We start from the raw sequence: 115,829 nt of genomic DNA, 5'->3' as shown, positions 1-115,829 counted from the left end.
TGCAGACCAAAAATGACACATAAAAAAACCCACTCCGAAGGAAGGATGTATGTAAGGAGGCCAGGCAAAGGCTGGGATGAAAATCAGATTTCCTGTTAGATGATATCTTTAGGTCTATCTTTTTAAGGAGAGAAGAGACTAATGAGTGCAATAGCAACTGGTAACTGGTTTCTGGCCATTTTAAAGTATCATTGAGCTCTGAAGCACTGAAATGAGATTTATTACATCTGCCAGAGTGATGTACAAGAGAGCCTCCATGGAGGCTCTACGTGTCTGTGGCCTTAGAATATTTCTTTAGTTACACGGTCATCAAATTGTTAATAAAGACAAAATGCTACCCACTAAAAAGCTAACACTTTAAACTAGTTTAGCTGTTGCTGAGATATTTATTTGAAAACATGCAACATCAGTTAGGCATTGTTTTGTTTTGGGCAATTTAGCCTGCACAGCAGCCTTGATCCAGCAGGAAGAAGGGTGTCAGAAGCTGACTTTGCAAGAGCTGTGTCTTGAAAGAAACAAATGAGATGAAGCAGTAGTATCCTTTTTAAGCAGAAATTGTAAATAGAGTAGAGGTTAGTGTGATCAAGTACTGGATGCTGCTCTAAAAATAAGATATTTGGGCTAAAGATGTGTCTCATAAGAGCTTTGGAATACATTAAGAGAGTGATGTTGTTGGTTCCAGACTTGCCAAATACTTTTCAGACGAATGCTGAAATCCTCAAGGGCCCTGTTGAACTCTCGTGCTTTCAAACCATTCAGTGTGTGGCAGAGTTGAAGGTGCAGAGTGTGGGGATGGAGGCGGTGTCTTGGATCTGATGAGAGTCAGATCTCTGGCTTCCTTTCACCTAAAAATAGCCTGGCTGTGACCCCCCCAGCATCGCCACACTGCTGCCCTGCAGCAGCTCTCTTGGGGGAAGATGCTTGGTAGGACAGTGGGAGGGGAACATCTGGCTAGAGTAGGGTAGAGTAGGGTAGAGTAGGGTAGAGTAGGGTAGGGTAGAGTAGAGTAGAGTAGAGTAGAGTAGAATAGAACAGAACAGAACAGAACAGAACAGAACAGAACAGAACAGAATAGAATAGAATAGAATAGAATAGAATAGAATAGAATAGAATAGAATAGAATAGAATAGAAGAATAGAATAGAATAGAATAGAATAGAATAGAATAGTAGAATAGAATAGAATAGAATAGAATAGAAGAATAGTCCCTTCAGTTGGAAGAGACCTACAAAGTTCATCGAGTCCAACCACCTGACCACTTTAGGTCTAGCCCAAAGTTAAAGCACATTATTGAGGGCATTATCTGAATGCCTGCTGAACACTGAACTACTCTAAGTAGACTTAGAGAGAGGAAATCCATTAATTAATTAAATTTAATTAATTAAATGCATTAATTTTCCTTCAGTGCTGCTGCAGAAGAATACTTCCTTGTGTCAGCTTCACTCCAAGCACTGAAAAGAGAGAACTTTGTTGTTGTTCCTTGGGTGGCAGCTGCTAATACAGGTAGAAAAACTGGAGAAACCTCTATTGCATTGACCAACATGGTGCAGGTGAATTATGTCAGCTATCTTTTTTTGGGGTGTATGCAGTTAGTTGAAGGGAACAGTACAAATGCATTGCTCTTTTCTCTGTTCATCCCTCAGATTTTTCCTTCAACCTTTGGGTAACTTAAGATGCCACTAATAATTTTTTTCTCTAGTCCGGTGTGTCCTTTTTACTTTTGCCAGTATTTCCAAGAAGACGGGTAAATAAATAAGCAGGTAAATTTACTCCATGTATCTCTGCAATGCAGTTCAGACCTGATGCATATCTGATGGTTGTGTATGTATGTGTGAAAGGTCTCCTGGGCCCTCTAATAAATAAGGGGCTAGCACTGCCTGCCAGTCACATCCAGACAGTTTCCCTTGGAACCGGGCTATTTTCCCACTGAGGTGTTTGTATTGCTGCTCATCACTGTGGTTTGGTGAGTGCTCGTTTCCTATAAAATTTATTTTCATATCAACTTTGATTGCTTATGACACAATGCTTGGAACAGGTAACCAAATTTTTAATGATTTTTTTCTTCCTGACATGCTTGGGTTTCCCTGGCTTATTAATACATTCAATGCAGTTGATGTCACGGAATCATCTTTGCTTTATTTTCCTTTCAATAAAGGCCAAACACATCTTCTTCAAGCACTACCTAAATGAGAAACAACTCACCTCAAGCTGTAAGCATCACAAATTTTGATTAAATAGACCCAGAGTTCTACAACAAAAGAATTAAGCCAAGGTGCCTGCTGGGACAGGTCCCATTTCTTGGTGTGCAAACCCTGCTGAGGGTTTGGTGTGCTTGCACCCTGCTTGCACCATGCCTCTTGGGAGTGTTTCTTCACCAGCTTGCCATGCTTGGAGGAGTACGCGAGTCCTGACGGGAGAGATGTGAGCCCTGTCGCTTCTGTTTGGCTTGCTGCAGTAGCAGAGGGCTGCAGCAGTTGTCCCCGGGCCGAGGTGATTGACTAGAAGAGATTTTTCACCAGGTGACATTTGCAATAATTACATGGCGCTTTGCTCGCTCCAGAGGAAATAATCAGCGTGACCTTCAAAAGGCTCTGCGGAAAGCGGGTCTTGTAAAAACAATTATTTGAACCTCCTGCCACGGCTGCTCCTGGTGCAGATAGGAAATTAGGAAAGTGTACTGTGTGGAAGGCAGCTGCCATAGGTGAGCAGAGAGCCAGGAGTGAGGATCAGGACACTCGAGGGAAATCAGATTTCCTTCTGAAATCCTGCAAGTTCTCCACTTCTGCTTCTCTCTGCCGGGCTGCAGGCAGAGGAGAGACTGAGATGAAGTGCTGGGGCTGGGCTAGCAGAGCTCCTGCACAGCTGGGATGAGTCCATGTCTGGACCCTTCTGGAAAAAAGACTTCAGAGTGCCACCTCACCTGGGATTTTGCATGTGAGACAGGTAGCTGTGTCCTGGCCACAATCATACCCCACAGAGCTCCCGGCACATCTCCTCTCCCTGTGCTCCTGGTGGCCCCAGCTAAAATCTGAGCCTGAGCTGCCTGCCTGGGTGCTGCCTGATCCTGTGGTTAGGTTGCCTCCATTTTTTCAGGAGGGGAATGGCTGCATAACTGCCCTGCGAAGAAGGATTGGGTGTTTAAGGCCACTGAGATGGTGGAGGGCCTGGAGCACCCCTCCTATGAGGAGAGGCTGAGAGCTGGGACTGCTCAGCCTGGAGAAGAGGAGGCCCAGGGGGATCTCATCACTGTCTGTAAATCCTTGAGGGGAGGGTGCAGGGAGGACGGAGCCAGGCTGTGCTCAGTGGTGCCCAGTGCCAGGACAGGAGGCCCTGGGCACAAACTGGCCCCCAGGAGGCTCCCCCTGAGCACCAGGAGCCCTTCTGTGCTGTGCGGGTGACGGAGCCCTGGCACAGGCTGCCCAGAGGCTGTGGGGTCTCCTCCTTGGAGCCCTTCAGAAGCCGCCTGGACGTGGTGCTGGGCACCCTGCTCTGGGTGTCCCTGCTTGGGCACGGGTGGCACCGGGTGGCTCCAGAGGGCCCTGCCGGCCTCAGGCACCATCACTCTGTGACTCTGTAAGGTGACTGAATCTTGTTAGTTCATCCTGGCCACTCAGGCCCCCACGAGAGGTGCCTCCACGCCAGTCGTGCCGCTCCTGTCACATCTGTACCGCTCGCGTATGGATGCAGACGTCAGTCTGAGAGAGCTGCGGTTGAAGGGAGCCGCTTCAAACCAGTAAAGCCACAGCATGCAAAAGCCCGGGTTTTGATTTGCTGCACTCAGGCCTTTTCTAAATAAACTCCGTCCAAAAATAACAACCACTGGTTTACTGATTTTTTGAACAGAATAGCGAAACCAGCTAGTAACAGTTTCCCAATAACAATATTGTTTCTGATATCCCCGCACCCACTTCTTGCTGTTAAGCGAACTGCATCCAGACTGGAATATTTAAAAATAGATTTATTTTTATTTTCAGTGAAATTATACTTATTCTCTTTTAATTAAAAAAAAAAAAAGTGAACAAACTTTAAATAAACAATACATAAATAATCATTCTCAAGCTGAGAGAAAGCTGAGACAATGACTCATTTTGGTTGATCCTGAAAAGGAAACCAGAAGTCTTGTCTCCCCATCCTCTCTTCCAGCCAGCAAAGCGTGCTGTCTCATTAGAGGAATATAATTAGCTGTTAGCTTAATTGGGGGTTGCTAGACACGCTGCGTGGACATGGTGACAGTGCAGCCGGGTGCCGGCCCCCGGGCTGTGCCAGAGCCCGCAGCAGGGGCAGTGGGATTGCAGGCACGTTTCTGGCTCTGCCTTCCCACAGCGCTGGGACAAAGCCCTGCGCAGCGCTGGAGGTCCCTGCTCGCTGTGTTTGCTTGCAGCTGCTCTGTGCAGAAGCTGGGTTCCCTCCGGCGGGAGCCCAGGGGCTGAGTGGGGACGTGTGCTCTCAGCCAGAGGAGCCCCAGCTTTCCCCCTCGGGACCGTGCAGGCTTCCTGCCCTGCAGGCTGTGGGGACACCCCGCTGACCAGCAGGGCTGCTTCCACCTGCCTCGCAGGTAGTGCAAACCCAGCGGGGCGTCCCCCTGACGGACAGCGTCCCGTTATCGTGATTATTGCACGTCCTTCTCCGAGGAGCCTTGTAAGGCGATGGGTAAGGTCTGCAAGCCTGCCAATTCTTGGAGTCAGGCTCCCCGTACCTTCTGAAGCGGAGCCCAAACATCTGCTGAGCAAGTGTGGATTGGTCAGAGAGCTCCTGGTGACTCAGAAGAGGAAGCTGAGGCATGGGCCGTCTATTTTTAGCTGTCAGTAAATGTACCGAAGTGCTGCACCGCTGAGCCGAGGGAAGGGCGAGCGAACCCTGCGTGCCCTATTTAGGGAATAAATGTGAGATACTTGCACCCATTTCTAATCCTGAATTATAGGTAGTGCTGGGGAGAGGGGTGCCCGGGAGGAGGAGTCCCTGGGCATGGCTCTGCGTGGCTCAGGACAGGCTGCTCTGCTGCAGAAAAGAAAGCAACACGCCTGCAGGAAAACACACGAGGGACGTGGGCAGCAGCCTCTGAGCGGGTTACACCTACCTGGCCGTGCTCAGCCCGCCTGGAAAAGGGTGAAAATAAGAGAACTCCAGGGCACTGCCAGGATTTTCTTTTATAATGAACAGTAAGAAAGAAAATGATATAACAATTTCTGTATTTATGCATATAATAAATATATAGTAAACACATATAATATATATACACACTATACGTCGGTATGAAGAAGGTTCTGTTCACCTCCTATGAGAATCCAAGAAGATATTCAGGGAGAGTGAAAGTTTCTAGGTTCATTATAGATACATGCTACTTAACCAGCAGAGAATTAGCCTGCAGAGTGTTGCCACCAGACACTGCAACCATCAAGAATATATTAGGGTTGCAAGAAGGATTAGCCATTAGTATGTATGAAAGGATACACGCAGAGATGCTAGTGAATTTTAACAAATCCCATTTCTGCCTGATTTTTTTTTTTCTGTTATTGTTGACAGTAACGCCAGTTTTGATTGAAAAGGAGAAGAAAAAAGACACTTTCTTTTCTACATGACCATGCCTGTGCTGCACGGGCTCGGTTCCTTCCTTTGTCTTTTTTTCAAGACTTTCACACATCAGATGGGTGAGAAACCTTTCAACCTGCAACAGTCTTGGCAGTGCAATAGTTTCATGGGGTAAGACGGCATGAAAGCGTGAGCTGACCACTACGTGAAATGCTCCTGAGTGCAGGGAGGGCAGCGAACGGGTCTCAGCAGGACACCCGTGTGTGTGTCCTGGCTGGTGGGCTCTTCCTGTGGCAGCAGATCTCCAGACAGGAGCAGGGCAGAAACTGGGTGAGGTGCTAGGGATCTGGTCGGATTGCTGCTGGCGCAGCATGTGTTCTCTAAAAAGAGACCAAGAAAGCTTATTCCACCTCCATCTGTCATCGGCAGTGGGGTGGGCTTCTCCGCCACAGGCACTGCTGTTCCTTAAAAGCTTCCAAATGCCGCTCCATGGAGATTTTGTGGAGTTTTATTTGCCTGCAGTGGTTGTGGTCGCAGAGCAGCGTGATGGACTCGGTGGTAGGAGGCAGAGCATCTGTGCTTCAGAAGAGCAACTGCTTCAGAAATGAGAGATGATTCAATGCACCTAAAAAATTATGGTGGAGAGGAAAAAGGACAAGTGACCCCCAGCATGGAAAAGGAAGATTATAAACAGACTATCAGGTTTTCCTCATCGTTCTCTACGCATTAGCAGTGAGTAAAGGAGATGTAGGAGGATCTGTGCTCTGAATGCTCTAGATTTCATTTTTAATCAAAAAAATGGATTTTCTCTTTGCCACTGCTCTGCGCTGGAGCTCGGGGGGTGGTCAGTTCCTGGAGATGGCTGGTTTGAATCAGCTCCCTCCAAACCCGTGCTGTGGGTCTGCAGGCCTGGGGCTGCACCTCAGAGGTGCGGGCACTGGCAGCTGGAGATGTCACGGCAAATCTCTCCTTTGTTCCCTCTCCTCCCAGCATCACCCACGTGGATGGAAGAGCCGGGCTCATTCGTCTGTTCTGGCAGAGGAAGGCACAGGAGCTACACAGAAATAGCATTTTCCCTGTGTTTTCCTGTAGCAAGCCGGCACTTATTCTATTATTGGTGCAAATGTTGTTGAGAAACTGAAGACTAAATGTTTAAAAGAAAGCTCTGCATGGGCAGCATTGGAACTAAGTGAGTTTGGTGGCTGAATCACCCGACAGTAATCACTTTAACCTGATGGGCTACGACCACAACTGTATCTTGAAGAATGCCATGTAATAAAAAATTGATATTAAAGTTCTTAAGTTTCCCCTGCAGAAACTCTATCTGGGATTGCCTTTCCTTGAGGTGGCTTTTTAATTGCCAGGTGTTCCTCATGGAGAGCCACAGCTCCTGCTCTCTGTGCCTCCGAAGCGCCAACCCAAATTGTAGTCCCACGTGCATGTCTGGGGCATTTGGGCCTCTGAGCGTGAATGTTTAATATTGAAACGTGGTGTTTGGTTGTTTTTAGCATTTTCCTTGTAACAGTCTTTGCTATGGAGAAGGGATCGGCTGTCTGACTGCTGACATTTTAGATGGTGTGTCTCTTTCTTAGGTCTGGGTGCTCTGCTGCACAGCGGTTGCTTGTGGATCAGTACTGTAATATTGCCACTTCTGCTCCATTTTCATAAATTCATTTCCTTTTATATCTCTGAAGTACAGTATTATGTTTCATTATTTTTCTACTTGTACATGGGAAAACATTTTTTAAAGTGCCACAGCATCATTTGTACCTTTATTTTATTGTATTATTTTTTTTCTTCTTTCATTGTAGAAGGTATTCACTCCTATTTGTCCAATCACTTCTACTTTAAAATGTTTTGCCTTGTTTTCATCATACCATCATACCTTGGCTGACCTGCCTCAGCTAGTCTGGTTTAATCAGTGAGAAAGTACACGGTGTGTTTGCTTTTCCCTGAAAACCATTTTCTGCTCTGTAACAAATCTGAAGCCCTATAAAAATTCACTGACAGCCTGCACAAGTGCAGCTGGGGCTAAGGGGAGCGGGGTGGCAGCGAGCACTGCACGGCCTGCAGCTGCCTCTGCTCCCGGTCCATCAAGGCTGTGGATGTTTTGGAGCTGGGGCTCTCACTTCATGAGTAATCCACTGAGCAGCCCCTTGGGAAGAAGCTGGCACTTGCCCTGTAGATGGGATGGTGCCCATTTTGTGAGCCTCTCTGCTAAAGGCACGAGGATTTCCTTCTGAAGGACAGCTTAAAATAGAAGCCACGGGCTCCTCTGGCAATGGGCTACGGAAGAGCAGCCTTTAGCAGCTTTGTTTTTACCTGTTTGGGGCTGAATTTTCTTTAGTAACCTCACCCCAGCTCAGATATTAGAGCTGTGGTGAGCAGACAGGTCAGTGCCTTCAGTGCTTCCCTCCACGATGTTGACGAAGAGGCGCTTCAGCCCCTGCACACCTTCACCTTCAATGAGAGAGGCCTGCAGCTCTCCCGGGCACCCTGCAGCAGCCATGGGCATGGCTACAATCCCACAACTTTTCCTTACTGACCTGGCTGGGAACAAAGCCTTCCCCATCTCCCTGACAGCCCTGTCTTCCCTGGGGCCTGGATCCACGGAGCTCCGGCCCAGGCTGCCCAGCTCCCACACCCCTGCAGGCAGATGCCGTGGGCCTGCAGAGATGTAAGTGAAGCAAGCACAGGCCTGAGCACGGTGTAAATACAGGAATATATGCTTGGGCAGTGGGTCAGCTGAGAAAGCCTGAGCTGCCTTTACCTGCTCCTTGCTGAAGGACAGGATCCATCCCAAGGTGTCGCAATGGCTGGTGTCCCATCCGCCCTGCTGCCTCCCACCTGCGCTGTATTTCACATTGCAAAGTATTAATTATTGCTGCAACAAACATTCCTGACCTCTTGCTCTGGCAGCAGCCAAAGCAAAAGACAGTTGGGCATGCACGCTGACTAAGTGGCAGCTGCAATTAACGTACCTCCGCATAATTACAGCGCGGCACCTGGCCGTGTCTGTGAGGCTTGAGCAGAAGCCAGGCCGTGTGGGAGGAGGGTTTCCCCAGAGGCCCTGGTGAGCGCTGGGCTGGGCGGTGGATGGATTACAGCTGTGTGTGCGTGTTTAAAAATAACCCTCTAACTTTGCAGAGGAATGTATTTGTTATGGAGCCACTGAAAGGCCGGGGTAAGAGACCCGGGAGCGAGCAGCCGCTGGGAGCGAGCCAGGAGACGGCTCCTGGGCACGATGCTCCCCGGGAAGGCGGACTTGGGCTGCCAAGCAAGGAACCTGCTCCTGTTTGTTTGCTCTCTGTGTTCGGGGGAAACAAGACTTTGTGTATGGTTTGTGGGATAAACAAACACCATTGCACCGAGGAAATGCTTCTCTCATCACCAGTTGTGTTGTAGTGGAAACAACCTGGCAAGACCCCACATGTTGGCTAATCCTCGGGCCAGATGGAGGTAACAATATGTTTAAAATGTTAATTAACTAGTTCACTGCACGTCTGATTTACTGCTCTTAATCAAGTTGCTAAGAAGGCTCATTTAACAAATGCGTTTACCAGTGCATCCTGGTTTACTGCTTGAACCCACAAAAGCTCAGCCTTAACAGCTAAGTTGTTAGCCTGGGTGTAACAGCAGGGATAATCACTAGCACATGTGAAGGACAGAGCCAAAAGCTGCAAAAGGACAAGGAGCATGGCAGAGAGCTGAAATAAGGGACACACACACCGGTATTCCTGCAAGAAAAACACAGGACTCCGAGGTTTCCTCCTTATAAATACAGTTGTAAAAATTAACTCTGGTTGATAGTGGTGCATCAGGACAAAAGGACCTCCTATGAGTGTAGGATTCGTGCACATATTCAGGTGAGCGTTTTCCCAAACAGTGTCCCTACAATACAGCCCCAGCACACACTGGGGTGGGAGGGAAGCAGGGGGGCAGAAAACCTGTGTAGCTTCAGTGGAAGGGATTGCTTGTCCCCAAGGAGTGGGAGAGGAGGGAGGGTGATGTGAGACAAAAAATGGGGCTGGAGCTGGTGTGCAGAGGAGCTGAGGGGGAGAACATGTGGGGACAAGGCCTGGTGGAGCACCATGGGGCTGCAGGGCTGTCCCATCTCATGCTTCGTGCCTGTTGGTGTAGACTCAGTGGTTTAGGAGAAGAGATACATCAGCTGTGTGTGCAGTGGAAGGTAGCTTAGGCCTGCCAAGAGTGAGAGCTCACTGAGGGCTGATTCAGATCTGTGGTGAATCCCTGGGGCCACACCAGTGTGTGGGAAACACCTGTGTGGGCCTGGGAGGCATTTATTGAAGGAGGAGAGGCAACAAAACTGACCTCTCATGTCGAGGTCGAGTTTGCAGGGATGGCCACGAGGAAAGTGACTTTACCCCGCAAAGAGCAGGCACTTTGCTGGGTGTCTGTGAGGGCGTGCTCTGTGACATGGGCCTGCAGAGGATGGCCTCATCCTCTGTCCAGGTGCTTGCTGTGGTTTTGTCTGCAGAGTGCATCTTCTCAGGGCATGGCAGAATCAGGCTCCCTCGGGGACGTGTACAGTGCTGTGTTGACTCGGTCCTAGATGCAGGCGAGGTGTCGGGACGTCCGAAGGCTTCGTGTTTGCCCTCTGGGCAACTCTGCCAGTGGAAAAATTCCTCCTGGTGCATCTTACGCCCCAGAAGCTGCCTCAGAAAGCCGTGGCAGCAAAACATCCGTGCTGTAAACTGAACATCCCTCCAGTGGCACCAGCCTGGAGCTTTTATTTAGTCTCGGATCTCAGGCAGCAGATTTGCCTGCTGCGATGAGACGCATGGAAGACAGGCTACCTCATAGCTAGAAGAAAATGGTGTTCTTCAAACAGCTTGCAGAGTTGCTCTGAGGAGGAGCCACTCTGCGAGGCAGAAGGAACAAAATCGGGTTATATTTTTCCAAAGTGGAGATGATTTTTAAGTCTTGTATGGTCAAACAGTGCAGAGATGTGGCTGCTGCTTCTCAGGTTGAGCCTCGGCTCTGATTTCCTGCAATAAATGCACTCCTGGAGGTCTGAGTGCTTCTGTCTCGGTGATGCCATCTCTGAGGCTATAAATCAGCACTTTCATCGGGACAACATCGGCTTTGTTTTGAGGAGAGCCTCTGGGTATTCTCAGAGCTATACAAATATTGCAGAATCATTATTTTCTTCTTAAAGAAAGCCACTTTTAAACATTTGCAGGATCACAACGAGTTCCAAGTTTAAAGCTGAGACGCGGTGGGACGTATTTCTCCCTTCCATGGCTTTCTTTCCCTTCCTCCCTAGCTCAGTAGGTGCAAGGGGAGAACAGGCTGGAGCCTGGGGTCTGTTTTCTCTGATGAATGCTGCCCAGCATCACTGGGTGAACAGCAAGTCCTGGAGCATCCCCTCACTGCCTGTCCCTTCTCTCCTCATCTCCTTGAGAAACCAAGGGAAGGAACATGTGGGAAGGAGAAAGCCAATATTCAGATGAACAGAGAAGCAAAACAGTGCAAGAAATAATTTAAAACACAGGTCAGGCAGTCCCAGGGCAGTTAACCCCTCCTGCATGTCCATTCTCAATGGCATTACTGCCCTAAGAGCCAGCCTGTTGATCAGAGCCTGGCATGTCGGGAAGCAGAGCTGTATCGAACCTGGAAATAGTGGTGACAACAAGGGAAAAAAAAGAGCAGGAAGGACAAATAGCAAGTTTACTTTAGGTATATCAATGACTAGGCATGGCATGTTTTGAAAGCATTGGAGTAAGGTGAGCTTTGAGAAGGAGGCTGAGAGCAAATACGATAGCAGCTAGGTGTTTTCCTGACCCGACCTTCATCTTTTTCATTTAAAGAACTTCCCTCTAACTACTCCTAACTTTATTGCTTAATTGGTACCGGGGAAAAAAAACATAAAAACTGAGATAAAAATAGGGCTTTTACATTGGTTAAGCAGCAAGATGTCTTGCCTCAGAACCCTGAAACAGCTGGAAGAAATAAACCACCACGGGAGAAGTGTTGCTTAAAAAAAGCATCTCCTTTTCTGATATTTCATGTAATCAGAAATTTTCCATTGCTGCCTTTAGTTACACAGGGGCCTTTCATACACCCGTATCTGTTGATCTCTGATAAAATTGCACAAAGGAGGCAGCTCATTAGCTCTCACTTCTGCTCTGAGCATGTTTTGATGTGCAGATCGCTGACAGCACAAAAAAAATCCTTTCTGGCTGTGTAGGTAGCTATAATAGCAGTATTGACTGTGTGTACCTGCTGCAGGCAAAACATAGGGGATTCTCCATCTCCTCGGTGTTTCATCTGAGGAATAATGACCAAGGGATGTGAAGAGTGATTGTGGGGTTGAACCTGATACAAAGCACTCCCGTGAAACCTGCTTGCCAAAATGATGATCCAGTTCCAGTAATTCAGCACCCATTACGGCATCTCAAGTCAGGCCCTTGAAATAAACTTTAAGTTTTAAAAATTCTTGCCATTACCAGCTAGTTATTGATTAAAATAATGATACCTTTTATTTTTATAAAGGCTTTCAAGCTCTGCCTTGTACAGACGGCTTCTCAAACATTTAACAATTCCAGGCATGAACAGTTTATCTGAACATTTTGCTCGCAATGCTGGAGAGTACAAACAAAGCACTGTTGTGTTAGCGTGGGGAAGCAGAAAGCAAAACTAAACGAAACACTTCAGTTATCTAAACTGGCTGGAATTAAACAGCATAAATGAGAAGAAAGTCACATCATTTTTTAACTAGAGAAAACGTCAGACATCAAAGCTGGGATCTTTAAAAAGAAAAATTGTTGGCAGCACTCTACATGTGTGCGTGATGGGCATGAAACTTTGTTTTTGCTTTGATTTCTTCCTTTCTGCTCTGAAAACATGGAGAGAGGTAAAATGACTCCATTAGAGTTAAATGCCTGTGCTCACTAATGGAACAAAGATAAAAAGCAAACAACAAATGCATTACTATGACGGTGTGGCTGCTCCATCATCTTAGCTGGTGCTTGTTTCTTTCCCTAAATTAAGAGAAGATGGTTTCAGGCTCAATTTAAGGTGGGATCCATCTTGCCTCTGTGGGTAAACATGAAGGCTGCATACTGGGGCTCAGAGAGAGCAGATGGCTCTGCAGTCTTGGGGTGGCTACTTGCAGTGGTTTTACCTTGCTAGGCAGCTGAACTCCACCAAACCACTCTCTCACTCCCCCTCCTCAGAAGAGGAGGGGAAGAAGAAAAGGAAAAAAACAACTCACGGGTTGAGATAAGGGTAATTTAATTAAAGGAAAAAATAATTATTAAGGGAAAATTATTATTATTAAGGGAAGATTAAATAATTTAACTAAAGGGAAAGGGTGGGGGGTGGGGTGGGATGGAACAACAACCAAACAAGTAAAAGCCATGTGGAAGCACAGAGAGAGAGGAAAGAAATTATTCTCTACTTCTCCCCAATAAGTGATACTTGACCATGTTGTTCAGGAGGATAGATGTTTTCACAATGAGAGCCCACCTCTCCTGTCTCCTTTCCTTTTCCCACCTTTCATTGCTGTGTGTGACACCACATGGCATGGAATATCCCTCTGGTCAGTTTAGGTCAGCTGCCCTGGTGATGTCCCCTCCCCATCTCCTGCCCACCCCCAGCCTTCTGACTCTTGGGGGCTTGGAAGGAGTCCTGGTGCTGTGCCAGTATTGCTCAGCAGTAGACACAACGCTCGTGTGGTACCAGTGCAGCTGATGACACAAAACTGGGAGGAGTGGCTGATATATCAGTGTCATGCTGCCATCTAGATGGACCTCAACAGGCCGGAGAAATGGGCTGACAGGAACCTCATGAAGTTCAACAAGGAGAAGGGCAGAGCCCTGCACCTGGGCAGGAACAACCCCAGGCACCAGGCTGGGGGCCTCCCAGCTGGGAAGCCGCTCTGCAGAAATGGACCTGGGTGTCCTGGTGGGCACCAAGTTGACCATGAGCCAGCGATGTGCCCTTATTGCTAAGAAGGCTAAGGATATTCTTGGCTGCGTTAGGCAAAGTATCACCAGCTGGTGAAGGGAAATGATCCTTCTCCTCGGCTTAGTGTTGGTGAGGTTGAAGTACTGGGTCTGGTTCTGGGCTCCCCAGCACAAGAGAGATACGGACATAATGGAGAGAGTCCAGCAGAGGGCCACCGAGATGATGGAGGGCCTGGAGCACCCCTCCTGTGAGGGGAGGCTGAGAGAGCTGGGACTGCTCAGCACAGAAAATAAAAAGCTCAGGTGGGATATTATTAATCTATATGAGGGTGCAGCGAGGACGGAGCCAGGCTGTGTGCAGTGGTGCCCAGTGCCAGGACAGGAGGCCCTGGGCACAAACTGGCCCCCAGGAGGCTCCCCCTGAGCACCAGGAGCCCTTCTGTGCTGTGCGGGTGACGGAGCCCTGGCACAGGCTGCCCAGGGGCTGTGGGGTCTCCTCCTTGGAGCCCTTCAGAAGCCGCCTGGACGTGGTGCTGGGCACCCTGCTCTGGGTGTCCCTGCTTGGGCACGGCTGGCACCGGGTGGCTCCAGAGGGCCCTGCCGGCCTCAGCCGCTCTGTCTTCTGTGACATTGATGTTCCCCTCCTGTGGTGGTGTGGTAGTTTTACAGGAGGGGAACAAGCAGGCCGGGGCCCTGCTTTGCTCTTGCTAACGGTGCTCATCAGTGCCAAGGTGCTGAGGCCAGGCTGGCCCGGCCCTGCTGCAGCTACCACAATTTGCAGGGACAGACAGAAAAGGTCTGCTTCTGCACGGCCCAACTTCCCCAATCAGTCAGTCACAGAAATTTGGTCTCCCCATGAATGGTGGCTGAAATTAGACCTGAGGAAAGTTCGTCTTTAATGTCAAGTGGCACTGTTTCATCATGCAGATTTTTTCAGAGCTGCAGCCAAATCAGTCCAGTGCTGCTTAATTGCTTAATATGATAAATCATGGCTTTTGCCAACTGCTTGCCTAATTATGTATTTTATTCACTGTAAACAACGGCTCTGAAAGGATGGGGGGGAGGCTGCGCAGGGTTTCCACTGCCAATCTGATGGGCCCGAGTACAGCAGCCATCTCCGAAGCTATATTTAGCTTGCTGCTACTGATGCAATAGAAACAGACCTCCAAGAAGTTCTCTCTTACACTCCACTCTTCAAAATAATGACCCTTTTCACCATTTCTTTAGGGAAGTTATGCTTCTGAAGGTTATTCGTCCTGTCTCCTGGTGATTTGCCTATTCTATAGAATATCATTTGGCTTCTTTCAGTGCATTCAGTCCAGAGTTTCAGAGCAGCCTTTGGCAAGACCTAGGAGAATCCTCTCCTTAGCTCCTGCCACTTCACCACAAGACTCAATAAAATTTATAACTAATAAAATTTATTATAAAACAAATAAAATAAAATAAATTTATATAATAAAATATAATTTATATAGAAAAATTTTAAAATAAAATTTAAACAAAATTTTAATACATTTTATTTTTTATTTTATTTTAAAACTAGGTTCCAAGAATTTCTGATAAACTGGAAAAAAACGCACAACGTTATTTCTAAAGCAACTAAAAGTTTAGTTTCATCTCAGAGCAAATTTACCTTTTTTAATGGAAAGCTGGGAATTAAGGGATAGGATGAAGGTGACACATGGCAATTATAGGGCAGAAGTCCCCTGCCCTTGGGAGCTCACAGCCTGCTGGATGTGAGCCGAGGGACAGTACTGTGCAGGGTACACAGGAAAAAAGGGCAGCACAGCCACTGGCAGGCATGATGTTAGCTCACCACCCACCACACTCCCTTCTCGCACCGGGGTGGCTGCTCCAGAGCAGTGCTGGTGGAAGAGGCGAGACCAGACGCGTTCCCACCACCACGGGAGGTTTCCTGGCATCTCTTCACAAACACCCCTACCCAGCAGCGCCCCGTGAACAGAAAACAGCTTTCCACTTCAGCAATGCTAGTGAGGTTCATACATTTTAATGCTCATATACTGACTGCTCTTTTCAATCTGCTTTAATTGAAAGATAAGCTGAATTTCTTATCTTGTTCTTCTGCAGTAGGAGTTCAATCTTGAAGTAGCACATTTTCCTGCTGTGTTCCAAATATATCTGAATTAAACATGGTCATAATATTGGAGAAAGCATCAACCTCTATATAAAATCATCATGTGTACCGAGGGAGCTGTATAATACTGTATTTTAAAGTGATGGTCATTACAATCAACTGTTAGGGCCATTCCAGCTGAGGAGAAAAGCATCCAAGCCATCTGTATCACATAGTGAAATATAAATGTCTTGTTTTTAAACTGCTGAAAATGAAAGGTGTTTGACTTCAGGGGATTCAATATCACTTCAAATATTTTTTTGCATCAGATTTCACAGCAGCAACAAGATGAACCAACTCTGAATTTGACGTCTCAGCTCCCCGCTTGCAGGTACCCTGTGTTTTTTTTAGAGAAAGAAGATTTCAGAAATGAAAACCTGAGGTCCACTCACAGAAATGTGTGCACAGACTGTGATCATAAGTGCAAAAAACACTATTTGAGCTTGAAGTAACAACTGATCAACCCTGCATGCCAGTAGATAAGTGTGTAGTGCCTCTGGACTAGCAGCTGCAGGGTGGATGGCTGCAACTAATTGCTCTGTAGCTGCATGAGCACCTTTGAAATGCATTTTGTGCACGTTCTCTTCATGTGAGCTGAAGCCACACTTCCTGTGTTGAAAACTGCATTAAAATTTATTTCCATAGAAATTCCAAAAGTTATTAGATTTATCCTTGTATTTTGTGAGCAATGCCTATGTGCTTCCTGGTATTATTTTTTCAATTTTTATTTTTCTGTTTTCTCCCCTTTTTTATGAAAGCTGAATAATTATCGTGGGAAGAGGCACACTTTTTTTTTTTTTTTGTTCTTAGCTAAACAGTGCTTCAAAGCTAGCACTGTCAGAGGTTGCTTACTGTGACTCAGATTTATGGGCAAGGCACTGCAAAGCCTTTGGGCTCTCATTTTAGCATGGTCATGTCCTCCCCATTTGTAGCTCTAGTCTCAGTCTTTCCAAGATTATACCAGGAAAACACATCCTGAGATTCAGGGAATTCTGCTGCTCCAATCTTTGGATAGTTTGACTAAAATTTTTTTAACATCATGAATTTTCACTCTCTGGTCACAGCAGAATTTTTTAAAAGAACAAGGTAATACACTTGAAATCTGTACTTTATCTTAGCAGTTTTTCTTGGCTTTAAGCTCGTGCTGAATAATTTAGTAAGTTTCATCAAAATCATCTGAGAACTGTACAACTGAGAAAACTGTGTATTTCTAAAGATTTTTTTAGCACTAAAACTGCTGATGCAAGATGCAAAAGCTCTATCTTGTAGATCTCAGACTGAGTTAAAAAGCAACTACACTTGCAGAAGATTAGTTTAGGAGTTTCGTATAAGGTCACCCTTTTGCATTAGACACACACCAGAAGAAAAAATACCATTTTCAGAGCGAAGGCATTGGTTGCATGGATCGACTTTGAAGTGCTCTCCACTGCTGGTGACCTTTAGCTCTTAAATTTGTTCTACACTTAAGGTTCCCAGAAACCTGCCATAAACCTGTGAGATGCCTGAGAAGCGCAAACACAGTGGGCCCCCAGCAAAATGGAAATCCCTGGCTTTTGAGAGCACTTGCTGGAGTAAAAGGGTCTGGGGGAGTGAGGGGCTGCAATGTTGCAGACACAGCGCTGCAGCTCCACTGACACGTAGGCTGGGAAGTGATGGAAGAGCTTGCAAATTCAGGGGAAGTAAATGGCAAGCCTGTCTGGAAAGGCACGAAAGGTTATAAACATAAACAAAATTGGTTTCACAGGTTACCCCCATGCTCAGTCTCTGTGTGCTACCACGTATGTGTGGGATTCGAGTAGCAGATGTTACAGAAAGTTATTCTTAGTAGCATAGAGAGGAATGTCTCACGTGGAGTTAGTGAAGATTTACTCTGTCCAGTCAATCCCAGGACTGAGATGAGTTCAAAGTGGGTCAAATCTTTAATTCTGCAAGTGGTATTTGGACAGCAGCTGTTTACTGGCTTAAGGGAAACACGAGCTATATCACCAAGGTCCCCAGAGTTTATCCTTGTCTTGTCCTATGGCAGGCAAACACTGTAGATGGATCAAGCAGTTTTGATGCCTTCTGGTTCACCTTGATGGGGCAATCCATCCCACGGGGCTTTTGTGGCAAAAAGTCAGTGTGTGCCTCTCCTTTCTGTGGCTTTAAGCATGGTTTATTCTTGAAGGACTGGAGGACTAGTGCCCTGTCGGTTGTGCAAGAATTTTAAGTAGTTTTGAACTTGGAGAGACCTTGTCTCCATCCCTGTTCTACATTTTCCATATCCTTTCCCACCTGAGAGCCCTAATCCTGAGTTCTGAAGCCCAGACCATAAGCAAATTGGCCTCCAGTTGTCCAAAAACACCTTCAGCTGGAAATACTTTCAGCTAGAAAACCTTATTTGGACCTCAGTAAACTATGAGCAAAGGTAGGAGTAGTTCTCAAAGGCCCTTGCGACTTTGTGGATGAGTCTGCATTGACTTGTATGAGCTTCTTGTGATCCTGTGATCCCTGAAGCCCTGTGGTTGACCAAGAAAATTCTTTTGCTCCTCAGAAAATTAGGTAACAGTGTGGATGATGAGGAGTAGGAATACATGTTCTGTGCGTCATCTCCATACGGTGGTGAAAGCCCATTCATAGGAACTCATCACTACCCTCAGGAGTCACAGGGATCTAGAGCCCTTTCTGTAACAACAAACACAGCTCATGGGACCTGGTTTCCACCCCGTGGCCATGGACTGCTGGCCACCAGGACCTGCCAAGCTCCCATACTGCTGCAACTCTCCACTCCAAATCTACACCCTGGGCTCTGCACCTCTGGGTTTGGTTTGCTGTATCACAGAATCATCTAAGTTGGAAGAGACCTCCAAGATCACCTAGTCCAACCTCTGACCTAACACTAACAAGTCCTCCACTAAACCATATCACTAAGCTCAACATCTAAACGTCTCTTAAAGACCTCCAGGGGTGGTGACTCAACCACTTCCCTGGGCAGCCCATTCCGATGCCTAACAACCCTTTCAGTAAAGAAGTTCTTCCTAATATCCAACCTAAACCTCCTCTGAAAACGCTCTTCTTCTACTGCTCACAGAATACAAAATGGCCCACCTTGCACCCTGCCTGTGCGCCCTGCTGTAGGTCTCAAGGAAAGCAGATTTTCTCCTCTGAAGGTTTTGGAAGTCCTTAGGTGGTCTCTCATTTACAGAACTATTCTCTTCCAGCAGTCCACATGTAATATCTCAAGACCAGTGCCCTGCACATCGCAGCTAGTCAGCCAACAGCTGGTCTCCGGGCAGTTGTCCCCACCATCACCAGGATTTCCACCTCATCCGGTACCCTGGAGCATTAGGGCATGAGTGTGCCGTGTGGTGGGGGACAGTGCAGCCCTTGGCCCCTGCATACCCTGCTTCCAGCTGCTTTTCCGCGTGGACAAAGGTGGATGGGCAGGGAAGGTGAGAGGCCACACGGGTATGTAAGTATCTCATATGATAATTTGAGGCACTTGAGAAACAGCCGTGTTGTTGGGGCCTCCAGTCTGAGCGTGTCACACTTGCCCAGTGACTTGGTATGACAAGGACCAGAGCATGGCCACCCAGCCCTGTGTATGACAAGCCCCCACGTGGCCCTGGACACACGGAGGATGAGCACTTTGCAACAACCTGTTGGCTTCTGAATGGCAGCAGGGTCTTAATCCAGCTTTCCCCAGTGGTTTCCCTCCTGTTTGCCCATGCTCATGGCCTAGTACTTCTCTTAAACTGTTTGGAGGTTAAATCACCCTGTTGGAGCTTGTGCTGTGTAGTTCTTTGAGACAAAGTGCCAGCCCCATTGAGACACTGAAATCACATCTCCAAGGTAGTGCAAAAAAAAAATTATTTCTAATCTTGCAGTCTGTGAGTTAGTGGATTTTAAATGCGGGGCCTGCTTTAGGTCAGGAGAGGCTGTTGTATGGCCTTCCCCAGGTACTTCACTGTGCCTCAGCAAATACAAACCTGATGGGGACCACGTCAGAGGGTGGAAAAACTTTGTTCAGCTCCGCTCTTGTCAGGTCACTAGAATGTATACTCAGGTGCCCAGTGCCCACCTCAGATACTGTCTCTTTTTTTGGGGGTATTTACTTTCTGAACTGAGCTCTTTAAGTACCTATTTATCCTCCAGAAGGTTAGCCAGTTCTGCTGGCCTCCTGTATGTCTGAGAGTCACTGGCATTTGGTGTTTGTCAGGGGGCTGGCAGACTAAAACACGTTATGCTTCCAGGCGCAGGGATCCTGCTCCCGACCAAGAGCTATTATTTAGGGCTCAATTCATCTTTTGTCTGAGGCTTGCCCTCGGCAGCTGGCCAGAGCTCCTTGCAGCTTGCTCTGTGCTGTGTGATGCCTGGTGGTACTGGCCTTTGTCTAAAACTCCGCTTGCCTCCCTCTCTCCTGGATTATCCTTCGGCCCAGCGGTGCTTACCGAGCCGTGGCTGTCCCCAGGATTTCCCCAGCCCAGCAGCACGTGTGGTGTGTATGTGGGCTTGGAGACATCCCTGCCATGAGCATGCAGGGCTCGGCAGGGCCCTTTGTGTCCTCCTCAGGCCTTGCATGCGAACCTTGTATTGTTTCCAGACAAAGCGAAATTCAGTTCTGTGCTGTGCTGGCAGCCTTTTACCATTTTCTTTCCTTTCTCTTAGAATTACGGACTTGAAAATCGGTGCTATGCTCTTTGTGGAAGGAGCTGAGCCCATTTATCTTACTCCAGTGAAAGCAGCTGCTGCGTTTGCAGAGCAGCAAAGAGTTGGGCCCAAGGGCTTAAGCCAAAGGCCTGCTGTGACCAGCCCAGGTTTTCCTCATCTAGACTGTCCAGTTAAAATAATTAGGAATGTTTTTTAATCGCAAAATTTAGGGTTTTGTGGAGTTCGGGGGTACATCTGGCGGATAGCACTGCACCTCCTAAGGAATGTTTGAAGCACATTTTGAAGCAAATAACACATTTTTAAAGTGCTCACAATGCTACAAGGCACGAGGGAAGAGGCCTCAGAACATTTAAATTTGCCTTACGGTTTGTTGTGGCTCTTACTTTAAGAATTACAAAAAAAAATCAAAGCTATGTGGGTGGTGTTCAAAGACGTATTTCAATGACATTTAAAGCCTTTTGAATTTTTCCTTGCAGAAGTAAGTCTCTCGTTTGCTTCGAGGCTGGGATGGAAGCTGAGTTACTCCAAGCAATGGGCAGCAGTGAACAGATCCCAACGCCAGTGGGTTTCTGCTGTCTCAGTGCAGCTCCTTGCACCACTCCTCAGTTGGGTGGAGCTGGGTTTTGTGCTCAGCTCTTGCATGAGCAGCAGATCCATTAAATATTTCATTTTTGTGGCTGTGGTAAACTCCTGAGTTGTTCGTGATACTGTGCTTCATTTATGGCCGATTTTGGGTGCTGCGTAACAGATGCCAGAAGTGTTTTGATCTGACTCAGCAGGGATCAGTGCCCTTCCCCATGCAGTGCCTATTCGTGTCTGAGCCAAGTAAGTCTTCCTTTAAAATCTGTCAGCCTTTTCTACAGAAATAAATGCCCAGGAGAGGAGGGGAGAGGCTGGGGACAGAAAAAATGTTGAGGTGTGGATAGGCATTTAAAAACAGTTTGGAATGTCTTCCGGGCATGGAAATGTGCAATTTGTTAGTACTGCTGGGCCTTTCCCTCTGCTCCTTTGCCTGTGGCTTGTTTCCTCCTATTTATGTGAAGCCCAGAGCTTGTGCTGCAGGCTGAGAGCAGCAGAGTGGAGAAGAGAAGCCAAAAATTTAGGAGAAAGTTAGCCCAGCTTGTGATGCCCTTGGGAAATCAATGTGATGGGAAAGCTGATCCTTTCCTTCCTCCCATTTTCTAACTGCAGACGTTGGCCTTGTCCTTCACCTCCTTTGTTGCTGGCTTGCTTGACAGGCAAAAGAGCAGGTCCTGCTCCCCCAGAAGGCTTTGGCACTCCTGCTCGGGTGCTCTGCCCTCAGGGGAGATGGGTTCACACATGCAGTGTGAGCGCACGCGTGCAGTGGCTGGGAACCTGTCCTGCACTGAGGGTCAGACCAGATTTCAAGCTCCCCTGGCGGTACGCGTGCTGCCCACCACAGCAACCTCCCGTAGTAATGCAGAACGCAGAATATAAATAACGTAGCCACAGTGTGTGTGAAAGGAAGCTGTGGGCTCCCCGGCTTGGGGCAGAGGTTCCCCAGCCTCGCTGCAGTTGTGTGCGGTACCACCAGGAACCATCTGAGCATAAGGTTAAATGCCTCTTGTCACCAAGCTGTTTGTGGTCGGAGAAGAGGGCACGAGAAGACACGGAGACCGCTGGAAGAACACAAATAGTAGGGTCACACTTGTGCTTGCAAGGACCATGGCTTTGTTCTCAGGGCGTAGTCTCGCTTCAAGGATGTGCATTGGTCAGGGCTGCTCCGCAGGGCTGAGGCTGAGGATGACACCTCAGTTTGAATCTGATATGAATGGCTTCTCTCACCCAAGAGCAGTCCCCTCCCAAGAGAAGAGCCAGCTGCCTGGAGAGATATCATCAGCACAAAATTTTTCCTCTTCCCTGTTGCAAACGCTGTGGCTGGATGCAAGGTGGGAAAGAACAAAACCGTTTCTCGCCTTGCCAGCTCCCCTGGTGCTAAACAGACATCCACACGGCCTGCACAGTACTGCGTCTGCTGTTGGGGCACCTCGGTTTCACACTGAAATTAAGCTAGCTGATGAACACTTCAGCCTGTTTGATTTTTCTGCCTCCCTCCTAGACAACTATATTTTACCTTTTTTCAAAGCTCTGGTAATTCGCTTGGCCCCTTGAGCAATTGCTCATTGTATTTTGGAAAGGAAATGCATTTAGCCATTTTTTTTTTTTTTAAATTCTCATTTTGTCTCCAGTAATATGAATAATGTATGTGCTGTCATGCAATTAGTCCACTGAGCTACTGAAGAAATCTTAATACCCAGGTTTCTGATAGCATCAGGTAGGAAGGCTGTTGCTACCAACATTTTCTGTGCTTCAGTTTTTGGTCACGTACCCTCTTAATCTCCCCTGTTGTTTGGCCAGCTGATGGTTTTCATTTCTAATGAAGAAAATCGCTCTGTGAATCCATGATAACCAAAGGTTTCGGATAAATGAATTTCACCGGGTCATTAAATCATAACAGCACAAACAAAATAGGATAAAGGAATCCGAATGTCCTCACTGCCACTTGGACGAGGTGGTGGTTGGTTGGCCGAATATCCGAGCCTCCAAGAGGGCCCCCATTTTGCTCAGGAGTCGGTTTGAGTTTTGGTTGTTGATTTTAAACATTCTGATTTTTTTTTTCCCTTAGGTGTGACAGTTGTCTTAAATGTATTTACTGGTCACTTTCACTGGTCTGGATTCTGCCATGAAGGTATGTTTGCACAGGCAGTCTAAGCCTTCTTCTGCAGCTGGCTCCCTGCCCTGGGGGCACCCCTCCAGGAGAAACAAAAATCCAGCGCAAGTCCTCTCCAGAGGAAACAGTAAGAGGATTTCTTTTGGTGGAATAATCCTGGCGAGGGGAAGAGCTCAGGGAAGACTTCCCTGATAAATCCAAAGCTGTTTAAACTTCTGAAATGGCCCTTTCGGTTCCAAGAGGGAGCAATAACTATTTCAGCTACATGCTCCATTAGCCTAGTTATGGTTATGAACCACGCTAAGGCTAACAGCTTCAGATAATAACATGCACAGCGTGAGCCTCAGGAACATTGCTGGTAGAGGAGAAAATATGAATATTTATCTGGGGCCAGATTTAGCCCTTTTTAAGTGGGAGGAGGGAGGAAGGGCTAACCCTTCACCCGAGGTAAAATACTGACCTAAATGGCCAGTTTTATGCTCAGACTTTTTTTTTTTTTTCCTGATGCTTGTTTTTCCTAATTCCCCAAACACAATGGACAGGGGTCCCATTTGCTAAATGCAGGGCTGTGCACGCAAAGTGCCCTGTGCTGCAGTGAAGAGGTTGAGCTCCTGCCACCCCTCTGGGATGCCTGCACGGGTGGCTCCCACCCTGCCAGGGCACCCTGGCAAACAGCTCAGTGTTCCCAACCATTTCAGAGGCCAGAAAAGAGGCACCAAATTTATAAAAATGTTTGTCCTGCCACACAGACGGACTGCATCTTCCACTGCCCTGCAGGGCCGCATGCCTTGAATTAGTTGAGAAAGGCTCAGCAGGGAAGGGGCTCGGAAGGTGGTGGCCTGCTGGGCAAATCTCCTCTTCGTCCCCCTTTGACACCTGGTGGCATTTTGTTTCCATCCCCAGATCAGATACGCCGGCTGGTTAATAAACTCAGGTGCGGGGCAGCAGCTTGCCTGATGAAAACGAGTAATTACCTTTCACTTTGCCTGACCAGAATTTTGATTGCCACTCGCGTGATTAATAGGATTTTTCCTACCGTTGCTTAAGGAAAGCTGTGACCCCTGGCAAGACGTTTAGTATGTGGGAAATGTAAACAGGCTTTAAACCAGCAAAAAGATGAGCAGGGGGCTAAGGGAGAGGCATCGCAGGAGAAGGTCTGACATTTTGGTGGATAAGCTGGGGGAAAAGGGGGTAAACGGCTCGGTAACAAACTGGACACACAGCACTGCATCAGGTGGAGCTGCAAAGCTTGGAGGTCATTCAGAGGAATGCATGGAGACTGAGAAATAAAGCCTGATCTCATCTGGGAGAGAGCAATATGACCCCTCCTCTCATCAGCAGAAAGCACGGACCTGGGGAGGAGTTAACATGACCCAGATGTTCGTGTTAATTTATCAAATAACTACACAGTAATCAAATGCAGTCGAACAGACTGTATCTGGGCGTTGCTATGCTCAGCATGAAGGAATGGCATTGGGTTCTCAGAAAGCTTTTATTTAAAATAAGCATTTTGACTTCCATTTTGTCCCGGACCAAGTCCACCCTACCCCATACACCTCACCCTGCTCTTGTGTTCAGGTCTGCTTGTCCCCGTGTCCCTCATCCTTGAGCTGCCTCTCCTCCCACCCCTCCCAGCATCCTCACCAGCTTTGCTCTCCCCATGTGTTTTCAGTGGTGGCTGCACTCCCGGAGGAACAGCAAATCTGGCTGCATTTTTGGGGCTTGGCTGGCTTCCTTGGGGCAGGTGGATGTGCTCCCAGACAAGTCACAGGCGTCCACGCCTGGCCGGGATGGGCAGCAGCGTGCTGAGGGTGCGCCCAGCTACGGCAGGCTCCTGGGAAAGCTTCAGCTCTTAAGACCTCGGAGCTTTTCCTAAGGACGTGCCAGTGTGGTTTTTCAAGCCAGATTTGCAGTTCTGCATGGGTGGCAGGCAGCCCAGAGCTGATGGGGTTGGTATCAGCACCTCCAGCTGGGTCACACACATCCAGCCAGAAGGGCAGGAGGGATGAGAGCCTTACAGGAAAAAATTACCGGGACTTTTAATGCTGGAAAAAGCAGATTTTCCATAATCATGTTTCTGTGAAAACAGCAAGAGCAGCTTGGTGGTTTCTGTATTATTTTTTTTTCCCTCCAGAAAATAAAAAAAAAAATAGTCTGTACCAGCCGGAAAGGAATCTGCAGCCCGAAGGGACAAGAGCTGCCATGTGTCTGAACATCTCACTGTGGCATCTCATAATGAGAATTTTGGGCAGTGTTAATAGCATCAGCTCCACTTGGGCAACCTGTCAGAGAGATTGGATGTCAGCTGCAGAGCAAAATACAGCTCCAGCCTAATTGTGGTCCTCCAGGAGGAGCCTCATGAATATGTATAAATAGCTGAAAAGTATATTATGACACCTAGCTGATTCTTCAAAATGCAGATAATTGCGCAGACATGGTGAAGACTGATAAAATGTGTGATTGCTTTGAAGAGGGAAGTAACTTGTGAGTGTTTGAGCTGAGTTAGGCATATGAAATTATGCACGGGGATTTTCTACTGAGCAATAATACTCCTCCAGCCCCAGTTATCGTGGCTCCATGATGCCTCCAATGCACTTCTGTGAATTCCTGTGCCAGACCAAGAGACTGTGCATGGGAGCACTTTAAAAACGTCCATGTAAACCAAAAATTAAATGCTTTGGTAAAGAGACCACTTATCAGTTGATAGGGTGGAGGTACCTGGCAAAGTGGGCTGGGAGCGATGGATGTGGCTGGCAGAGCTGGAACAATTACGAAGAGGCTTGAAAAGGATGCAATTAAGAATCAGTTTCATTTCTGTAAGAGCTGTGTGTGCTCCCTGTGCTATGGCAGAGAAGAAATCCTTAAAATATTCCTTTTCCAGTCACTTTTTAGGTCTGGCTGACTTGAATAGGCCGGGGAATGCAGCGTGCCTCTGAAACCCAGTACGTACGCGTTCAGGAAGCAATCACAGCAATGTAAGCACTGCCAGCCCTGCTCAAAGATGGGCCCTGACAGTCCCACTGTACAGAGTTCTTCCAAAGGCATTTGTCACTATTTGGTACTGATGTGACTTAAAGACTGCTCGGTGTGTCATGTTCAGCTACCAAAATGGAGGAGTGAGGGATGAGTAGATGCAGACAGTGATGACCAGTGCTGTGGGAAAGCCAAGTGCACTAACATATTCTCAGCTGACACGCAGCACTCAAAATCCCTAACAGTCTGAGCTCTGCTGAATGACCCTTTGTAACGATTTTTCTTTTTTATCATTCCACGTTATGCTATAAATGGATATTTTTCCAGAACGATCACATAAACCTCATAGTAAATAAAAGTTGTAACGTATCAGGATGACAGACAGCAGCTAGGAAAACACAGCGCAGACTGCCGGATTTTGAAGGATCGCTCTCACAACCCAGATTTTAAGAGGCAGTTTAAGAATTTCTGCTTAGCAGCTTAACTATTCTGGGTCACATGCTGCTCTGCTTTTCTGGGGAGCTTTTCTGAGAAGAGGGCAGCCCGCATTTGGCTTTTCACAAGTGGCACCGAAGTGTTGAAGCCGTTGCTCTGAGTGAGCCGTGCCTGCCACGCCAGGCACTCAAGGTTTTCAGCCTAACACGCCTGGGAAGAGGAGTACACCACCCATCCCCGGGGTCCCCAGTGCTCGCCCGCTGCTCCGTGGCCGTATGGAGACGACAGCCCGAGGGGCTGGGGCTGTGCACTTTGGGGCCCAGACAAGCCATTGCAGCCGTGACAAAAGATATTTGTGCTCCAGATGTAGTTACGCTCTGCGGCTTTAGCACATTTCATCTGCCTCCTCTGTAACAAAAATAGTCCCGAAAATTACATGGCAGGGAGGAAGGTTTGTTCGTCTAGGAGAGCACTTAAATGTTTGTATATGCGAGGACAGCTAATACAGAGCAGAGCAATAACTCTTCGGCAGGCTCGAGAGCAGGTGGTTCCTGTTACCAGTTCCAGAGAGTTTCTCTGTAAAACCAGCGAGCAGTCCAGGGCTGTGTCCTCACTTTGCCTCTGCAGGCAGTTTACATCCACCGGGCCTGCTGGGTGCATCCTGCACCCTCTGAGCCTCTGGCAAAGGGACTTCTGCTCTGCTCTGGCCCATTTTAACCTTCTTTTAGCCCCCTCCCCAAGCCCTCTCCCTGAGCAACTGTCTGAATGAGCCTGGTGAGGTTCATTTGTTGAATCTCCCGTGCTCCCTCACCTGCCTTGGAGATAGGGGCATACACAGAGACCGCAGAGGGCCGTGCCTTGTCCCAGTAGGGAGCAGCAGCTAGCCCGTCGCAGCTGCTACTGGAGAACAGGCAATTACAACACCTGGCTAGGACCAACGTGCCCAGTAGGTCCCACTCAGTCAGTTACTGGCAAATCAGACTGTGTCACCAGAGTTTGCTTCGTTAGCTAGTGAGGCAACACTTGGGAGTGTGGCTGGAAGGTGCCCAGAAGTGCCTATTTGTTGTACAGGGGGGCAGTTACCTTCCTGTAACCCCAATGAATAATGCATGCACAAACTGTTGCACATTTTGTGAATCAAAATGAGGCCACAGCCTAGTCTAGAGACAAATGCATCTGCCATCTGGATGGGAAGTGCAGAAAAGATGTATTTTTCAGTGGGCTTTCAGCATTTCATCTCTCCCTGATTCCCGTGTAGGAAATGGAGGCAACAGGGTTTTCCCATATCAGCATCTTCTGAGTTGACCATATGGTCAAGTCCAACTCTCGTTTCCATATTATTTTTTTTCTCCTTGGAGGTGGAACAGACCCTTCATCTCCTTGAAAAAGCAATTTTCTGCCTGATGATGGCTATGTAATCCCTGAATTTGGCTCCTTGGGCTGTTCTTTCCCCAGTTTCAGAGGCTTTGTCTGTACTTTTTAGAGAAGGGGCCCTGGAAATGGCAAAAATTGTTGTGTTCTTGCTCCTGACTGATGCAGACTGCCTTCCTCAGGAGAGTGCATCTGGGTATGTGGAGGTGTCTGGTTGCCTGTCTGCCAGGGTGAGGCTGGTGTTGAAGGTGCCCTTTTCCCCATGAGATGGAGACAGACACTCCAGGGACCAGTGCTAAGTGACATCTGTAGGAATGTGACAATGAGAAGCTTTTTCCTTTGGCTAATGATGTGTGGATCTACACCTCTGCTTCAGATCTGCTTTCTCTATTATTTGTGCCTCTCTAGCCATAAACACAAATTCAGGATGCCTAAAACAGAGATCTTGGTCTTCCCCCCTAAGCTACACATTTCTTAGTTATCGAGCACCTTCATCCCTTCACTTACCAGCATGGCCAGCATCTTCCACAGGTCCTCCCATCCAGGTGATGTCCACAACTTGCAGATACTTTCACTGCAACTTCTGCATGTTTCTGTCTGTCTGTTCTCTCTCCTGAAATTACTTCCCAGCTCTCCAAATGTCTCAGTTATTGCAGGGTCACTGCCCTACCGATATCTGCCCAGATCGTGCTCTGAAGGTTGTTTTCCTAGCTCGCTGTTCTGAACACACCAATTCTCTCTATCCACCCCGCTGTCAGTTTCCCTCCTCTCGTACAGTGACATTCAGTTCCTGTCTTGGACATCATCCCTCATCTGCTGTCAAAACACCAGTGCCTGCCCCAGCAGGATCGCCTCCTACCTTCTCTCCCACCATCGCTCACATGTTCCATTTCACTGCCTGTGCTGGAAGGAGCTCCTCACAGGCGTCCAAAATGCTTCTTTGTCATCGCTGAAGCCTTTTTGAGCAAGCTCTTTCTCTCCAACACTTGTAATTAGGACAGCAAAGCAGCCAGGCTGTGGAGGGGAGAAAGTACTCCCTGTTGTGCTGACCAACGATTTTGAGTGGCTTCCCATTATCTACCTCGGTTTATATTTAAGGGCAAACATTGGAGCATATGAACTTCAGCGCCTAAAGCACAAACCCTCACAAACACATCCCTCCTGACACATTTTGAAAGCTCCCTGGCTGCCTCCCTCCATCCTTCAGCAGCAGGCTGGCCGGTTCCCATGGGCAGCCTGCTCTGCGAGGCAGCACAGCATCCTTTGGCTCAGAAACCTTCAGCTAGGATTTTGGCTGCTTACTGCTCCAGATATATCAGCTCCAGGTAGCTTGGGCAGGCAGCGGGAAAGGGAGGTGCGCGTGTGCAAGCTGAGTCAAAAGTCATGAGTAGATAAAGAGTCTCATTTCCTTTTAAAAATTTCCCCTTTCAAAAATTTTTATTTGTTCATACTGATAGTATTGGTACATATTAATATATGGCAAAGTGCTTGATGCTTAAATAAAGTGCCTCAAAGAGCCCAGTGCTGTAATTTCAAAAGCTTTTACAAATACTTCATTTGCTTACTTCTGCACAGCCCAATAGTGCGCTATTACCTCTGAGCCACTTCTCGGCCAGGGAGAGCCCCTGGACAGGGCTGTGCGGAGCGGTCTGCTCCCCCTTCTGCTGTGACTCTTCTAAAGCACCTCTTTCCCCAGGGTTTGAGCAGTCCCTGCTGCTAGCACAGCCAGGGAAGGTGACACCCGTGGATCAAAGCAACAAGGTGAGCAGAGCCCTGTTTCTCTGGGCTGTCATGGGCATGAGGTGCGTGGCTGAGGGGTGACCAAAACCCCAATCCCCAGCCCCAGCCCTGAGATTTAAGCATCGGCCATAAGCTGAGCACCTCAGCTCTGGCATTATCTCCCCATAGCGTCCTGCAGTGCTCCTTGAATGTTCCACATGGAGGAGAAAAAACATGGTTAGTAAAGGGCGCGGTAATCATGTAAATTCCTTAATTACCTTGATTAGTCCCAACTGTGATTAGTCCCCTGCGCTGCTTGGCAATGCAGCTTAGGTGGGCTGGGATGAGATGGCAGGGGTGGGGTGTAAGGGTTTGCCTTCACACAAAATGGGCCTTGAGCCCTGTGTCCAGAAAGGAATTTGTGTCGGGTGAGGTGGGGTCAGGGGTGCTCGCACTGGAAGCATGAAAGGGCTGGGAGCTGGAGGGCTATCCCAGAGGATCTGGTACCCACCGGCTGCCTGAACTTTTTGCTCTTACCCTCTGCTTCTGGCTATTTCAGAGAATGGATGGTGGCACTGGGACTAAAGGGACCTCTGCTCTGACCCAGTATGACTGCTCTTATACTCTGACAAAGTTGCATTTGGCTTAAAAACCCATGCTGGTGAAATCTCAATGCCTTTGAGACCGTACCCTTGAAGTGAGTTCCTTCTGTCTCCTACTGCCTCTTCAAAATTCAGAACAAAAAGCAGATAGAAAGAGAGCTTAAAGAGCAGAAATTAACAAGGTTTCATTTTTTAAATAATTTGAGTATTTCTGCTTTATTCAGGAAAGTGTAGAGCAATCCCTATTTTGATGATGTTGGAATTACATCATTGAGATTGCTGAGATACTGGGCCTGGCTTTAGTTTTGGTGTGGGACCACGTGTCTTTAAAAATCACCCTCCCTTTTTCATCCTGCAGACAGGATTGATTATTTCAGAAGAGATTTATTTGACATTCTAAAAATATAACTCCGAAATATAAGTTTCCTCTTTTAAAGGAATATTTCTGGAGACAATGGAGCTTGTTGCAGCAAGGCAGGATGTATGGTTTGTGTCAAAATATCAATATATTTTGATATACACGCACAGTGATTTTGTTTGTGCTCCTCTCTTATGGTGGAGGAGTCCCTTTGCTGCGCTGGCCAACACACGTCCCGTGGCTGCAGGAAATCAGCCACGCAGCAGGTTTTGCAGGGGTTGTCTTACAATGGAGATTTGTTCCTAGAATGAATCAGCCTTTCCAGGATGAAGTGAGTAGAAATGGGTCCTGAATTTTTGGGCATCCCTTGGTGCAGACAGCCGCATGAACTCCATGAATATATTGCTACATAAATTACAGTCTCGCGTTCTATTTTTTGGGGAATTGACACACAAAGGAAAGAGAACACAATCTAATACCAATGTGAAAATTGCTTTATATAGCTTAAAGCTGCCTTTTGAAGCACATTTTATTTTTAACATCGCATCAGTTGTCTCCAAATATAGACTGCTGAGAAACGCAACCTGGGGAGAGAGAAACGGGTGCCCATGGGTTCCCTGCCCCTGCACAGAAGAGGAAATATCCATGCTCTTCTTCACCATCCCCAGGGCTGGGGGGGAGGTTCTCCCCCCAGACCTGTGTTTTACACCCACCCTGCGCTGTGCCCAGAGCTCAAATCCATGAGGCTGCGAGGTGGTGCTGATGCTGGCAGGACTGGGAGGAGGAGGAGGAGTGCCCTAAGGGACTTCGGTATAAAAGTCCTTCACTGGGTCTGGCCCTCACCACCTAACCCAGACCTTTGGCAGAGTTCTGGTGCCTCGGTGGAAGACAGAGCCCAGCCAAACTGAAGAATGGCCTGAGAAACCATGAGGATAAGCATAACTATACCAAGCTGCTGCCTAAATCTCTGCTGTTGTGTGGCCCCCCCATGGCTGAGATGAGCCTTTCCCTCATGCCGTGGAGGGGTGAAGGGGCTGCAGAGTCATGTCCAGCAGCTCGCACGGTGCCGTGTCAGAGGTGCTGGACGCAGGGCACGGGTGCTCCTGGCTGGCTCTGCCATCGCTGCCTGCACTCAGCTGTGGGTCTCAGCCTCACCCAGAAAACCCAGCTTTTGTGCTTCCAGGCCATGGGGGCCTCAAATGTGTTCCTTCATGAGAGGGTATGGCTTCAACAGGAGCACCGTGGAGCATTTCTCACCTCTTCTCTGTAAACTGATGGGGGTCACATCCATCCAGCTGGCTCCTTGACCCCGGCGATGCAGGCTGTGCCTGGAGAGGTGGCAGAGGAGGCCCGGAGAACCAGGACGTGCCAGGGGAAGCCGAAAGGGAGGGCTCTCCTTCTTCCTAGCTGTGTCACTTGATGACGGCTGCACCTCGGTGTCCACCCACGCTGCTTCCTACTCCTCTGAGGCAGCTGCTGGGCTCGGCTCCGTGTGGAAATGCTGCTGCAGAACCTGCCCGTCCCTTTGTGCAGAAGCAGTGGGTAGGCCCAGCCTAGCGTGGCTGGATGTTGAAGCTTGTGGTGGCCTTCTGTGGGCAGAGGTGGGAAGAGGTGAGCAGCAGGTATGTAATGTACAGCTGTATGGGGTTCATAATGTCTTCTGGACGTCCAGCGAGGCCACCATGGCCTGGCAGCCACCCCTCTGCTTGCTGGCCCCCTCCCGCAGCCTGCCCCCATGCCAGGTCTCTGTGGGACATCTCAGAGGCTCTCCAGGTTGACAACTCACTGCAGACGGGTGGTGGCTTTCTGTGCTCAGCTTTTCCCTCCATGCTGTTTCTCTGTGCCCTCTCCCCAGACCTAACCTTCTTCCCCTCCTGCTCATCCCTCGCTTTGAGACCTCCCCGTCCCCAGAGTGGACAGTGCTGCAGCACAGCCTTTCCCTCTCCAGGCTGGTTCATGATTTCCCACATCAGTGGAGAAGTGTCTTTGCAGGGTACCTGTGACAACAAAACCATTGCTGAACTCCCTTTCTCTCCCCTCCCTCTGATAACAGCTCACTTTCCTTTGGCTTTCTTCCCCTCTTAGATTTAAGTTTCTGTTCAGCTTTACACTTACCTTAAAATTACTCAGTGTTTGGGCAGAGGTCAAGGACAGCTCTTTTCGTCTGCAAATGGATTTAGTCATCTCTCCAGTTCTTAGCACGGGTGCTGTGCACTACCCAGCAACACTAAGTCATAGATGGGCTCTCCCAGGAGCATTAGAAATAGATGGGAGATTCAAGGTGTTTCAGAAACTCTCAGCACAGAGAGCCTGGAATATCACCACCCTCATGGCTATCAAGTCTAGCAGCTATTCCCCAGTGTCCTAGTAACTCAGATCAAATAAAATAATTAAGCTTTCCTTGAGCTCCCCTTGTGACAGTGTTGCAGGGGTATGAGATTATAGAGGCTTTATTATTTATTATACCAGATGTGATCTACAGAGAAAAGGGGCACCCTGAGCAGCCAGACGACACCCCAGGATGTGGGCTTGTGGGCGGTACCCGTGCTGCTAGGCGCCACGAGGACATGGGGGCTGCAGAAGCCCCATTCTCCTGTCCCTCAGGTTAAATCCACCCAGCAGCCCGTCTAAACACTAGTAATTAGCCCCTGTTTGTGTCCTGGCTCCCGGGACATGTGGTGTTTTAATCCCTTGAAAGGGGTTTGCAATCCCACCTGGGTTTAGTGGGTGAACTTTTATACCCGATTAAATATTTTATGGATTTTATAGTTTTTATAGATTTTATAGTACTCTATTTTGCAAAGTAAGTCTGGGCAAGAACCACCCAAGTCCAGGCTGCTCTGGTGAGGCTGTTTTGGGAGTTTTGCTTTCACATGGGATGTGGTGTGGGTTCAGCTGTTATGGGGCAGGAGGAAGGGCCCCCCAGGTGCCTGCCCCCCCCTTTCCACCTACCCGAAGACAGGCAGGAGAGAGCGGTCCCTTCCCCAGCATCTCCTTAAACCTCGTTCCAAGGTGATCTTCCTGCAGAGATGCCAGGCAAAGAGAGACTTACATAGCTCCTGGGGAGACGCAGCAAAGACTTAACAGATTTTAAAATGATCCCTGCCCCCGGCTGGCTGCTGCCTCCAAGCAGGAAATAAATTTTCCTAATCACTATTAACATTTTTTTCTCTTGGCATGTAAAGCCTGACTGCAGATTCAAATCTCTGTATAGTCTAGAGCTTGACCTGACCCTTATAGTGCTTTTATGGTTTTGCCTTTTAAAGTTTCATTACTGGGTAATTAGCATATTAATGCTATCAACACTAGATTCTTCATTAAGGCAGAGCATTACTGTCCTAGATAAATGACCACATCAACCAGAAAGTTACTAAGTATGACGTTGGGCTAGCATACAGAATGAAGGAAGTGTGTTTCTTTTGAACTCATTTTTCCTATTAATTAAATAAACACTCCCAGCCCAGTTTTGAAGTGCTTGCTCAGTTATAACCCTACCTTCAATCCATCAGACGAGCTCGCAGAGGTAGCTCTGAATAATGTCATGGAGACAGCTGCTTCTTCTGTTTCCAGATGTGTGCAGAAAACACCCTGGCAAGGTAACAGAGCCAGGTTCCCCATAAATCCATGCTGCATACCAAACCTGCAGAGACATCTCCCAGGATGTGAGGGCTGTGCTGCCCCCAGGGGAGTCAGTGGTGGCACAGGTCCTGGCTTGGCCACCTGCCACCCAAGCAGGTGAGGGGGACCCGTGCTTGGGGCGCCCACAGGCACAGACATCACATCCAGGGAGCTTTTATTTCAACCACGTGAATTCATGTTTGCAGGAGGTGTTCAGCACAAGGTTCTTCAAGCAAGAGAGTGACGGGGGCGGTAGGTGAGGGAGGTGACAACGCGTTGGTGGCTGGAGCCAACAGCGGTCACCTTGGTGCATGCTGAGGGTGCTGTTGGGTGGAAGGGAAAAAACAAAGTACCTGGTGTGCCTGAAAGTGGCCGGGTCGTTCACCCCAATCTTAGCTTGACCCGGCTCAAATAAATCCCCTGCCAGGGATTGTCTTCACCGCTAGCTTTAAATAGCAACGTCTTCATTAACCTAAGCCTTCTCTTGAGCCGCGCGGCTGCTCTCTCTGCCAAGATTTTTCTGTTACCTCTGTCTCAGCCCGACCTGATCCTTCCTGCACTGCTGCTAAAGGCTGCAGGGTCACAGAGATGGTTAAACCCTGGTGTGTCGTCCATAGACCATGAAGATTCACTTGAGGGGAAGTTCTCCAGGGGTTCCCACAGAGCAGCATCAAGCATCTCTCTGCAAACCAAGCATCACAGATGCAACTTTATCTTTCTTTCTTTTTATTTCTTCCTCTGTATCTCTTTATCTTCTATGTGTACATGGGGAAAAACGTAGGTGTTGGAAGAGTCCCTTGGGAGCACGTAGCATGAGGCCAGCTTGTCCTCGAACAGGTAGCACTGGGGCACGCTGGTGGACCTGGGTGGCAGGAGCCCCGTGGGCAGCAGTGCCCAGTGGAGGGGCACAGGGGCAACTGCACGGAGACTGGGCAGATGACCATGCCATGAGGACTGTGCTCCTTGCCCAGAGCCAGGGTGCTGCCTCAGGGTACCAGCCTGCTTTCTTCCTTGTCAGGAGCGTGCTGATAAGACCACAGAAACAATCTGGGGAGAGACTCGGCCTTTCCCTTGGACTTCCTGGTGCACAATAAAGCCTTCCTGGAGGAACCAGTGACTTTCGCTTGTTTACTTATTCTGCTAAATCAGTTTTATTTGTCGGTTCCTGTTCAGGATGCCAGACTGATGGTCCCTTCACCCGCGTCTCCAGCCTTGCTGTAGCTGTGGTGGCTGATACCCACCTGGGTCCTGCAGGGAATGGGGACTCAGAAGCCATGCTCAGAGGCATCCTGATGGGATGAGCTCCCATGAGGTTGAGCTCCCTCTTATGGATGGCTACAGAAGGCTGAGTTAGACTTCTGGATCCTAAAAGTTTTTATTCTCCACCTTTATTTATGCAGCCCTAGCTTTGGGTGGAGGTAGAGAAGCTTTTGGAGTGACGTTATACCATGGATGGCTGTTGGGGCAAGTTTTGGCACATGCAGATGGGATAATAAAACTATTAGACTCTAAGCATACTCATTTGGGAGCACAAACCCACCTGCTGAGCCCGCTAAGTGCAGTAGGAAGGGAATAGTCTAACCCCTCTATTTGCCAGTGACACACAGCAACAAAAAGCCCATTCATCTCTTCAATAAATCTTTCCTCCTTTCCTCCTTTTTTGTAATCAATATGGGTCAGACCTCCTTTATACAGCACAAGGCTCTAGTTTAGCTGAGGAAAAAATGTAATGTAATTTTGAGAATCTGTAAATGCTCTAAATATGATATATTTAATACAATCAATCCTGGCTAAAAAGGAAGCAGAAAAAATAGTTCTGTGGCCATTAAGGATGGTGGTTACTATTCCAGAGAAAACATTTGTAATTCCATCTCCCATCACTAAATATATTGGCAAAATCTGCGCCTCCAGACAATGCGGAAAATAAACTCCCCAGCCCTTCACTGGGCTGAAAAAGCCAATTAAAATAACTTTTTAGGCAAAGCATGATCTGATCCTTTCCATTATTCTTCAAACACATTCAGCTCCAGCTTTGCTCAGTAGGCAAAGGAAATCTTGAACAAACGTCTCACAGTTTTTTTGGTCATTATCAAAAGCTCGGTTTCAAAAGCTGAGAGCATTTCTGAAGCATAGCAAATCAGCCGGGAGAGCGTGAAGGCACCGGCTGCGGCTCCGGGCAATCTGCCTTTCATGGTGCAACTCCCTTTCAGGTGGGCACAGAGAGGTGTTTATGGACTCCCAGCCTCCCTGGTTAGCTCCACCACAGACTCCAGCAGTCTCGGTCCACCCAAGCCTCAAGGCAGCCCTCAACAGCTCTGTGAAGTCCCCTGTGCCCAGGGCAGGTCCTGTGGGGTGCGAGAGGGGTGCTTGTGGGCTGAGGGCACTGGGCGCTGACGGTGGAGCCCCGCAGCAGATCGCTCCCCCGGGAGGCAAACCCCAGCCAGAGGCAGAAACGGGAGAACTTTGCAGCTGGGTCTGGGGTTTTGCAGTACCAAGGATGGAGGGCAGAGCTGCTTCTTGCTGCCCCATTTCCCTCCTCCCCAAAATCCCTTCCCCAGGACACCAGCAGCATTGATGTGCATAATTTAAATCTCTTTCTTTTACAGCTTTTCACATTCATAAGCAGCCGGGGCTGCCAGCATCCCATGCACAGTTGGGGCTGCCCAGGACGTGCAGCATCTGGGTGCAGGGGCGAGCAGCAGCTCGTCGTGCCCCTTGTTGTGAGGGGATGGCTGATGGGGGTGATGAACAGCTGGAGAACAGCATTTAAACAGCATTTAAAACACGCTTGATGCTTTCTCCTAGAATTAGGACAGAATTACGCTGCTTTGCATTCTGATTAATTCCTTTAGCCTACAACTGGCTTTGGATTTGCATAAACAGCGTGGCTCATGAAAACATCATGCTCCGCTACCGAAAGCCGAAAACCAGGAGAATTTTCAGCTTTTATTTTGTTTTCGGTATTTCAGTTAATTTCCATAGTGCATTTGTCATTGTTCAGGAACATAAAATGTGTTGCTAGAACTATAATTAATGCCAGCTCAATAGAATAGTGTCAGAGCTATGATGACATCTCATTTAATGTGAATTTTAGCTTTTCTGAAAAAATGAAAACTCCTGAGCCAAGTTTTTAATTGTTTCTGGCTCTGCAGGTTGCCCTCTGCCCCAAGGACTTCATGGTCCAGCCTGTGTAGCTATATTTGTAGTTCAGCTTTCAGATGGTTTCCCTGGGTCAGGCCAAAAGAGAGATCAGTAGGGTCAAGGTAGGGCAGAGCTCAGGCTGTGAATTTGGGTGGTCAAAGTTGCTCTGATTTCAGCAAGAACTATGTGACCTGATGTGGGCACCATGGCATCGGGGGGGGCTGAAAGGCTGGAAGAAAGGAAATGGGTGCTTTCAGCCTTTGGTTACAGCTGGGTGATCCTCTGCTCAGCACTTGTGGAGCTGCACCTGGAGCACCGTGCCCAGTTCTGGACCCCGCAGAACAAGAGGGACATGGGCATACTGGAGAGGGTCCAACGGAGAGCAGTGAGGATGATGGAGGGCCTGGAGCAGCTCTGCTATGGGGAGAGCAGGCAGCATTCCCCCCCCAGCTTGCTGACCGAGGAAGCACTGCGCGTTTCTGTCGGGGAGCCGGTGTTTCCCTGTAAGCAGCAACGGGAGCTCGAGTGCAGACCCTCTGACAGGTCAGACTGCTGCTTGTCTGTGGGCATTGAAGGATAACACCATGCTTTGGGGTTCTCTGTTGGCATTTCAGTCCCAGTTCCTGCTGCCTGCTTGTCGGTCGGTGCTCGTCTCGGGGTGGAGACAAGGCAACTCCTGTTTTTTCTGTGTGTCACAGCCTGAGAGAGATGCTCCAGCTGCAGCTTCCCACCACTGGTGACAGTGACAAACCTCCCTGTTTTCCCAGGTTGGTAAGTGTTATGGATGAAGGAGGTCTTCACACTGATTTCCTTGTTTACAAAAGAGATTCCAGCTTCTCTCCTGCCAAGTGAAAAGGCAGAGCTGTCTTGTGTTCAGTACCCATTCTCTCTAACGTGTTTACGACCACTCCAATACCTAGGTCATCAGTAAAACAAGACTTCCTCGAGGCATGGGTTGTCCTAGTGATCAGCAATTCAGGGCAGTGGGTGCTCAGGTTCTCACCAGTGCCGTGGTGGTGTGACAGCCAAACACCCCTTTTGGGGTTGCACTCAAACCCCAGACCCTCCCTACTGCCCCTTTGTGCTTAGACCCCTTTATGCTTTCATTCTAGCAAGAAGGAAGCCCAAGAGAAGGTTTATCCAGAAGCTGGCGCTGACATTTCCACCCCATTACAGTCACACACACTTTCAAACAGCCCAAACACATCAGGCCAAAGGGCACCACAAGAATTCAAACAGTTTCAGGCTCTTCTGCAAGTGCTTATCTATGTCACATCTCAGTGTCTTAACAGAATATTTAAGTCGTACATTCAGACACAAAAGCTTTCTCTTCTCCCCACCCTTGACTAACCTGTGTGACCTGAATTAAGCCCAGGTACAAATGTTATAATTTCCAAGGGTGAACTCCAACCTTTCCTGAAGAGTAGCGGAAAGCTGTTATGGGGTGTGTTTTCATATGCCTACTTGCTAAGCTCTGAATTTACAGTATTGTTTATCAGATTTCTCAATATTTACATTCAGTTCCCATTCCAGTAAACAGATGACATATTATATGATACTACTGTTCAAAAACCCCAAGGAAATGAAAAACAGAAACTCTCCATTGGAACAGTAGTGAAACTGCAGCAGAAGCCCACAGACATGAAAGATGCTGGTTTTAGGTCCCTCCCAATGCCTTTTTCCTCTGTTCATTATTTATAGATAACGCACAGTTCGTACGCATTTAGAACAGACACAAACTGTTAGGAACATAGGAATTGCTAGATGGGTTCAGCCTCAATATTTTTAACTCAGAACCTGTCTCCAACAGTGACAATTCCCAGATGCTTTGGAAGAAAGATTTCTGTAATGGATGATAATAGGAAAGCCAGCCTGTAAATCAAATCCTTCTTTACTAGAGGAACGTGGCTTGTGACAAGGAGCATGAGGAGTACAGTCTGCATTTTTGAAACTCAGTTTAGCAAAGCATGAGAAAAAGTTGCTTTTTGCACATGAATGTCTGGAGCTGTGGGAGTCCTGTGCAGCTCTGGCACGCTCCAGTGTCATGGGCACGGAGTGCCCAGGTGAGCACCTCTTATTTAACGTGCTTGAGATTTTTCTTCTCTCAATACAGCAAGGTAACGCCTGTGCCTTCTTTTCTACTTAGCTTTTTGCAGTGTTTTTTTTCTCTCTCCTGACAGACAAACCTATGGTGCTCAGTGGAGGCATTGCACATGAGCTGGTGGCTGGCCCGAGCACCTTCTCAAGCGGTGCCCCTACGTAGAGTGCCCTTGGTAAAAGCCAAGGCAAAACCCTTCCTCAGAGGGTGTTTGGTCTACTCTGTAAAAGCAAGGAAGGCAATCTGCAAAAGAAGATGATCCAAGATCTGTGCTGCCTCCTGGATCTACCCATAGGTTTCCTGCTGGTGAAAGCAGCTTCAGAAGAGCCAGCACCTGTGAAAGCAAACTTTTCTCTGTCTGGGGCAGACCCATGTTAGGTGGTTTTGCTCCAGAAAGAGAAAATGTTTCTTGCTTCATCACAAGGAAGTTAAAGTTACCTTTGTATTGCACTTACTGTCCTTAATTAAATTGAATAATTTTACATAATAAATCGAGCCTTGCACCTGCAGTATGCAATGCAGACTGGTCAGAATGTTCATTTTAATTACGCGAAGTTTATTCAACCATGTTAATGCCAGTAACTCCATCTGGCTGGAGCAGCAAGCGCAGTTTGGCATTTATTTGCAGGTATGCAAAGATTTGGTTTCTGCAAACTTAAAGCAGATGAGCCATCTGAGGGAATTTGATCACGGTGTTTGATCTACCAAATTAATTGTAATCCCTGAGAACCTGATAATAGCAAATAAAGCTGTATCAACCTCACCTAGCTCAGAGTCATATAGGGGTGTTTCCAGCATACAGCTGAACTTAATTTAGAACCAGTTTTGGCAATGACTCTACCAAAATAACCCACACCACAAGGAGTTAAACGAATGAGACAGGGGATTTTAAGTATTAGCTGTGGCTGAATTTTAATGTGATATTTTTTCATAGCACAGAAGAGCTGCTAAGCAATTCTCTTTAAAGACCAGCTTTGAGCTCAGACATGAAGAGGTGCAGTGTGCCATTCTGTGAGCGGTGACTTCTCCTGGCAGGCTGTACTCGCTGTTTGTAGGCTTTATTTTAAAGTATCCCTGTGTGAAGTGATTGTAGGAGAGGCTCTGCCATGACACACTTTAGCAAGACACTCCTTGTCTTACTACGGAGACCAAACACAGACCCCATCTGTGTTGTTATTATTCTGTTTCTTGGTGTGTATTTGTTTATTTTCTGTTAAGAGCAGAAGTTTTCTTCTTTCCCAGCGCACAGAGGAAGGCAAACCATCCAGACAGACACATCTGCAGGGGTGGCCAAGCCCTTGGTACGAGCTCCTTCATTCTGCAGCTGGCCTTTCCAGCATCTGCAGGGACGAGGGGGCAATCTGAGAGAGCTGCGTGTTACTTTTTAAGGGAATGAGCAAATGTACAACCTCATTAACATGAGTTACTGCTGCGAAATAGCCAGGAGATATGCAAAGAAGAAGCAGGTTGGCAGGCCCTTGTGCTTTGCGTGCCAAATGTATATGGAGCTGAAGAGGTTGCCATGAAAAGGAAACTTCTTGCATATTGATTTACTGTGCGAGTGCCTAACCATAAACCAGAAATACTTTAGTGGTTAGGAAATACTGAGATATAGTATGTATTTCTCTGATGATAAAGTAAATTCTTCCTTTTATAATAGCATCTCCTGCAAAGCTTCTTTTTAAAGCAGTCAGTCCACTAGATATACAGCAGGTACAGGATAGGGAGAGCTCGGCTTTCTGAAGGCCACTGCAGACAGAGTCCCTAGTCCTGGTATCTGTGGCTAATCTCACAAGCATTTGCACAGACTTTGCCCAAGATGTGAGATTTACAATATAAACCATAATACAGAACAGCCTCTTTATCAGCTGTCTGCTGCAGCCTGTGGTTTACCTCACAAAAAAAAAAAAAAAAAAAAAAAGAGGAGTTGTGGTGCTTTGTTCTCAGCTGATTTTGTGGGAAGCAGAAAACTCAGTTGGTTTTGGTGCTCAGCTTACTGTAAGCTCCAGCACGCTTCACCACAAAGCTCCTACTCTTCCATTAGGGAGCCTCAAGGCATGAGAAGCAGCAGTGAAATCGCCTGTCACTCACGGGACATAGCGGCCATGTAAACAAGCACCTCTTGTAAATGGCTTTTTTGTGCAAGGTGTTGCTCAGACCACAGGCACCGTGTCCCACCAGGCACCCCCAGACCCTCAGGGGGGCTGCAGGAGGGCACAGCAAGACACCCACTGCCACAGCCTGGAGATGGTGACGGGAGCTACCTGCAGCACGTGCCGCAGGGGCAGGCTGGTGGCAAACTCATTTCCAGGGCCCTTGGAGACGATTCAGGCAGGAAATTATGTCCCTGAAAGAGATGCCACTGTGGAGTGAAACGGTGGGAAAATAACCAGTGCTAATGGCGGCTTGGTCAGTTAAACTTGCAGACTTCATTACTGCTGCTCCAGTCTTCGTGGAAGCTGTGAGGATCCTGAAGCTGGCACATGGATGGGTCTGGAGCATCCATACATGGACTGCTGTTTGAGCTGTGAGGTGATGATGATGCAAGAATGGAGGCACAGTCTCTGAAGGAGGGGGGAGGGATGGAGGAGGATAAGGAGGCTGAGCCAGGTCTCTGGATGGGTATTGGGATTAGGCATTGTAAAGGATGGATGGAGCAGGCTGCACGCAGCTGTGTGTCCTCAGAGAGGGCAGACTCTTTCCATCCCCAGCATGGCAGAAAACACACGATGGAAAAAGTCTTGAAAGAGAGGAAGGAAGGGATCTGGTTTGGATCATTGCTGTGGCAATGTCTGCAGAATAAGGTCAGCATTGTGCTGGAGGAGAAAAAAATAATAATGCCTAGTGTGTGTCAGCCTCGGCAGAGATGGGCTGCTGCCTGGGGCCCATCGCTGCCCCTGCTTTGGTCTGTGCTCACACTCAGAGCTTCCTGGAGAGGAGGAGCATCCCCATCCCCATCCCCATCCCCATCCCCATCCCCATCCCCATCCCTATCCCCATCCCCATCCCCATCCCCATCCCCATCCCCATCCCCATCCCCATCATCCCATCCCCATCCCCATCCCCATCATCTCCATCCCCATCCCCATCCCCATCATCTCCATCCCCATCCCCATCCCCATCCCCATCCCCAACCCCATCGCCATCCCCATCCCCATCATCTCCATCCCCATCCCCATCCCCATCCCCATCCCCCCATCCCCATCCTCATCCCCATCCCCATCATCTCCATCCCCATCCCCATCCCCATCCCCATCCCCATCCCCATCCCCATCCCTATCCTCATCCCCATCCCCACAGCAGCCCCAGCAGGGCAGGGGGACACCTGCGTGTTTCTGGGGTGAAGTGTCCCAGGTTTTGTTAACTGCTGCAGGAGTGGAGATGGACCTTTCTGACATGAGATCCTGTTCCTCCCTGCAGTGGGTCCCTCTCTCTGGGCCTTCACAATGGACCCTCTGCCACGGGGACATCTCACCCTTTCGCTCCATGTGTGTCTTCCCCAGCGTCTGTGGGAGGCAGATTTGTTGGCAGGACACACGGGATGAGGGAAGATGAGCATTTCTGCTTTTGTGGCAGCTGTGGGCTGGTGGCTGGCTGCTGCGACATTCCCCTGTATCTCAGTGATTATTTTTGTTTAATACGTTACCGTTCTATGTTTATTTTGCAGGTGTTTATTTTGGAAAGGGCTCTGTTTACACGTCTGTTTTTATGCGACACCCACATATGGAGATGTTTGCTTTGCCGGGACCTCACATTCCTCCCCGCACACACAACACACACATCCCAGCTGGGACAAGTGGGGGGTCCCTTCGCTCCCAGGTCCCCACCAGCCAGCCCCCGTCCCTCCCTCGGGCAGCTGGGACAAAGCACGGTCACGCTGCAAAATGTTTCCAGCCAAAGAGTGTCCAAAGGCTCTCAAAGTGCAGTCCCCACCACCCTGCATGTCAGAGGACGGATGTTATGTCCCTCACATTTAAGGCACCTCGGTCACAGCACTGCAGAAGCCCCTTCTTCCTCTCCTGGCCCACGGTCACCCTCTCATGGTGGCCACAGGTCAGCCGGAGCATCCCCTCACGTTGGAGCTGCACGAGCACAGATCCCACTGCAATTCTTCCTCATCTCCATGCTGAGGTGTTGGACAAGCAGGTAAATGGTATTTCCGTGCCCAGCCTGCAGGGTCAGGCAGAAAAGCTTAGCTATTTCTTCAGAGGCATTGCACACTGGGTTGCGCCCTCCCTGCCAGCTAAAAAAGCAGAATGAGGATGTACCAGGCGTCAGCCGCTCTCTCATTTACATCATCTGTCCCACCAAAAACCACGGGTGACGTTTCTAGGAAAGGGGAAATAATATTCATTCAAGTTCTGCTGGCAGGTGAGCTGACTTCCTCTTCTGAGCAACTTCTGCCCGTTGTTGGCGGCACCACCATTCAGCTGGCGGCTGCCAGGCATGTCTGAGGAGAAATCCATGTTTTCGTGGCCTCTTGCCCTACGTGTGGTCCCTCTCTGACACAGTGCCACCATCCTTTGCCCTTTGACAGCGGTCTCTGTCAGTTTCACCAGGGCTTTAAAGACGGGAAATGCAGCCGGTCACTTGAGGGCATTGTAGGCCTCTCCAGAACAGAGCCTTGGAGGAAGCTCAGGAAGGGCCTTGCGAGGTTTGCCTCACAGCAGAGGAATACACAATAAATCCTCCAGAGGAAATCCCAACAGACACCTGTACAGATTGCACAGGTGGATCCTGAGGTGTGATAATGTAAAAACCAGTCGTTTCTTGTTCTGTGTTCTTACGCAGTCACACAGGTACGTGTGTTGCATGGGTAACGCAGTCAAAAAGTCATTTGACTGAATGCGCATCTGTCCTACAAAGGCAGTGCGTGTACGTATTTAATGCCACTCAAGCCAGCAAAGTACACATTATTTGTCTTCTTCCTTTATAACACAGGCTGTTACTAAAAAACAGAGAGGGAGAACTTTCTTCTGACAACCTCCTTTGGCCAGACAGGGCCGTGTCCCAGACCCCGGGTCTGCGCAGAGCCTACAGCCCTGCACACCGATGGTGGCAGAGGACATGGGCTGCCTCCTGAGAGTCACCTCCTGTCCACAGGTGTGGGTTTGTGGGTTGTAGTGACACACAGGAGTGACAAACTGGCGTTTAGTGGATTCTGCCTGGGGAATCCAAACAGCCTTGAACCATGCAGCAAGCAACCTCAGTCCTTACCTCACTGGCATTTCGTATCCTTACACTCTCTAAGGCTGAGAAGTCCATTTACAAAAGCCAAAGTCCAAAACCACAGAAATAATTAGGCACCTCAAGTAGTCCCTAGCTGAGCAGAGGGCACCCACAACCACAGATGAGGTCCTGAAAACCCTTCTTGGCCTGTCCCGGTCTGACACCACTAAGACAATGGCATGGGCTCTTCTATGTGGAAGACCTCAACCCAGTAGCCCTCAGAGCACCTCCAGCTAAGTGGACAGGGGAAGTGGGGGTTATATATAATTGTATATTAATCTAAATTATATATATATAATATGTTAAATATAATTTGTATATTTCATTTTTATTTTATATAACCTGTATATTTTATGCCCACTTAATCTTTAAATACTCTTAGGTCATGGAAATCCTTATAATTTGATATTTGTGAGAGTCTGCCTGACTGTTGACCGGCGCATTAAAATTCTTTGTTTAATCTTGCCACAGAGCTCATGAAAATAAAAGCAGGAGTACATTTGCATTCATCTGCCTCCCATCCCTGTCTGCTTAGATAAATGAAATGAGTACAGGGAAGCCAACAGCCAGGAAATTCAAGAGTGGCAAGGTCAGGATTTGAAAACTATATGGGAGTTCAGAAATGAGAGATGGAGCATTTATTCTTGATGTGCTCACGCAGGTTCACACAGCATTATAGTCCTCTCATTTTTTTGTGAAGGGTTCATAGGTCTCTGCTGCCCAGTGAAGATCCTGCTGATAGCCTGATGTTTCAGGAGTGCTCACAGTGCAAGTCAGAGAGCCTTAAAGTGGTCCCCAGCTGATTTTCAGACTGCACAGAGAAAAGCAGTGAGGGCTCTTGAATACAAAAGATGTGATGCCTGCTCAGTCATGAAGACCTGATAAAAATGTGGACATATTCTCAGTTTTTCCTTCTTCTATTTATTTATTTTTTTTTAATGAAAATGCACTGATTATAAAAATGGCAGTTTCCTAGAGAGGGATGAAGTCAGGTGCAAAAACGAACTAATGAATGGCAGCCTGTGGGTGCTTCGCTTGGTGCCATGGTGCCCTGCTCAAGCGGGTGCCCCCTTGCCAGGTGGACAAACCAGCGTCCCCATAGCCCCTGCAGGAGCCCTTGTCTTTGCCCTTGCTATCCCTGCCACCCTCGTGCCGCTCCACACAGGTGCCCCTGGGGAGGACAACCTGTCCCCTGCTCCCCTGGACACCTAGCACCTCAGCTCAGTGATACGGGGATGTCCCCTTTAGGGCTTTAGGGTCTGTCATTAAACGTATCTTTAAAAATATTTCAAGGTAATATAGTTAAAGCCTGTTTCAGACCATTACTGGAGAGCTCTAAGACTTGGAGATTGGAAAAAGACTGAGTTATGCTGGTTCCAAGGTAAAGGGATGCAAAAATGAGGATTTTAATAAGATTTCTCATTACAAAGTTTTCTCACTTTGTTCAACTTCTGCTGTGTTCACATCACTTCTTTAATTTTTTAATATGAATTTACTTTGCAGAAACACTTGCTCCCCTTTCTCTGCAAGCCCCACCTGTGTTCAGATGCACTTTTTTGGCTCAGAAATAGGGCAGCTTTTGTTCTCTGTTTTCAGACTTGGAGTGTTTGCAAAACACTTAGTGACAATAGACAGATCTTAGTTAATTACTGAAGAAAGATTGAATACAGACAGATCTTAGTTAATTACTGAAGAAAGATTGAATACGTGGTTTGTTTGTTTGTTTGTTGGTGGTTTTTTTTCTTTAATATTCTTGCAAATATGCCCCACGCCTGTATTTCAAGCATTGTACTTGTTAGTCACTCAGGCCCTTATCCAACAACTTTTCATGTCAGTGGAAAGGCTGACTCTGGCTTCAGGGGCTGCTGGATTAGGCATTACAGTGCAATAGCACTGACCCTTGCAAGATTTTTTAAGCTGCTCTTACTCGCCTTATCCTGAGGTATGGACCTGTTTGCATCCCTGTCTCCTTGCATAAGAGGGACTTGGCTCAGCAGGAACCCTGCCTCATCTCACTTGGGCCCTGGCACCGCGTTCCTCATTGCAACTCGGTTTCCTAAATTCTAATCAGGAGGGCTTTTCACTACTGCTCCAGATGGGAGCTGTTCCCTGACAGCAAAACGATATAAAATAAGCAGATGTACGGCCGTGCAGTCTCGCAGAGCAGCCAGCAGTGGCTGGAAAACCTTTGTAAAGGCTTGTGCCGCCCACCTCCGCACACTCCGCGGTGACGTCCTCCAGCAGCCACCTCCGGCTGGGACAGCTCTCCCGAGCTGCTGCCGACAGCACAGACAGGGGGGTGGGTGCAGCAGCAAGTGCCTGCTGAAGGGCTGAAACATGCCAAACTGTGTCCTCGGGGCTTTCAGGTTGCGGGGTCAGAACCTGAATTAACTGGCCAACATGGGCTGGGGCAGATGAAAACTGGACGCAGGTCTTGAGCCAGCTCTCCAAAACCACACCTAGCCTGGTCCTCGGGAAAAGGGACCAGATGGTCAGAGACCTCGGCAGGGTGACCCTTAAGGCCAGTTGTTTCTCCTCACCATGTTATTTACGATGATCCTGGGGGCTGTGTAATGCACTCTCATCCCACCTGCCCTCGGGCTGCAGGGGTTACCCCTGCTATAGGACGTACTGCGCTGGCTATAGCAATGTCCAGCTGGCAAGAGCACCTGCGTTTGTCCGAGCACTGTGTGCCTTGCATACACACTGGAGACAAGACACAGCCTCTTAAATCAGTTAAGTATGTCAGCGCAGCGGAGTTGGGTTAAATCACCTTTAAAAATATGAATCTGGATATGTTTCCACCCTTCTTTGTCCAAAATCTGTCTCTAGCTATGGTGAGCTAAGTAGTGAGTGTGTGTGTGGAAAAAAAACAAATTGCTTCCAAATGTTTCAAGGATGTTCATAAACACTGTCTATATAAAGAAACCTCTCATAAATATCCCTGAGATGTTACCAGTAACCTATGATATAATTCACTTACTCAAATCAGAATCTGACTTGCAGTCATAACTCTATGGCCTGAACCACTGCAAATGTAAAGAGTATTTAGATGGAGCAATGTTTTCCTCGGGATTCTTGAGATCTCTCGGGGTTACTTGTTGCTTTGGGTACCAGCATTAATCCCTTCAGATACAAGAGTTGCCATGTTCCTGTCCCACAGTCTTTCATCCTGTTATTGATTACATCTGGATTTGCTTCACTGGGCAGGAAAAGCTAACAAGGAAGGAGATAACTTTGTGTGTTCAAGGAGCTTGCAGGGGATGGGAGCCGCCTCACATTATTTTACATTTCTGCAACAGGGTCTCTGGCAGTACCACTGCTGAAAATAACCACCCTGCTTCATACTGAGACAGCAGAGCACCAGGCTGGGGACCACATCCAAGATCTCAGCAGGTCTGCAGGTCTGTTACCTTTGTTCTGACCCAATTTCACTGGGCTGCCCATTATTTGGAGAGAAAATAGTGAGAACTGTTAAGCCTTAACTTCAAAATGAAGAGCATGGAGCAGCATCTGGCACCTAACACAACCTCTCCATAGACATTGCCTGAGAGACCTTTAAGCAGCAAAAACCCCTAAGAAAAGAAAGTTGAGCTGTAGGTGAAAATAGCCGCAAAACTGAGGCAGACCATCTGCCTGGAGAGCATTAAAAATGACAACCGGCCTTCCCATTTACATTGCCTCTTGTTTCTTTCAGAGGAGAGTGTACTACCAGTTCATGCAAGATGCTGAGTGGCTCAATCTCTTCTTGGTGGCAACAAAACCACCTGAAACCCTGGGGCTTCCCTTTGAAGAGTGCTCCAGGAAACACAAACATTGAGGAAACACTCCTCCATGCCCAAGACAGGCTTGAGCTACTGCCTGGGAGTACATTTTGTGCTGGAGAACAGCCCAGGGACGTGCAGTGGGCTGCGCACCCCAGCAGAGCCTGTCCCAGCTCCAGCACTGTTATTAATGGCCTGTTATTAATGGCCTGTTATTAATGGTCACTACGTAGAAGGGAGCAAACCAGGCCAATAGCTTCTTCAATATGCAAAATACTTCAGGATACCGAGACCTCTTCTAAAGTCTCTGCCTTCATTGTATTACCCTGGTGTTGTTGAAAATGCAGTAGCTCACTTGAAGATTCGTTTTTTTCTTGCCTACTTTCCAGTTTCGGTATTTTTGACACCTTGTGGCTAATTTCACACTACTTTGGGGTTTTGTGAGTTCCAGCAGGACTTGTAGAGTGAGGTGGCAGGATCAGGAGCACAGCTGGCTCAGTTACCTTGTGCACTGGCAGAACACCAGGCTGGGGAGCGCATCCAGGATCTGTTATGCTGTATATTAACAGGAATGGAAGACAGCTCCTCTTTCTCTATTTGCCAGTCAAATCAGGATTTCTTTGAGCATGCTGTTTTTCTGAGCATGTCTTCAGCTTCATCCCTGGACATCTTCAAAAGCCATCTAGGCACGGTTCTGGGCAGCCTGCTCTAGGTGGCCATGCTTGAGCAGGGGGGATAGACCAGATGGCCACCAGAGGTCCCTGCCAACATTAATCATTTTGTGATTTATCTTTCCTCTCGAAATGCCCCCCAAGTTGCTTTTGAAACCACTGCACAAATCCAGTCTGACTGGCAGAAGGGTGGAAATTTCAAGAAGACCAAGTTCTCCCATGCTTTGTGATAACTGGTTGCTTGTTGAAGAAACCAAAATTAATGATCTCTCACCCAAGGATGCACAGGGAGAGGTCAGGACTTCTTCACTCAGTTTAATCAGTTAGGACACACTGCTGGATTGGCCGTGGAGTATGCAATGAAGTCCAGGGTCGCTACCAGCATCATTTCTGGTCCAGCTAGCATGACCAAAACTGCCAACATGAAGTTGAAGATAGGGCATAACTGGCCTAGAGGCCCTGAGGATGAGCTGGGGGCCCCTTGGGGGCACTTTGGAAATAGAAGAGAATAGAAGAGAAAACTGAGAGGATTTTGGAGCTGTTTGTAGGTATGGGGGAAATCTGGGAGCCTTGCAGTGAAGAGTTGTTGTGTACGCAGAGCAGGTCTGGAGTCACTGCAGTGGGGAACACAAGGGCCACATGATGAGGCTCTAGAGGAAACCAGGTTTCACTCTTGGTTCTCGGAACAACTTATTTAAAGTGAAGATTACTGCTGTTTTGGAAATTGTAATGTGGGACTCCTGCTACCCTAAGCAGATGGCTAGAGCAACACCATATAGGCAGATCCAATTTATCAGCAATACTTAATCACCATCTCCAAATAACACTTCAATAATCAGACAACAGTGAGTTTGTCTGGGCAATGTAGGGATATTTTTTTCCGTTTCTTTGTCCCATTTCATAGCAAAATTGATTTATTTTAACAAGTAGTGGGAACCAGAGCTTCTGCTGATCCTAAGAGCTTTCACCGTTGCATCTACTAGCATTATTTTCATTTTAGCAATGCATTTCTAATGGCTTGTCTGCTTTGCTGGCTGTTTTCAAAATCAAAGGTAATGAACATAAAGTGAGAGAATGACTTTTTTCCTTTTGTTTTGGCTTTCCCCCCTTCTTTTGATCAGCTCCCTCCATCTGGTCCTTGCCTGTCAGTGTCAGGGTGGCACTGACTGTCCTCTGTAGATGCAGTTTATTGTGTACCCTCAATTTTACTGCTCTATGTTTATTGTTGCTAATTCACCAAGGACCTTGAAATCCAATAAAATTTGCCCCTTGGCAATGTGAAAATCTCCCTCATCCAACTTATTCTCCAACACAGAATTTCCAGGAGATGAATCCAGGCTCCTTTTATACTGTTTTTGTTTTTGCATTGCCTAGTTATGAAACGTTGCATGACAACATTTTAAAATGGTGACTAATTACCAGCCTAGTGAAACTTGCTCCTTTCGCCTTTTAGGAATGAATTCTCCTGCTTTTTTTCCAGGACAGAAGTACCTTTCAGTAAAACAACTCAAGAGAGAAAACACTGCAGGTAGTTAAGAGAAGTCAAATACTCAAGCTGTTTCTCCCCATCATAGTGGACTGTAGCTTCAAGGAATCAATGCCGTTTGCCAAATACTTCACTTATCTTGAAAAGGAAAGTTTTGAGTCTTGTGTATCAGCCCAGCAGTAGGGTGCATGGGGAGATGCATCTTCACCTCCCTTTGTGTCCTCAGGGAAGTACTTGGGGGACAGGCAGGATGTAATTGGGTTCAGTAAGGACCACTGCTCCATACCCTTATGGCTCTTTAGAAAATAATTTTTGGCTCAGCCACTCTGATTGGAGCTGAAGGGAACGGTGCTGAGAAGCCAGGTGGGCTTCCCGTTCCCCAGGCATTTCCATCTCACCCTAGCTGGAGTTTGCTTGTCCATTCAGCTCTTCCTCTCTGACACTGTGACACGTTAGCAATGTCATCGTCACCAGGTTTCACCAGCACAATGGGCCACATTAAATAAAAACACCCTCAGGCTTGGTCCTTGAGGAGCTCTGCTGGGGTCTGCTTGCCAGCCCCGTCTGGGCTCAGCAAGTTGTTGCTCACCAGCCAGTTCCTCCTCACTCACAAGCTTGCACTAATTTGTGTCATCTCTGTTTTAACCAGTGATTTCCCATATCGTGACACATTGGCTGGTTTAGCAGCATGTAGGTAAATCTCTTTCCCTTCAGCTAGTAAAGTTCTTTTGAAAGAAAGAACTTCTACCATCAAAAAAGTATGTTTCTATCAAAAATAGCTAGTGGCTTAGTTGGACACATCTGTTTGGTAAAGGTATGGGCTTGTATTCTTTTCCTCTGTGCTTGTTCTTCCCTTAAAAATTTGATTTATGCTTTGCATGCTACGCAGACCATATAAAGTGCCCCCCTATTTGTATTACTTACAGTCCTTTTGTTACAGACAGCCTGAAGCACCCTGCAGTAGAAACAGTTGTTAGAAATACATGCTGCCAGACTTACCATTTCATTTCATAGAATCATAGCATCGTTAGGTTTGGAAAAGACCTCCAAGATCACCTGGTCCAACAATCCCCCTACCAACAATATCTCCCACTAAACCATGTCCCTAAGCACCACATCCAACCTTTGCCAGCTCTTCCATTACTCTGTGATTCTTAGAGATCATCTGGCCCTCTGATTCAGGCACATTAAAACCCTTCAAATTTTATTCCATTTCAGGTTTGGCAATTTTCATCTCCATATTCTTAGCCAAATAAGCTACCCTGTCTTTGTCCTTCTGCTCATTGTCCTCCATTTTTACTGCAAGTGGAGATTACATTAAGGATTACATTAGTCTGGGGACCATAGCAAGGCTGTCTTTAATTTGGACGCTGCGTAATAACTGCCCTTCTTTTTCTCCTCATATTTATCTCACGAGGCTGGACACTGGGGTGAATTTCCTTTCCAAAGTTAACACTGTTTTGGGTTGAGATGTTACTCGACCTGTTTCAAAATTGCCAGTTGCTCATGAACCACTTTGGGGCCTAAGCCATCCACCAGATTCGGCATTAAAAAACAATCGGTCTTCTGTGTGAATCTTCTTGTAGCTGCCCTTCCAAAAACAAAATTACGTAAATAAATAAACAAATGAGAAGATTTAATGGGTACACCAGCTGGAAAATGCTGCTCTTGCCCGTGCTGCCAAGGCAAGCGTGGGCCACAGAGGCCGCGGAGGCCTGGGGCCGGTCATCTGGCTTGCCGAGGCCCTTCCCTTTGCCTCACGGTGACGGCTTCGAGTTTGCTCCAGTTTGTTTTGTTTTGCTGCGTCTGGTTGCTGGGATTTAGCACAGCTGAGTGAGTTGCATTATCCCACTCAGAGATAATGTGGGAAAACAGCCTTGGTCGTCACTCGCTGAGGGGAGGCCGGGGACATCTGCTGTGGCTGGACAGTGTCAGCCCAGCGAGGACAGAAAGGTGCTTCGTGCGGTGAGGCCTGTCACCGGAGCTTCGAGTACGACATAGTTTTTAGTTCCTACCAAAGGCAGATGAGAGAAATAAATGCAGCAGATATTAAAAAAAAAAAAAAAAAAAAGGTAACTGGATTTTGCAGAATTTGGCTGTTCCTAGCTTGCTTTCATTTATTCTTGGGGTATTTCTACATGTTTTTGGCAGGCACTCGCTGGCTCCATCTCACATGTGCTCTGCAGCAACCAAGCATTGTCTGAGTGCGCTTACCTTCTTAGCTTCGTTTTCTCTGTGCCTGTGTTTTTTTACCATGTATACCGTGCTCAGGTGGCTTTCAGTCAGTTCAAGCCAGGGGCAGAGTGAGTTCATAATCTGTCTGCAAAATACCCTGCATGTGTTCCCCCAGAGTAAACTGAAGCCAACAGAAGGACTCCCGTTGACTTGCCCGAGCCTGTCCATGTTCAGGTTCACATAAAGCATCACACGGTTCAGAGCACAGCTAGGACACACAGCTGGTTGTCATGGCTGTTGCTCTGCACCCACCTCCCTCCACAGCATCAGGCAGTGCCAGGTCTGCAGAGCCTGTGGTACGAGGACAACCCCTACATCTACATTTGCACGAGCATTTCAGGCTTGCACCACAGGTATGGGACCAACCAGCATCCACATGTCTGTCCTGTCTCACAGCAAGGTCAGGGGGATGCACCCATGCACCAGAGGTGCTGGATCTGGGGATTGCAGAGACAGCAGGAGTGCTGAAAAAGGAGAAAATGTGGATTGTCCAGGGGATGCAGCTCATCACTGCTGCTGGGGTTGGTGCTTGGGCACCGCTGGGTCATCCTGATCTTCTTTGGCAGAGGTGATGCTGAATAGCAGGGTTCCTCCACACCCCATAACGATGCCCTCTCCAGCTCCTCCTTCTGTCTTGAGGGCGTTTATCACAAATTTATCATCACTTATGTTTTGGGTATCAAAGGGAGAAAGGGGAAAAGAGCATGCTATCAAGGAACAGGCAAAGACAACCGGTGCAAGCCAGAAAACATATGCCAAAAATGCTTTCATTACTATCTCTTCAGCAGCTACTGACACCAGGAAGCCTTCCTCTGTTATCTGTGGAGGACGAAGTTACTGAAAGGCCTGCCAGAAGCGCTGTGTGTCTGCAGCATGTGCAGGAACAGCCCGTTCCCCTTCCGAGAGTGAAACTCCAGGGCTTTCTTCGGAGCTCACATCTTCAAAGTGCTCTGAACCCTGCTTATCCACTAACAAGGAGTCAAGGGCATGGCAAAGCCTGGCCATTTAGAGGACTCCCACCTAGCAGCCAGGAGCATCAATTAGCTGCTGCAGGAGGCACTAGAGGGAAGGAGCACAGAGGTGTCCTGATGAGCACTGGCAGGGAAACCAAGCATAACCAGCTGTTCCTTGTGTCCAAAGCCGACCAAGATGGATTTTTCCCCTGTGATCAGATAATGCTGCTTCCTCAGGATCCTCTCTGCCTGTTTTTCACATTTACCAGGACCCTGATACCTGGTGATGGTCTAACACAAACAGCCTGACGTGTGTGTGCAGCCCTGGGTGGATGGCCACCAGGGCTGGGCTCTTCCCATGCCTGGTGTGCGGGGATGCTCAAACAGGCACCAACAGGGCTGCTGGGACTGGGTTACAATACTTCATCATCCTTTAGGTGGGAAAAGGGGTCTCCAGTGCCAACAACTTATCTGCCTCTCGGGGCCTCAAGGCAATGGGAGATATTGTGCTGGGGCGGTGGTGCCTTCACCAGGGAAGGGTAAGGTGGCACCGGGACTTCTGAGTGCGGGCAGTGAGATGCCATTAAAGGTGCTCTGAAATTCTTTTTTTCCTTCTTTTTTCTTTTTAATAAATCAGGCCATTTATGTGCTGGCATATTTAGCAAGAGTGTGATATAGTGTTTCCATGTGAGAGTGCAGGCTGGTGGTTAGTTATTACAAATTAAACACCGGCAGCTACTTAGATAAGATAAGCTACACGGGAGTGGATGGCAGCAGCTCAAGGAAAGGGGTAAGAAAATGTGGAGGAGAATGAGGGAGTGGAAGCACAGGAAAGGAAAAATGAGAAAAGAGCAAAAACATTTCAAATTTGCCAAGTGTGATAAATGTTGCGAAGATTTTTTTTTAAAGCAGGAAATGTTCCTTTTCAATATAGGTGGGACTGAAATACAGATGACTGAATTCCTGTTACAGATTTCTGTTCCTTTCTCCCTGCTGGAGAAAGATTCATTTGGGAGCAAAAGGATATTTCTATCTTGTTTCTTTGTTTATCTGCACCCGCTATCGCTGTGTGCACGGTTGGTTTCCACCAGGCTGTCAGGCACTTGGGCTCTCATCCAGCAAATACTTAAGCACACGTGTAACATCCCGGCCGGCGTAAGGTTATCCATGTGCTTGGATGACTTTGGGTCAGGATCTTAATATCTCTGCTGCTCAGATGTGACTTCCACACAGCAAGGAGGAGACGCAAAAGAGCCAGACATTTAGAAATGTTGTGAGACCACGGAGATCCTGGCAAGAGGGCTCAGGGGGTAATTCACTACCTGAAATATTAGTTTGACACTAGGGAAGAGAAAAAAAAAAAAAAAAGCACGTCAATTATTTTCCAGAAAGTACTGCTTTGGGATATTGGAAGCAATCATCAGATTCAGTCCAAATGAGCCAGATTAGGTTAAAACATGGAAATGGGAGGGGGGTGAGCAGTGGGTCTGAGAGCAGAGGGGCTGTGCTTCCTGGGAGGGTGGACGTTGGCAGGGCACATGATGCTGACCCCTCCTGCCCACACAGCTCTTTGCTGGAGCCCCACTGCAAACGAAGACCTTTGTCTCCAAATAGCCTTGCTTGTTTTAAAAATGTTCAAAATGCCTTCTTTGATCCAAAGCGATTTTTTTTTTCCCCCAGCAAGTTGCCAAGTAATCCGTTCTTCTTCGATCCAAATGGCTTTTCCTTGGTTTCTTTCAGTTTGGCCCTCAAATAAGAAAAAGAAAAAAGAAAAAAAAAAAAGAAGGAAAAAAAAAAAAGCAAGTGCACACAGCTCAAACACATCAGTTAATGGGAAGCATCCGCATTCGGCAGCAAAGTCAGTCTTCTGGCTGGTCCCTTAGGAGGCGCTGACGGCAATTACTAGATGATGGGGATTTTTTCCAGCTAGGAGTATTTCAGTTTTCATCCTCTCTCTCATGTTTTTGAACTTGTCTCCTGGTGCTTCAGTGCCCGCCAGGTGGGATCCCTGCCCCATCCAGCAGCCCTGCTGCTGCCCAGAGGCCACCTCAGCTCCTCTCGCTCTCCTGGCTGTGACCAAAGACATCCAAAGACATCTCGTGGTGCAAGAGCAGCACACCCCTGAGGTGTTTGCAGGGGAAGGGATGCTCGCTACCCACGCACACACCTCCAGCCTGGTGACATCTCCCACTGCAAGGACGGGGAGTCCCCAAAACTGCGCTGCAGGCTGCTGCACGGGAGCCCAGGGCTGCTGCTCCTGCACGGGGAATCACTCAGCCCCTGGGAGCAGGAATAGCACCACTGAAGAGCCCAGGCACATATATGGAGAGCACGGGGTTTTCTTACAGCGCTGCATTCCTGGGAAACCATCTTCCACCTGATTTGGCTTGAACAATAATTCTTTCACTGGGCCACCTTCAGTGAATGGGGTGGGCCGAGCCACTGGTGCTCATTGTTTTTCTCCCGGCACCCTCTTTGCCTGCAATGCCATGTCAGCTGCATGACAACTAAAATGTCTTTTCCTGCGGGTTTTTTTTTCCACCCTGTTTTTCTACAAGCGCAGAAGTCAACACGGCAACATTTTGCTGAGCCCTGTTTCTGTCTCTTTTTTATCTGTACTTCTGATGCCAATGGAAACATTACCCCTCTTTCAAACTGCAAACTGCAGTCACCAGCAAAACACATTGGCTTTTTTTTTTTAATGTAGTACATTAAAATCATGTCTACTTGCTTCTTTTTTTCCCCCCTTCTATTTTAAAAAGCAGTAGAAGTCATGGATATTTGAGGGAAGATTTCAGCACGAAGCACTTTTCTAAGCATCGTTTTTGTGAGAGAAAAGTCAAGTGGATTCCCAGCTGCCAAAACGATGGGGATCCTTTCTGAGGGCAAGCTTGCCTTGCTGACTGATACCGGGGCAGACTGAGCCTTCTGTGGGTTCAAAGACCCAGCCAGATAGTATTTCTGCTCCCCGTGTGTATTCTGGTTTATGGGCAAACAAATGTTATCTATTGTTAGCTCGGCAGAGCCAGAACAAGAGCGGGATGAAGAGCTGGACCCAGTCCCACTCTGCAGTGCTGTAACTGAGTGTAAGTTATTGCATATGTCTGGATGCGAGCCTGCTCGGGGTGTTTTAGATAGATACAGATATAGATACAGATACAGATATAGATTATAGATAGCAAAGTGTGTGCTATGATCACGGCACATATTACTGTGCTCATTGATGCTCCAGCAGCCTGTCCATCGTGCTGAGGATGAGGGAGGTAAGGTCCTGGATGCAGGACGGACACATCTCCTGCACCAGGATGAGAAGCACAGTGCCAGGTGGATGAGACACGTTTGCTCCTCTGAGGGCTTCAGCCCTTAAATATAGTTTTATGCATTTTTCTAACCAGTGCCAGTGTCTCACTGCTTTGTGCTCACTTGGCTGGCTGACACGACAAAAGACACAGATTTGGCACTGGGGATTTTATCATGGAAAAGTGAAGCTAAATCAGGGAATATCCACTTTTCTGCCACGTTCAGCTGGATTTGGGGGCCTGCAAGGGATGAATTTTGTTGCTTTCATCTCTGGGTGCCTGGGTGGTGTACTGGTCCCTGCCCAGCCTCCCCCCAGCCTTAACAAAACGCCTTGTAAAACGCAGAGGTTATAGCATCTGCTTTTGTGAAAAGGACTTTTAAAAGAGTTAAAGACTTTAAATTCTCCCCCATGTGCACACATTTCTGCCCGAGCAGCAGTTTGGCAGTAGCACACCATGCAGTGCCTGAGTGATCTCTTTCTAAACTGAGATCCCAAACTTTCTGTTGTGTTTTACAAACATTGCCATTAAATGGAGAAATATATCTGTGTGTTGTTATGGTACGGTTTTATTGGTCGGTGTTGACATGAAGCTTCAGCCCTCTGTGGTGGATTAACACATGTGGTTATATGTAACACATGTAGCACATGCCGGGCTTTTAAAAATCCATCACATTATCCTTGTTCTGCTAAACTGTCACAGGCTTTTCAGCGAACCGTGAATATTTTCTTTTTAAGGCAGGGTTTTTAGGCAGCTGGGGCTGCCTTGCTGTGTTGCAACCACTCCCCGTGCCCCTTCGCTTTAAGGAGAGGTACGAGTGGCAAGGCGGCGGAGAGATGCGCACCGTATTTCATTCTGTCCGTCCATCCTTCCAGGCAGCCCACATATCTTTAAAGCGTTTTCCAGTTATTCTGGGGGCTAGGTGAAGGTTGGGGAGGTGCCTGGGGTCAGGTGGAGGTGGGAGCTGCTTTGTCCTCATCCCAGGACATCCCGCTGGCCGTGCATCGCCGAGGCGCCCCGTATGCGGATGCCCCATCGCGTGGGTGCACCAGGCAGAAAAGTTTGGCGGTTTCTTTTATTTTTTTTTCTTTTTTTTTAATGCTGCATGTGGGGATGCGGGAGGAAGAGGAAGAGGGAGGTGCATTTTCTAGCGGGGACACGTTCACCATCGGTGCAGTGCCGGGACGAGCCCCGTCCGGCCGAGCTGCGGGAGCCCCGGGTGCTCGGGCCGCCCGTGCTGGTTGGGATGCGCGCCCCGTGTGACAGATGACCTATTGAAATAATTTCGGAGCAGTGCTGGGGTTGCCACGACAACCAATGCTCTCTTGGCTTTCATCTGGCCATGTGACAGCCACTTTGACGTCAGCTGGAGGCAGAGCCTGTGGTTTGGGCCGCGCAGCCAAAGCCTTGTGAGAACCTAGTGGATGCTGGATTTATCCCCGCCGCCGCCGCCGCCGCCGCTGCTGCTGTTTCTCAGGGGCTGCCAGAGCATGGACTATTAAAAACTTGCATTTCTGCAGTGTGAGGTAACCGTTTGCTTTATGTTCTCCTCAGGTATTTCCCCCCCTCCCCTCTTTTTTTTTTCCTTAAAAAAAAAAAAAAAAAAAAAGGGATAAAAAGCAGTTTATCGTGACCGGTGTTTCTTTCACTTGTTTGTTTTGGCTGGAAGTTTGCCTTGATGAACAAGCCCGGCGCTATCAGATAAATGCAAAGCAGCTTCCAGTTGCTTAATTCTGCGTGCAGACTGCTGAGCGGAGTTAAATTTGGATTAATGATCCGTGAAAGCAGAATAAAATGATATTGTTCTCGTTTGACACCGTAGGGATATAGATGAACATGAGCAGTCCTAGGCTAACCCATCCAGGGGCTCAAAGAAACCGTGCCTAGGTATGTCGCTGCTCCGGGCATCTACACAGCCCTGTACCTCTGCTGGAACTTGGGTATTTCTTAACGCTGCCCAATCCGGGCGGTTTTGTCCCCATCGTGCGCAGGGAGCGGAGAGCCCGCGACAGATGCTGCTGGGAGCAGCTCGCTGCCGAGCTCCCCGAGTTGGCGGCCGTGAACCAGCTTTGTTCGCCCCCGGCAGCTGGACACGGCTCGTGCTTTCTGTCCTGGCTGGGGGCACGCTCTGGGCTCCCCGGTGCCCGCAGAGGGACGGATGGGGAGCTTCCTGAAAAACCATCCGCAGTATGCCAGGATGAGCAACTTAGGCGTTTACCCTTTCTCTCGCATGCACGGCTTTTCTGCCTGTATTTATTCTGCTGGGGGTGAAGGGTGGTTAGGAGAGCTAAAAAAAGGAGCCGTAGCCTGAGCAGCACCATGGCAATTGAAAAATGAAACGCTATTTGGGTGTTTTTTTATAAAAAGAAAAAGAACAGGGAGCTCGGCTGTCTGCATTGTAGTGGCTCAGAGGAGGCTGTTTTGGAGGAGACTGCAGGGTTGCTGAAGTTTAGTGCCGCAGACGGAGTTTGTCTGCATGTGACCATCTATGTGTTCGCCCTGAGAACAGGCTGCAGATGAAGCATCGTGTGCGTTATTTCCTGGAAAAGTACGTTAGACCGTTCTTATCTTCTCTAATTAAATACTCCTGTTCCCTTCCTCCCAAAGTTCAAAGGGTTTATTGATAATGGTAATGATTTGCTAAAGCAGCTGCCACTCCGAAATGACTACAGAGCTGCCAAACAATTTAAAACACAGTGCAATAAAAGATAAAAAAGGAAAAAAAAATAAAGCGTAAGAATTATCCTGATGTTACTAAGTGCAGCAGAAGTAAGTGTTTCAGAGAGGGAGCCAAGGCAGAGATTAAAACTTAAGGCACTTCTGTAAGGAAAGTTATGGCTTAGTGCTCTGGGTTTGGCAGTCTTCGCAGACCCACAAGGATAAATGCAGCTGAACCCCCTGAACCATTTCACTTGGCGTTATCTGCTCTTTCCAACATAACTGTTGTGTCCGAATGATCAACGTTTTGGAGACGGAAATATTTTGAATTGTGTTTATTAAATCCTTTGCCTGATGCCAATGCATCTGTGCATGAGAAATCCCCACTCGCTCCTTGTAGGTGCAGCTAGCAAGGGTTTACAACACACGCGCAGCATCGCGGCGCTGGGACAGCATCCCATGCCTGCCTTCCCTCCGGGCTGCCCTTGTTTCGCCGTGGCCGTGGTCTGTGCCCCCTGCCAGCCTGCAGGCACCCCAGAAATGTCCACAAGGGGAAAAATAATCGAGGCAGCATTCTCTGAAAAGCTATTCATTAGAAATATTTAAAAAATGGGTCCCTCGTCTCCAGTTTAATTGGCGTATCTCGCGTTAGCAATGCAGAGCAAGCCTTCATAAGGATGACGAATTGCCTCCCATGTCACCAGGAGGTTCCCGGTGGTGCTGGGTGGGTGTGTGAGGGGATGTGTCCTGCCTGGGCCCGTCCCCTCTGCGGGGCTCTGGGCACCCCACCATCCCCTCGGAGCCCCGGGGGCAGGGTGGCCGTGAGAGCCAGCGAGGCAGCTCGCAGGTGCTGGAGTCTGCAGTGCATGGGGACGGCACAGCAAGGGAAGTGAGAGTTGTTCGGGGTCCGCGCGCTTCTTTCTTGTGATTTTGTGCTCTTGTTTCGTTGGTCAGCTCTGTACCAAACTCTTTCACCAAGCGCTTGGGTTTTACCATGGTAGTGTGTGGATTTCCAAGGAAGCAGAGCGCTAAGCCTCCCTCCGTCCCTTTGCCCACCATGAGAAAAGACCAAGCAGCCTTTGGGTTCCTGCCTCCTTCCCACCGCCGAGGAGCAGGAAGGGGACTGCTGCCCATCCCTCCTCTTCTGCCCGGTGCTGCAGCCTCAGGCTGCAAACTTGGGCTTGAAATCCCCCAACACAAAGAGAAAAAAAAAATGCACGGGCTTGGTGACACCGCACCTTCTTCTGGGGACACCAGAGGGACCCCCACAGCTCCCATCAGCCCCAACAGCTCTTGCACCCTGTCCGCAGGGAAGGGTGAGCAGCCCCGTAACCGCCCCGGCGCTGGAGCACTTCACCTAGGGGAGACCTTGCCTGAAAACAGGACCGAGAGCTCCTTGAGTCACTTCTCTCACAACTGGATGCAGCCGGGGAAATTAAAAACAGACTCAAGCTGTTGATGCCTCCAGCCTAGTAATAATAATACGCTCAGGCCCTTAGTGTGGTCTACCTTGATCTGGTTGAGTTGATGGGCAATGACAATCTAAATTTAGGCTAGGAGCATAATAAAACCTAAAAAAAAAAAGAAAAAAACACTTGCAGCGCAGAACGCTGACTCCTTCTTGCATTTCTCAGACCGAGGAGGTTTCTGCTGTCATCCTAAAGGTCCCAGATGCTACTCAAGGCGGTGTTTTGGGGGGGAATAAAATCCCCCCTATGGGGAGAATTGTCAAACAGTGGGAACTGATGTAGCCGTATTGAGTTTCAGGCTCTTAAATTACACGCTGCAGAAGTTGGTTTCCACCCTGCTAAAAACCATTACGTTGTGCTAATTTAATGTCCCGCATCAACTTGAGCAACAACTGGTTTAAATGATAGCTGAGCAGCAGCAGAGAGCTGGCATTTTAATCAACAGTTGCTTTTCCAATTAGACCCAGATGCCACGCGTGTGGTACTCTGAATGCAGAATAAAAGCTGACCTCATTGCTGGTTCCAAGCTCAAGCACAGAAATCCTCGCTCTGGAATGTGTTGGTAGCCATCTTTTAGAAACAACCTTCCCTGGTGAGCCAAAGTCTACGCAGACAGCTACAGTCAGATAACAGTTTGAAAAATAGAATATGTTTTGGCTGTACTTTCGCTGCTGTTAAATTTATCTTCTTAAATAGCAGGGAGTATGAGCTGAGGTTTGAGAAACAGTAATTTTGTAATTATTTTACATGGATCGAATTATTCTGTCATCAAATTTGCATTTCAGACAGCATTACAGTATGAAAATATAATTAGAAACTGTAATTCAGGAATTGCTGAATGTGATATTTCCCAGAGGGAGCACCGCGAAGAAGAAGCTGCCCTTTTTACAGCTCCACCAAAGGTTGAAATCCTATAGGTGGGAAACGTGGTCGCCGAGTTGTGAAGTTCCTCTCCGTTCTGTGACCATGCTGCGGCCTCAACACGCTGTTGACTTTCTAACGAACTTCTTTTTTTCTTTCTTTTTTTTTTTTTTTTTTGGTGAGATTCATTTCCACAGAAACTTCTAATCATTAAGAGCTGAAGTGCTCAGATCCTGTTCTGCTGAATTTCAGTCTGGCTGTGCTGATAGTTGCCGCATTGCTTGCAGCCACAAAACGACACGAAGATAATGTAAGGATCTGTTTTACACCCAGAAAAGCCAAGAAGCTCGCACTTCGGGCTGAAATGCTGATTTGAATTTGCCCAGAGCCTGAAATTCTCAGCAATGTTCCCTCTCACTGGGGCTTGGCTTAGCTCTCTTTCTCTTCTTTCGTTAATTCAAGGTGTTTTGCTGTTCTTGTTCGCAGCGTTGTACAAAGTTTTAGCTGCATAAATCTCACTGATGTCAATCCTTCAGCTTTTATTATAATGCTGATTGTGATCTCTGGCTTATCATAGATATATTAGCTGGAAACAAGCACAATCTCTCTTTGTAGTTGGGCTCATGCCGATAAATCCCTTCGTATTTTCCTGGAAACACACGCTCCATGGGAAAGCACCATCCCTGGCAAGCTTTTCCCACCACCTTGCTGGGACATTGGACAAGGCAGTGTGTGGAGCAGGGCTCGTGATGCACAAAGCAAAGCTGAGAGGAGGCAGAAGCTGAGTGTGAAGCACGTTTAGTGTTTCCCTCTCCCCATACATCCTTCAGGGTCCTGCTAAGAGACGGACCCCGTGCTCTCTTTTCTCATCCCAAGGGCCACCTTCTGCACCCAAACCACCCGGCCGTGCTGCGGGGGAAGGCGTTGCCCCATCGCTTGCATTTTGGGTGCGAAGCATCAGCATCACAGCATCAGCACAGACGACCTGGGAAGGCAATTTTGTTAGGAAGGATGAAATAAGGCAAATTTGCTCTTCCTGGACTGCCCTGCGGCAGGAGGGGCAGGGGAAAGCAGACGAGCATCACGGCCAGCTCCTCTCCTCGCCGACGGCCCAAAATTACCAAAGCACAAGGGATGCAGCTCATCTGAAGTGCCCAATTTCAGCTGGGTGGCACCCGGGGAGGCTGCAGCCATCCCGCCCTGAGCACTTGTATCTCGATCAGAGAGCTCTGCTCCTGCTGCGCAAATGCTCCTTGCGGCAAACCCCAGATGCCAGGGGGAAGCGAGCACAAAGCTGCTGATTATTTCCCTGACTGCTGCATGCTTCCTATCACAACACTATTCTTTTGTGCAGAATGGCAGCCTGATTGCACAGCCCTCTTTAACTTCACCATTTTAGCCAGCCCAGGTCCAATTAGAGCAATTATATCTCGGCAGAAACACTGTCTGTTGTCCTCTGGACCTGCCTGTCAATGTCCTATTCAGGGCTGTTTATCTTGTGTGGGGTTTTTCATATAGAATCGCTCTGACCCTACTAAAGCAGCCTCATCTGAGGGACAGCCTGCATTTCTGTAGAGTTGCTTCATGGGCTCACATGAACAAGAAGAGTGCAGACTTGCAGCACCAAGGATGCATCTTCCAGTCTAACCGCGGTCTCCTCTTGCTTGAACACTGCCGCTGATTTGACGTGGCATGCAGGACCCTTCACTTTCTCTTATTTTACTGCTTAAAATGGACCACGGGATCTGAATTTGCAGCTCTTCCTTGTTGTGTTGGACGGTTTCTTGGATCAAAACCCCCAACTTGAGCTGCAAGGAGCGTTGGACAGCACGTGCTGTTAGACCCCGCACAGTTCAGAAGCCTGTGTGGGACCACTTGGTGATTCAGGAGTGCGGGCACTGCTGCAGAAATCCCATCTGCATGCTGTTACCTCTGCTGTAAAGGCTTGATGAAGGAGCTGAGGGACTCCTGCAAAGGAGGTCTTGCTCGCCACCTCTAAAATAGGAGAAGAGAAGCAGAGCTGTGTGAAAGCAGAAGCCCTGGGACTCAGGAATGTCAGAGGTGGTAGAAAGAGGAACCGATCTCCTGAACAAAACAATCTTTTATCTTCTCCTACTTCCCCTGGAATGGGAGATTTAGGGAGCAGGTTTTTCATGCGTTCAGAGTTTTCTTCCCAAAATTAATTTAACTCTTCTTTGAGAATTCAGAAATGAGGAGCTGAAAGCAGGAGCTCAGACCCGAGCTACCCTTCCTCCAGCAGCATCACGACAGCGGCTCCACCGCACTCACCCGTTTCCCATTTTGCTGCTGCTCTGCTCGGCTTTAGCTCGCGCAGGAGGGCGGCTGGCCCCTTTTTTCTCTTGGACAGCAGCGTGGCTGTCACCTGTGTCTCGCCCCCACCAGGGCTGCCAAGAGACCTTGCATATGTGCACTCACACCCATGGCAAGGATAAAGCAGAGCTGGTGACACAGCGGCACACCACGCCTCGCACCAGCCCTGCAGGGGCCTCGGTGAATTTAGTTGTCTAGGTCTGCGGTGGCAAAAGCTCAGCTAGACCTGCAGCCCTGGCCGATGCAGTTCCCTTCCTCGCAGCAATGCTGGCTTTCCTCCGCCCAGCACCACTGCCGTGCTGGGGTACAGCTCCCAGTCACTCTGTGCACATAATGCTTGTGATGCCCCAATTAGAAAAACACATTTTTTTTAATGGGGCAAAAAGCTGACAGAGGAGCTGGTAGGGTGGCTGCTTGCTTGATTTGCACTCTCTTCCCATTAAAGACTGTGACCCTTGCAGAAACTTCCACCTCACTTAATTCAGTGTTTGATCAAAAAGTGTATTTTTGCTGATATTTCACTGCGCCTTAGCTATGAGCTCACTGTGGCCTTGCTCCCACGCTGGGAACCCACAGGAAAATCCTTTCCCTGCGCTCAGCTCCATCCATGCTCAAGGAAGGCACTCAGTGCAGGGTGGCAGAGAAGGGGTTAAACCAAATCACGGTTACCACTTCGAGGCCTTTTCTAAAATAGCAGCTTTTCTTTTGTTTGCTGAATTCCCCGTGCTTTTCCAGTGCTGCTCCCATTATTCATTTCGTTCCCGAAATAACAATTTTTTAACCAGAGGAATGGCTGGGGCTGGGAGAGGAGGGGACCTGCGGCCGGGGCCGGACAGCTGCAGGCTCTCGTGTGTCTGCACGAGCAAATGCCAGGCTGCAGAGGGATGTTGGCGGGACACCGCGGGGCAGGTGGCGATTCCCAGAACCTAAAGCAATCGTGTCTTCTCAGCCGTGAGCCTTTTCATGACAGCCCTCAGCAGCGCTCCTCGGGGCAAGCTCCAGGAGCTGCCCTGGAGTCAGCAGGCACCGGGGTGGACGTGCCCAGAGCAGTCACCCGCTGCTTGGACAGGTGCTGCTGCTAAATTCGGGGGGCTGGGCACACCTCGGCTGTCTCTGTGGTTTGGGGGATGAATCACCCAAGCCTTCCATGCTCAGTGCTGGCAAAGGCTGAGCCCACCAAGGGCTCACCCCCCAGAGCCCCAGCAAGCCCAGCACAGAGCCCGAGGTGCTGGCAGAGCACGTCCCACATGATTTGGAGCCTGGTTCCTAATCCCCTTCCAACACCCCTCTCCCAAGAGGTAATAGCTTGCTTCCCCCAGGTCCTGGCATTGAGGAAGGTGAGGATGTTCAGCAGCAAGGAAGAGGGATTTCCCTGTCAGTCAGCCCCTGTGTTGGGGAATGCTCCCAGATGCATTTGCTTTGTAATTGCAGGTGATGTGGTGTATGCCATCATGTGTAACGAGGTGGAAATTCTTGGAAAAACCCTTAAAAATAGAAAAGCAGTTTTCCTGAAACCTGGTGCTGGGGGAGCTGGGACCTCCGGCTGCTACCAGCAGGAGCCCAGCCCACAGGGGCACGACCCCCAGGCTGGCAGCTAGAGCCTGTCACACAGAGCAGTCGGTTTTAGCATCCCGCCTGGTTCAGTTTTAAAGCAATTTAATTCACAATGCATTTATTTTAAAGACGGGAAAATTGCAGAAGTGGATACCCCGTACTACACCCCTTCTGCTCTCCAGTTCCTCCAGAATGAGTAAATCGTTATCATCTGTATTAACCCTCTCAGAAATCAGCACGACCCACTTTTCCAATGCTGTATTGTGCCTAGTATCTGGGGTTTAAACCCACCTTGCCTGCAGTGAGCCCTGCGTGCTGTTTAACGGCCCTGCAGCTCCCAGAGTTGCCCCCAGCACCACCTCCATCCTGCAGCGCTTTGAAGCATTTTGTATCTTGCCCTGCAAGAGGGAAGAGATGTCTGGGTGCTCTTGTCATAAAACCTGAGTGTTGGAAGAGGCAGAAAGCAAAGACAATGGCTGGGTGGTGTTTTCTCCCAGTGATGTGATGTTTTTGTATCCTGCAGTCACATTTCTGGCCTTGGAGCATCGTGAGGTGGGCTGTGCCACCCGATAGCAGGCACAGTCTGTTGTGCCGGGACTTTTCAGGCTGGGGTCCTCATCCAAACCCCTCCACCGACCCACTTGTAACCTCAGGCAAGTCCCGATCAGGCACACAGGACCATGACTGTGATGTCTTGGCAGGCCCTTTCATGGGAGCTGTCACACAGTACCCTTTGATATGATTTACAGCTTTACATCAAAGCCAGACACTGGCTGGGCTGTGTTTTGAACTGTGCCATTTCGCAAAGCAGGACCCCAAAACGTGAGCATGCCCGCATGAAACTGCAAAGTTTTCCCCTTTCACTTCCAAACAGAAATTGTTGTGCTCATATTGCCCCAAACAATACGGGGGATTTAGGAAGACTAGCATTAAGACATTTTTCAGAGTGACTGAGTATTTTTTAATCCTTATTAGCCTTGAGCAGTTGTCTGCCAGTGAACTCACGGAAGGGTAGGTGTAATTAAAGATGTGCCCAGCACGGCCCGCCAGGCACACACAGCTACACAGCTGCCCTCTCTAGTAAAGCTGAAATGTCTTTCTGAACGACAGCTCAACAATAGGAAACATTTCTTTCTGAAATAAAACTGAAAACAAGCTTTTCTTCCAGGCATCATCAGAAAAAAATAAAAAGGCAAAAAAAAAAAAAGCAAAAAAAAAAAGCAAAAACTTCCTTAAATTTCTAGTTCCACTAAGCATCTGGCTCTAATGTACAGTTCCTCAACTTTGTTCATTTCTTAACCAGAATGTGCTCCTGTTTCAAAGCACAGTCATTTCATCTGCTAATAAATGCCTATTCAACTGTCTGTGTGCTTCGGCAGTGTTTGCGTTCATTGCTCTGTGTCATCTTTTGCCTTCTGCCTCGATCTTCCCGCTAGAGGATCAGCGTTGCCCACATCCCCACTCACTACTCCTTACTGATCAAAGCCGCTCATCCGAATGTGCTGGTGGGTAATTTTGATCAAGGTTTCACGGTGTGCTAAATTTGTCCATGCAGACAATATGGTGACAGGCATTTCCCCCAAGTCGTGTCCGAAATCCCCCCTCCACCAGTTCAGAACTGCTGCCTTCAAGCTCCTGGCACCGACGGGAATTGGCTGCTGTGGGCTGTGCCTTCACCTGCAGGACTGATGCTAGCTGGATGCTTTCTCACATCCGTTTAAGCACATTATTTCTGAAACTGCTCCTCCTCCAATCAATAAAAGACTCCATAAAATTGTCTAACCATATTGAGAAAAATGCGATTTACTCCAGGAATCTTTGTTGTATTTCATTATGAGCCACCGAATCTAATATACGAAGAAGATCACTTTAATTGTAAGTGGGCAAAAGGAAGATCTACGCTACGCTCCCACTAAGCAACTGGCAGCAACGTGCACCTTCTCCATCTAATGCAGTTACGTAAACTAATCAGGTTTGGGGCTTCTGATGGGAACAGTGCTTAACGACGTTACGCGTCCCCTGAGAGAAACTGGTGTCAGATTAATTTGTTAGGTATTGTGGTATCTATTCTCAGATAATTTTTCCTGCCCTGAGGAAACTGGTGAGGTAGCCAAAATGCAGGCAGTGAGTTCGGACGACGGGCTGTTGATCTGCCTGTCTCCTCTCCGCCTGGTTTCCCTTGCCCTGCAGATAGCAGAGCACAGCAGAGGTCCTCTCCCTCTGCAGCCCCACGCAGCACATGCAGGGCCAGTGTTCATCTTACAAACCGAAGTACTTAGGTGTCATTCACCACTGTTTTGTGCTTTATTGCTTACTGCTTTTATTTATTGTCGGCTTGGGCAGACAGTTTCATGGGGAGGAAAAGAGAATATCCAGTCCAAGATTGCATCCTCCAGCTCTGTTCTTCCCTGTTGGGCAGACAGCTGACAAATTGCATGCGGGTTAACTTCTTGTCTTTTTGCACATAAGCACCGTGTAGCTAAAAAGCAGAGTGGAACACCTCCTGTACCCTGCAGCACCCCAAGGACCGGCGTTACTTACTGCAGTGGCAGCGCTCCCTAAATCTGTCATTTATAATAACTTGAAACATCGAGAGAAGACACATCGAAGTGTGAATGGCATGTCATTTTGCTGACGTCCTTGTCATGCTGCTAATTGCTGTTTAATTACTATGACTACCTAGAAAGTAGTTTCCAGCCATGAATAGCTGAGGGGCATTTTTGTCCTGTGGAGCAATAGGGGGTTGCAAAGAAGGGAGGCCCAGGAGCATGGGCTGTGGTGCTGGGGCAGAGCAGAGATGCAGGAGCATGCAGCTGAGCAAAACGTGGCTGTGCAAGACGAGCAGCCCCATGAGGCCAGGTGATGGCAGAGGGGGTCCTCCACACCTCTCGTGGTGGGGTGAGGTGGGGAGTGTGGGACAAGGTGACAACCAGGAGAGCCCTGGGCATGCCCTGGAACAGAAGGATGGCCATCAGGAGTTGTAAGTGTCAAGAGCCTCCAAGCCCTGGTACTGCACCTCATGCAGTGCCTAAGCACCAGGCATCCTGTGCCTGGTCCCCTTGATTGTCCCTGTGGGTCCAGCCCCAGGAACCGATTACCCCCTCGGGATCTTCAAAAACTGACCCCAAGTGGTCCAGGAGCACAGGACCAGCTGATACAAAAAGCCACACAGGTGCTGTAGAAAATCCTTTCCTGTGCATCGCTTCAGTCAACGCTGAAATGCAGGTGCCACAGTCCTTGTAGCGCGGTCAGAGATCTTCAGATGAAAAAGCTCTGTGTTATTGTGTTGCCTGTAGGAGAGGAAGGGATCACGTTAAGGAAGAAAAGTTTTGTAGAAAACCTGAACTGTCTTTAAAAAATACAGTTGCCATCTGCCCCATCAATACTGAATAGAAACTGGACACGTGGTTCACTTTCCAAGAAAACCAAAAGCTTATTATTTCACAGATTTGGACAGCACATTCTGTACAGCCTCTTGACCCCAAGGTTAAGCCCAGCTAGCTGCGAGTTTTATTGAGGCTACTTCTAGACTGTAATTTCAATTAATTTATTGTGATAACTGTATTACTGCTTCTAACACTCCCTAATGCTGAATTGACACAGCTCCTCTTGACCTATCTGCTGCACCCTGGCTCTCAGTTACCTGCTGGCACAGCCACACGCTCACGTTCCTGCTGCACCACGTTACTGATGTGCTGTGGGGGAGATCGCACACTGCAGGGGCAGGCGGAGGTATTGGAAACACCTTGCTCTACATTTCTGCCTTTGGATCTTCTCTTGGCCATCCTTTGTGCTCCCTGCCTTGAGAAGTGCACTCATTTTTTAAGATATCATTTCTCTTCCGGAGGAGGACAGTCAGGAGGGGACATCCTGAGGCATCCAGCCTGGTGCAGGTAGTGATGCCATGTAAGCCCAAATCATGCATTTTTCAGGCTCTGTTTTCACACGAGCTAGGCCTTTTGTCTTGTGATCTTAGGAGAAGGCTGTTCCACAGACTTCGCTGCTCCAGTGGTTAGAGATTTGCTTCTCATTCCCAGCCAAACTTTATTCATGGCTAGTTTATACCCATTTGTTCCTGTGCCAGCATTGTCCTTCAGTTTAAATAGCTTTTCTCCTTCCTTAGTATTTACCCCCTCTGATGTATTTATAGATTACAACCATATCCCCTCTTGGCCTTTCTTTAGCTAGGCTAAACAGCCGAATGCTTCTGGTCTCCTCGGAGAGTGCAGGCTTTCCATTCCCTTATTTAGCCTAGCAGCCCTTCTCTCATCCCCCGTGGGTCTGGCTCCCTTTCCTGGACGTGGCAATCCCCCGTCCATGCACTACAGAGGTCCAGGTGAGTCCTCGTATCACCAAACCCTTGTACGACCTGCTGTGTTTTCATTAATGGCAGTGATGCTTCCACTCCCCGGGCTCGCCAGATCGATCTCAGCAGGTTCATTAGGAAGTGGCATTTGCCTCCTTCGGGTCTGATCACGCTGGTGCTTTATAGTTCCCTGCTGGCTGTGTAAGAACCTCAGGTCTTCCTCCCATTACATCATTTCTAGTTAAAAGCATGAATTCTTCCTGGTGGTCCCTCAGAAATTGCGCTTTCTAATTTGCACTATTCCAGTGCTAAAATTACCCCATTTTTCTTCAGTGATAGCCTGTCTCTCCAGCTAATGGTGCCTCCTGCCTTGGTGTCATCAGCAAAGGCACTGCTCTGAGATTATGCGCCATGGTTATTAACAAAAATGCTCAATAAGATCCATCGGGAGACTCCTCTTTGAAGAGCTCTATTGTAACCATCTTCCACCTGAGATTTCCCCTTTCAATTCAACCCATTACCCTTAAAGAGGAAACATCTGTCAGATTCTGTCTGGCACATCCCCCAGCAGGGGACGATTTACTTTGATTTTGCCTAAGTGGTTTTGAATTAACCTCTATGTATATACATATATCTATTAGAAATGTGAGCTTATGTGCTGGTTTGCGAGCCGGTGCGGAGGACTTTCTGTGAGGCTTCCATATAAGGTCCGTTCTGCCAAGAAACTTCAGTTCTAACCTCTCACATTTCTACAACTTCGGTCTGAGATCTCTCTTCAGCAGGACTTGCCAATTGTGGTGCTCAAGTCAGGGTGTTAGCAGACATGTTTTGCTCTGCTTCAGTCTCCCAGCGGCTTATAAAGCCAAATTCATGATTCAAATGACTAAACTCATTATTCAGGCTTAGTGCATTTTTTTATAGGAATTTGGAATGGGGTGAAAATTCTTTTGTGCTCTGGCCTGTGTTGCTCAGATCTTGGCCTGCAGAGGAATAGCAAAACTGATGTTTGTACCCTTTACATTCAAAATGGGTGAGACTATAAATACCCTGTAGTCCTAAAACAACATTCCTGCTAGTTCTTCAATTAAGACTGCGAGATTCTCCCCCAACATCTCCCTGCACTTCCCCACAAAGATCTGACTGTCTTCCTTTCTTCTTTGTGCCAAAGGCTTTAGAGACTTTTGGAGGACTTGGTGACAACCCGCAAACCAGAGAACAGAGCTCCATCTCTTTTAGGCTCAAATAAGAGAGGAGAGATTATTGAATCTTTGGCTGCCCTTTTGATGACTGAGAAATTAGTCCTTGCCCTCCTTCCTTTGAACAGTTCAGGTTTCGGGTATCTATCTATGTTATCACCAAGTTCTGAATGTGCTGTTCAAATGAGAACTGAATGATTCTCCCTTAAAAAAAATAAATAAAATAAAATAAAATAAAATAAAATAAAATAAAATAAAATAAAATAAAATAAAATAAAATAATAAAATAAACTTCAGAAAAAAATAATTCAGTCTTTAGTTAAGGCTGTTCCCTGAGTGATATATTTTTTATTATTATTATTAACATTAGAGCATACTCTGACCCAAAGAATAAGCTATCACCTTTGCCTGTGGAGGGATGGCTGACAATCCTTCCCCTTGTGCCTAAATCTAAGCTGATCTAAAACCAAGGACCAGAAACTCCCATGACACTCCAGACTTCGTTTAACTCTCTTGGTGGGCAGTTGTCCTGGTACAGCCTGAAGAACAATTGATTTGAGGATTTGCCCACTGAACAGAGCAATCAGGCAGAAAAGGCTTTAATTTGGCATGAAGCTGCGTTTTCCAGCTCTTTTTGCTAAATTGAAGGAGCTCCACAACAACAAATGATATAATTTAATTTGACACCGGATGTTGAGCAAACGGAGAAAAAAAACCTTAGTGTGCATCTGTGCACATGCTCCGACCCAGCCCAGTCCCCTTGCTCTGTGCAGGCAACACCAGGGGCTCTGAGTGTCCACGTCCAGTGGAGGACCCCTTCCACCACCAAAGCTCCATGATGACCTGAGCCCAGACGATATGGGACACAGGTTGTCCTATTGCAGAGCTTTGTATGTGTTTTGGGGTAAGGGATGGCTGAACATGAGCTGTGTCCCCAGTGCTCATAGAGCTTGCAGTATTAGTCAGAGATGTCCTCAAGAGCTACAGACCCCAAACCACCGTGTCAGCTGGTGCAGAGCTGCAGTGCACAGCCAGGAGCCTGGAGACAGATCTCCTCTCCTCTCCTCTCCTCTCCTCTCCTCTCCTCTCCTCTCCTCTCCTCTCCTCTCCTCTCCTCTCCTCTCCTCTCCTCTCCTCTCCTCTCCTCTCCTCTCCTCTCCTCTCCTCTCCTCTCCTCTCCTCTCCTCTCCTCTCCTCTCCTCTCCTCTCCTCTCCTCTCCTCTCCTCTCCTCTCCTCTCCTCTCCTCTCCTCTCCTCTCCTCTCCTCTCCTCTCCTCTCCTCTCCTCTCCTCTCCTCTCCTCTCCTCTCCTCTCCTCTCCTCTCCTCTCCTCTCTCTCCTCTCCTCTCCTCTCCTCTCCTCTCCTCTCCTCTCCTCTCCTCTCCTCTCCTCTCCTCTCCTCTCCTCTCCTCTCCTCTCCTCTCCTCTCCTCTCCTCAAGACAAATTGTATGTAGGAAGCATCTAAACCAAAAGCATGGGGAGGGGACTGTACCAGCCTGCAGCTACTTAGCATCTCAAAGGAAAGACTGAATTCCTTGTATCTGGCAATCAAGATTCAAGCAGTCACTTTATTGACAGAATTAGTTCATATTTCAGTCCATCATGTGTACAGATAATGCACTCTGAGATTAAGCTACTGTAGCAATAAATTTGCTAACCTAATTTTGAAAGATAAAAGCTCCAGTGAAGTGAGGCTTCATGGAGCACTCTACTCCATTAGATTTCCAGCACTTCGGAGGAGCAGACAAGAAAGCCCTCCCTCAGGTAGCTACTCCCTTCCTCTGACCTCCTCCTCTGAAAGCAAATCTTGCAGGGAAGGAAATAGAGCAGTGCTAAAACTCCCCTCCCTCTGGGCACGAGCATTTGCCATCGCTCTCAGCAGCTCACGTGAAAGGCCGTATGAAGCAGGAGGCCTGCCTCCCCCTGCCCTGGGGCCCTGGATCTCTAACTGGTTTGGAAACTGGGGTACTCTTTGAGTGCTGGCAGCGCAGGAGGTGCTCATTTCTGTGGGCCACTGCAGCAAGAAGTGGCACCAGAAGCTGCAGGGAGACAGCACAGAATCATACAACCATCAAAGTTGGAAAAAACCTCCGAGATCCTCTGATCCAACCATCCCCCCACCACCAATGTCACCCACTAAACCATGTCCCTAAGCACCACGTCCAACCTTTCCTTGAACACCCCCAGGGACGGTGACTCCACCACCTCCCTGGGCAACCCGTCCCAGTGCCTGACTGCTCTTTCTGAGAAGAAATGTCTCCTCATTTCCAACCTAAACATCCCATGGCGCAACTTTAGGCCATTCCCTCTAGTCCTATCACTAGTTATCTGTGAGAAGAGGCCAACCCCCAGCTCCCCACACCTTTCTTTCAGGTATCTATAGAGAGCAATGAGGTCTCCCCTGAGCCTTCTCTCCAGACTAGACAACCCCGGCTCCCTCAGCCTCTCCTCACAGGACTTGTGCTCCAGGCCTTTCACCAGCTTCGTAGCCCTTCTCTGGACACACTTCAGGGCCTCACAGCCTGTGACATGGTGGTCGTGGGCAGACACCTCCCTGGGCTTGAAGGCCTTTGTATGTGCTTTGAGGTAAAGCATGGCACAAGGTCAGATGGTGGCCAGGGATTGCTCAATATCCACAGGCCTCCTATGGCAGCAGTTCTGGGAGAGATTTTGCAGCTGATAAGGAAACCTCAAGAGCTGAGAACTTCAAGCCCGATGACAGCTCAGACCTCATCAAAGGAACCTTTGGCCTTGTCCATCTCGGCAGCCTGTGGGATGGGAATGGCTCCATCAGGAAGGGGGTGGCTGTGTGTGCACGGGGCAGCTGTGAAAGAGGCCATCAAGTGTCCCCCCACAAAAACATCACACGTCTTCACGGGCCATTGCTTTTCACTCATGATCAAGCTGCCTGGTGTTGCTAGTGGGGTGGAGTTTCTTATGTAACTTAACTGAATTAAATTCTTCATCTGGCCATGCTACAAGGATGGCGTTGTTAAAAACCACAGGCATGAAGTCCATGTAATGTTGGTGGCAGTAGCTTTATTGATCTTGGCCATGCTAGGAAAGTTTGCAGGCTGCACCGAACTTTGCCTCACATTTAATTTTCTTCATATTTTAAAAGGTAATATTTACATTCCAGAGTCACAATGTGCTCTGAATGTCTTATTTTAACATTAATTGGGAGCTGTAATCAATCAGGTCAAAAATAAATTATTGTGTTGGTTATGTTGTCTTCCTTTACGAAGGCCTAAATGTATGATGCTCCAAAACATGTACTAAAAACATCTATAGCTAGCTGATGGTGGAATCTTGTTATCACGAAACCCAACGGGAGCAAATACATATCACTTCTATATGACTTAAATCCAAACATGTTAGTTCTATTTGTGCTGTATGAATGCTTACAGCGCACTGCAGCTCAAAGGCAAATCACACAAAACATATAACATTTTCAGGCACTCCCATCCTGTCTCTGGCTATTACCCATACAGAAAGCTGCTGTTGCCTACTTACAGCAGCTGGGGTTCACCCCAGTTCTAGTTGTGAGCCTCAGACCAGGTTTTCAGGAAGCATCCAAAATTACAAGTCGGTTCTTTTAGCTGGGTTCATCAGGACTAGCCCCCCACACCTTCCTTGTCTGCTTATTTTCAGCCCTTCTAGACATTTCGCAGTGTGTCCTTTTCAAAGAGGAGCAATCTCTTTATAAGCCATGGCAGATATTGCACTTAGGTAGAAACACGTTAGGTAGAAACAGTGCGTAGTGGGATGCCAGGTGGAGATGCAAGGCACTCGACCCACAGCCCCCAGGCAGGAGAGAGTAAGAGGAGACACTAGAGTTATCCGGGCAGTGAACAGGTTTGTTAAGGGCAGGGGTGGTTCATCAGTTTCTGTCAGTTCTTCTTCGGTCAACCCAAGGAGATCTCCAGGCTCAGTTCTTCAGGATCCTCCAGGAACAGTGCTTTCAGCCACTGGGATTCACTCTGGTGTAACCAGCTACTGCTTCACCGACCTAAGGAACCCAGACAAGTACAGTTAGGGAAGATCAGGCCCACTTTCACCACAGTGCTTTGTCATTTTCTACAAAAGCACTTATCAGCAATTGCTCCCATCCATTGCCCAAAAAACAATGGTTTTTCTTCCTTCAGATAAAAATGAATTTGATACTTTAGCCACACCATGCCGTTATAAATGGTAGTTTCTTGCAATAAATGTGTCACATACATACGAAGAAATCATAGCAGAGGGACCAGAGCCCTCATTGAGGCTCTGATTGCAAACTTCCAGCTCTGGGAAGGAGATGAGTAATCTTTATGTTGAATTATAACTGCAGATATTTCCTTTTTTCTAAGCTAGTGTCTGTTACCATGGCCACAACCTTCAGAATATTCTGGCTATTCTACAGTCATTAATAGGAGTGAAAGAGCAGATGTTTAATTATGTCCTTATTCCATTCACTAAAGTACAGCTGACATTTGAAAAGTCTTCAGTAGAAAAAAAAAAAAAGTAAAAAAATAAAGTAAAAAAGTAAAAAATTAAAGTAAAAAAGTAAAAAAATAAAAAAGTAAAAAAGTAAAAAAATAAAAATTATTGTTTATCATTTTCCTAGAGAAAAATAGCAGGAGACAGTTAATGTATGCCAGCAAGCATGCAGGTACTTCATCTACATCTAAGTAGGGGTGAGGAAACCAGTTTCTTTGCATCCTGAAGACTGAACGTTAGACTGGTATTAGCAGTAGTCAGATGCAGGTGAAGACTAGAAAATAGTCTGAGAACCTCCAACACTTGTCCTTACCACTGCCAGCTTCAAACCCTCTGGATTCCCCCAAAGAAGCGATGTTAGGCCTCTCTCGCTGTGTATTTGTACAGCACCAGCAAGGCCTGCAGGAGCTCCTGCGAGCTGTCCCAGTGCTGTGAGCAATGGTGCATTCTCAGCATACCCTGTGCCAACAAACGTCTAGGATTTATTAAAACATGGGACCTTGCAAGAAAGCTTCTTCTCTGATCTGTGAAGAGGCATGAACTACCCAGGAGAATGCTCAGGCGATAGGACTGCAGTGCACGTGGTTTCCTTGGTCTCACACAGGCTGTTCTTCATCTATTCCTGTTTATTTAGATAAAGTTATCATGTGTGTCACAGTACAGAAGATCTCTTTATCAGATATCTCTGGATAGAGAAACCCAAATATAGGGCTGAATCCCTCTGCTCTTTTCTTTCCTTCTGAGCACCCAAATTTTTTTTCCAACCCTTCTATGTAACTGGTACTGATTTAAAGCTTGTGTAAAAAAGGGCAAAGGACAGTCCCACCTTTTCCTCAAAATTAGAGAGCAGCCAATGGAGGGAGATCCAGCATGGGATTCTCTCTGAAACCCCAGATGGAAACGGAGATGCTAAAGTAGAAGGTTTGGGTCAGGATCAATATGTGTAGAAAATCCAACAGTGGGAGAGGTGTGGTCAGCACACAGCAGCTTCTCACAGTCTCTTCTGCGATGCAGTGCTTGCAGCATCCCCACGGCATCGCTGCTTCTGGGTGGGCAGGGAGCAGCTGCCCGGGGAGCAGGCTGCTCACACCATGCAAAGGCTGAAAGTCATGTTTTTCTGTTTATTTTTGGCCACACAATCGTTTTGCTACGTTGCAGCCCATTTTCTTGCTGTAAAAGCTGCTTTTGTCTACGCAGTATGTAATTAAATGTGTCCCCTCTCATTTCATGCCTACAGTGCACTACCCAAAACTCTCATTTTCCTGCACTTTATCAGTTCACCTGTTTTTCAGAGAAGGTGTCATTCCCCCAGTGGCAGTGAGCCCATCTCACAGAGGGCATGAGCTCTGGGCCTTGGGAACCGATTTTTTCTACATGAATAGCACTTTGCAACAGACTTACCCTAAAAAAATTTTGCCAAAAATTAATGCCATGCTACCAAACTTGGCTGAATTAATATAGGACAGAAATAATATTACTTATATAGACCAGAAACGTAACATCCCTGGAGAAAGAAAGGAACCAAGAAAGGGTCCATTGAGTGGGCAGAACATTTTTAGGCAATCCTTTACTTAATTTTTAATTTGCTGTCATAGAAGAGGCAAGCGCCCAGCTTCCAGCATCTACTTCGCACTCCACGTATGCCTGACCACATCTCTCTCTGCAGCAGCTCGGCAGACCTGCAGCTCCAAGGGCATGTGAAGGTGCAGTCAGTTCTGTGTAAAGCAGCTTTGACGGCTGAATTCAGATCTATCCTGTCAAATCGTAGCTAGATATGGAGGAGCCATTCGGTTCTCTCCTCAAAGCACTTGTCATTCTGTTTGGCATCCCACCCCTGCAGCCCGCTCCCTTCTCTGGCTTGTTCTAACCTATCCAGCAAACAAAGACCCTAACAGGAGGTCCCTTGTTTTGTCCTCTTCTGGCAGAGCATGCAGCTTTCTATATTATTGAATGCAATGTTATACAAACTGTTATACACAGACATATTTATATATACTGTATATATTTATACATATATGTATATTATATTAAAGTATAATGGTGCATTTTCAAAGTCAAACAACTGGAGAAGTTAAAATTTGTGTGATCTGTGCTTTCACTTCTCATATCTTTTAGCTTGCATCTATTTTTATACAATCAGAGCACATATATTAATACAGTGAGATCTGGCTTTCCTTTATTCTTCATTTCTGTGACATGCCTTGGAAAATTGTTGCAGAAATTCTAGAGTGAGATCTCTTTGTGAATAAGATCACTTTGGAGAGGAGGAATTTACCTGATTCTAAAGGTGTGCATCCCTGAGCCTTTTATTCAGCGCTTCCTCAAACACAGCGAGAGCCTTTGTTTGCAAATCAATGGAACCTCCCCTGCATTGCACCATGGCTCTCCTGAAATAGCTTGAGCATGTATATGTGTGAGTGTACAAAAGGACTTCTGCACATTACTATCCCGTAAGTTCAGCTTTACCCACTTACTCAAGTATGGGTCTGTGAGCATCCAGAAATATCTGGGGAGCTTCCTATTTCAGACAGTTCAACCTGTGTATCGTTCCTGGAAAGAAGGTACATCCAAACATTCTTGTTCTGTGGTGATTACCACGCACCCTTAAGTAGGGTCTCAGTGTGTTTCCGGAATATGATCTCATCAAGGAACCTGATTTTCTGCTGCGAATAAGATATGCTAGATGCTTTTCAGTCTAATATTAATTAACTTTGCTTTTGTTATCAGCTAGCTTTGTAAATGAGTGGTTTTAGAAAACATAAGAGATGAAGAACTCCTAGATGAAAAAGTGATTTCCCAAGCAGCCATTCAATGGAGAAAAGAGTGGTAATCCATTGAGACAGACTTCTGCAGAAGAAAAATCAACAGAATAATTCTTGTTGTTTTAGTTAATCTGTTGCATTGATTTAGGAAACAACATATTGTTGAGGTCAGTGATAAAATTTTTGACCCTTTTTACATCACTTATTTGCTTTGCTTAAATTTGGGTGTGAAGTTTGGCAACAGTATTGGAAAAAAAACAGTCTGTGTTTTGTGTGTAGTGTGTATATATATAATAGAGTAAGGTTATACAAAATTAAATAATTATTCTTTTATCTCATTGATCATTAGCATGTTGTTAATTCATCATATTATGTAGAGAATGGCTCAGAAATGAAAGTCAGAATCATCCTTACTATGTTGTGATATCGAACCCTGTTGAATGTAGGAATGTAGGATTTTTTTCTCCAAAATGTAGCTTCTTTCACCTTTTCTCCAGTTCAGTTACTGTATACAGATGCTACTTTCTTTAAGTTTCTCACTCATATTCTGAAGAATAAATAATGTAGTAATAACCCTGAGTTACCTAATCTTTCCTGAGCATCCTTTTTTTATTTGGACCCAATTTAAACCTGTGCTTAAAAGTGCTGATATTTATTTAACAAATAATAAAACTGGCTTCTAGATGAAATCTGCAAAATACCAGATGTCCATGCCAGTGATTCCAACGGGAGCTGGACCGCCCATGCTCTGCTCAGTGTAAGGCTTCATGTGCTGCCTTGTGCAGAGAGCATTTGGAGTTATGTCCTCAAGTCATTTTTACACGCTTGGCTTAGGCAGCCCAGCCTTGCTGGCCTTCTGCCTTGGGTTAAAAGGAAAAAACTGCCCTGCATATGTGCACAGGGTTGTAACTTGAACCTTTTAGTTGATAATATGTTGGCAAAACTGAGCATCTGCTTAGCTGTGGGATGTCTGTATTTAGACCTCTTCAGGAGTTGCCTTCTTCATTTCTTCCTGCTATACCTTACTGTAACCAGTCAAGAATTAGGCAAGTGAACATAAGTGTGCATGGAAATATCTGCCCTAACCATGAAGGTCTAAGAGTATAAGAGATTTGTAAGGGAGATAATGTTTTTATTAGATTGATTTATGTACCAGTAAAAAAGCAGAACACACCTTTCATGTGTGCTTGCAAGTGTTACAGGTTGGAATATATATGGAGAAATCATTAAATAAGTATAGTCTGTAGTGGAATGAGGTCACACCTTGAAATATATATTCCCTGCAGTCTCCCACTTGGTTGCCAATCTCCTCCAGCCTTGCCCAGTTCATCAGCTGAAGTCACTTGTGCCAAGAAATAATTAAGTGAAATCAGGTCTTACCAGAATCCCCAAAATCTTCAAAAATCGGTGGGTTCCACACACATCTGTCCCCATATATTGTGCCTGTCTTCTGGCGTATCATCTGCCTCCACTACAATGAAGAAGATCATAGAATCATAGAAAGCTTTGGGTTGGAAGGGACCTTTTCTTTCCAACCCCCCAGCCATAGGCAGAGACACCTCCCATTATATCTGGTTCCTCAAAACCTCATCTAATCTGGCCTTGAACACCTCCAGAGATGGGGCATTCACAGCTTTTCTGGGCACCCTGTGCCAGTGCCTCACACCCTCATTGTAAAGAATCTCTTCCTTATATCTAATCTAAATCTCTCCTCTTTTAATTTAAAGGCATTTCCCCTTGTCCTGTCCCTCCACTCCCTGACAAAGAGTCCCTCCCCAGGATGAGACTACATAAGGACTGCAAGTCAGAACAAATTCACGTGGGCAACTGAGAACTACAGAGACATATAATCGTGACTGGGACAATGTTCTTTTGTAAAATATCCAGTCTAATTCTGGCCTTGCTGTCCTGATCCTTAGGACAAGACCTATGTAAAATGTTTAAGCTTGAAGTATCTAATTCAAACCATGCCCTCAGGTGTGACACAGCTTGTGGTCTTCTGCAATGTACCATACTTTTGCTAATCTGCTGCTTTTCAGATGCTACCTGCTTATTGCTGTTCCACTGAGGTTAACCCCTTTACTATTACCCATCTCCAAATGTGATGATTACTTCCAGGAGTGCCGAACAGGCTTCCAGCCAGAAATCAGACCCACTGTTGGATTTCCAAATGCAAGTCTAAGCAGTGACCATAGAAGAGTACATGAAACTTGTTTGGAAAGACCTTTTTTTTCCCCTGCATGAACAATAAGGGAGAAGCATGGAGACTTGCATTATTTCACAGCAGCTCCCCAGCTTTCAGCTTTGTGCTTGAGGTGGCTACAACTGTTGTGCCAGTACTCCATCAGAGCAGGTCACTGCCAGCATGAATCCTCACCTCTTGGCCAATATAGGCTTTTTACCACTCTGTACCCACATGTTAAACTTCATTATGGCTGAGCCAGCATCAACGGGGAACAGATCCTCTTCCAACTACTCACATCCCTTGTCCCTGTTAGTCCTCGTCGGAGGCCCTAACATACCCATGTCCCATGCTCCTTTGGAAGGAAATTTAGATATGTGAGCAAGAAGACTGCTTCCAGGACTGTGTAAGATAAGTCGGAATTTAGTCAGGGACTGGGAATAGGGGGATCACCATGGTACGCCCTCCACCCATTGATGCACAAGTTTCTGTGCACATATAAATCTCAGAGTAAAGGGATCCCATCCTTCAAGTGAAGTGCATGTAGCTGAACTTTGGCCTCTACTGCTTTGACTACAGCAGAAAACAAGGGTCTAAAAATAAGGAAATGTTTGCCTCTTGGAAATTTTCTGAGCAATTAATCTAAGAATTATTGATGTTTCTAATTTTGTTAGCAGAGGGAGGACCATCAGTCACACTCAGAAATGCCAACTCTTTGCTGATAAGTCATAAAGTGGTAATAGCTGTTTAATGAAGTTGCCAGAAGAAAGGTTTGCTGCCAAAATCAAGGATATTGCTCTATCTCACTCCTACTCCCTCATCAAGGAAACTTCCAAGAAAATTCTGGCTTTTTTCCAAAGTTGTCTTGTGGGGGTTTTCTTTTCTCCCCCTTCTCCACCCCTTTTATTTTTTTTTTTTGTGCTTGGAAACCATCTCCAAAGCCAACTTCACTGCCAACCTTTTAAAAATCAGAGGAATGACAAGCTATGGTGATAAAAGGTTTCACAAATCATTCATTATGAGCTCACAGAAACCAGTTCCCATCTGATCACAAATGAATGAACAATGTGTGGGTTTGAACTGTGTTCCTGATATGATGATAGTTACATCTTTCATTTAGATTGAGATCAAATGAATCTTACCAAGTGCTGGGTGGTAAACTGTTGATAAGTGACTGTTTTATCATTCTGTGGAGACTAATGTGAAAACATCCCTAATTAAATTTAACAAAGTGACAGATTTTAGAGCACCTTGCATGAAATATATACTGTTTCTTCATGAATGTCTCATTTTCCTAGATCGTTCATTAAAAAGCTGTAAGTCTCACGGGGAACATCCTTCATTTAATAAAGAAAAGCAAGTAGAGAATCAGAAGTTCTATATATATTTGCATAGCTATCAATTTCTTAATCTTTCTGGGAGGATTCCTTTGGAAATTCACAGGAGGATCCCTGCCTTGCTCACCGATTTAAGTGACTTTCCAGTGAAGTCATTAGAACATTAAGATATGAGACATGTTTGGTGGAACAGGATGTGCTTTAATTATTGAATAAGTAATTTGTATGGTGATTTTATATGGCACTTTACAAACAGTGGACTGATTCTTCAGCATTTGTGCTGTTTCTGAGCAGTGGAGCTTCAAGGATTTTCATAACACTGGTAGCAGAAGAGATAATTAGGAAATGTTAGATGTCTGAAATGAGTGGAAATACGGAGTGTTCAGGGAGTGGGGTTGCGACAGAAACTATTGGTGAAGATGATGTGTAAGAGAGAATTGTCAGCTAAAGATATTCTAAGGATATTTTAAAAGCTATATGTAGCAAACAGCGAGGGGGAGATGTTTCCTGTAAGAGGCCTTTATTTTTATAGGGCATGATACTGAGAATGCCAGGAGTCAAGGTTACTGTAGAAAGAAGACTGTTTGGGGCACACAGCAAGAAAATAATCTGGAATCAATAGGGCCAGAGATTGAGATCTCTGTTGGTGAGATTATGATAGCATAAAAGCATACATCTCTGAATGGTTCTGAATTATTGACCATCATGTGACTAATAAATCTTCCATTAGCTACAGGCAAAAAAATTTATTAGAATTAGTGTCTCTCACTCTTTCTACCACTTCTTTCAGTGTCTGAAAGTTATTGTTTCCCAGGAAAAGAAATCAGATCACCAATATGTGAATTTCTAATGAAATGTTTGTGATGACACTGTAAGGAATTCAGAAAATGCTCCTAGTGACAGCAGTACTGGTACTCTACCATTAAGACAAAAGCAGCAAGATGAAATTATGGTAGATGAAGTGGTAATAGTTTTCAGGGAATTGGATACAGAATAGGACTTCCCTACCTACTTCTTTTGGATAATTTCGTTAGAGAGACACACACAGAGGTTGTGCTATAGATAACCTCCTTCCAAGGTTTCCAAACCCTGCTGCTTTGGTCACAACATACTTCATTTTTAGGATACTGTTTCTAAACACTGCATGTTGTGGGAATCACTAATACCCAGAAATATTTGTAGTGGGAATAGAAAAACATAGGAAATAGAGAAAAAATGAAAAGAAATGATATGACATGGACATTTTCAAAGATAATAGAAAATGTAAGAATAATGGGTTTTATTCTAAGGAGCTAAGAAATATCAGAGAAAAGTAAGAGATAAGGGAAAAAGAAAAATTAAATCTCAAAGAAAGAACAGAGCTTTATACAGTAACACAATAAACAGAACTCTTAGGAAGTGAAAAATCGGTGGAGATGCTGAAAGTCACTTACAAGAACGGAGAATTGCAAAATGAAATCTCAGAGCAGCTGACATCTTGAGAACAGCAGAGAGGCAAAAACAAACAGGCCTAAAAATGTAATAGGAACAGAATTTTTATTTACTTACAGTCACTAGGAAGTGACAGTTTATTTCATGTTGGATAAAATCTGGTTTTCCTGGAGTTAAACTTCAGAAAGAAGTTCTCTCATTTTGTCACTTCTACTTTTCAATAATAACGCAAACTGTTGTTCACGTGAGAAAAAAACGGTTCATTTGTTTGAAAACAGTTATCTGATGAACTTTGTTTACTTCCTCAGAGGATATTAATAATGAAGGCAGAAATGCTGTTAACCCATTAATTTGCGGAGGAGTTCATCTTAGTTGAATTTATGAAAAATTATTGTTAGTGATAGCAGAAAGCATTCAAACATATAATTCAGATTTTTCAGTCTAGATCCAGTTCTAGTTTTTATACAATGTTCCTCACTGCAGTTTGTGCAAGGCTATGAACATATAAATATTTTTTCTTGACTTCTTGCAAACAAAATTATTTTTGTTTTACTACAGGGAAATGATAATTATCTGTACTATGACCATATAATAGATGTCATTACAAGGTTTTCTTCATAAAACAACATCGTTTATATGAGCAGCCACTACCTAAACTTAATATGGAGAACCACCAGGGTTTTGCCAATTAATAAAAAGTAATAGTAAGAAGATTCAGATTATACAAGCATGTGCCCATATGTTTGTGAGAGAGAGAGACACAGAAGTGCAGCAAATTATTTTTGTGCTTACTTTGTAAAACGTTTTCCTATGCCTCTTAAGGGAGTTTGCTTACCAACCTTCACCATGTTGTTCAAGCTCCCAAATTCATTCCTGTTGAGTAATTTCTAAAATCAGGCATCACACTGTTTTGCACGAAACAGCAGTCGGGTATGACACGGGTCTGTGTTTTTCACAGCATACCATCAGGACTGGATGTCATTCTGACTTTCAAAATGAACACAAATCAAAGTCTTCTTCTAGCACCCTTATATATCATACCCAAGATAAGTTTCCCAAAAAGTTCATGCACAAATGATACTCGGAGGTGCCAGAGAAAGCGCTGTCTCCCCGTTAAGCTCCAGTTGTATGCCCGCGATCCAGCCTTCCCACGTCACCGAACACTTCCCTGTAGAGTGGGGAGAAGTAGGTACCAAAAAGACATACCACCAGGAGCCCAGCTCCACCTAACTTCACCTCGTCCCTCTTTCCACTGCTTGTGTAATGAATGAGATGCCTGAAAAGGACAAACGAGTACATCTAAGTGAAGTGTCCTCCTCTCTCAAGGACAGCACAGGGTATGTTAACTATCTTCTAAAAATGGACACCGAGCTTCTCTAAAAATGGACAGCAAGAGCAGCAGAGGCCTCACACCTCAGGCAGTTTTCTTTATGCTGAGATGGCTGTGAAGGACATACCCCGTGCTTCCACTCCTGGTGGGGTTTTAATTCTGGTCAGGTTGAGTAGAGCCCACGTCCCCCTGGTGAGTGTCTTGAGTTATCATCATATTATGAGGGGAAAAAAAGGAGACACAGTCATCAGCAAAGCTAGCTGCATTCTTGTTGACAGGAAACTTTTCAGAGGACATAGCAAAATTCATGAATTGGGGTCGTGGCTGAACTTAGCAAGTAGGTTGGGTTGCTGGACTAGCATCGTGTGGTTGTTTTTTTTTTTTTTGTTTTGTTTTGTTTTTCTATACCTTATCTGTAGAACTAAGAATATATCTAGGAAGACAGAGAAGAGTTTTTGGGGAAAATGACAGACATTGTCTTAAACAAGAATAAAAATATTATTTTATTTTGTTGGTGCTGAAGTCCATCATGTCAATATGACTTCTCAAACAGAATTCAAATTATGACTCATCTGAGTGAAGTTACAAAACTTCCTAGTAATGTTCAAAAAATAGGAAATGATCACAGAGCAAATATTTTATTGAAATTATCAATTAAAAACCATTGCAAAATGAAGGTAGCTTGCTGTACTGCAGTTTGGAAAACATTCTAGCTGTTTAAACAAGATCCCTTCAGATGCAGGGCCTGTAGGCTGTGCCATATGTCACTGGGAAGATATTTTCTCATATGTTCACAGGAAAATCTTGGGTTTGAATGATGAATTCCTTGAATTTGGCAATGCAGAATGGAGAATAAAAGTGGCTAGCCTCAAACTCCCCTAGACAACTAGGAGCTAGAAACTCACCATATGTCATTGACTTCTACTAGCTATGCTGAGCAGCAGAATATCACCCTGTTCTGCAGAGCTACATACTGCCCTAAGTCATTAATACAAAGCAGATGGCTTTGTTGTTGATTAGAGCTGGTTAGAATCTGAAATTCCCATTCCACAGGAAACTTTGACATTTATATTTATTTTCACTACAAATCGGAACAAAACATCAAAATTTCCCGGTGGGATGGAAGTTAAAAATGATTCGGAAACACTGAGTTATTTCATTGCACTGGTAATAAATTGTTTTCTCAATAATGCCAAAACCATTGTAATACTAAAATTAACATCTAAAATGAGTGTCAAAAAATTAATAATAAGATAAAGTCACATTGAAACTTTATGCTTTGTTAAAAGGAAATAGTAAAGTTGATAAATGAAATGATTAATTCTGACATTTTTCCAGAATTTATTTTTCTGAATGTGACACATTTCCACAAAACATTTTGATTTCAACTAAGCTGCATTATTCGATGGAAATGGGTTCTACTGAAGAAAATGTTCCCCCAGTGCTGCTCAGAGGCTCATCTTGTGAATACAAGGATGTAAAAATTCTTAGAAATGACATGCACAATGAAAAAAAATAATGCTTTATCTGCAGTTTAAAAATCTTATTTGAAAACTGTTCTAAAAATTATTACAATTCCTACAAAATTCGTTTAGTTATAAATGTCATCTCTTACTTAAATCTGTTGAGTTCAGGAACACTTGACAGTGCTAGGTGCTGGACAAGTCATGCCTGGCATGGACATTCATATTCATGAACTTGTAAACTTCAACATTAACTTGGAGCATCTTGTTTCCATCTCCTAACAAGATTCTGGTCCTGGCTGCCAAAACCTCCCACTCCCATTCTCCTGTTGCTGACTTTCCCTGAGAAAGTTCCACTAAATTTCTTCAATATGGAACAAAAACTCATGGTTGCTCTCCAGGTAGAAACCTCCACCATCACTCCTTTTCCCATCATAGGAACATCTTTACGAATATCTAGTTTGCCAGTTAATGGCTCAGTTTTTTTCAGTATCATGCTTTCATTTTATCTGTCAACACCAAGTCTCTGCTGTGGGATAGAAGACCATCTGTTAACAATTTTTTTAAGGGTAGAGTAAGCACAAATGTCACTCTTTGGGAGTCACATGCTATTTATTTACAAAGATTAAAAAAAAACATCAAGATCGTGAATTCACATCAGCTTCTCACGTTACTTTGTGCAACAGTAGCTTTCTGCTTTAGTTTCCACTACCTTCCACCAAGGTATTGCATACATGGTTACATAAAGGGACTGAACGAGATGTAGGACAGATTAGAAACCCGATAAAGTTGCTGCTAGATGAATTTGATGACTGGTCTGCTTGGGTGCATTGGGGAGGATTATGTTACTACCCATGAGTGCCTTACACAATGGAGAGAAGCACTTCAGAAGAGAGGAGAATAAACTGCGTTTGACATAGCTCGAGCTGTGAGTATCAAGACAAAGACAAATTACAGTGAGGCAGACATGTAGGAAGGTTGGCTTTTCTAAAGCACTCAGGCCCTTGTTAGGTACCAAAATAAATGGTGTGATTTTCTGGGAGAAAATCCCGGAGAATTTGAGAAGTTGCCTGTTATGCAGGTGCCCAAATGGAAGGTGTATTTCTTTTGAGAAGCCTGAATTAAATTGTGGGTGCTGAGCTGTTGAACAATGTGACCTCAAGCATTTTAGAAAACATGGTCCTGAAAGGGATTGTTAAACAAAGAAACTTCATGCTCCTGAGCTGGTCTCATAATAGAAGACAAAATCACTGTAGAAAGTGTCCGCCATTTGGGTCTTGCTGTAGGGTCTCCTTTTGAATGAATGCTGCTGGATAAAGTCACCCCCAGCTGGAATAGGCTGAGAGATTTTGCCAGCTCCCCTGCGGCTAGCTCAACACCAGTGTTTATAAATGCTGTGCTTAGTGAGGCAGTTGAATGCAGCAAAATCTGGAAAAGCATCCTCGTAAGGATGGATGTCCTCACGTACTGCATTAGCAAAGTCTCTGCTGTCCTTTATCTTAAAATATTAGGCAAAGGTAGACATACTTCCATAAAAATGCTCTTTCTGTAGAGTTTGAGAAATCAAATATATAAAAATGTATATCTAATTCACAAGAGTCATATCAAGTCTGCCAAGACTAAGAATTAGTCATTTTAAAGACCTTAGATGGTTCTACCCAGGATTAATGAAAAAAAAAAATGTTTTGGGGTTGTTGTTTTAGAAGACCTATGGTAAACTGTTGTTCCTCAACTCTCTATAAAATAGTAATTATGAACCAAAAAAGCATGTGCATATTGTCATGATTTTTGTTGTATTGAGCTCTTAAATAGTGAGGAAGACATGAAATGGCGAGACCCTTTGGGAGCTTGGAAAGAGGGCTTAAAATGTGTGTGAGTTCTTCCCCTCTTGCCTGCTTTCTGCTATCTTATCTCCTTATTTCTCACTAAGCAGAGAAAACATTACTTTCAAGCTGTTCTGGGTGGGTGAAGCCTTTGCTGGGCGGCCCGAGGGGATGACTAACTAGCACTTACTGCATAATTTTTCACACTGCTCACAGAGTGATGGGTCCCTCCTCACTTTCCAAAGTATTTTGGACAAAGCCCAGGCACTGAGCAAGTCTGGAGGGCCAGACTCCTACCATGTTCACAGGGAAGCGTAGTGCCCAAGCCCACTATTTAGACCTTGGAGGGCCACTGTAGGGTTTGGGAAGACTGATTGCTTTACGTGTAGTGCCTGTAGTCCCTTTTCTCGCAGCCTTCACTGCCTGCCTACACCTGTGTGAAGACAGAGACTATACCTTAATTAAGTAGAAAACTTTCCTAAAGAGCTCTCATTGAGCTGCTCTTGAGGTGGTGGAGATTTTGTGCTAAGGGGAGTGACCCCATCCTGTGTGCTATGAGCACGCTCGCCGTGCAGCAGCAAGTTGCTGACTGACGGTAGCTGAAGAGCAGACCTGATTAACGTCCACAGGCAACCAAAATCTGGTGGGCAGAGATGGAGCAGACAGGGCCCATGGGGTAGATGTACACCAAGTTTCAATTAGAATGGTTTCACAGGTGAGCTCTGTGAAGTCCTGAATGCAGGGCTTTAAATGGAAAGAGTGACTGACTGCAAGAATAATTAATGCACAGTATGCTACTCTGTGCAAATCTGCAAAACGTGGTCTTTGCCCCCGACTCCAATACCAGAAATACTCATGCCTAGTCATATTTTCCTGTAGCACACACTCAGCCTTGCAGGAAACAGGCTGGAAGCAGAGACCTTCTCCTGAGGCTCAGCAGGCTGAAGCTGCTGCAGTTGAAGGAGGCATGAGGGCATCAATCTAGTGAATGCTCAGGTCCACAGCATTGCTTGCTGGTCACAAAACAATTCCAGCCTAACCCATGGGCATTGCTGAGAGTACCGTGATGAGCTGTTAGCTAGCATCTACCACTGATGCTCAAGATCTTGGTAGTAATACATCAGCATTTATTGACAGGGCAGTGCCTTTCTGCTCCTTTTTCTCTCCTCCACTCCTACTCCAGCTCTCATTGCTAAAATGCACAAAGGAATTATGATAAAGAGAAACGGGAGACAACGTGGAGCAGCTGTAGCATTTCTCTGCCAGCGTAAATCTGCAGGGATAGGAGCCTGGGCTTTTGATGTTCAATACCCCTAAGCGCCTCCAAGTTTGAAATGCATGAACCCTGTGCAGCTGCTCCTCCTTGAGCAGCCCACCCTTCTTCAAGCATGGAGCTATAAAGGTTTTGCTTTTATTTCTTATCCTTGGTTTCTCCTGGGAGCTGTAGCAGGAAAGCAAGGAATAAGTCGAAGGGGAAATTAGGAGCACCTTCTGCAGGGGAAGGATCCCCTCTGAGGGGGCTGAAGGAGCACAAAGTTTTACTCTGTAGAGTATGTTTCAGGCACTGTGCACTTGTTACACTGCACTGCAAAGCTGTTTACTGCTCTTCCTTCTGAATATTCATAAGAGAATGTCAGATTATTTAAATGAATCTTGCTTGTGAATTTTATCCTTTTTTTTTGCTATTTGCCAATAAAATCAGACAAATTGAGGGTGGCAAGGCTGAAAATTTTACTCTGCATGTGTTTTTCTAAGTCCCTGTGTGATTTTTTAATGTTTGGTTTCCTTTCAAAAATATGTTCTGAGTTGCTGCTTTAAAAAAATTAAATAAAAGCCTTCCCTGGCAAGCACCACCACGCTGGTTACTCAAATGAACCTCTGAAAAAGAACTAGAAATGGCCGGAAGGAAGCAAGGTGGCTGCTTCCAAAAGCCTGCAGGTTTCTGTAGAGCTGAGAAGAAAAATCTCCTGACAAGGCCGTGCTTGTGCATCACGGCAGGAAGCTGAGCAATCGGAGAAGTTGTTCTGCCCGGTGCTGTCACGGCTCTGACCCAAAGCACGACGTCCCACGAGTGGGGAAAGCAAAAGAAAAAAGAAAACAAAAAAAGCAAAGAGCCCCGTGAGAGGCGGCTCTGAGGCTGTGAGCATCAGGAGCTCCAAGGAGCTCAGTGAATGTCCACAGCCTCCTGGGCCTGGGGCCTGCAGAGGTCACTGGACATGCCACCTTCCCTGGACAACCTGAGAGCTACAAGATGACAAGGACACGCCACCTTCCCTGGACAACCCGAGATGACAAGCCGTGCGTTGCCCACCTGCTGTTGGGCCTGCTTGGGTTATCGGCCCATGCCAAATCAGCATTGCGGCCATGGGAAGCAGTGCGCACAGAGACTGGGAGAAAACATGTCAGTTTAGGTAGCTGCTGCTTTGAACTGTCTCACTACAGTTTGTACAAGCGGTTAGCAGCATTACAGCCTACAGAAATAACTGACCGTAAGAAGGAAACCTAGCTTTTGTACCAGAAAGTGCTCTCAAGGGCCCTGACTCCTGTAACCAGGCACTCCCCCTGCATGTAAGGGCACTGGCAAGGAGCAACCAGGGGTGTCTCTGGAGCTGCAGAAGGAGAAGGCCAGAGAAATGAGCTTTTGGATCCCCACACGCTGTGCTGTGGAGGCTGGCATGCAGTGGCAGGAGACGACTGTCAGTGGGTAGGACATGAAAGATGTTGCAGTGATGCTTTTATCCCACTCAGCTCTCAGCTCGTTCCAGCTGCTGGCAGGAGCTGCTTTGGCTGCCTGGCAGAGGCTGAAATACCACCACCGCTATTCTCAAGGAAGTTCTCAAATTAGGTGTTAGAAACGTAAAGACAGCATCGTCCCATAAGTGGAGTTTTTCTTGGAAACGGATCAGACTGTGTATAATAAACCAAGAAGTGGCAGTTTCCGAAGACAAACAATGAGTTGGTTCGTCCCTGCTTTCTGTAACGTTGCAGAGCCATGCTGCTGGTCGAGCAGGACGGTAGTGGTCTGCCTTCATTTTGACAGGGATGGTCTTTATAGCCGAGTCTATGGTGTGATTTGTCTCGCTGTCCCCACTGGAAATATATTGGGCAAGACTTGTGTCTACACTGGTTCTTCACATCTTTCAGGTGCTTTCAACTTTGCTAGCTTCAAACTGCCCAACATTATAAATTTTCCATGTTCAGAGCAACACCTCTCCCTGGGCAAAGTGCCCTTTTTTCATTATACTTTTTCTCAGCAGATCCTCCAGGAACTGGAGAAAAAAAAAAAAAAAGAAAAAAAAGAAAAAAGGAAAGAATGTCTTTATATGATGGGCGTCAAGGTAAAATGGCAACAGATCTTGTAAACATTTGAATATACAATATCCCTTGTGCATCCCACACCGGCCTAACAACAGCCGTTGTTAGAAATGTGTTGCTAGCAGTTGCTTATGTTACAGACAGAAAAAAAAAAAAAAAGAAAAAAAAAAGATTTATTTTAAAGAAATATGTTCAGATGCTTCCATTGTACTCATGTGGTGATGGATTAGCTGCTTGCCCTGAGCTGCCGTGGTGTCAGCAGGCAGGTCCCCAGCTCCTGAGGGGTAGGAGATATGGTCGCTTTATCTTGAGGTTTCAGATCAAGGTGATAACTGCACGTGAGTGGCAGCAAACTGCTGGCTGGGGACGTGGGGCAGAAGAAGGGTTCGTTGCCTTCCTATCCACCAGGTCTCTCTGCCTGAGGAGAAGGCTGGAGCAGCACTGATGTCCTGTCTGCGCCCCAGGGAAAGGCAGCCCAGCAGGAGCCGGTCACTGTTTCATTTATTTATTCTCTTAGGATTGCCATGGCGTGCTGTCTGCCAACAAGCTCTGCCTTCAGTCCCATCTGCAAAATTCCACACTTAGGCCTGATTAGATCTAGCTCTAAACATTTGATTTATGGAGCATCCCCTATGACATTTCCTACAATAACCAGCAAACAGATTCTTCCCATGGCAACCACACAGCAGTGACACTTCCCTTTACAATCTTCTATCTTCTGTTGGCTGAAATGGTATGGACTCTTCGAGCCATAAAGGCATCAAAAACACCTTCTTTTACCAAACAATATTTTCCTCAGAAATAAGACATTAATTTTTTTGTATGTCATGTTGACCCATGCAAGAAGTTGTTCATGTACATTATGTCCAGCACCATTGTATTACAGGAAGAAACTGGTGCAGAAATGTAATTAAACATGATCATTAAAAAATAATTTCCCTTTGTTTTGTATACCTCCAGCGGTTATTTTTCTGAATGTCAATGTTTTACTTTGCAATTGTGGTTGCCATTCACTACTTACTTGCTCTATTATAATGTCTAACAATTTATTATAATTCTGAAAGGTCTACAAGAGGTGATAAACTGTGGAAAAAAGGCCTAAGATAAGATCCAATTTTATTTCATCCTTTGTATTTATTGCTGCCATTGCTAACTGAAAGTCTCTTAGCTCACTGTACTCTGTCCATAATCCAATCTGTCCTGAAGAGGCAGGCAGCAGCATATGAAGTGATTATAAGGATCTTCAAGTGTCCTCGAGGATTTTCTGTACTTGGACTGCAAAAGCATTTTGATCTCTTGTTGATAGAATGGGCACAATAAATCCCATCGTTATTGTTCCTAGAACACCAGCTATTAATAATGAACAATTTGGAGGGCAAAGACCATGATACATATTCAGCACAAGTGTACTCAGGACTAATACCACAGCTTTTGACTGTGTTGCCTGGAATCATTGTGGCTATGAATTTCAGCCCCTTTCTGTGAGCCACGTATGATTGGTTCTCCCTTTGTGCCTGGAAAACAGATTTTTCTCGTTGTGATGTTTTGCTGTTACCAACAAAAGGCACTGTGTTCTGTTATTCTTTATTTTTATAAAAATATGTTGCACCTGCAGCCACGTGCAGCTATAAACGCACCGGTTTTTGGATTGAAGCACATCACCTTTGTCTGCCTCACGAAGGCCAGAGACTTAACGCTACCCCACGATTTTGTTTTTCATAAGACTCTGGACTGGAAGTGCACAGGCTGAGTTTTGCATTTTCCAATGCTTGAGGTATTAAAAAGCGGCGAGGGATTATATTGCCAATGCCAGCTCCCTCCTACTGCAGCTGGCTTGCGCGTGATTCAGAGACCTTCCCTTCCTCCTCTCACCCTCTGAAAAGTGTGCGGCCCCGGGGCTATGGAGCAGTGGCAGGCCGTGGGCGTGGGGAGCTGCTAAAAGCTGTGGGGATTGTGCTCCTTGCTTTTTGTTAAACTGGTGCCGCTTGAAACCAAGCCTCGCCGCTTCACTTGCCCAGGTGCTTCTGTGTCCTGCTGGTAGAGCCTGCTCCTGCCGTTCCTCTTAGCCTAAACCCTTCTAATGTGGTCCATTCGCTCAGCTCACCCCCGGGTTGTTTATTGTGGACCCCATCCAATGCCAGCTGAAGGCAACGCAACCCTCAGCTGCCTCGGCAGCTGTTGGAAAGGGCCTATAAAACAGGGACATTTTTGCCATTTTCAGGGTATTAAGAGCTTGGATGATTTAAAAACCGCACAGCAGGCTTTCGTGAGCAGGAAAGGCAACAGAAAAAAATACCTTTGAGGTGGCATCTTCCACTTTCCAAGTGTTTTAGAGATGCTATGGGGGGAAAAGAAATCATCTGGATTAAGGTAGTTGTCCAGGGCCCTGAAATGTCCAGGAGATGGGGAAGACCCCAGCAGGCAGGCCTCTCACCCCTGTCATCCTCCCTGTGGGCAGGGGAGCCTCTTCTCCATCAGGGCAGCAGTTCAGACTAGACATCTAGCTACCAGCCAGCCATGGATCCTGTGAGGAACGGCCAGATCTAGGATGGATCCCACCATTTTACCTTCAAGAAATACAGCTTTTGGGTTGTTGTGCTTCAAGAACACGGGAGAATAAGAAGTCAGTCTTTTTATTCCTGGGGGGGGTCAAATTCACCTTGTGAGAAGTTCAGCTTCTCACCACAGGAAACAATTAACATCAGTCAGGGGGAGCCTCAACTTCTCCCTCAATTTCTTTCTTTTTTTCTTTATTTAAAGTATTACCTTGATCTAGAAAGAACATTTTACTGGATGTTCATTTGCCACACTAGACATCGTTCATAAATCCATCTCTGCAACTCAAAGACTGTTCTGACAACAGCGTGGGAGTCTTGTATAAATTATTTTGCAATTCTGCTTAAGTTGTCCATACATCAGATTTCAGTGGTGACTGTCATTCCCATGATAAATTCTCAGGCAGGTTTCTGTCGATAAAGCGTAGCTTCCCACAACTCAGGTATAATGCTAAGGTTCCAGTAAAACTGATGATGCTGGCTTTTGGAGCCAATGCACTCACACCCCTATACTTAAAACCCAAAGGGCATCAATCGTTAGTAAATCTGCTGCACAATGTGATATGTAGCAACTTGCCTTAAATAAAATAGAACTAGGCTGATTTAACTGAAACAGTGTAGATAAAAGCTGCATCCAAGAATATTTCTTAACTGTTAAGTGAAATGAATTTCCAGTTTTGTTGTCTGGGTATTTTTTTTTCAAAAAGCCATGACCACCCAGATCACTACTACTCAGTTATAGCTCCAATTTATAGCTACAAGGAGAATTTTTTTTAAAAAAAAAATTAGTTTGGGGTGGAGGAATCCACCGTTGATAAAATCTTTCCAGATTTTATCTGCATTTGAACCGAAATGAGAATTGGTCCCTGCCAAACAGAAGAGGCAATTTATGGGTTGCTCCGATTGACTCTGGCTGTAAGGATGTGTCTAGAAGTGGAGTTCCTGGTTTCAATACACATTGCAGATGCACTCCGATCCCATTCTGAAGCAGGACCAAGGAAAAGTAATCTTCTGCAGCAGCCTGGTTTCAACCAGGGGTATAAAAAATGGTAGCTCCTTCGGGTGAGGTCCCTGAGTTATCTGGGTGCCCTGGCTGGAGGCTGTGCTGCAGCACACAGCTGCCAGTCAGCCTACTGCTTGCAAAAGCCATTGCTTACAGTGTGATTTAAAAAGGAAAGTAGGATAAATTCAACATAATTACAGTTCTCCAGACTGTGAAAAGGTAATGTAAATAACATTAGACTAGGCTTGTTAGTTTTTTCAGATTTTTCTTGTAGTAGGGTACATATCCCAAAGTTTTGGTTGATTCCCAAGTGTGAACTATCATCAGAAAACTCCAGCACACTGTCCTTCTACAGCCTCCAAACTAATTGTTATTAATATTTACAAACATTATAAATTACTATAATTTAAATGAAGTTGTTTTTCCTCTGCAGGTAATATTTTGACACCAATATGGGAAAGCAAAACAGCAAGCTACGCCCTGAAGTCATGCAAGATTTGCTAGAAAGTACAGACTTTACAGAACACGAGATCCAGGAGTGGTACAAAGGCTTCTTGAGAGACTGTCCAAGTGGACACTTATCTATGGAGGAGTTTAAAAAAATATATGGGAACTTTTTCCCTTATGGGGACGCTTCTAAGTTTGCGGAACATGTATTCCGCACTTTTGACGCCAATGGAGATGGAACAATAGATTTCAGAGAATTCATCATAGCCTTGAGCGTAACGTCGAGAGGTAAACTGGAGCAGAAGTTGAAGTGGGCATTCAGCATGTACGACCTTGATGGGAACGGCTACATCAGCAAGTCAGAGATGCTGGAAATCGTGCAGGTACGTGCTGCTCAGAGGCGCACCTTCGCCTCCCTTGTTACAGAGAGATGCCGCAATGAGAACATCTGGCAGCATCTGGGGGGTTATGTTCTAGGTTCTCTGTCTAGTGCTTTAATATGAAATGTTATTTCATTTGGCAAAGGTTTTGTCGCAATTCATACTACTGCATTTGATATCCAATGTAGTGTTTTTCTGAGCAACCTGCTGCATGGGAAGCTCTCCTTCAGGAGCTCTGCTGGGCTGGAGCACAGCAGCTAGCATGATGATCAATGCGGTTCTGTCCTCTGGGAAATCACTGTCAACTAATTACAATTAATTACAGTTGAACCAAGTACCTTAGATTAACCAGGTTTTTACTTTTAAGGAAGGCAGGCTCCCTCTACAAGAAATTTACTTTGAAACCACGTTATTATTAAAAGCCAGCTCACATATTTTAAAACATATCTGCCTGCCTAATTCCAGCAAGGTCTGCATACTCAGTGCCATGCTAGCTATCTTCATATTAACTTGCCAGTATAGATAAACGTTATCTGGATAGATGATGATTCCCTTCGCAGCTTCTTTGGATGCATTTCCTTGTGCTGTTAGTAGGAGTCCCACCTCATTTTGTCTTCCTCTAACATGTTTTCACCCTCGAGGCACATCACTCTACTGAAAGCTTTAAAACATTTTTGGTATAGTAGTGTATTTACACAGCTTGAGTCTGTGTAAAGCAGCACCATAGAAGAAAAAAAAAAAAGCCTGTTATCAAGATTTTTATTTCATGGAAAATTTTGCCATGCTAGCTCTGTACTGTATTATTCAGGTTTATATTTGTGCTGGAAATGAAACGAAAGGAATGCACACAAATTACAGTCCATGATGGCAAGCTGCGTGTACGGAATCGGTTTAATGCGTGGTGCCCTTGTCTTTTTATAAGGGCACTTCTGTGTCCTCCAAACAGTAACAAACACCAGCACTCACACTGCTTTTGGTAAGAGCAGATACATGTCTCAGCTGCAAATGTAGGGTTGTTGCACTGTCTTTCACGTTTTATTTTGCATTCTTGTATCTGGGTTAAGAAGCAGGACTGCGCTGAGCTGCAGACACCTCCCTGTCTGAGTGTCATGACAGACTCCATGGAATATTTGCATTAGAAGATGCTCTGTTCCTTACAAATCTTCCACTCCCCCGGGCAGGGTAAACAGGCTGCCAGTTATTGTTTTTCTGGCTGTATTTCTCCTTATGAAGAAAAAAAAAAAGAAAGACAAACCAAACAAACAACCATAAAACACAAAGAATCCCCAAAGAACCAACAAAGCACAAAGCAAAGACAGGGGAGCCCAGCCCAAGCAAGTGTCTGTTCCTCAGGAGGAGGCGCCTCAAAGACTGCAGGACCCCTTGCTGCTGACAAGTATTTCGGGAAGGCCTGAGTGCTCAACGGCAACATAAACCCCCAAGATCAGAAGTCTTACAAGTACAAAGGACAAGCCCACAAATGTGTTTGTGTCAAATTTAATGAGAACATCAATGGCTGGGATCTCTGTAGTGACCCAAGCTAGGGCCAGCAGAACTGGCAGCTTTTCCCAGTTCCCACGGATCTGCTCACCAGCACGTTTAGAGGCTGAAATGCTGCTCAGCCTCCTTCGTCACCACGTTGGTACCAAATTGTAGCTTTGTCTTTCACAATCATGCTGCCATCATGAAACAAAGCTGCAGCAGAAGAGTCAGTGCAGGGTGATGTTTTGTCCATCTGTACACCCAACCCTAAGCCATACTTGATGGAAACGATTGCTTTGTTTCATGTTTCTGAAATCACATTCTTTGTTGGAGAAAGGGGAAAGTCAAATGGATATGCAAGTGTCATAGGAGGAGCATATACTACCCTGCAAGCTGACCAGCATGTTGTCCCACTGTCCTGGTGCTCAGAGCCTCCTGTGGGCCAGTCTCTCGTCAGACATTTCTGTACCGTGAACAGTCAGGAAAGCTGCCCCTTTCATGAGGCAGTTGATTTGTAGATCTCACCCTGATCTCTTCTTCCAGTTTTCATGGCCATGCTGATGTTCTTGTATTGCACAGGCCAGCCCCAGCTCCTCCCTGTTGTGTAGGATTTGCTGCTCTGTCTCTGGAAGCACGTTCAGCTGATACATGAAACAAGTGAAGGAGCACCTTTTCATGCTTTATCAAGACACCTTTGATACATGGTGATCAGACTCATGAGAAAGCAGCTAGCAACCATCACTTTCATTTACAAAAGGTGATTATTTTTTAATATGGAAAGACAGGATTCTGTATCAGATATCTTCCTCGGTACCCTAAGCCACTGATAGTGAAAAACAGAACTAATATCTCTGATACATGTCTCAGAGGAACCTATTACAAGTCCCTTATCTAGCATGCATTTGCATATTAATATAGCAGGATTTACTGTTTTCATCTGGATTCTTGCATGAGACAATACATCAAAACGAATGCTAAAAGAAAGGCAATCAGTCTAAAAGTCATAGCTTCACTGAAAAAAAATGCCGCCCCCATTGCAGCTCCAGGGTGCCCGGAGTTTACTGCACCTGAAATAATGGGGAAGAGAAGCAAGCCATGCTTCTCTTCTTTCTCAGTCTGCTTTTCTTTGTGCTTACAGCCATTTCTCTGCAGCCATTTTCCCTGTTATACTGATGGCTACTTGAATTTCCTTGCTTAGTGCCACCAAGGACACTACGAATGGTCCAGAACAGCTTTTTGAAGCCACTGTGATCCTACTACTGTGCATAGCACATCTGCAAAGTACTGCAGGAAGGGGTTTCATAGCCTGCCCTCCTGCCAGACCTTGCTGCAGGTCCTCCTGCTCTAGAAATGTTTTTCACATCTCTCAGATGTTTACCCATAATCTAAATAGTCCAGACCACTCAAAAATAGCTGGCTAGAAAGTTTGTGTTTGCTCCCCTGGATGAAATGGGACATACTTGGCAAGAGTCTCTTGAAATAAGACTTTAAATAAAAGATGGAAAACTTGTTCTAGGGGCACATTTTTTCACACCGTGGAATCATAAGGCACCTTAAGAGCACTTAGCCAAGAGATGAGAATAACACTTTCGGTTTAATAGGAACAAGAGGACATCCATTTCACTTGCTGGGCTAGCTTATCTGTAAGCCGGGAGGAAACAGAAGCTGGTATGGGAAGAAGCAGAAGCTGATACGTAAAGCTGAAGCTCTCCGTAAAGGCAGCATCAAAAATCCCTGTCAGACTGAGAGGAAAGCAATTTTTTTCAGGTTGGAGGAAGTCCAAACCTCCTCCTGCTTAGTGCCCCCAGTGGCTTTCCACCGCAGCACGGTGAGGCCAAGGCCTTTACTCCATGTGGAGCAGGGCCCCCACAGCCTTTCGGTCCCAGGTTACGCAGCCCGAGGTGAGCACAGCCCAGTTCCATGGGACTACTGCAAGGAACCAGCTTCCTTCGAGAGCTCACCCTTTCAAACCCACAATAAAGAGCCCTGTGTAGCTGCACTGAATTAGTACGGGGCAAATCTCAAGATCCTGAATCAGTTTTAGCTGTTTTTCACTTTGGGAAAACTTCCCACTGAGCTTCTGAGTAAGGGCAGAAGAATTTGTCCAGAGTAACCATTTTCAGCATGAAAGGAACGCTTACTATGTTATTCCCATCTGGCTTTCCTAGAATATCTCATCTGTTATTCACTTCACATGCCTCTGTGAAAAGGACCCTGTAGGATGAAGTCATCTTGAAGAGCTTTTTATTTTTTTTTTTTTTTTTTTTTTTGTCCTTAAAATCTGCATATTCTTACTATGGTTGCTTTGATCACAGTAAACACGGCTGCGCTCCCGGGCCGGGGCATTCCTCCCACACTTTCAATACAGACTCTGCCATCCTCTCGCCCTGAGGGAGGGAATGACCCCTCCACCTCTCTTCCTCCCCCAGACAAAAGCCAGACAGCTTAAGATGCTTACACAGTGGCAGGTTTATGAGCCTCATCTGTGCTCGGATCCCCGTGAGCCTTGCATGCTGATCAGGATGAGGCGGGTGCAACTTCTCACTGCCCGCCATCTCCTCTTTTTCTCTTCGCCTGCTCCCACTGTTCATTTGCTTGCAAGTTCATCCCTTCTTCTGTCCTCCTGGCCATCAGATGATCAAGATTGTGTGGACAGCATCTACTGAGGCTCATACTCTGGCACCCTAAATCTCTTGGGAGCCTTTGGGCATCCCCACAGCACAACTTGTGATGATGGTGATTAAAAGGGTACCCACTGTGTTCCCATTCAGCCAGCCATTGTCCATGCCAAAATGTTCTCCCACTGCAGCCTACCACCAGCGTTACAGACTCAGCAGAGGGCAGACCAGGAAATCTGCGGCCTCAGCCTTGGTGACAAAACCGAGAGAGCAGATGTTCGGCTGTGCTGAGCATAAGTGATAAATATTTAATTGAACAGACAAATGTCTTTCTCAGGGTGTAGTGCTTGATGTTATTTAAACGCCAGGCAGTCTGAAAGGTGAGCTGGCTCTGCTGACAGAGGAGAAGGCAGTGAGATGGGCCAGGCAATGGGTGCTCGCTGGGCTGCGTGTAAAGTGTCCGTGCTGCTCAGCAGCGTCCTCCAGCTGGTGAACCCAAGCTGTCATGGTCCTGGGGCTGTCCCTGGGCCAGAAGACTGCAGTGTGCCAGGCAGAGTGCTTTCATGGGTGGAAAGTGTGGAAGGGGAGCCACAGTGAGCCATCTGGGTTCTGCAGGAGGACCCAGCCTCCAGAGCGAGAGGAAGCGAAGAAGAGATCCTCACTCTTTTGTGTTTTAAAATTAAAGTCACCTCTCTCTCTTAGGGGCAGCTGGAATCGTGCAGGACTAATGGATTTGTCTGTGCAAAGAGTAACGATGAGTGGCACCAGTGCTGTGCGGGACCGGGACATCTGCTCCCTGTGGAACAAATTATGAATGGTGCTTTTTTAGCTGTGGAGGCACACAAGGAGAAGGCCACCTCGTTGTTGGTCAAGCCTTCATTATCTGTGAGACTTGGCAAAGGCAGGGATGAGTCACTGCTCTCCAATGGCAGGATGCCAACCGAGCAGGGAGAAGGCAGATGGGTGCACAAAAGGTGGGGTGAAGGACAGGAGAGGTGAGGGTGGAGCCTGGGTGGCTGAAGGTCCGAGGTGAGTTGTGGCACGGGATGAGACCTCAGTGGTCCTTCTGCTCCCCACGTCCCGGGAGCTGCTGGTGCCTAAGTGCAGTTCAAGTGATAAATTCATCCAAAGACTGTTTTCATAATGGAAAATGTAACCTCAGTACAGGCCCAGATTGTGTTCAGCTGTGACTAAATAAGGAAACACGTTATTTTCTAAACGAGTGTCCCACTGAAGAGGGCAGCTGCATGTACTGGTGCCACCTACTCCCTTCAGCGTCTGCAGAGCAAATCCCAGGCAATGCTCCTGGGAGATTTTCTGCCTATTTTGGTCGCCAGGAGATAACCATACCCCTACACTAAGATAACGTGTTTCTTACCAGCTCTTTGCTGCTCTCATATCACACAGGCAATCTATAAGATGGTTTCTTCTGTAATGAAGATGCCGGAAGATGAGTCAACACCGGAGAAGAGGACAGAGAAGATCTTCCGTCAGATGGACACCAACCGAGACGGTAGGCTCCCTCCAGGTGCTGGGTGTCCCCTCGGACTCAGCGCTCCTCCTCCGGCCACCTGGGCAAAGCCGTGGTGCCCATGGTCCCTCCTCACCACCCTGCAGACACCCTGCAGGGCTCAGGGGGGTGCAATGCTCAGAAACACTGCTCAGGAACCCACAGCCAGGTCTTTGGTTTTCCTCTCAAATTACATTTCTTTTCCTGTCAGTTCATTAACTTCACACTGGGAGATGGTTATCTCTTAGAAAACGCCCAATATTTTCCACTGAGGAGCAGGGTATGGATTTGCCTGGATTTTAGGTTTTTAAAAACCCGTGCCTGCGTAGTCTGCTCCCACCTGGAAGGGGTGTTGTTGCATGCAAACTAGTAAAACCACCACAGACTTATGCCAAAATAACTCTTATCTCTATAAAACCTCAAGAAATTGTTGAACCATGGGAAAAATCAATGTGTCTGTGGCCTCTTCTTTGAAAGGAGGTCTATCCAGGGTGACTCAGTCTCACCTCAGCTGTAACCAGGGCTTGTACGTTCGGCCTTAGCTCACCCCTACCTCCCTGTAGGAGGATTTTGGGACACCATGTCTTTTCCTTTTCTTTAAGGAAAGGCACCAGGAACCATGTGTTGCTGGGGGAGATGTAACCCCGTGCCTTCCCACAGGAGCAGGGTGTTGCTGGCACCCACAGAAAGTGCTGCTCTGTGGCCACCATCCTCCAGCTATTCTTCCTCCAAACCAGCACCCCGAGGAAGGGCCCCTCACTCTGCCATTGCACCCCCAGGGATCTTCCTTGCCCCCTGCCAGCATCCTTCCACCATGCTTCTCCTCAGGCTCAGCAGGCGTGCAGACCCACCGTGCTAAGCCAACGTGTCTCTTTTCTAGGAAAGCTCTCTCTGGAAGAGTTCATCCGAGGCGCCAAGAGCGACCCGTCAATAGTCCGACTCCTGCAGTGCGATCCCAGCAGTGCCGGGCAATTCTGAACCCAGTCTTTGGATGAATTATGTATCTGCTTTTTTTTTTTTTTTTTTTCTCCCCTTGCCAAACAACATTCATGGTAGTGTTGCCTCTGTATGGCCAATTATGCCTTCTTTTGTGGCATCTTATAGCTTCTTTTGTTGTGGATTAATTATAAGAATGCTGAATTGCTCTTAACAATTTGTCCAGAGCACGGGCAGTACTGTTCTAAACAGATATTGTGGTGTTATCATTGTTTTAAAGATTTTGTTTTTTCGTTTTAACGTGTCTGTTTTGGAAAGTACACATTGAGAAAGAGAAAACCAACAACAAAACCCTTGGCAGCAAGACATACCGATAGGTCTTAGGTTGCTGCTTTAGTAGCTGAGTGTTCACCCAGAGGACCTGAAAGTGTAGCAGAGATTGAAGCAAAAGGGTTGTGATAGGGCAGGACCCGCCTGGGACCTCCTCTCCTGTCCAGGAGGCACCAGTGAAGCTCAGAGACAGGATGACGATCGTCCGCAACCGATGAGGGCTGCACCATCCGCACCCCTGCTCCTATGCCTCGTTGTTTCAATGCCGTGAACATTTTCAAGAAAAGAAAAGAAAAAAAAAGTCAACCGTTTTTACTTGGTTTACAGTGGTTGGTTTCACATGGCTTTATCTGAAAATCCAGCAATTTGCAGTCCTGATCCCAAAATCCACAACTGACGATACCTCTTGCCATTTGGGGTCAGCAAAAGCAGACGTGGATATTGAAAAACTGGGTATTGACAATGAATTTAAGGGAGATACGTGTTGAATGTGAAGTTTTCAGGTTAGTAATAAAATAGTTTCTACTAAGGAGAGTGGGCATTAAGCCAAGGAAATGATGTACACCTGTAAGCAGCTAAAACTGAGGCAAACCAGCTATTTTGAATGCTCTTGTGCAGTATGAAGTTTTGGGGGTGTTTTTGTCTCTCTCCACGTAGCTAACACAATTTCTGGGCCTGCTCCGAGGGGAAGGCCGTCATCAAAACTTGTTTTAAGCATAAAATTGTAGCATTTATATTTCCTTTATTTTAGTAAAGCTCAAAAGTCTGTACTGAAACAAGGAAATGGTACGCTTTATGGTATATTTATATATATAAAAATTAAAATGACAAAAAAAAAAAAAAAAAAACGAAAAAAAGATCAGCTCCGAGAGAAATGTTGAATGTTTATCTTTTCGCCTAGATGCAGGACTTCTGAAATTTGCCGCTGCAAAACCTCCATCCTTTGGCCAGAGTCGCTGCATTCAAAGCTGGGGTGCAGGCGTGGGATTTCTTGGTAACTGTACAAGCGCTGCTGCGACGGAAAGGCTTTGGTGACAGGAGGCATTACGCTGACTAAACTGGCATTAATCTGTCATTAGCTGAAGGCTGCTCTGTGGTCCCGCTGGCGAGGTGTCCGCGCGGGCAGCGCACAGCCTTGGGAGCCCGTGGGCTCGGCAGGACGACCTTTGCCTGACAGGCGAGGCTGGCGTTTTGTCAAGTGACCTTGTAGATGCTAATCCCCGGTAGCCTTAATTTAAAATAAACTGAGTAAAATAAGTCTGCTTCGCAGATGATGATTAACTAAGTACTAATTAGAAGTCATGAAAAAGTAGCCGAGTGTGAATAATTTTTTGTTGAACACTAGCTAGCATGTACAATAATTAAGAGAGAAAAAAAATCCCTAGACTTAATTTCTCATTACCATTTGCTTTGCCAGGTTTGATACGCAAAGCCTATTAAAATAAAATAAAAATAAATTAAAAATAACATTGTTAATCAGTTGTACTAAAACGATCATGAGTGGCTAATTGCACATAATAAAAATCTTCAGGCGCACACTTTTGTCTCAAATGATCACAGAAAGCCAACTGATGATTTATTCCTGTGAAATTAATTAAAATCCTGAGCCGAGGTGTGTGGGGGAAAGTGAGAAAGCAGGAGAGGCCCAAGCACAGACACGAACAGCTTGCAATACTTAGTGCTCTCAGCTGTTACAAGCATCACGGGCAAATTTTGCACAGATTCTTCCCGTCGGTGGAAATGTCGCTTAGCTATTTCTCCCTAACCCGCCCTGCTGTAGGAGAGCCCTGTCCCCATCACCCCGCGCGAGTTCAAAGCCGTGTTTCTCCTCCAGTGCTTGGGGTTGCTGTTGGCATGCTCGCACCTCCGTCCAGATAGAGGACGGAGCACTCGGTCCCCTGCCTGCCTGCCCCGCGTGCCCCGCCACTGCCACCGCAGAGCTAAGTGGTGCTGGGGGAACCCCAAGGGACACAAAACACCTCAGCGCAGCCTCCAGGTCAGAAGCAGCCCTGTAAAAGCTGGCACTTACTGGGGATGAACGTGAAACCTTCCCGTGGTCCCATCTTCTTTTTGCTGTTGTGAAAGTAGTGGTGGGTGACTGAGACTTTTAAAGCGTTGCCTTTTATTTAAGCATCTGCATTCCACCTCTCTTTAGTTTTACAAGGCATTTCTGGCCCAGCACCTAACTCCAGTTTGTTTTAGCTCGGTAGTTTCGGGGTTTCACGTGTTAATGCTGTCCAACATGTGTTTGAAAACACAACCTGCGACGTGACCCCAGGCCAGCGGAGATGTAATTCTTTCCACAGCTCATGAGATCTGGAAGAATAAGAGTCGTCCTCCAGCTGCAGAGGACATAGCTGCAGATAAAAGTATTGTATAAACATTTACAGAGTGAACCAAGGTTACTCTTTTACCTGACTACCGCTGACGATTGGTGTTGTTTTAAATTATTAACTATCCTTTTCTTTCTCTGCCTCTGCATGTACTTTGAAAGTGAGCCCTCACTGAATTGGGTATGGGAGCATCTGCAGACCTCAGAGCAGCAACACTGAAGCATTGAGTGCTGGATTGTGTTTTTCTGCTTTGCTACCATTAACATTTGCAGTCATTGCTGCCTTCATAAACCTTTTGAAAACAAAATGACTGACCTATCCGGTATAAAATTACGCAGCAAGTTAGATACTTTCAAGAGATCAGTTAGAAATATTTCCATACAGGAAGGCTGGCAGACAGTACATGCTATTGCATGTCACCTCTCAATTTCGTAGATACATCCTCCAATAATACTTGCTGGTGGAAAAGGTAACCTTCACTCAAGTATTATCCAGATGAATTAATGAGCATATACAGCATGCAGACTTGATCCACATAGCTTGTGAAATTCTGGGCCAGAAGATGCCAAGTGATGTCTGTGGCTTGTGCTCTTTGCAGTCTTTGTTTTACAATGCTTTGGGAAGGGAAACAGGAGCACAACCCTTGTAAAAGCAGCGTGTGTGTTGTGAGCACTTACAGCTTGAGAGGGGCTGAAAAAAGATCTATGTTTCGATGTTATTTGGAGCCCTGTGAGTTCGAAGCAGTGAATGTTCCTGAGATAATGGGGCTGTGCTGTTCCTCGTAAGAGCTTTTAGGATTTTTACCTTATTGCTGTGGCATTTTGTCCTTTGTTGTTCTCTGCTAGAAAGCATGACCTCTGCATTTTCAGGACACTGCTGCTTAAAACACTAAGCCAGAAGTGTGTAAATTCTGTGGCTGGAAGTGGTCTGTGTGCAGCAGCAGTACCTGGGGTCCCCAAGTTTAATAACCACCCCCGTGAGCTGAGCCCCGGGGATGTCCAGCGTGCACCTTCCCGCTGGTGGAAAACATGCAATAATGGAGCTTAGCTTACTTCTCTTGCACCGCAGGCTGCACTAAGTCGCATTACCTTGCACCTGCTGGGGGCTGAAAGCACCCGCCCGGGCAGAAACTCAGGCTCGGCTGACTCATGGAAACTGGGTGAGCTGTGGTAGCTGGTGTTGAGTCCTAATCCATGGCCTAAGCTGAGATGAGAACACGGCCGTGGCCGTATGATGCTCAGTACATGTGAGCAGGGGGACACGGTGACAAGTGGCAGGTCCCCGGGGACACACAGCTGTGGGAGGGAGCCCCCTGCACCTCAACGAACGCAGCTGTCCCCGCTGTTATAAAACTTTGTCTTGTCTTTTTTTAGCAACACCGGTGAAGATGCAGAATCATAGCCGTACGGTCAGGATAGAGGAGACATCCTCCAGAAGGGTTTGCTTTTGGAGCCTGGTGCAGGGACACAAAGCAAAACGAGCTGAGGAGGGCTGGGCGAGACCTGTCCTGAGCACCCAGCACACCAGCTCCTCCTTTTGTCTCTCACGGTGCTCCCTCGGTTTCATGTGGCCAGGGGGTCTCTGGGGTCTTTGGTGTGAGACCAGTGGAGAAGAACTTTTTATCTGCCCTTTGCGCAAATATTCGGATGCGTTCATTGCTCTGTCGTGCTGGGTGTGATCTCACGTAGGAGTTTGGAAGTGGGGGAAGTCGGTTTCCTTGGTACCACGGGCAGAGCCGACCGTGCTTAGAGACATGGAGGAACTTGGCAAGCAGCAGGTAGCTGAGCAGGACTCCTAGCAGAGTTCTTGATTTGTGCACCGGGCAGATAAGACACGAAGCAGCGACGTGCCAGACCCACAGAGCGATGTAAGACTAGCACAGAAATGGCATCTCCTAACCAGGCAGCTCTGCTCTGCGCATCCAGGCAGAAGACTGCTGGCAAAGTGCTCTTTAAAATACCTTTAGCGTGAACGTGTAGCTGCAGAAGCAGCTCTGCTCTTCCTTGCACAGCAGCAGCAGAGCTGTTCACCATGCCCCAGTTCAGAAATGCCATATGCTCCCCTGGGGAGCTGCTGGTTCGACTTCCAAGTGCAGCTGTGGGCCAAGCTTTGCCTGCAGGAGATTTCCTCCTGGTCTGCCACGAAGGCTCCACTTGACTCTCAGAGCCGAGTTGCCATTTCGCAGGCTGGTGAAGGTGAAAAGAACAGCTGTTTTAAGCACAAGGAGGAAAAAAGGAGCAGGGTTGGTAAATCAGCAGGGAAGGCAGTGACACTAGAAACGGGGACCATCATCGGAGAGGTTGTTAGACCCTTTTGGCATTGTAGAGCAATTGGTTGGACGTGAACATCCTTGTCTCTTGCAGAAACCATCTCTGGCTGCTCTGAGTGTCTCAGCAGCATCCCTTGTTCCAGTCTGGCTTTTGCTGCTGTTGGTTTCAAATGTCCGTGTGAGCTGATCATTGTTTCAGGGATGGGGATTTTCGCAGGATGAGAGAAAAAGGTTTTCAGATATACTCTCCATATCTTAACCAGAAACAGCCAGAAAGGCCAGATGTGAGAGGTTTCTGGGAATGCACAGACTTGGTTTCCTCATTGCTCCCACAGGTCATCTTATTTTATTAAGTATAGCTGGGATTAAGATATCACCTGTAAAATGCTGGCTAATGCACAACAAGCAAGGCAAAAAAAAGCTTGGGTTGTGGCGAACGGAGTGAAAGGACAAGAGGAATGAAAAACAGTGAGACACATTGCTGCCTTCAGACCAGGGTCTGAATCCCCGTGGCAAAGCTCCCCGCTAGCAATTACAGAGCAGCTCCATTTCATCCTTCCAGCCTGTGGGACCTCTGGGGCTATGTTGCCCTGGGTCACTACCTGCTAAAGCTGGGGACTTGGGGTTCAAAGATGGTCATCTGAAGCACACGGTGGCCATCCTCTCTGCTCTGTTCGCTTGCTCCACAGCTGAGAGATGTCTTAGATCTTCCCCTCTTGCCCTGACCTGATACCAAAGATGTTCTCACCTTCCCAGGGCTCAGGGTGCTGGGCTCTCCAAGGCTTTGCTCCCCTCTCATCCCTACCCTCTCCCTGTGAACAAATAAAAAACACAGGCCTGTGACATCTGGAGGAGCCAGGCTGGACGCACGTAGGTGGAACAACTTCTGATTTGGTTCTCAGCCCTTGGCCCTCCTGCATGTACCTTGCCAGCCCCACTATTTATTTACTGTTATTAAGCAGTGGCAGTATTAAGCATTTCGGGAACATGCCGAACCCCTGGAACAATGTGGTTTTCATTATCACGCGTGTGTTTGTTGATGCACTGCAGACTGAACCCGGCCGGTGACTGCTCTCCGCTCCTGCAGCTTATCCCATGGAGACCTGATTTCTTCCAGGCAGGAACAGTGTCTTCCTATTCAGCGTGATGCTGCCTGGAGCATCCTGGTGCTGTGGTCCAAGAGATAATTTTGGCAAAATGGAGTGACGTCGGGCGGAAACTCTTCCTGCCGCCCGTCAAAGGCACGTGTCAAGGGTGCGACCTCTGGTTCTCTCCTCCCCGGGGGCCAGGGGTTTCAGCAGTATTCAGGGCTGGCCTCACGTTCCCTCCCCTGAACAGGGTGGTGGTGATTAGTAAACCCACCTGAGAAAATCCTCTTAAATTCTAATCACAGGTTGTGCTGTTAATTGGCTGCACTCGGAGGGGAGATTAATGGATCCTGCATTGGGAGAGAACTCAGAGCTCCTTGCCACCAGCACCTTTTCATTTCCTGTCATTAGCTTATTCCCATTTCCAGGGCAACCAAATAGTTTTTTATTAGTATCTGAAAGAAAACGAAAGAAAACAAAACCACCACAACAACCAAAAAACCAGAGTTTCAATTTGATAAGGACCTGAGGAAGCTTACTAAAGACATTGTGCTGTGATAGCCATTTGAATGTCCTACAGGATCATGTTTCTTTGGCATTTTCTGTTTGATTTCCTCATTCATGGTTTAGTTGTGTTCTTGATTTATTTGTTTTAGATCCTCTCAGATTCAGTCCTGCACGTCGTGTAGCTCATATGCTAGGAAAAGTCTCAATGAACCCAAGAGCAGATCTGCCAGAACAATTACGAGTGAGGTGGGCTCGCTGTGCCTAGAAAAAATGAAGTGCTTAAGCAGGTTAGGGATTATTTCTGTCTGCATATTTCCTGCAAGGAGACAGAGTTGCATTTCGATATCCTTACTTCTTCCACTTGCTCACTTCCATTCCATCCACGCAGTCCTGTAACTTATATTTGCACATTCAGTGCTATTTTGCTCTTGAACCCAAGGTGAACTATAGGAGCATCTTCTGACAGAAGCACTTCATATCTCTGATTTATAAATATTGCCCAGTAGGCGACATAATACATGCAAAACTATGTAGTTATAGATTTGTTTGTGTGAATTTGGGCAAAAACTTCTGATGCTGTGGAGGCTAACAAATTGAAATATCCCATGGCCAAAAGCTGAACGGATCCAGGCGTCCATTCACTTTGAAGTCCATGACTATTCCACACAGAGCTTTCTCATCATTGCTCCCCAGGCTGTCTCTACGTCGCAGCGTAAAGTAGAGGAACCAAATCTAATTTTAAATAAGCTACCATGGGCAGACTAAATGCAGCAGCACGGAGTTCAGCATATTCTGTGTCTTGGCAAAATGAGATACCTCTCTAGACGAATGCTTTGTAAGCAAACCTACATATCCTAAGAAAGACTTTTGCAACTCAGAAAGGAGAGGGACAACTACGAATTATAAGAATTTGGTCTGCATAGTTTTCTTATGGCTGTCTCGAATTGTTAGTGTCCTTTCGTGTGGTTGCCTATAGCTATTGTGATGTGTTAATTTTTCTCCCCACTTCTGTTGTGATCTCCTATGGTGATATTCTGAGTCTCCAGCCAGTTCTCACCAGGCAGAACCCGCCCGCGAGGACATCCGGAGGGGCTTTGCCTTCAGAAAGGCTGCGGGCAGCTCTCAGGATCTGTCTCTGTGCTGTTGCAAGCTGTAGGAACACGTACCTGCAGTGACGTGCGAAACCCACCCTGCACAAGGAGAGCGGATGACCGAGTCACGAGAGGGGACAGAGCCTGGCGGAGGGCTGTGTATGTGTTTTGTGCCCCTCAGCACGCGCACCGTTCCCCTGCTATTAACTCCCAGCTAGGACCTTCCTCGAATTCTTAGTGTTGGAGTCAAGTTTTCTTATGCTGATAATGTATTTGTATTATGCAACTCAGAGAAAAAAAAAAAAAGAAAAAAAAAATGGTTATCTCTCTCTGACCGTCCTCTCCTCTCGAGAAGCTCTTCTCTTCTGTACATATGGTATGCAGAATGTATGGAAGTCTTACCAGCGTCGGTTTGCATTTTTAAGACTGTACTAATTAATGTGTGATACTATTGTGTTTTCGTAGTGGCATCTTTGATGTAAGATGTAAAAACTATTTAAAACGAATTATTTTTTTTGTTCTTGTTCGGCTTTTAGAGCTTGCACCGAGGACTGCATGTTCACTAGGATCAGCCTTTCCAAGGGCCGTCGTAGCTGCACACAGGCGCCGTTGTTTGACATGGAGTGTAGTGCCCGCCTTCTCATTTCAATAGGGGTCAGTTCTGAGCGGAAACTAATTCTTCCCCCAAAAGTCTGTTCTTCTGTCGTGCTCTCTCTCTCAGACTCTAGCATCCAGATCACACGCTTTGGCCAATCCCGCCACCATGGGCTGCAGCCGGGCCGACGTGAGACCCTGTGACAAATGTACTGGGTCCATGTTTTAAGACACTTTGCACAAGTGACTTGAAAAATATTTAACTAAAATTGAAACATAATGACACATTAGCCAAGAAGGAAATATTAGCCTGGGCTGCAAGTATAGGGTCAGAATCCTATTGGGGTGTTTAATGTAGTAAGAATTTGGGGTCAGTCCCTAAGGGATGGGACCATCTGGGGGGCTCAGATCTTCATTTCTGGTCAGGCGTGGTAGAGGCAGAGGAGCTTTCACCCAGCCTTTCAGGCAGGGCTGCCTCAGCGGACTGACTCTGAGAGAGATGCTTCTCCCATCCTGGGCCAAAACGCAAGACATGCTGCAGCTTACCAATTTTTTTTTTCATATAAATATATTTTTTTTTCTTTTTAAAGGAGAATGCAGTTCAGCCTGCACCTGACAAAATGACTGACTTCAAAAGCATGTTTTTCCTTGTTATATAGACACTCACAAAACAGCATTGTGTGGTTAAAAAGGCGCATTTGTGATAGTTTCTTTTTCAGTGCCAAAATATATAAGCAGTATTGTTTGAAGGGAAATAAGAATTTTTTTACTGTATTGTTATTACTGTTGAACAAATATTGTTTTTAAATGTTAGATTTTGAAGAATTTTGTATTGTAAACTGTTTTGTGACATGGTGCTTTTTCATACTGGAATTACTGATTGCACCTAAATATGAATTATTTTGTTTTCTTATATAAATATGTAACCTTGAACAATCTTGATGAAAACCAATGTATGGTGGATACCGAAGGTTCACACGAATTCCCCTACTGAAGTCCCCTAAATGTTCTTTCCTACTAATAAATATCCTGCTGCAGCCAGTTTCGTAGCACGTGCTGTTACTCCTCACACCCCGAGCTTTCTGCAGCCCGCAGCCGCAGCCCCCAGCCCGCTCACGGCTGGGGGTAAGGGGACAGCCACCGGGCTGTGCCCAGCTAAGCCAATTTCGAGGGCTTAGCAAGGATTTAAGCCGTGCATGGGCGCTGCGTTGGCACGTTGCAGCAGGCAGGACCGCAGGCTCCGGAGGGGGCTGTCTCCTGCTCCTATTGCAGCCCCGGACATCTCCTTTAAGCTCTTCAAATTTTTACCTGGGTTAAATTTGGAGATGGGATTAGCACCAGGATGCTAAAAGTAGTTTAAATCCCGTTGGAAGGTAACTGAGACCAGAGCCTGATTCCTCCTGAGAGCCATAAAACCCAGCCTATTTGTGGCACATGTTGCATCCCGGGACTGCCCGTCTCAACATCTCAGGGAGGAAAGACCAGGGCCCCGAGACCCTGTGGCTTACCCGCTTATGAGTCCTGAATCTGGCCCTGTCTAGGAATCTGAGAACTCACAGAGAGCTGACAACTTGGGAATGTGCTGAAAAACCCTGCTATGCCTGTTGAGTCCCCCAAAGATTCAGTCAAAACCTCCGGGAGGGGTGTTTGGTTGCCCTCTCCTAGGCGAGGGTCAGCTTTTCCTAAAGATCTGGCGAGCCAAACTGCTGACCCTCATTGAGCCACACCAGAAATGTGCTGGCCTTTGGAAAGGCTGAAGGTGCAGCAGCTCCCATCCACTTAAAAACACTTCTTGCTTCTCCACTGCCTCCGCAGGCAGAGCACTTCGAAGCACTTGGCTTCTAAAGCATTCGCTTTCCAAGAGCCACTCAGTAAAATGACTTCCGATAAACCATCATTAAATGTCTATCGCAGACAGCACCCAGGAAATGTGATTACTCTGAAAAGCCCCACGCGGTGTGTGTCATATCTAAAAAATAAGGTCCTGTACACATTTTCGTTTCTGATGGAGCTCAAGTACTGACTGCAGGGGGCTGGTGGGGAGCAGGGGCTGTGCTGGGGACCGGAGCAGCCATGGGAGGGGATGGGTTTCTGTGCTTCCTGGTGTGTCTGGAAAAAAAAAAACTCTTTTGCTCCTGTTTAGTCAGGCAGGCTCTCCAAGCTGTGGAGCGACGAGTTCCTCACTGCCCTGCTGTATGATGAACAAACAGATGACAAATGCTTTTCAAAATGCTCAGAAACCACCAAGCAGCCAGGGAAAGCTCTTATTTTAATCTGTGGTGGCTGTGGAAAGGTTCTTTGAGCTGGATACAGGTGGACATTTTGCTCTGGTGGGTTGGGGATGGGTGTGAGACCTTGGCTCTTGGTGCCAGCTCCCCACCAGCCAAGCCATTTCAGGTGAATTTACTTCTGTCATTGCCTGGACATTTTCTCTGCCTCAGGGAAGAGAGGAGATGTCAGGGGTTGGCTTTCACACAGCAGCTCATCCCACACGAGACTTGCCCTCGGCAGGAGGGTATCGGCTCTGAACCTCCCCACCCCACAGCACAAAGGGCAGCCCCATCACTGCGTTCCCTGCTCATGTGTTCTCACCTCCTGGGCTCTTGTTTGTCAAAAGACAAAATCAAACAGTGGGGAACAAAATGGCCAAAGTGTTTTACTGCAAGAGGCACCGCCTGGCACGCTTCAGAGCTTGGGGCTTATAGGGCCTGGTGGGAGCAGGTGGGGAGGCGAGGATCTCATCCATGGTGCCCTTGAGCTTGTGTTTCCGTTGGGTTCCCAGGACACCGCAACGCGTTAGGAGATGAGGACACTTGGGGAAGTGCTCCCCAGCCGCCTGACAATGGAAAAGAGCCCCACCAGGCCAGGCCCACCCAGGCTTGGGCCCCAGCTTCACACTGTTTACTGAGGTGATGACAGCGTCAGAGATGTGCAGGCTGAGGCCTGGCCTGCCGACGTGCTCCAACAGGAGAAAGGCAGCAGTTCTCCTTTGCCTCCAGTTAATTGTCCTCTGTTCCCCTCCCCTGAGTGTAAGAGTCCAGTTTTCTAAGCAGGACGGGGCTTGTGATGAAGGTTTCTTCAACTTGGTGGCACGAATACAGGCCACAAAGACCGGCCATTAAAGGAAGCAGGCGCCTGTATCTTCTGGTTGCACCTTGATGCCAACTATGGGTGCTCAAAACCGCTGCAGACATGGAGAAGCCTGTAAAGGAGAGGTGCCCTGAGGGCACCAGGCATGCTCAAGCCCAGCCTCTGCTTTTTCTAGACTTGCTGTAGCCTTCCAGGGAGGAAGGACCTACCCTAAACCCTCTCACTTCAGCTCTTCTCCCAGTTACTGTGACTGAAGAGACAGATCTGGTGGATCAAGACAAGAGAGAGATCCTCTCTCTCTCTCACCCACTTGCTCAGTAACATGTGAGATCAGCCTTCGTTTCCTCCTCCACTTGAGAGTTTTTGCATTTGAATAACTCAGATAAACATGACAATCTTCCTGCCCAAACATTCTTCCAGTTCTTCCCTCTAAGGCTGGACTGCTTCACAATGATAATTAAACATTTGGTGGAAAAGTGGTGAGGGAGAAAGAAACATGTGAGCTTAGGGAATGGGAGACTGAAATGTTAGTAAGTAAGTGTAAAACAGATTAATTTTCTTCCCCCCTCCTATTCATCACAGACAGCCACTGAATTGTATTATTTCCTATGTTAGGATACCTCAGCCAAGTCTTTTTTGTTATGGATTGACAATCTGGGGTAACGAAAGGGAGAGACAGGATGATTAATAAACTCACATCATTATTGCTGATGGAAAACCAACTTTAACCTATCTGTTCCATACTCTGCTGGGACTAAAATCAGCCCGAATTTCTGCCTTTGCCAGACACTGCTCACTTCTGGGTCCTGAGAGCCTCTGGACCACTGCCACACCACTGCTCTTACACCACATACAGAGGCCACTTTTGTCACCAGTAGGCACTACCTAAAATGTAAAAGCTGTAAATGTAAATATATATTTTTATATACATTTCCCCCCCCAAAAAAAAAAAGTTTTGGTGATTATTTTTGTTCAGTTACTGTCTTTGTTTTCTTGGTAGCATGAATTTCCATTTTATCCTTTTTGGAAAGTTTTCTGGGCTCAGAAAAAGGAACTCAATCCCCATTTTGCAGCAACACACACCAGAGCAACAGAAATATTATCTCATACATAGGAATATTTATTTTTGTCCTTCTTAAAAATGTACAAAAAATAAAATAACTGTATTTACAGTTTATCAAACCCCTCTCCCAGTTGCAACACTATTAAGTTACATGAGCTATTTTCTTAATATAAAAGCACACTATTTATACATAAAGTTTCTTTTTTTTTTGCCAGAGAGGGCTTGTCACAACCTTTGGCACAAACACTCTTGTTTGTATCTTGTCTCAATTCATAGGAAATGGAAGAGCATATAAACATTTTGTAAGCTTTACATTTAAAAGCCATAAAATACTCCTTTCCAGTTCCACATCGATCAATATACAGCAACTCTGACAGCTGGAGAGTTTAGTTTTTACTAATTGTTGAATTAATTTACATTTAAACCATCCGTAGACTGAAAGAGGAAAATATACAAGAAAGATACTTGATCTCTCAATTCCATTGACCAAAGACTTCATGAGAGAAGACACACAGGGAAAAGAAAAGAAAGAAAAGAAAGAAAAGAAGAAGAAGGAGAAGAAGGAGAAGAAGGAGAAGAAGAAGGAGAAGAAGGAGAAGGAGAAGGAGAAGGAGAAGGAGAAGGAGAAGGAGAAGGAGAAGGAGAAGGAGAAGGAGAAGGAGAAGGAGAAGAGAAGAGAAGAGAAGAGAAGAGAAGAGAAGAGAAGAGAAGAGAAGAGAAGAGAAGAGAAGAGAAGAGAAGAGAAGAGAAGAGAAGAGAAGAGAAGAGAAGAGAAGAGAAGAGAAGAGAAGAGAAGAGAAGAGAGAAAAGAGAAGAAAAGAGAAGAAAAGAGAAGAAAAGAGAAGAAAAGAGAAGAAAAGAGAAGAAAAGAGAAGAAAAGAAAAAAGAAAAGAAAAAAGAAAAGAAAAGAAAAGAAAAGAAAAGAAAAGAAAAGAAAAGAAAAGAAAAGAAAAGAAAAGAAAAGAAAAGAAAAGAAAAGAAAAGAAAAGAAAAGAAAAGAAAAGAAAAGAAAAGAAAAGAAAAGAAAAGAAAAGAAAAGAAAAGAAAAGAAAAGAAAAGAAAAGAAAAGAAAAGAAAAGAAAAGAAAAGAAAAGAAAAGAAAAGAAAAGAAAAGAAAAGAAAAGAAAAGAAAAGAAAAGAAAAGAAAAG

General features: G+C 46.6%; 1 protein-coding gene and 1 long non-coding RNA gene across 3 annotated transcripts; both read left to right on the top strand.

The window, feature by feature from the left end:
* The first annotated feature begins 28,697 nt into the window (after positions 1-28,697).
* Positions 28,698-39,971, top strand: LOC136789787 (uncharacterized). The gene is made up of 3 exons (XR_010828743.1): positions 28,698-29,475; positions 37,767-37,919; positions 39,333-39,971. It is a non-coding gene; the product is annotated as an uncharacterized lncRNA (long non-coding RNA).
* Positions 39,972-58,072: 18,101 nt separating this feature from the next.
* Positions 58,073-111,568, top strand: NCALD (neurocalcin delta). Of its 2 annotated transcripts, XR_010828742.1 has the most exons (5): positions 58,073-58,413; positions 95,376-95,772; positions 101,277-101,382; positions 102,260-103,148; positions 103,547-111,568. XR_010828742.1 is itself a non-coding variant. In XM_013179977.3 (4 exons), exons 2-4 carry the CDS (start codon positions 95,395-95,397, stop codon positions 102,355-102,357), a joined length of 582 nt encoding a protein of 193 aa, XP_013035431.1. In that variant the 5' UTR covers positions 58,073-58,413; positions 95,376-95,394; the 3' UTR covers positions 102,358-111,568. The 2 variants fall into 2 exon arrangements, 1 of the variants encoding a protein (XP_013035431.1); XM_013179977.3 differs by having other exon boundaries at positions 102,260-111,568.
* The last annotated feature ends 4,261 nt before the right edge of the window (positions 111,569-115,829 follow it).

Source organism: Anser cygnoides, chromosome 2 (genome assembly GCF_040182565.1).
Source record: "Anser cygnoides isolate HZ-2024a breed goose chromosome 2, Taihu_goose_T2T_genome, whole genome shotgun sequence".
Taxonomy (NCBI): Eukaryota; Metazoa; Chordata; class Aves; order Anseriformes; family Anatidae; genus Anser; species Anser cygnoides.
The sequence above is the reverse complement of the archived record's forward strand: the minus strand, read 5'-3'. Positions and strand labels throughout refer to the sequence as shown.

What these genes read in the sequence shown, in the direction of transcription:
- NCALD (XM_013179977.3), top strand. Translation starts at nt 95,395, where the DNA reads ATGGGAAAGCAAAACAGCAAGCTACGCCCTGAAGTCATGCAAGATTTG. An exon ending in AGATGCTGGAAATCGTGCAG is followed by an intron (nt 95,773 to 101,276) that starts GTACGTGCTGCT and finishes CATATCACACAG; the next exon opens with GCAATCTATAAGATGGTTTC. An exon ending in GATGGACACCAACCGAGACG is followed by an intron (nt 101,383 to 102,259) that starts GTAGGCTCCCTC and finishes TCTCTTTTCTAG; the next exon opens with GAAAGCTCTCTCTGGAAGAG.